We start from the raw sequence: 130,902 nt of genomic DNA, 5'->3' as shown, positions 1-130,902 counted from the left end.
CCTGTTACAGGTAGCACACACTGAAACTGCTGAGGTCCATTACAGCAGCAGCGCCGAGCAGCTGGCCAGATGTTTGTGGAAAAGTTGAGCTCAGAGCTTCTTTTGGCTGCTTGATTCTGTGGCTCCTCCTCCTCCCTCTGCAGCTGAATGTTTTTTGGGCGAGTTTGAGATCTTCTGGCTTCAGAAGCTAGAAAACAGCTTGCGGTTGTAGTATGAAGGGTGGAGGCAGCTGTAGTTTAGAGGAGGAGCTAAGGACTTATTTACCTCAGCTGACCTCCATCTGACACAGGGTGACCTTTACTTCATGTACAGTCTGCGCCGTGTTAATATATCTTGACCTCAATGATTGAAATGATTGTGAACAGCTGTCTCTGCTGCTGGGCAGATGGCGGCAGCAGCAGCAGAAACAGCTGTACTAACCCTAACTGTTGACCAACCAAAGGTTAAAGGTGAAGCAGTGTTTCAGGTCTTACTCTGGTCTGTTACTTGTGTCAGTCCTGAGGAAGCAGAACTGCTCACCTCTGGTTTCCACCTGCAGAAGAAGAAACTGTGGCCAACACGTGACCTTTTGTAATGTTTTCTTACTATAAACCCCTGAATTGTGCAGGTTTAGCTCATAACTTATCTTTGTGTTTATATGTGTAAAAACCACAACCAATATAGTCTTCACTCTCACAACGTCATACAAATGATTTTTTTTTTTTTCTTAAAATCAAAACAGAACATAGGAAAAGAGACTTTGAAATACGCTGTGCCTGTTTCTTGGAATTATCTACAGAAGGAACAAAATGGAGTTTAAGTCCATTTTAAAGAGAGAATAACTCTTCTAGTCAGTGTGACTGTTTTTAATGTCGCTCTTAATGATGTTTTTACATATAAATGTATTTGTTTTTTACTTGTTATGTCTTGTAACTTTTGCTGCCATGATGGCCACTGGAAAAGTTTTAAATCTCAATGAGACATTCACCTGGATAGATAAAGGATATTACAGTGTGTCCGGGGATGGGTGTCCAGGTACACACCGGCTCACTCCTTGGTGGCTGCTTGTCGGGGCCTGGAGCCTGGGGCTCACTCGGGCCACTTCGGGGGTGGGGTGCTGTCAGCCTCTCGGCCTGGGGCTCGGTCACAGGCACAGCTGCCTGCCGACGGAGCTCACGGGCGCGTCACTGCAACCCCCCCCCTGGCTTCTGCTCCGCGGCTGCTGAGTGACCCCTCATCTGGGGCTCTCCTCAGCTCTTTCTGGGATAGCAATTCTCTGATGATGTGCTGCAGCTGGTTTCTAAAACGATGTAAAGACATCCAAGTTAGAAGACGTCTGAGGCAACCTGAGCCAACTGTTTGACTTCAGGTGTGCTCGCTCCATCGAGTCGCTGCTGCTATGGCCTCTCCTCTGCAGGTCATTTGAGTTAATCAGAAAACAAAAATAAAATGAAAGTAGAATCAAATACAATAAAGTAACATCAGCATCTCATGCTTCATTTTTAACTTCATTCATTTGTTTTCACCAGTTGTTTGTCCACCTTCATTTACCACAGCTGTTGCTAGGGTAACATTACAGTGTTCGGCAGGTTGCCATGGTGATACTACAGAGAGTAGCCATCAAAGAAGCTTTGTGTTGCATTCACTTACAGTTGGTTGACACTGGCATCGAGTCCTCAGATGAACTCTGAGCTGTAAATGTTTTATTGAATTTCTCTGTGTGCCATAAACGCCATCGTACTGCATTCAAGGCCTGCTGGTTCATCTCAGCTTCAGTACTTTGTGAGTAGTACTTCCTGTATTGGTTGGCGCAGCAGACGATGTACAAAAATGTCTACAAGGAGCCTGGTCACCAGCTCCAAGCATCTGACAAAATAGAAGCTTTGTTTCTTTCTAAACGCATGATCGTAACCATCGTGTATAAGACAGAGCTCGCTTCTGTCACATCACCTTTTGGTTTTTCCCAATCCTCAGTCTTTTTTTTTTTTTTTTTTTTTTTTTTTTTTTAAATTTCATTTTGATGCCATTTTGTTTCCAGTGCTCACCATATTTGGATGAGATTGCACAGCATCCATGTTATTAGTGAGATCATTAAAAAGTGCCCCAACAGCACAAACATAGCCCACAGGTCCAGTTCAGGGACTCTAATTAGCTGAGGTATCTGCTAGCAGACAGCTAGCAGCTACTGGCACCTGTGTTTTGTCATTCACCGGTCAGTCAAAAAGGCCACACCCCTAATAATGCAAACTTTAAGCCTTAATACAATTTAAACAGGTTGTGATATCTGTATCTTACTTCTGATATGAACCCAAACAAACTGTTAGACTCTGTTCTTCAATGTGTAAAATTATGTAATCTGCATATAGTGACACCCTTCTGGTTATTCTTTTACTTCCTTTTTATTCTGTAGCAAAAGTTTAAAATGGGTGTTATGAAGGGGGAAATTCTCTGTAGAGAACAACCAATTTGTGTATCAGGCTGTAAACATGTTTATTTCTGCTGTGAAGTTTTAACATGGGAGTGTATTGGTTGTTGTTTCAGCCTCAGAAGTCTCAGGTTGTTTTTTCCCGGTTGAGTTTGAAATCGTTCATTTACTCAAGTACTAACCTGCAGCGTGCCATCACCATTGCTGTAGATTCAGAAAATAAGAAGTCACACTAAACGAGTAGTTTAAATAACTGACTACTGCATTAATCTTTTAACTGGAGAGGCTTCAGGTCTGTCTTTTTAACCTCTAATAATATTCAAATAATCCTCAGGAAACAGATGAGCTCTCTCGGCTCAGTTCTGTGTGCTGACTGTTAGCTTGTGTTTTTGCAGCTTTAAAAAAAAAAAAAAACTTTCAAAAAAACCACACTTCCTGTTGAAAACTGTGAGTTCAGCGCTCAAAGAGCCAACTCCGCGTGGACCTTAAACACATCAACTCCCCTGCCATCACAAACTAAACATCTGGAAGAAGTCCAGATTTCACTCCACAGTTCCTGGAAAGAAACTTGGCTCTTTGCAAAGGATCTCTGTCATCTGACCCCTATTTAAACAAACTTAGAAATTAAAAATCAGAGGACATGAAATTCTCAGACTGAGTTTCAACCTAGACTTTTAAGCCATTTTTACCTCATGAAATAATAATCTGTTTGTTCTCATGTCAGTAAAACTTTATCGACTACGTCTGCACTTTGTTTCTGCTGTGTTTAAGGTTGGTGAACGTGAACTGCACAGAAGCAGAAAGTTTGACTCTCAGAGGATAAAACTTGAGGTAGGATAGATCTATCAGTGATCGATAAACTAATAAATCAGACTGCAGGTCAGAATATACCGTCCATATTTCGTTAATTTCCCCAAAAGTAGAATTATTATTTTTTAATCAGGAAAAGATTCTTCTCAAAACTACAAACATCTTTTTTTCTGAATTATTGATACTGATTTCCAAACAAAAACCAGTTGACCTTAAACGTCTGTGTGTCAGATTTAAATGAGAAGATTTTATTTAAAAACCACTGACTTCAAAGAAATTCAAAGATTTTTTCTTTCATTCTGGTGCTCCAAAGAAATGAATAATTTCAGGGTTTATTTCAGTAAAGTGCAGATTTAAATTTTGTTCAGAAAAAAAGGAAAATGTCTGTTTGCTGTAAAGAATTTAAATCAGATTAAATTAAAACCAAGAAAAACTTAATGTTTGTGTCGCATATTTTAAAAACATTGTTTAAAAAAAGACTGAAATCAAAGAAGAAATTCAGGTTCTTCTTCAGAGTCACAGACTTTGATTCTATTCTGCTGGACGCAGAGATTAAACCAAAACTTCATCACAAACTGTCAGAGAAAGAAGCTTGAAACACTTTTTTTTTAATGTAGCAGAAACTCAAATATTCAGACCCAAAACTGAAAGTGACACAAGAACAAATACAAACACTCATATTCTGTGGAATGTTTTTACCTGTCCGTATTAAAACGTAGATAAATGAAATTTCTTCCTTAAAGCCTTAAAGGTTTGATGTATTTTTGATTTGCTCTGAAGCTCAGACTCTATCCTCAGTTTTAATCCCGACAAAAAAAAAACAAAACTTAATGCTGCTGCATAAAGACTAAAGCACGTCTGAGAGGAAAACAGGAAATACAGTTTCATTTCAAAACTTAAACTGTAAAAACAGAATCAGAGGGGTTGTTTTTGTCCATCTGATTCCCTCGTTTCTGTCTTTATTCCTATTTTAATCACAGTTGGAGCTTCAAATATGAAAACATTTAAGTTCAGTGTAAAGTTCTGAGGATTAAACCCGGTTCTTGTGAGCGTTGTTGTGATGATGCGTCTGCAGTTTGATGTCTGCTCTGCTGTTCCCTCTGTCACACACCAGGACCATCCACCAGGCGTCATTAAAGTGGCCAAACAGGAAATGAGCGACACAGGAAATGTTTGTTTACACTGGCCTGGAATCAACTGACTCAGCTAAAGCAAAAAAATAAAAACTGATGAACTGACCGTGGAGGACGAAGTGAAGAAGGCCAGGAGAAGGAAACAAAGTAAGAGAAGGAGGGAAGGAAAACAGGGGTCTCTGAGAGCCCTCGGTCCGGCCCCTGCTCTGAGCCTCTGTTTCCCCCTCTGCAGCACCACAGAAAAAGAAAACATTTGTACAGTGTATGTGTTGAGGGCGTTTGGTGCGCCGCCCGCCTTGTACAGGATGACGGATGGAGTTTGACCTACATTTGAGTGACCCCACCCACCCCCTCACCCCCTCCTTCCTCTCCCTCACACATGTTTAATAGGGCTGGGTGTGTCGCTGGTCGATGAGGTCAGCTGGTCTGACTGCACAACTGAAACCTGCAGACGTGTTTCAGACTACTGCAAAACTACAGGGAGTGCAGAATTATTAGGCAAGTTGTATTTGTGAGGAATAATTTTATTATTGAACAACAACCATGTTCTCAATGAACCCAAAAAACTCATTAATATCAAAGCTGAATGTTTCTGGAAGTAGTTTTTAGTTTTAGCTATTTTAGGGGGATATCTGTGTGTGCAGGTGACTATTACTGTGCATAATTATTAGGCAACTTAACAAAAAACAAATATATACCCATTTCAATTTTTTATTTTTACCATTGAAACCAATATAACATCTCCACATTCACAAATATACATTTCTGACATTCAAAAACCAAACAAAAACAAATCAGCGACCAATATAGCCACCTTTCTTTGCAAGGACACTCAAAAGCCTGCCATCCATGGATTCTGTCAGTGTTTTGATCTGTTCACCATCAACATTGCGTGCAGCAGCAACCACAGCCTCCCAGACACTGTTCAGAGAGGTGTACTGTTTTCCCTCCTTGTAAATCTCACATTTGATGATGGACCACAGGTTCTCAATGGGGTTCAGATCAGGTGAACAAGGTGGCCATGTCATTAGTTTTTCTTCTTTTATACCCTTTCTTGCCAGCCACGCTGTGGAGTACTTGGACGCGTGTGATGGAGCATTGTCCTGCATGAAAATCATGTTTTTCTTGAAGGATGCAGACTTCTTCCTGTACCACTGCTTGAAGAAGGTGTCTTCCAAAAACTGGCAGTAGGATTGGGAGTTGAGCTTGACTCCATCCTCAACCCGAAAAGGCCCCACAAGCTCATCTTTGATGATACCAGCCCAAACCAGTACTCCCCCTCCACCTTGCTGGCGTCTGAGTCGGACTGGAGCTCTCTGCCCTTTACCAATCCAGCCACGGGCCCATCCATCTGGCCCATCAAGACTCGCTCTCATTTCATCAGTCCATAAAACCTTAGAAAAACCAGTCTTGAGATATTTCTTGGCCCAGTCTTGACGTTTCAGCTTGTGTGTCTTGTTCAGTGGTGGTCGTCTTTCAGCCTTTCTTACCTTGGCCATGTCTCTGAGTATTGCACTCCTTGTGCTTTTGGGCACTCCAGTGATGTTGCAGCTCTGAAATATGGCCAAACTGGTGGCAAGTGGCATCTTGGCAGCTGCACGCTTGACTTTTCTCAGTTCATGGGCAGTTATTTGGCGCCTTGGTTTTTCCACACGCTTCTTGCGACCCTGTTGACTATTTTGAATGAAACGCTTGATTGTTCGATGATCACACTTCAGAAGCTTTGCAATTTTGAGACTGCTGCATCCCTCTGCAAGATATCTCACTATTTTTGACTTTTCTGAGCCTGTCAAGTCCTTCTTTTGACCCATTTTGCCAAAGGAAAGGACGTTGCCTAATAATTATGCACACCTGATATAGGGTGTTGATGTCATTAGACCACACCCCTTCTCATTACAGAGATGCACATCACCTAATATGCTTAATTGGTAGTAGGCTTTCGAGCCTATACAGCTTGGAGTAAGACAACATGCATGAAGAGGATGATGTGGACAAAATACTCATTTGCCTAATAATTCTGCACTCCCTGTATACTGAGGCGGTTCTGACCAATCAGAGCAGCCACAGCCAGTCAGAGGAGGCCAGGTGTGTTGGAAAAGTAAAGAAACAACTTTAATCAGTTCACTTTAATGTGTGACAGAGACCACGTCAGCTGACGGCACGCCAACACTGGTCACTGGTCAGGAGCTTAACTCAGGAACGGGCTCAGAACTAACCTTAGAAATAAACTTGGAGCCGTTTTCTGCTGCAGGCAGTCACCTTCAGCAGCATTCAGTTTCAGTTTTCAGTTTTATTTGTCATATGCAAGTTAGCACAGGGTCAACATTGCAATGAAATGTGTTTGACAAGCAGCAGTCACTCAGCAGCATGATACAGTAGGAGAAAATATAATAAAATAAAATAAAATAAAATAATAATAAAAAATAGAAAAATAGTAAGGAGCAAAATATTAGAGAGACATGGTAAAAGAGAAAAGATGACTAAATATATATGTATCTATAAATATAAATATATGTACACTAGTGATTAAATAAGAAAATCTTGAAAAGAAATATGACGGGAGGGCAGATGGGATATTGCACAGGAATGAGCAGCAGAAATATAAATATCAATAACAATAAAGTGAAGTGACCAGTACAGATTAAACAGAGTACTCATGAAGCTGCAGGGTAGCTTCTGAGTGCTGTGTTGTGTGTGTTTAAGTGTTGTGGTTGAGGTGTCGTATGGCTTGGTGGTAAAAACTGTTTTTAAGTCTTGTAGTCCGAGCAGACAGGCTCCTGTAACGTCTGCCAGATGGTAACAAGGAGAACAGCTGATGTGCTGGGTGGCTGTGGTCCTTGATGATGCTGTGTGCTTTACGGAGGCATCGCTGGAGATAAATGTCCTGAATGGCAGGAAGCCTCGTACCAGTGATGTGCTCTGCTGCCTTCACGGCTGCTGGCAGAGCAGCTTCCGTACCAAACTGTGATGCAGCTCGTCAGCAAGCTCTCAATTGCACACCTGTAAAAATTTGAGGTGATGTTGGCATTCATGCTAAACTTCCTCAGCCTCCTCAGGAAGTAAAACCGCTGGCAAGCTTTCCTGATAGCAGTGTCTGTGTGAAGGGTCCAGGAGAAGTCCCCAGTGATGTTGACTCCAAGGAATTTGAAGCTGCTGACCCTTTCGACCTTGACACCGTTGATGTGGCTGGGCTGGTGTTCTCTGACTGGTCGTTTCCGGTAGTCCACTATCATCTCTCTAGTTTTGCTGATGTTGAGAGTCAGGTTATTTTCCAGACACCACTTGTACAGTACCATCACCTCCTCTCTATAGGCCGTCTCATCGTTGTCTGTGATGAGGCCTATGATGGTTGTGTCATCCGCAAACTTGATGATGTTGTTGGAGTCGTGTTTAGCAACACAGTCGTGTGTGAACAGGAAATATAGGAGGGGGCTAAGCACACAACCCTGTGGCGTACCTGTGTTTAGGATGAGTGATGAGGACGTGTGCTTACCAACTCTCACCACTTGGGGCCTGTTTGTGAGGAAGTTTAGAATCTATCTGCAGATCGGTGTTCCCAGCCCAAGGTCGACGAGCTTCGTGGCAAGTTTCAAGGGGATGATGGTGTTAAATGCCGAGCTGTAGTCGATGAAGAGCATCCTTGCATATGTGTTCCCTTTCTCCAGGTGAGTGAGGGTGGTGTGCGTTGCCAGGGCGATGGCATCCTCTGTGGCTCTGTTTGTCCGATAGGCAAACTGAAGAGGGTCCAGTGTGTCAGGGAGGGAGGAGCAGATGTGACCTTTGACCAGCCGCTCCAGGCACTTCATGATGACGGATGTCAGTGCAACAGGACGGTAGTCATTCAGACAGGAGACCACTGATTTTTTGGGAACGGGAATGATGGTGGATGCTTTGAGGGACGTGGGGACCACTGACTGCCTCAGGGAGAGGTTGAAGATGTTGGTGAACACCTCTGCCAGCTCGTTTGCACACACTCTGAGTAGTCGGCCTGGGATGCCGTCTGGTCCTGGAGCTTTGTGAGGATTTACCTTTTTAAAGGTCCATCTCACAGCTTCTGTTTTCAGAGTTAAAGTTGCAGCCTCACTGTCCTCCTGAGGGTAGAGGATCTGCTCTCTGTTGTCTGCGTCAAAACGAGCATAGAAGTTGTTAAGCTCGTCTGCAACAGATGCAGTGGGCTGAACACTGACTGTGTTGACCTTCTTGTAGTCAGCATTCACCTGCTCGCAGTGGCTGAACACAAACCCTGCTGCTGTTTTGTTGGTCTCAGAGTTGTAGTTTTAGTTTTTCATCAAAGCTCTTTAAACTCATCACTGTGTGAGTCAAGTGGATCTCCAGCCTTAAACTAACTATCCTAACCTATGAGCAGCTGTCAGTGGTTAAATAAACCAGACGAAACCCGCTGAGCTTGGTTTGTTTGGGTCAGGTTTGGTTGGAGGTCAGCTCATGTGCGAACACAAACAGTCTGACACACCTGAGCCGGGCAGTGGACGCCCATTAAAGACTGTAGGAACATTGCCATGGGGGGCTGTAATTCTTGGAAGTCTGGGAGGAGGAATGACCTTTGACCTTGCAGTAATGTGCACCCCTGCTCCCGTGGAGCCGAGGATTTCTACCTGCTGTTCACAAACTGTAACCGACATGGAAACTGAGTCTAGGGCTGGGCCATATCATACTGTTCACGGTAATAGCGGTGTAATGTTGGGCAACGATAAGAAAATGAAATATCGCGATAGAATATGGGCAAAACGCGCATGCGCAGTGCCTTTGTTTTCATACGCACATGGCGGAAAAAGCATGGCGGCGACGGAGAATGAGAAGGGCGAAAGCGGATCGTTGAATGAAACTGAAGAATTGGTTTGTAAAAATGGTGCAACTTAAGTGGTGTGGAACTGGTTTAGCTTTCGTCCGTCAGATACACAACAAAGCACTATTTTTGGTAGAGCATGCTAGCGGGCCGTCGTTATTACCGTGTTCTTTGGAAAATACGGCACACTTAAAATCAATCCTTTGATTTTTCTGAAAATCGACAGCGCCCCTTATAATCCCGTGTGCCCTATGTATGAATTCTGGTTGTGTTTACTGACCTCGAAACAATTTTATGTCGTACACGGCGCTCAAAAATCTGTCAAATGCTTTAGTACGACTTTGCTACGAACCCGCACCGCTTGATGGATTGTCAGAGCATTACGGCTCTATTTGTGGATATTTTACATGGTTATGCCGAGGATATGTCGGCCAATTTCCACTGGAAATGCCTTTTGGTTAAACTGTCAGCAAGGAATTTGCATTTGCACTGTTAAATTTTTATATGACTTTAATGCACATAAAAAGCAGCTAAAATCTGCTCACGTCATCAGTGTTTTTCACTTTTTAAGATTATGTTCACATGCATTTGTCATTTCAGCCACTAAAGCTTCAACTTTTCCACAAAACCCAAATTTTATTTTTTTTCTCCAGAAATACACGTGCGTCTAATCCTTTCTGTATTGACAGCAACATGTCAGTGATGTCAAGCTGTTTCTATGTTTTTATGCCGAGGATATGTTGGCCAATTTCCACTGGAAATGCCTTTTGGTTAAACTGTCAGCAAGGAATTTGTATTTGCACTGTTACATTTTTATATAACTTTAATGCACATAAAAAAAACAGCTGCTTGTTTAAGTGAAAATACATTGATTTTCTTTTTTTTTTGCACTAATAAAGTTGTGGAGCTGTAAAGTATTTTGTCTAGTGTCAATTATATCATCAGTTATATCGTTATCGCAAATTTTCACTCCAGAAGGTTCACATGTTCAGAGTTGCTTCTAGAAAAGATTTTATATATTAAAAAAAACTTTACTCTCTTCACAGGTATGTGAAAACAAAGTACTTTACATTTCTGTTGTAAGAACATTATACTTGTATTCATGTTACTCTTTATTGTTGCAGAAAAGTCTTGTGTTTACAGGACATCACTTTAGAGATGAAATCCTAGAATTTTACTGCTCAGACGGTTTGTTAGTACAGCAACCTCACAGCAGCCAGGTCATTAAAAATGACCAATGACATGGAGCATTTTTAATGTCAGGAAAAATGCTTTAAAACACTCCAACAGCACAAACACGGTCCCGAGGTCCAGTTCAGGGTGAAGATGGCAGACAGCTAGCAGCTACGTGCCACCTGTCAGTCAAAGAAGCCACTTCCCTAATAATGCAAACTGAAGCCAATTGTGATATTTGTCTCTGACTTCTGATATGAAGATAAACTGTTGGTCTCCTTTGTCTTCAGTATATAAAACTGTGCCACCTGTATATAGTGATACCCTTTTTTTGCTTATTCCTCTCTTTTGCTTTCTCTTTATTCTGTAACTAAAGTTTAACGGCAGTTTTATGAAGAAGGAAATTACTTACAGAGACTAAACAGTTGGTGTATCAGGCTGTAAACATGTTTATTTCTGCTGTAAAATTTTAACATAGGACTGACTCACTTTAGTGAACCATGGTCACTAAAAATGCAAAGATTTATTACATGTGTGTGATGTCATGATTCAGACTCTCAGTGTTTCTATGAATTATAATCAGTAAAGTGAAAACGTGTCCTTGAATACTTGAAAATCTCTGCACCTCTACCTCTGTACCTCCTCTCTTGAGTTTGGAGAGTTTTTAAATTTGAGGAGGTTTGAGGGTGCCGTCACCCTGAAGACAGATTCTCCTTTGTGTCTCTAGACTTGTGTCTCTAGGCTTAGCGCTGAGGTTCAGGTGAGGTCCAGGTGAGTTTCCTGCTGCAGAGCTGGGACATGGCTCACTGAGCGCGCGCTGTGGTTTCTGCACTCTGACTTCATGCTGCAAACAGCTGAGCTCAGCCTCCTACTGCACAAGCCTGCGACTGTTTTCTGCCTGGAAACCGTTTTTTATGGACGGATCGCCCGCCTGTGTTTTTCTCCCCCCTCCTTCCCCCTTTTTTCTCTTTTTTTACTTCACAACCTCACTGAACTTGGAGTTGAAAATGAACTCACATCACCCCGGCCTGCTGCCTCTGTTCCACTTTCATCTCTGCAGCTTCTCTGACATCCAGGATGTGTTTGAGCCGCCACCGCCGACCTGAAGGTGCTGTGAGGCAGCAGGTGAAGCTGAAGGTGCATCTTTGTCTGACTTAGACAGGATGTCATCACTTCCACCACACGTGTCAGAACGATGACGACTGCGGTGATGATAATGATGCGGCTGCTTAAAGGGTTAACCTGCAGCGACAACAAAGGAGGGAGGAAGAGGAGGCAGTGGGTGCTGCCTTTTAGCCCCGCCCTGAAATTCTTTATTGGAGAGGCTGTTTACAACCTCGCCGCATAGGAGTCCCCGGGTTCATCAGCCCTGCGGGGAGGGGGCGAGGAGGAGGGCTCACGAGAGCGAGGAGAGAAATGTTACAGGAAGAAGACAATAAGAGACGATGGTGAGGCCTCCAGAGCCGCCGCTTTGTTTCTTTGTCTCGTTTCTGTGAATTTAACGTGCACATGTCTGAGGCTCCGCGCGCACGTGAGGAAGAGGAGGGAGAAGAAGACGAGATTGTGTAGTTTCAGCTCTGCAGTGAAGAGAAAGTGTTTACATGTCCCTGCTGCAGCATGAAACAGTGAGCACATCACAGCCACGCCACACCAGCTTCACTAAAGAAGGAAAATCTGCTCACGTCGTCAGTGTTTTTCACTTTTTAAGATTATGTTCACATGCATTTGTCATTTCAGCCACTAAAGCTTCAACTTTTCCACAAACCCAAAATTTAAATTTTTTTCTCCAGAAATACACCTGTGTCTAATCCTTTCTGTATTGACAGCAACATGTCAGTAATGTCAAGCTGTTTCTATCATGTCACCAGTAAAATTATTTTTTTGTCTTAGCAGTGTGTCTCATTTCTGACATTAAATCATAAGAAAGCATTTTTAAAATCTATTTCTGTTTTACATGATCACGATTCAAAGAATATGTATGTATATACACAAATTAATTCCTAATAGAAAACATGTGAAAGTAAATGTGCCTGTGTTTGACAGAAAAGACCTCATTAAAAACACTCAAAAATAAGATTCTGAGTTTTCAGTTAAATATAGAATAGTGTAAATGCACCATAACTGTTGTATTTTAGGTAAATGAGTGTGAATAAACAGGTATTTCTTAATGATACTCCATATTTAGAGAGGCTGAGACAGTCAACACGCTCCACACTCAGTGTATTTACTAACGTTTTACCATGATTTTAACCGTAAACGTTTAAAAACATGCCGGTGACGCGGTGTTTCTGGTGTGGCCGTGTGTCTGCAGTGTGTTTTCCTCGGTTTTACCTGCTTTCACCTGTCCTTTTTTGTTCCTTTTTCACTCCATCTGCAGTTTACATGCCTGTCGCGCGCGTCCCCGCGGTCCCGCCTCGCGCCTCCCAACCTTTCCCCCAGTTCGAGCGCGCCGCTGGGTTCACCGGGTTTACTCTGACACCGCTGACTCCGCGGCCACGCCCCCCGACAGCCACGCACCCCGCCGCGGGCCAATCGCGTGACGCTCACGTAGCGATCACGCACCGCCTCGCCCGTGATTGGCCGCGGCCCGCTACACCTTTGACTTTGATTGGCTGCGTGTTACCACCCGCCAGACCGCTCTGAATTTCGTTTCTGTGTTTTTTGTTTTTTTTCCGGTGCTCTCAGCTGAAGCCAGTCTGCTGGCAGCGGCTCAGCGCTCCGACTGAAGCTCCAGTAGCTGTACACGGAGTTGCCGCCGACCCTTTCCCCACTCCTCCGTCTGCTCTTTCTCTTCGTCAACTCAGCCTCGCTGCTGTCAGGTCAGTTTCCAGAAACTTGGAATGTTAGAACTGTGCGGTACCGCCCGGGGCTCCAGAACCTCCGGGTTCGGGGTCCGGGGACGGAGCGGTTCTGCAGCCCCGGTCGGGTTGTTTCGGCTCGGCTCGGCTGGGCTGTGTTGGCGCTGTCTGCTGGTTTATCTGAGGTCACAGTGAACCCAGTCACTCCTGTGTGTGCGCGCGCGCGTGAGCAGTACCAACAGTTGCATCCCTGCAGTGCATCGCTCACCGCTGCAGAAACTTTACAGATGATTTCTTTGTTTTGGTACAGTTGATGCTTTCGGTTCCGTGTCGTCGATTAATTAGCCGGACAGGATTGACTGATTTGATTGATTTTGATATTTTCGAGCGGCTCTCAGCGTCGTTGTGTTCAGTTTGTTTCTTTGGCTTGTGACAGTGAAGCCAGTAGTTTGAGTTTCACCTGGCATGTTCTCACTGTTCTCTAACACAGATTAATTGATTAATCCGATTTTAAATTTTTTAGTACATTTTTTTTTGTCTAAGTTTGTTTTTGCAAGTGTGTTTCAGTCTCTCGTGTGCCAGTTTGTTTTTCTTTATTAAACATGACATTAATTTGATTATTTTGATGTTGATCATGCAAATTTTTCATTTCCTTTAATATTTTGGCTAAACAGTTAAATTGATTTTCATCCTCTTAATGTGACTGTAAATTAATTATTTTGACAATGATCAGATGATATTTTCTTTGGTTTGACTAAACAATTAATCCGTTAATTGTAAACCTGTTGAGCAAAATAATCTATTATTAATTTGATGACTCTCATGAATTTAGATTCTTTGGTCTGAGCTCACTGTAGTAATTAAAGATCGGTTTCACTGTCACTGACTCAATAAAATGTTAAAATCATTTACATTCATTTTGATTTGCATTTGGCTCTAATAGGAAACGCCTGCTTCATTACTGCTGATTTAAAATAATCACGTTTTCATGAGTGCATGTTTTACCTGTTTAAACAGTGTAAAGCAAATATTTGCACCTGAAGCTGACGTGTAAAATTCTGTGTGTTTTTGTTCTAAAAACCAGTTAAAGTTATTTTCCATAAAATAAATCCTAATGTGGCGTCTCTGATTTTCCTGCGATTTGACTGTGTGAATCAGACTCAGCCTCAGTTTCATCCCAGAAATCTGCACTGAACACAAAGAAAATGCAGAGGAAGAGAAACCTGACAACACACCAGGAATCAATCCGAGTCACGCAGAAAAAAAGATCTCAGAATTAAAAACAGAAAGTGTGTCTGGAGCAATAAATGCATCCCAAGCTTCTCAATCAGGTGTGAGTGTGTCGGGGAACAGGTGTTATTAATCGTGGAGCCCAGTTGATTATTAGCACATTAAAGGCAGCGAGCGGCGTTCATTTATGAGTAAACCTTGTTGTTTCTCTGTCAATAGGTGTGGTGTGTTTTTGTGGTCGTGGGGAATCAGAGTGCGGGGTCTGTGTGTGTTTGTGTTGAAACGGATTGTTTTGTCCAACTATACTTCCTGTCAGGAGCTTCCTCTCTCTATCTCTCTCTCTCACAGGGAGAGTTGGTTCATGTCAGTGTGGGAGGAGGAGTGGGCGGGGCTTGTTCATGATGGGGGTTTTTTGTTTTGTTTTGTTTTTTTCTCCTATTTTTGTTAGCACCTCCCGCAATCTATTCTGGGTGCAGTGAGGTTCCCCGTCAGGCAGGGTGAGAGGTTGGGTGTACCCACTATATCCCCCCCCCCCCCCCCCCTCCGCCTGTTCTCTCTGTTTACATCGTTATCTCTCGCCCCTCGCTTGCCCTCCTCCCCCTCTTCCTCCCATCCTGTACGTGCTGCTAAGCAGATGCCAGCCAAGCAGCCAGGAGCCCTTTGTCCCCGAGTCACCTCCCATCTACAGTTCTCGCCCCTTTAATTAATTTATTTATTTCCTGATGTGGTAGATGCAGCTCAGCCGGAGGTGGGAAAACTGTGACATCATTGGTCATTAGATGGGAGGTGTTTGGCTTTATCCGTGGAGTAAGAGGAAGAAAGAAAGAAAAAGAAGCTGGGCTGTGAGGCAGACGCTCAACAGTTTATAGGATAGTGAGCACTAACAGTGCGTTTAAGTCATATGGGAGAAAGAAGACGGTCCACTGCCTGCTTGCCATCACCCTCAATTAGCTTCCAGAAGTTGCCTGTATAGCTAAAGCCCAACAGAAACTTCGATGAGACCAGAAGAAGCAGCTGGTTGTGGCTGAACTACCCTCTGCCCATGTCTCTACCCATGCCCCTCTTTAGGTTTCCAGAAGCAGTCCAGTCAGATGAAAGTGGGCTTTGATTGGAGCATGACTGATATACCTGTGAAGCTGATATTGGCTATTTCCCAATATATCATTATCAGAATGTATAACAGCCGAAAAATAAATCAAAGTAAGGAAGACACGGGAGAAACGATTACTTGTCCACGAGAGGACACTCTGCAACTTCCCTGTTGGCAACATATGTTTGGAAACTCCCACCAAATTCAGTCTTTAAGTCTGATGTTATTAGCCATTTCCGGGTCCAAACTTTGCTTCAGGTCCCAAAGTCAAATGAACACTGTGGCATAACTGAGAGTTAAAAACTGTCTAAATTCTTTCATGTTCAATAAAATGGTCAGTGTGGTTTCTTTACCAGGTGTAACAATTACATTTAACATCCGGGCATCCATGAAAACTGAATTTATGAAGTTTAACGGAGTTTGAAGTTAGCAGGGAGTTAGCTCGCTAGCTTCCATGTTTAAAAGTTGCTACAGTGGTAATAAAAACCCAGAGACCGACAGTGATTACTGACCATTTTTGGGTCTTGTTCATATTAAATAGAACAAGATACAAAACATTAAAATATGTTAAAAAGACAACAGCTTAATAAACACACAGCAGTTTGAACCCGGAAGCAGGGTTCATACGTCATCACTTAAGAAACGAATAGCAACCAGCTATTGATCCATGCGGAGGTGGGCGGAGTGTAATCAAATGATCCTTGACTTGTGATAATAAAATAAGGTTACTTTTACTCCATCATCATAATATTGCTGCAGAGACTCATAAATAACAACCTAACAAACGTCTGGGAACTTTGTTCATGTTTCCTGTGTTTTAAATTTTTACTTTTATATTTTGAATCAGGTTTAAACACACTCAGGCTCTAGCTTTTAGGGTAGAGTGTAGCTGAATGTGCCAAAAACTGCAGTACCTCTAACATCCAGCAGAGGCTCCAGCAGCATTCAAAATGGTAAATGGCCTGTATTTATATAGCGCTTTACTAGTCCCTAAGGACCCCAAAGCGCTTTACATATCCAGTCATCCACCCATTCACACACACATTCACACACTGGTGATGGCAAGCTACATTGTAGCCACAGCCACCCTGGGGCGCACTGACAGAGGCGAGGCTGCTGGACACTGGCGCCACCGGGCCCTCTGACCACCACCAGTAGGCAACGGGTGAAGTGTCTTGCCCAAGGACACAACGACCGAGACTGTCCGAGCCGGGGCTCGAACCTGCAACCTTCCGATTACAAGGCGAACTCCTAACTCTTGAGCCACGATCGCCCCAAAACAAAAAATGGGGCAGAGACAGACATGCGGCAAAGAGCCACGGGTCGAACTCGAACCCGGGCTCCCCACTCTCCGGGCCACCAGCGCCATTTGGTCGTAATTCTGCGCTTCTGAGCTGATTTTTGCTTTAAAATCACAGAAAATAATCCGATTAAAGTGACGAGAAATGCTAAAGTCTTTTAAAACTGACCTTTGACCTCTCGACTGTTCTCAGGTCAGCCGTGTGGACAGACAGACAGCAGCAGCCATGGAGCAAAAGTCGTACGTCGAGTACCATGACCTGGAGGCTGCCGAAGCGCTCGTCAGCATGAGCTTCTGGGGTCAAAGGTCGCACAAGCCCCGCCCACTGACGCCCACCTCTGACTCCTGTGACTCTATCCAACTCCACTCGGAGGGCACAGATACACCAAAAGACCTGATCGCCCTCTCCTCGCTGGTAAGAACCAATACAGTCAGAACGTTAGAAAATGTTAAATGCACACGCATGACTAAATGACCTCATCAGACACATCGTTACCATATTTATAAAAATGTAACACAAAAAATTCTTTCTAGGTTTTTCATTATTTAGTTAACTACTTAATTTGTTTTAAGTAATTTTCTTCTGTGAATGAATTCGTAGCATTTGGGATCCGTCTGTCTAACACCTGCTTTCTCTCTCAGTGTATAACTCCGCCTCAAAGTCCAAGCTTCGCCGAGGCCTCTGCAACCCCCATCCTCACCATCGCCTCCAAACCACACTTACCCTCCCCCGCCCTTCACAGTGACCCCCATGCCGTCACTTCAGAGACCTCAGCACTTGCACCTCACTCAGAGTCAACCTGTGTGGCTCCGCCCAGCAGAGCGATGGCCACCAGTGTCATCCGCCACACCGCTGACAGCCTCAGCCTTCCTCTGCCCAACACCGAGCTGTCAGAAACTTCCACGCAGCCTCTGCCACCACTTCTGCAGACGCTTCCAGAGGAGAAGGACGACCCTCCCCCAACTCCCGACACCCCCCCATCGCCTCCCGCCTCAGCTTCTCCACCTCACTCGCTGTCTTCCTCACCGCTGCTCTGCCAGGTTTTCCCGGTGAACGGCCGAACGGGGATGATCTCCGCCTTCGTCCAGGCCCCAGTTCAGGTGCAGGGGCCGGGCGGGCCCAAGCCAATCCTTCCCCAGTCTCCCACTTCCAGCTTCGCCCAGCCGCTGCTGCTGGGCTCCGCCGTGCCACAAGGGACTGTGATGTTTGTGGTGCCACAGCCACCCGTGCCCCAGCCACAACCAGGCCCGCAGACCGTCATGACCTTGGGCAACACCAAGCTCCTCCCACTCGCCCCAGCTCCTGTTTACATGCCGTCAGGAGCGAACAGTGGCACCTCGCAGGCAGACTTCTCTCGCAGACGGGACTACGTGTGCACCTTCCCTGGGTGCAAAAAGACCTACTTCAAGAGTTCACACCTCAAGGCTCACCTGCGCACACACACAGGTATGAGTCACCTCAGGGGAAGGAGAACCACAGACAGACACTCACCTGTCTTATAGACATGAGCTAACCACTTACGTGTCCTCTTGTTCCACAGGTGAGAAGCCATTTAGCTGTCACTGGGAGGGCTGTGACAAGCGGTTCGCCCGCTCCGATGAGCTTTCCCGCCACCGCCGCACGCACACTGGTGAGAAGAAGTTTGTCTGCAGCGTGTGTGAACGGCGGTTCATGCGCAGCGACCATCTGACCAAACACGCCCGACGGCACATGACTACCAAGAGGCCGTCATCGTGGCCCGGCGAAACCCGAGACCTCAGCAAAGGCGCCCTGCCAAAGGGTCAGAACAGAGGACCGGCACTTCCCGTTGGCGTGCTGGTTCCTGCTGCCAACTAACTAACAGACTAGTGTCACTCACAGGGCCATCTCAGGAGCCCCGGGGGGAGGGGCCAAACACCGACCAGACTCTTAAAGAGTGACTGTGACTGGTTGTTTCAATCAGCTCCGCCCACCACATCAGGACGATGTTTTGTACTCGGCTACGTTTACACGACCTCAGAACAGGGTCAGACACACCTGGACACATTTTACAGGGACCTGTCCTGCTCACTTCCTGCTCTGAACGGTAGCTTAGCATGAATGGCAGTTTAAAATAAGCCATCCATTCATGATCTCTCTAAAAAAAGACGCCATGGCTCAGTTCTTACTGGCTTCTCATTGGCCAGGGTCTGGAAGCCTGCTGAGGGGAGAACAGTAGATTTACTATATTACTATTATAGATAAGCTATATTAGTATATGGAAGTTCAGGAAACAGGCGCCATTGAACGAGGGCGTTTTGTCCTTAACCGACCAATCAGCTTCACTGTGAGAAAAATTGAAGGACCTTTATTACCAGGAAGTGATTGCTCTTCTATATAAGGAGATCTGTCACTAGCTGCTGTCAGCTTGTCACAGAAGTGACAGGAAAAAACCCAAAAAGACCCAAAAACCCTGTTGGTCCCATGTTTGAAGTTTCAGCACATGTATGACGCAGACAGGAGAGCAGAGCAGGTCCCTTCAGGAGTTTAAGGCCGTCCTTCGAGTGGAGGAGGCGCTCAGATGAATCCAGTTCTTTTCTATGTTCATGCTGCCGAGAGTTGAACGATCTGAGTGCCGCCGTTTTCCTGTTACTTTTGTTAACGTAGACATAGCCGTCATCAGCAGAGGACGGCAAGCTTTCTCCACCATTCTCAGGACATTTTATTCCCACGATCCACAAACACACCGCCGCAGGAGGAGGAGGACCTGAAGGCACCAGGCTGCTACTCACTCACAGACATCCACACAAAGCCGATGTTGCACTGGAATATTTTTGAATCTCACTTGTTTTTGTACTCTCTCTCTCTCTCTCTCTCTCCCCCGCCGTGTACCATCACGGCTGCGTCTTTTTAGCGACTCGTTAGCGACCTGTTAGCGACTCGTGTACACTCTTATTGTTTGCCAAAGCCTCAGTATCATGCTTCTTAGCCCACTTCTGTTCTGACTGTAAATACTGTAAATATCTTGATATCTATATGAGTGTTATGTGTAATCCAATCTACATTTATTCACAGTACGAGATATTAATATTTTAAGAGTCTGTGGACAGTATTCATTACTGTGATACTACCTACTATCTTTGCTTTACACATTATTATTATTATTCTTATTATCATTGTTAATATTATTATTATTATTATTATTATTATTATTATTATTATTATTTAATAAACATTCGTTGAGGAAAGTGCTGTTTTTGATAGTTTGATTTGGCCCATAGTGTAGCCAGTAAAAATACCTCATGTTATTAAATGTTATTCTTAATAATAACAGCTTATATTAAAATAATCCTTTTCTTTTTCTTTCGAACATTTACCTGTACACCACGGTGATGGTGAAGAAAATGGCTTTTATAATAAAATGTTACCACGAGGCTGGCACCAGCTGTTTTTTGCGTTTGTCTGCAGTCATTGTTTCACTGAGAATTTCAACAGCTGGAAAAACTTTACTCATCAATACTTTTGTGATTTTTGACTAAAAGTCGAATTTTGTACTTTTAAGCAAAACTAAAACGCTGCAGTGAAGCACATTGCTCCAGCCTGGCTCATGTTACTGATCCAACTCCACAGTAAACATGCAGCACATTTTAAATCCACGTGGATGCCCCGGGGGTATTTGGGGTTCAGTAACTTGCTCAGGGACTCTTCAGATGGATGCAGTAGCTGAGGAACCTCAGAGTGATTAGCATCTCGCTCTAAATCTTGAGCCAGTCTAAGCACCGTGATTTTTAAAGGCGCTATATAAATACAGGCCATTTACCATTTACCATTTTTTTTGGAGGGGAACCCTCAGGTCGGGTGTAGCTTTTCAGTAAAGTCCCATACTGGATGTTTCTTTGCATGTAGGCGAGTGAGTGAATTCAGTGAATAATCAGCATTGTTGACCTCAGTATAAACTGATGTCTGATTTGTTGGTGTGTAAACTCCACCACAAGCTGCACTGACCTGTCTGTATGTAATCACCATACTTCAATCTGTTTTTCACCATGTTTAACATAATTCAGCAGCTGCACATCCTGTACAGATCCAATATCTGATTTTAAAAAATGTATTTTATGTTCACATAAAACATTTACATTTCCAGTTTAACACGTCACTTGCTCTGCAGTGCTTACCTTTAAAAATAATCTCTCATCTTGCTCAACTGTCCTCCTTTTCCCCATCTCGGAGTGAGGTTCTCATTCGTCTTCCTGCCTGTTGCACAGCAGCTGGGCCTTTGTCACACAGCATGTCTGAGAGCTAAACTGCACACTAAGAGTCTGTGTTTGCTTACATTTGATGAACTCATTTAAAAGTTGGATTTTAAATTTCCTGCCACTTAAAAAGCTTTCCTCCCTTACAAACAAACAAATGACCTCTAAATTCAACTTCTACACATACAAACATGTGATTTTATGATCTGACATTAAGATCAATTAAAAGGTAAGTCTAATTTACTTATTTAAAATTATTTTTTCATTTGCCAGTGGACAGCCATCTTTAAAATGGCCACCATCTTGAGTTTTAAAATGGCTGGTGGGCTTTAAAAACAAAACTGTACAATAAAGGAGTTGATGTGGCCTCAGAGCAGGAAGATCCTGGCTTTGAATGCACCAGCCGGGGTTCTCCCTGTTCCTTGGTGGGTTCTCTAGCTTCCTCACACATGTGGTTTAGGTTAACTGGTAACTCTTGGCCAAAGCTGTGAATGTGAATGTGAATCTCTTCACTCTCTGACAGCTGGATGGATAGTCTCCATGTTAGCTGGCATATATGAGAGAGATAAGTGTGTGTACTTATATCCCCCCAGGAATAGTCTTCCTGTAAAGCTCAGTTATCGGCTGAACTATTAAACATTTTAAACCTCATTAATACATGAAAATTAGCACCTGTTCTAGGCTAACTCGCACTTGTGTAATGTTTCTGTTAAAATGGTAAAAAATAAACGACATCAGCATGTTTTCACAAATTAAAGGAATATTTAATGTTGTAATATTAGATTAACAGAATAGAACAGTAAAGATTGCTTATAAAATATATATATTTTAGGCTTGCTATAGCAAATTTAAATGTTATGTTATGTTTAAAATACTTTTTAAAAATAGTTTGGGCACAAAAAATTAAAGCATTAATTGGCATTAAGGACATAACCAGGTTAGCGTTGCATAAAGCTAGCTAGTACTGGCTTCATCCACAGGTCAGAAATATCCAACTGTTTAAAACTGACTGTAGGGTAATTCTGAAAACACCACACAAAGAAAACCCTCAAAGCAGGACCGAAAAAGAAGATTTGGTTGAATGTTTTTATTTTTATGTGAAAACAAGTCGGACACCACAAAGTCAATGCTTTTATATATTTCCGGTATAAAGTTTGGCGCTCAGGAGAAAAACAAAGGAAAGGGACGGGGAAAAAAATGACCATTGGAACTGCTCATCCCAAAATGCATCCCAACGAATGACCTCTGATAATTTTTTTGATTTCAGTAAAAACAAAATACAGTGTGTAATTTGTGTACTTACTGTTGTGTGTAACTGTATTTGGGGCTGCGTTTTGTTCCTGACTGCAGTGCCCACTTTTTGACTTTGCTGTTAAACGTTTCCATGGAAACAGCACCCTGTACCAATCAGAGACATTGCTTTTTGAGTTTAGGATTGTGGGTAGAGTAGTTCTTTTTCTCGACATCGTTAATAAGAGTGTTATTCTTCAAACATCGTAGCTGTCAATAAGACGCCTGTGGATGGCACATAACCAGAGTCCCTGTGGACATTTATAAAGGTTACTGCTAATAAATAATAAACTGTTTAAACTAACACAGGTTCTTCTGTGTGAAGGTTAGCTAATGCTCACAATCCAATATCACATTACAAATGAAACATTTCATTCACATGCAAACATTCACGCTCACTTTTCTGATTGTTGTTCCTATACATTCAGAGGAATGCATAAAAAATGAGCCTCACACATATCAAGTGAAACTCGTATGTTTTGTTGTTATTTTTTGTCTTTTTGGATCATTTTAAACGCCCACCGTGTTCAGTCAGCGGCATTCCTAAATAAATCACAGCCAGTCCTCTTTATTTTCCTGATTTTAAGTCCTTCACTGGGCAAAATGGCGGCTTCGTTGCGCTGTGTGGAGATAAATGAGGTTAATTCTCCGGCTTCACAGTTTCGTTTCCTCCGTGTGTGAAGTTTCTGCTCCACGACAGCAGAGTTACACAACCCGAGCTCCGCGCTCTCTGCCCACACCACCAGGTAGCAACCGCCATCCAATCACCACGTGGGGCTGAGGGGGTGTGACCAATGGGAGCACACGTCGTCATGACTTGGCCCGTGAGAGGGGGCGTGTCATCTGTGTGGAATGGTTTCCGCCCCTTTGTCTTACTGACCGACATTCGGCTGGAGCCAAAGTAAAATATAAAGTAAAAATAGAAGAAAAAACAGTGGAGTCTGGTGGAGGCCGTGGGCGGGGAAACAGTGACGCCATGTGGTAATGTGAGGTATTAAACGCACTACAGGACAATAAAACAAACGATTATGACATAATCACAAGTATTACCCCTGAGAGCAGATATGTATGAGCCTAATCTGGCTCAGTTATGGCAAATGACCAGTGGGCGCTGGAGAAAAGTAAACATAACATTAAAAACCTGAACAAAAACCATGTAAACCTTAACACATGGGGGGAATATTATTCAGCAGTAAAATACTGTGATCCACAAATGATTTCAAAAGGTGGGTTCAGAGGATTTATTTTACCCCCAAACAGATTAAAATCAACCCCAAATCTTCAATAAATGACACATTTAATATTTCAATTTGCAAAACAAAACAAGGGTATGGAGGGAGGAGACACTGGAGGGAGAGGGGTGAAGCCAAACACCCCTCTCCAGATGGAAATCTGACAACAAACCTTTGGAGCAGAATATTTCTGATGTGGCTTCTTGTTTTCATGTCTAATGACAAATATAAAAATGACTCTCAAAATGCCTCAACACTGGTGTTTTTCTGCATCAAGTACAGAAAAGATTTAAAGAATGCTGACCAGTCAGTGGTAGATGCTCCTGGATTGGGAGCTTTGGCTACTGCACACATGGCTTTCCTTCGTGATGAGGGAACTGTTGTTGATGCTCCCACTTTAGGTACTGGGAAATAATGGCTACTCATTTGGCAGGCAAGCGGGAAAATGGGATCTGGAAGGGCTGTTTTCAATCTGAAGTCCAGCATTATCTCCACTGTTTGGCAGAAGCTCCAGGTTGTTGTATTTCCCTCCTATAGCCAAACTCATCTCTAACTGAGAAGTGCCCAATGAGTGTGGTGTCATCTGCAAACTCTAAATTTTACTGACTCAGTTGGTCAGTTTTCCTAATCTTTCCATGAATGGTCTGATGGTGTACTGCTATAAATTATGGGATGTAATGGCCTCTTCTGCCTCTATAAAGGATCCTTCAGTGTCTCCTCTACTAAAGGAGGTAATAAAGGAAACACTGAAGCTCCTTTCCTCAGTATTTAGAGGATTCAATCAGCTCTGATTATGGCTGCACAGACTTCTAGATCAGTCTCTACATTTGACTTTCAAAGTTTGTTTCTTCTCTGTAATGTTTGAGCAAAAATGTTCAGCTCTCATTTCAAGACACACTTTGGATCACTGTGTTGTGTTTTTATTTGCTGGGAAAAAAAAACACAACATCTCGCCATTAAATTTCCATTCTGCTATACATATGAAGGAAATGTACTGCTATGTGCTGGCAGGGTTTAATGGATTTATTTGTTTTGATGATACTAAACTGGATATTTTCATATTGATGACTCTGAATTCAGCTGCTGGAACCTCCAACTGATATTTGATGGAAAAACATTCAGTATAGAAGAAAACTGGCAGACTAATCAATAATAAAAGTAATGTTTGGTAGCAGGTTTGACTGAGCTCAGAGGCGGGATGGAAGAAGCTTCTCATTAACAGTAAATCTGAAGCTTTTAACACTGCTGATTGTTTTTTGAATTGACTGAATATTAATGGACTGAAGCTTCCAGCCACAGTGATTCATTGTGTGTCAGTGAATGCATTGCGTGTGCTGGGCTGCAGCTTCATGGTTCCATCTAGTGGACTGATAGTAGAAGTAGAGCAGCTGATGGCAGCTTCCTCGGCCTCGCACTGGTGTCTGACTGCATTCAGCTGACATTGAGAGGAAGCAGAAAAGAACTGGCTGATATTTGGACAACACACATGATGGAAAGGAGGACTTCAGTTGATGTGCACATGAATGATTTGTGTTTCCTCTGCAGGTGAACTTAGAAAGTGAGCGTGAGCGGATGTGAATGTGAATTCAGCAGCATGGAGCAGTGTGAGCACAGAGAGGAGGGAGTTCCTACCCTTGAATCCACCCTGTGTGGGGAATATGAGAGCCAGACCAAAGCTTGGAGGTGAGAGGACAATCTCTGACTGCCAGGACTCTTCTCCAGGTCACAGCTCAGCACTCACATCACTGCTCTATCAATATTCACAGGAACCTACCTGATGATGATGATGAGATGATGAGATAGCCTTTATTTGTCAGTTGCAGGTCTTTTGCCCACAACCAAGATGACAGACCTTGCCGACCGTACATACAATACAAACATCACATTGGGGAGACAGGTCAGGCTAGGTAGCGAGGAAAAAAACATTGAAATGTGTAACACAGAAGGATAATGCAGGAATGCACAGGTATCAACAGACCATAACACAATAAACACAGACAGCAACATGGGAAAGAGTTCCAGTGTGTACATCTGATCTGGGACCGCTGCAATCTTTCGACTGCGCCTCCAGCTGACCCGATGTCCACATCATGGGGGAGGTAAGCGTTGGAGGTGGCGTTGGTTAGGGAAGGTGATGCGTCAGTGAGTGCTTATCAGTATCAGTATATGTATGTGTGTGCGTGTCCATAGTTCAGCTGAGACAGTGTCCTTCGCCCCGCCAGGCTAAGTAAACAGTCTTCCAGCCAACCCAGGTCGCCTTGTAGGGAATGGGAAGGAACAGACTCAACACAGTCGTTATCAGGGAGTTTTTGTTCGGCTCCAGCCTTGAGCCCACAGCTGGCGCCGAAGGGGTAGCCGCATTATGATGGTAATTTTTATTTTGCAAACAACTCATGAGAATTTCAAGCTGTTTTTAACACTCCGACACTGGTCTCTCAATGTCCCGTTAATAGCTGCGAGTTTCTCCGTGATGTTATTAGCCGTCGATTCTGTGGTCTTGTCACTCTTTTTTGCTCACATAGCAGATTCTGAGACCTCACGACCGCAGCCAACTGATCCGAGATGTAGCTTCCACCCAGAGATGTTGTTCTGAGTTGATTCTTTCCTGATGTAATGTAAACCTGGACCTGGACCCAGCTGTGTGTACTTAAACGGTGTAAGCCAACAACCCTGTACTGCAGAAAGAGGAGCTGTTGTTCGGAACTCACTGATAGCTGTCAGTTTTGAACATCTGATGTTGTTTCTAGTCTCTAACCAGCATCTCAAAGGAAGCCACTGAGCAAGGAATTCATTTATTCTATTAAAAAAAAGTCAAAGATCCTGAATTTTTATATTATTCTGAAGAACAATGGATTTCCTTTTTAGAGAGGAACAATACACCAGCTTTATCTGCATATACATTAATGTAAAGGTGGTCTGGAGAGGTAAAATAATTTCATACTCTTCATATAAAAAACTAAGACACTGAAACATGCACTTCAGGAGGTGAAGAAACTGGAGACCCTTCCTTAGGGATTAATAAAGTATTCTGATTCTGATTCAGCCACATGCCAACAGAAATTATTTGTAAACTTATTAAAAACACAGAATCTAAATACTTTCTTTTTTTTTTTTAAACAGCAATAAAATGGAAAACTGTTCTGTTCTCTAATTTAAAAAAATAAACAATCAGAAAAATCGTCAACAGAAGATGCATCTGGACACATCACACAAGATCACAGGGTAACAAACGTTTTAGACAATATTACTCAAAATTAAACACTCAAGAGGGAGGAAACCTGTAGGGGGTATTTTACAAGCCTGAACATTCCAACTAACAGGCAGATTTTCCAGTGCCAGTGCAGCTAGCTAAACAATGAGGAATCACTTACTACTAAAGAGACAGACAGTGAAAGTGGACAGTATATTTGACTTTATATTCTTGGTATACTCTTTGTATTCTTCTGCTATCTGTACCTGAGCAGTGGTAATGCGCACTCTTTGGTTTTAACTTAAACGTGACGAGGGGCAGCACAAAAGTGATCAACTTAAACTGATTTTTAGTTTTAGCATCCTTATTTTTCCCAGAATTATTGGTTCTGTAACTCGTTAAGATAGGATAAGATAAGATAAGATAACCTTTATTAGTCCCACACGTGGGAAATTTGTTAACAGACAGAGATACATCTATGTCCATTTTTGATGTAAATTAGCCTTTATACATTTAGTGTTTCATTTCAACAGGTGTTTAGCCTCTCTCACAACTTTAGTCAACCTGTATTTCGACTCTTTGAAACTGTCACTGATCCTACTCCAAGAGTGTTAGTAAGTCTGGAGATGTGGGACCTGATTCACCTGAGTTGCTGACCAGAGGGAAGCAGGTCAAACAGGTAGTGGGCAAGGTGTGAGGTGTCACCTGTGATGGCCCTGGTTTACCTGAGACAGGAAGATCTGGCGATGGCCTCCAGGGTTGGTTGGACCCTCAGTGCAGCCTTCCTGTTCTTACTCATAGCCCCTGAGTACCAGACATCAAGCTGGAGGAGAGCACGCTCTCCAGTGAGGAGTTGTAGAAGGCCAGCAGCAAATTCTGGTCCAGGTTATTCTTCCTCAGGACATGGAGGAAGTGCGGCCGCTCCTGGGCCCTCTTTACTAGGGCAATGGTGTTGTGGGTCCAGTTGAGATCAGCAAATATGTGGATGCCCAGAAACCTGAAGGTGGAGACAGATTCCACTCATTCTCCATTGAGAGGGGAGTGAACCTGTCTGTGCCTCCTGAAATCAATGACGAGTTCTTTTGTTTTAAGGACATTAAGCTTCAGGTTATTTTCTGAGCACAAGTTCTCTACCTCCCCATTCTCATCTCCATCAGAGGTAAGCCCAACCACATTGGTGTGATTGGCATACTTGATGATGGTGTTGGTTGGGTGGGTAGGTGCACAGAAGGGGGCTGATCCTGTGGGGATCCGGTGCTGAGTGACAGTGGTGTTGAGAGGTTGGGCCCAAGTTGGACTGATTGAGGTTGGTTTGTGAGTCTTCAGTCTGACTGAGTCATTCATAAAGTATTCTGTTCCAGCTTCTGGAGGACAACATCATCACTTTTGTAAAGAATGAGCGGAAGAAGATCCAGAAGGTTCTGAGTCCAGATTATCCAAAATGCTCAAAGAGACAGAGGAAGGATGAGGAGGTGCTGAAGATTAAGGATGAGGAGCAGAGGAGGTGCACAGAGTCATTCATGACAATCACATTGTACTTCTTGAGGAGAATGAAGCAGGAGGAGCTGGGCGATCAACTGCAGAGCAGTGAGCAGATTTCTATAAAGATTACTGTTGTTGCTCTTTAGGGGAAAGAAATTGTCATGTAAACTTTATAAAGCATTAACTGATATTCTGATTTTTTTTTTTTTTATTCAGAACATGTTGCTGCAGTTTGTCAGTGAAGCTGCTGTCTCTGGGACTTAAGAGTCCTCACTGTAAACTGGAAATTCTCAGGTTAGATCACACTGTTGGATTTGAGATCTGTTTGCCAAATAGACATTACATTTACTTTAGTAAGTAAATTGGGGGGTTTTAGTGCTTCGTAAGAACACAAAACAGACAAAGTGCTTTACAGTAGTATCAATAAAACCAAAGCAATGCCCCCAAAACAATAGGGAAACACATACATCAAATAAAATGAACACAAAGCTATTCCACGTTTTTGAAACTAAAGTTTGAAAATTTGGCCAATCGACCTTATTTTTTAGATGGGTAAATGCAGGAACTAGGGTGTAAGCTCGGAGCCATTCAGTAAGTGGGTGCCTCAACCCATATGGCCATAAAAGTAAGAATCCATATTTTAAATTGAAATCTAAACCTAACAGGTAGCCAGTGCAAAAGCTTTAAAAGCGGGGTAATGTGTGATTAATAAAACAGAGTGAATTGTAAACCTTTGATCAGCATTTAGGGCAGATTGAAAAAGGCATTTAATAGATGCTTCAATCAAACCAGAAAACACTTCATAACAATAATCCAAATGTGAAGAGATAAAAGCATCAGGAATCTTCTATTCAGTTTATAAGCCCCATTTATATGTTTCCCTTGGGACATATTTTTGAAAGGTATAATTTTTTTGTTATCACTGCTTTGCCGATGAGATTCAACACTATATTCCAGTCAAAGAAAATGACAAAGGGTCATTTTAACCACTGCTTAAGTGATCTAAAAACTTTATATGTCTAAATGAGAATAAGACTGTGGTGGTTGTTTTTGGTTGCCCCAAACAGCTCAACAACTCTGCTTGCACTCTTGGCACTTTAGCTTTTCACACTCAATATTTGTAAATGTAATTAAGTAGGGTCATCTGCTTAAATGTATCTATCAGTATTAGGCTAATGAATGTGTGTGTGTGTGTGTGTGTTTCAGTCGCTTTGTTTTTATCTTTTTAATGGTAAACTTGCTTAAATCAGTACCCTGTGACACTATCACCACTCATTTCTTTCCCATTACCTATGTTGGGTAAAAAAATCTAGTCATTTTATTTGAACTTTTTTTCTTGGAGTATTTATATTTCTTTATTTAATTAGTAAATTATTGGAAGCTAAGGGATTTATTGTGATAAGGGCAAAGAGTTAAAAAACGCACAAACTCAGAAGTTCTAACAAAATATTTTAACACATTGTTTTTTCTCTTGTCCACTATTTTACTTTTCAGGTTGAGGAGCTGCAATCTTTCAGAGATAAGCTGTGAAGTGCTTTCTTTAGCGCTCAGCTCCCAGTTCTCTAGTAAGAACACCTCGCAGGATTCAGGAGTGAAGCAACAGTCTACAGGACTCAAGAGTTCATACTGTACACTGGAAACTCTCAGGTCAGATCAACATATACATTTGTTTATTCCTTCAGAAATTTAAAAAATAAGAATTGTAGCTACCAAATACAGGTTAATTTATGTGTTATGTTTTACTTCTATCTACGTTACTTAAACTGTCAAATTTCTTAACTGCTTAACTAAACAAACTTTGGGAAGGGAATTTTTTAACCATCACCGAAACAAGATTAAATATTGCAGAATATACTTCTTCCTGTACCATGATTACGTGTTAAAACCAGTGTTGTCTTATTTTTTTTCTTATTAATTCTTCCAGACGAGGAATTGTAGTCTCTCACAGAGAAGCTGTGAAGCTCTGTCCTCAGCTCTCAGCTCCTTGTCCAAGTCTTAGAGAGTTGGACTTGAGTCACAACGAACTGTGCGGTTCAAGGGTGAAGCACCTGAGGAGTCCCAAGTGTACAATTGTCAGGTCAGATCAAGAGATATTTTTGATTCTTTGAGAAAATAACCAATGAGAAAAGATGTTGTAAACATTATACCTTTTAAACATAATTTTCACTGTTAGTATTGCTAAGTGTTCTCTAACAAGACTGAAGCATTTTCATCTGTGAAAACACAGAATTTCATAATCTAATAAAATTTTTGGCAGATTTGCTTTGATCTCATATTTTCACAATACTTTAAAAGTAACTATCAGTCTGTTCTGGCACATTGTGATGAAGCAATCAGATTATAGTATACAACATCACTGAAAATGCTCACTATCATGCATTTTTGCAAAAGCTGCAGTAAAAAACTATGGAAACTGTTTTACTGGTAAATGATACATAAATAAATAGGGCAGCACGGTGGCACAGTGGTTAGCACAGCAAGAAGGTCCTGAGTTCAATTCCACCATAAGGCCTGGGGTTCTCCCCGTGTTTGCGTGGGTTCCCTCCGGGTACTCCAGGTGTCCGTCCAAAGACATGCAGTTTGTGGGGATAGGTTAACTGAATATGCTAAATTGCCCATAGGTGTGAATGTGAGTCAAACAATTTGTGGTAACTTGCTATTTTTAATTGAACAACAACAAAAATAACATTATGTTTTATCATCGTTTAACACTGAGATTTCTACTACAACACTTAATAAACCACTGTACATAAGTATCATATCTGTAATGCAATTATTTAGCATTATTTAATAAAACTTAATTATTTAATTTCCTTCTAGAACCACCTAGGCTGTTCTAAAATATCTGTTCATTACATTATTTTTGTGACCATAGACGGTCACGTAAGGGTTTCTCAACAAACACATTCAGTTATGATCAAATATGTTCACAGTTCGATTAAAATTGATCCAACTGATTACCATTATTGCTCAGTAGCAGACAGTAACTGCAAAACTGAGTCATTGTCCATCCCGGACACCAGGGGCCGAAACTGAGCGACCCTTTCTCCTGCAGCCAATTAGATAACCCGGAAGCAGTAACAGGAAGGTCTCCAGCTGGATATGGGTTTGATGAGGTCGGATTTTTGAGGAAAGTGAAGCTCAAAGTTTGTCTTCAGAGGCTAAAAGCTGCTCAGATCAAAGATACAGAACATAAATCAGCCTTTAAATCAATTTATTTCTGCTCGAGTGACTCAAAGAAACCGACTAATTCCTGCAGATTCGTTTTTCGTTTACATATTGCATATGTTTACAGATTTTTGTTGATGCCAGTCTCTGATATGCAAACACACAGGACGCCTGTAAATGGAGAGTTATTGTAATGTCGGGCGTGTTACGTGTATTTGGCGCTAAATCTCCATGGTGACAGCTCATTTAGATGAGAGGGAAGCAGAAAAGGCGCCGTTGACTGAGCTTTAATGTGAGTTTAAACGACAGCCCTGATGACAGACACTTTAAAGCAGAAATCAGTTATTCAATGTCCATATGAGGATCCACATGATTTGGAACAATCCGCTGAACTCAACTGCACGAACACAGATGTAAATCTTGACTCTTTCGGCGTTAATGTCTCATTACAGAAGCCTTTTTCTTTTCTTTGAGAGACATTGTAACGTGTTTTTAGAATCACAGTTTAAAATGCTTAATATGAAAAAATGCGAGGAGCCCTGAAAGGTTTCGTAAGCGCTCGTTTTAATCACTTTGTAAAAGCGGTTACCTACAGTTTTGTAACCCGCTAACAGAGTTTGAATTTCCCGCAATCGTTTAGGGGTTACGTGAGCACTTCTCTCGACCTGACTGGCTGCTTCTTCTTCTTCTTCTTCTTCTTCTATATAGGGTTTACTGGCAGTTGGCAAACAGCAAAATGATGCATTACCGCCACCAACTACCCGACTTGGTCCCTCCCGACGGTTTAAAGGGACTCCTCGTATTGGCCAGCAGTTCTGGCGCCAAGATTCCAATAAAAGGGCGAGCTGAAGCAGAAGCCTTTCACTGTCTCCGTCTGTCCGCTGCTGCTATCTTTGCTTTCGGCAACTTTTAGCTTCTTAGGTTTTTTCTTTTCTTCGTCCTTTCGAACCCGCGAATTCACAATGCTGACCGCGCGCTCCCCGCTCTCCGTGAAGAACGAGCAGACCCTCAGCGGGCAGCTGGACAAAATGTCTCTGGACAAAGAGAACACGGTGAGGCTGCTTCAGGTTCCCGCTCACAGAGGCCGCCGATTCTCTAGCGTCACCGATCAATCACAGGTATTGATAAAGAGTTGCTGTGTGTGCTGACGGTCTGTGTCTCCTTTCAGCCTCCGGGCCCGAACAGCAGCCGCATCCTGGCGTCCCAAACCGCGCGGAGGATCTTCGACGCTGCTGCGGTAAGTGAGAGAAAAGCCGCAGGAAGCTTCGCACTTTTAGCGGATTCCTCATATCAGCGGACCGAGTCGATGCTGAGCTCACTGACGGCAGCTTCGTGTGTGTTACTGTGCAGATGTGGCGCCTAAACTGTGGCCGTGGCGCCAACAGTGAGCGGCAGGGCTGAGGTCGGTTCAGGGTTCTAGTTTATTAGGAAGAGCTGCTGTGGTGTTCAGGTTTTATGCCGTTTCTGTTATTTTGTCCACCACCTTCAGATCAGTGAACGATACAGGCAGCAAATCTGCACAAACTTTAACTTTTCACTGTTTTTGCTCCAGAATCGATGAATAAGCTAATCAATAATCCTGAGCAATGATCTTTGTCTTCAGCCCAAAGTGAAAAAGAGCAGCAGCTCGCAGGAGGAGGAGCCTCTGCTGAAGGACAACCCTCGCCGCTTCGTCATCTTCCCCATCGAGTACCACGATATCTGGCAGATGTACAAGAAGGCAGAGGCGTCCTTCTGGACGGCAGAGGAGGTAGGTAGAGCTGTAATGGGGCGGGGCTTGATGCTGGACGCCGTGATGCTGACGTGCCCTTTCTGTGCAGGTGGATCTGTCCAAGGACCTGCAGCACTGGGATGCCATGAAGGACGAAGAGCGCTACTTCATCTCCCACGTGTTGGCCTTCTTTGCCGCCAGCGACGGCATCGTCAATGAGAACCTGGTGAGCCGCTGCGCCTGCTCTTACAGATGGTTTTGAGGTCACGGACCGCTGTAACACTCTTGTTGTCGCTCTTTGACCAACAGGTGGAGCGCTTCATGCAGGAAGTGCAGGTAACGGAGGCCCGGTGTTTCTACGGTTTCCAGATCGCCATGGAGAACATCCACTCAGAGATGTACAGCCTGCTGATCGACACGTACATCAAGGACCCCAAAGAGAGGTACGCAGGAGGCGGGGCCAAATACTGTTCTGTAGTGGCTTAACTGGCCTGTACTGATCTAACTGGTGAGTCACGATGTGTTCCCGCCCTCAGAGAGTACCTGTTTAATGCCATCGAGACGCTGCCGTGCGTGAAGAAGAAGGCTGACTGGGCGCTCAACTGGATCGGCAACAAGAACGCCACCTACGGTAAATAAGCTGCTGCCCATTAGGCCACCTGACGCAATGGTTCCACCTCAAGCAGCTTCATTGATTATTGTCTGTTTATTGATCTGCAGGAGAGCGCGTGGTGGCCTTTGCCGCTGTGGAGGGGATCTTCTTCTCGGGTTCGTTCGCCGCCATCTTCTGGCTGAAGAAGAGAGGCCTGATGCCCGGCCTGACCTTCTCCAACGAGCTCATCAGCAGAGACGAGGTGAGGCGCCCTGTTGGTGTCAGATTGCAGGTATTGATCCAGTGATGATGTCACTCTTAACGTGTGTTTGTGTGCCTGCCGCGTTTAGGGTCTGCACTGTGACTTTGCCTGTCTGATGTTCAAACACCTGGTGAACAAACCGCCCAAGGAAACTGTCATCAGCATCATCAAGAACGCCGTGGAGATCGAGCAGGTGAGTCCCAGCTGCAGGTGAAGCTGCTCTGCTGGGCCCACTGGTTCATGGTGGATTTACTGGTTCAGGATGGCTTTAATGGGTTTATTGGTTTGTGTGCAGGAGTTCCTGACTGACGCTCTGCCCGTCAAGCTCATCGGGATGAACTGCGACATGATGAAACGGTACATCGAGTTCGTGGCCGACAGACTGTTGCTGGAGCTCGGCTTCTCCAAGGTAACGCCCCACACAGGTCATGTGATCATGTGACTGACTTAAAGGCAGAAAAACAGCATCACAACACTCATCTCAGTGACAAGCTAAACTTAAAATAAAACATGATCAGTTCTCCACACAGACACATTTCAGGAACTCTTTGACCTCAGAGAGCAACATGATGAAAGTGATGGTGTGAGTGATGATGAAGTGCGCAGGGGTACGGACCTCAGCCAGTGATGGGGGCTGAGTGCTGCTGCAGAGTCTGATCAGAGGACGAGTGGTTCTCTGATGGGCAGCGGCAGTGCGACACAGACGCCTATCTGAACTCGCCCATGGGTGGGGGCGGGTGACCTCAGGGTGGGGGCAGTGGGTGGAGCTGACTGACATGGTGTTTCTGTGTGCAGACCTACCGGGTGGAGAACCCTTTTGACTTCATGGAGAACATCTCCCTGGAGGGAAAGACCAACTTCTTTGAGAAGCGGGTGGGCGAGTACCAGAGGATGGGCGTGATGGCGACGCCCACGGACAACACCTTCCGGTTGGACGCTGACTTCTGATGGTGGAGCGTCCCTGCCGTCACACTACCTCCGTCCCGGTGCATGCTGGAACAGACTCTTGGACTTTTAGGGTCAAATGATGAACTGAATCTTTATTTACAGACTTGAGTCTGTGAGCCGCAGCATTAGACCTGATCAAATCTAACGCTGTGGCTCAGCGCTTTGTAAATATGTCAGGGTTTTAAATGTGTACAGTTTACATTTGTTTTTGTTTTTTTAGTGTATTTTTAATAAATGACTCCGTGAACAGGAACCAGCTCTGGTCTTTTTCTTCTGACATTAAGTTGAACTGAAAAGTTTAAAACATTTTTAAAATCTGGTTCCTCAGGTTTCATCTGATTTGACTGCGTAAACTTAAAGTCATGTTCATAGAGAAAACTAATCTGAACTCAACATCTGACCCAGCGTCACGGCTGGGCGATGATCTGGTCCCTGTTGTGGCGCCAGCACCACTATCATCAGCAGCTGCTTTTGGAACAAAACAGCTGGACAGATGTGAGGAATGACAGACTTTTATTTTGAAGACACTGGACAAGACATGGGTTTTTAGTAAAAGAGGAAATGAAGTTAGAATCTGTTAAATGATTGGTTACGGAGGAGGCGTCAGTGGTTTTTTTTATGGCTTCGTGTTCATGATGGTTAGCAGGCGCTCAGAGGACTCTGACGACAAGCAGTGTCACATCTCCTTTCACCTCCACCTGGTTGATGGCGCTCAGTTCCTTCATACGGTGTTTGTAATCGAGCTGGTGCTGCCCATTCATGGCAACTCTGAAGTGCTGCGCGTCGCAGCGGATGATCATCTGTGGGGAGATGACAGCAGGTTTTAAAAATTAAACAAAAAAACCCATCACAACATGTGGATGTTAAGGCAGGGGTCAAAGGTCACCTCAAAGTACTGCCCCGCAGTAAAGGGAAAGGAAGCGAGCGCCATCTCCTCATGACCCCAGCAGTCGGACAGAAAGGAGTTCCTGACAAAGACACGCTTCTTCAAGCGAGGGTTCAGGTGGAGAGCGATGTCGGACCCGGTCGCTGGACGCAAGTTCACGCAGAAACTGTAACAGGAAGTGATGTCATTAATGAGCCATGAAAGGCTAAACCGAAACTCTGAACTGCTTCATGTTTACTTTCTCTGCAGGTTCATGCAAGGTGGTCTGTGATGATCAAGTGACGGTCACATAACTCAATTTAAATTTATATTTAAATAAAACCTGTAAACTCTGAAAATGTTTCAGTGACTTTAATCCAAACATTGCACTTCAGTTTAAGCTAATCAGTTTCTACTGGCGCCAGACTTCAGGTTTACTACATAGAAGTTATTCATCACAGTCAGGTTTTCATTGTGTTAGTTGGCTCAACAATACCTAAACCCCACAAACATAATGTCTCTGAGCAGCTTGTGGAGTCAGCTTGTAAATCAGAGCCTGTATTCACAAAGCTGTGATTAATTTATTATGAATTTAAGAATATAAAACTTATGTTGTTATTAACAAGAACAAAATTTTTACTAAAGTTAATTTAAGTTCTGATCGATGCCTCACTGATTGTCGCTTTGATCAGTTTCTGTACTGGGCTCCCACAGCTGTTTATTATCCTTACCTCTCTGCGTTCTGATTGGTCTCTCCTTTGATGATGATGCTGCGTCCGACTGTCAGCCCATTAACCAGCTGACCTCTGAACGGGATACTCTGTAGGAAACAGAGAGTCAGACACACTAAAACATTTCCCTTTTTTTGGCTTTATAGTTTTAAATATAAATTTAGATCTGTGTTAAAAGTTAGAAGATCATTTGGTATCAAATAAGATCAGTGATCTCACTGATTAATGTAAGATCAATGGGTGAAATATGATAAATCATTTTCTTTACCAAAATATGATTTCAGGCCAACCATGTGGGCTGATATAATATGACTGATATAAAAAACAGATTTTAATTGATCATATTTATGTTAAGTAAAATAAGCTAAAAGTTGCTTTAAAAATAATTCATTCAAATTTCTTTGTATTAAACTGTTGTTATTGTAAGAAATAAATGCATCATCAATCAATGATTTGATCAGGAAAACTCACCAAATCACCTGATGAGGAGAACACTGGCTGAAACGCATGGAAAAAAAAATCTGATTAAAATCTGATCGACTGATGCATAACTCTAGCCAATCAGACCACATCCGACGCTGATCAAAAAACAGACGCAGTTTCTCCAGAAAGGTCCACATTTCCGCTGCCCTGTGATGACTCGTGTCCTGTGCTATGAAGATACCCACGTTATCTTTCTGTTATGATCCACTTAAGCTAACAGTGAGGGTCAGAGTTCACACCAAGCTGGTTATCAACTGGGTAAGTAACTCAGGATTTGACCTGTGCAGTCACATGAAAGGGGCGGGGCTTTCATATTTGGAAGCATTTCGCAGATCACGTGACTTTTCTTCCACAGAAAACAATCCTTATGAGTGCCAGCCATCCAGAGATGCTATCAGACAGTGATTTCAAATCTTTAGCTAACATAAAACTATACTAGTGAAATGCAACACAGATATTGAAAGGACACCTGATCAATTATTGCTGATTCGTCTGTGTCCTTATTGGGCGGACTGCCAGCGGGAGAGGTGGGGCTCTGAAACAAACAAACAAACAAACAAACAGGTTAACCCTCTGATGGTAAAGCTGCAGGTTGCCACGGGTTACAGAGACACTCACTGAGCTCGGGGAAAGGATGCCCACAGCCTGAACTTTGACTTTTCCTGAGATGCTGATGGTGTCAACACGCTCCAGCTCCACTCTGTGTTTGTACTCCAGCAGGTGGGCGCCATTCACAGCCACCTGAACACGCACGGAAAACAACACATCGCTGGACACCAGTTTGACTTGCATTGAACAGTTAAACTCTGCCGTGCTGACTCTTCTCTGACACCTGATTGGTCGGCTCGTCTCTCACCTTGAACTGGTCTTGGAGGATGAGGATGATGAGCTCGAAGTCGACCTCGAGCCTGAAGGGCATCTCGTAGTGGATCTGTTCGCGGCCCCAGCACTCTTTCGTCAGCGTGTTGCACACGATGGACGACTTTTTGATCCTCGGGTTGAAATGGAACGCTACGTCGGCCCGCGGCTTCACGCTGCTGCCACAGGTGAAGTCCACCTGGAACCTGTGAGACAGCGAACAGAGAGAGAAGATCCCGCTTTAAGAATCTGCACCCCGACTCTGACGTTTTTTTTTTTTTTTAAATATCCGATTGATGATGAAGATCGGCATCCTCACCTGTCAGCACCAGACGGCACAGAGCCCTTGATCAGAACCATCTCACCTGGCAAGAACCCACCCAGGATCGTCCCAGCAAAGGGAATCGACTGTGGACAGAACACCACAAACATGAGGAGGGTCAGATGACCACAGAGAACACCTAGAAACACCTGAGAGGAGGGACTAGATCGGTGTGAATGAACCAGAGCTCAAAGCTCCGTCAGCAGCTGATCAGATTAGAATCTGAAATTAGAATGTAACAGGAGAATCACAGAAATTCTCCTGCTTTCACTTAGAGACGCTCAGAGAAAACCTCCACCTGTTTAAATATATGAAATTTGTAGATACGTGTAGAGGTTTTTCCAAAAGTTTGATTTGGCACAGATTTTATGCCGAATGTCCTCCCTGACACAACCCTCCTGTTTACCTGGGCTCTGACCCGGGGATGGGTGTGTCTCCCCTCCTGGGCTTGAATGTGTTACCCTGTATGCAGCACAGATCCACGTCTGTGGATTTGAAATAAAGTGAAATAAACGTGTCTAAACAGATTCAAGAAACGTGAAGAAGTGAAGTGAAGAAGCTTTTCCATGAGACGAGGTGAAACGTCTTCAAGAAACTTAAAGATGTCCAGTCGCGTTTCTTTCCAAGCTCCTTAGACTACCATGACCTGGATCACTGCGAACCTTCACAGACAGCTTTGATTTGATTATAAAAAGATAACTAAAATAAAAGCAGAGCAGTAAATAATCTGCTCTCAGGTCTTTGGACTGTCTGTCTGTATCAGGCCGTCAGTTCCGCTTTCAAGTCCAAAGTATTCTCATTAAGCTTGTTCCGCACTTGTAGTCAAACGATTCTGACTCCAGGTAAAGACACCTGCTAGCTCACTTGAGTCACCACAGTAAGACTGTGTGACGAGTCATGTGCAAAGGTGGCAAAAGTGCTCGCTCATCTTGGCTAACTAGATGCTGAAGTACAGCAAGCGCAGTTTACGGACACCTGCAGTGGTTCTGGTCTTCATGTGACATCCTCAGGGGACTAATAAACGAATAGGACTGCCTGTCATGTGTTTCTGTTCAGGCTCAGATAAGTTTGATGTTTGAGGCTCACAGTGATAAAATAATAACTCCCCCAAAGACGTCAAACCTGAAGTCCGTTCTGAAAATGTGAGGAGCAGAAGGTTCAGGTGTTTGTTTCAAATGTAGGGAGTGAAAATAAAAAGAAGTCAGAAAAAAAAAAAAACAACTCAAGTACCAACAAAGTATTTGCACTTTACGTCCCACCTCTGGTCATGTGATCATTATTATTAAACTTCAAACAGTACTCCACCTGCAGGAGAATATATAAGTTTATAGGTGGATCTGAATTGGGTGACCTGTCCACCCAAAGACGACTGTAATTGTAAACTGGTGCTAAAGAAAGAAAGTTGAATTGAATTACAGTCCTCAAGTTACTTTACTTTTGCCCACAGCTCTGCTAACATCCCAACAAAGAATCTCTGTTGTTTCTCACATGTTTGAGCTGAATTCAAACCTTTTTCTTTTTGACTGTTAATAATCATATCAGCAGTTTTATGAAGGGCAGCTTTCAGCAGCTGAGTCACTGATTTAAAGCTGGTTTTGTTCTCTCAGCAGGTCGAGACTTCCTGCAGGTTTTATTTGTCTAGATCTGAAGGCCTGTTTTTACCTCCTCTTGTTCACTGTGCTTTTAGTTTGAATCATTTAAAAAAAAACTTCTCCATTCTCAATCTTCATGCACAAATATCTCCTCTACATTTCAGAAGAAGTTATAAAAAATGTAACAGAAAGACAGAGCAGATTTCTCCTATACTGACTTCCCTTCATTGGCACTCTGTTAAATACAGAATTCAAAATCCTGCTCCTCACATACAAGGTCTTAAACAATAAGGCCCCAACTTATCGTAATGACCTTATAGTACAATATGTACCATATATCACACTGCAGACTTACTTGTTGTTCCTAGAGTATTTAAAAGTTGAATGAGAGGCAGAGCCTTCAGTTTTCAGATCCCTCTTCTTCTAAACCAGTTTTCAGTTTGAATTCAGGAAACAGACACCATTTCTACTTTTAAGTTCAGGCTTCAAACTTTCCTTTTTGCTAGTTACGGCTGGATCAGGTGACCCTGAATCCTCCCCTAGTTGTGCTGCAATAGGTGGAGGCTGCTGGGGGATTCCCACGATACACTGGGCATTTGTTCTTTGCTCACTATGTGTTAATAGACCTCTCTGCATTTAATTATTAGTTATTATTAATATCTGGCTCTCTTCCACAGCATGTCTTTGTCCTGTCTTCCCCCACAGAGCAGATAGCCGCCCCTCCCTGATCCTGATTCTGCTGGAGGTTTCTTCCTGTTAAAAGGGAGTTTTTCCTTCCCACTGTTGCCAAAGTCCTTGCTCATAGGGGGTCATATGATTGTTGGGTTTTTCTCTTTATGTATTATTGTAGGGTCTGCCTTACAATACAAAGTGCGAATGCCGTTGTAATTTGGCACTGTATAGACAAAATTGAATTGAAATTAATTGAACTCACTCCTTAAACTAGACGAAAACCCACTAAAATTTTTGCATATTTTAAATTTTCTATATATCCAACCCACCAGATCAGATCAAATCAAACTGTGCCGACCTGTTCTTTAATTCGGTCTAAAATAAAACACGAACAGGGTGACATGCGACTCTAAAAATGATGCTGGGCGGAGGCACTAATCTTTAACACAGTTTGTCCAAAAAGGTTGACGAAACAAAGTTTTCAGTGGATGACACTAAAGCCGGAATCCCAGGGGTCAGTTATTATATTTACACGATGTCACACGTGATGTAGAAGAACGATTCATGATAAATAATCAGTGTCAAACGAGCCAAAACACCGTCGCCAAACTGAATACAATTTTGAAGATATTTTACAAATTGTCTCAGATGTGTTCACATCTAAACTCAAACATACTTAAAATCACACTTTAAATACATGGTCTCTAATTCAACCTGAAAAAACAAAACAAAAACACGCTTAACCCACACAGCATCTCATGTGACCGAAACTCATGTCAAGCCAGCCTCTCTGAACGTGTGTTCCGCAGTGCGGCAGTACCAAAGGTTTCCTATAAATAAAGTTTTTAGCGGATGATATTGAATCCGAACTCTTTCCGTTGTTTGTCAGTGTATTTAAAACACTTCGAATATTTTTTAAAAGAATGTTTAACATAAGATAGTCATTGTTTAAGGCTGTTAGGTGAGCTAAAATGCTAACTGGTCCCTTCACAGAAGCATCGTCGATCAACAATCGATTTATCCTTGAAAATGAGAATGAAAACTGATGATAGAGATCAATTCGAAACCATAGGATATCTTACCGGGTTGTGGAACACCTGCCTCGGGTTGGAAATCGACATTTTTGCGCAGAATAGCTTCTCCGCAGCTCTTTCTGACTACTTCGTTTGTTTACTTCCGTTTATGACGTCACGCGGATCACGTGTTCAAAGATAAGACCAAAGACTACAGACCCGAAGATAAAATCAGAGCACACAGTAATGTCAACTGAATTCTCGTAGAAATATAGTTAAACCCACTTTAAACTAAAAAGCGTGTTTTTGGTCTAAACTGTTGTTATGTAAAACACGTTGTGGTCCTTGGTGATGACGTCACTGTCCTCTCCTTAGAGACTGCGGAGGTGGAAAAATCAGTCTCGTGGTTCCAATAAATGATTGATGGGAGACTGCGAGGTTTCCGATTGACCTCTGAGGAAAAAAAACAAACAAAAAAAAAATATGAGGAAATCATCTCAGTGAACATTATTGTCAAAATGTGGTTTGCTGAGTGATTAACACTGAAAAACTTCTGGAAAATGTTTTTATTTATTTTGGAATAAAATGTATAACTGCTCAATTATCTCCAAACCTGCTGTCAGCCACCAGGACAAACAAGACATGAATATTATCATGTCTGAGTCACATGTTTATAACGTATGAACACTGAAGCGCCAGCCTTTGAATTTTATCCAGAACAGAGACAGGTTATATCCTTCCTTACATCCTCCTGTGAGTGACAAATTAAAGGAAAATCCTTAACCTTTGACCCTCCACATCACATGTTGCTGGCGGCCTTGACATCAACTTGATGCAGCCTGTTAGTTTAACAGATACAACACTGGACCTCAAAGTGTACACTGAGTACAAACTACATATCCCATGAGTACATCCAATTCTGTCTCACAAAGAGATGCCATCCCACCACTGGACTGCAGGGTTTTTGTTAAACTAGAAACACCAGTGCTGTCTTCATTATGAAAATAAAATATTCTCAAAAATGATCAATATCTGAAATATTTAAATGTGCAGATTACCGCTGTTGTTTTAGGACAAACTGCCACGGCTGTTGTTCCCTCTACAACTCATTGTGTAGAGAAGTCAGTGCATTGTCTTCATTTCAAGAGGCTGCAACCATGATGGGTAAAAACTTTGGGGACACTTGGGGAAATTTCTGTAGATTCTCGGAAAACTTGTTTAAGACTAAACAACCCCAAAAGTCTATTTATACACGGCTGTGGTTGCTCAGCCTCAGAGTCTTAATTCAGATCAGATGAGTTGTACAGAAATGAAGATCATCTCCATTTCTGTACAACACATCTGCAACTGTGACAGCAGCAGCACATCATTGGCTAGGCTGTCCAGTGCAAGTCGCTCACTTCCAGCCTTGTCCGGCCTGAAATGATGGGACTACGGTGATTTAGAAAGATGTTACAGATGTGAAACTGAAGAGTCTGCTTTTTACAAACAGTTGCTTTATTACAAAAATGTACATATTTAAAACTATAATAAGACTTAATAAAAACTCTACAAAGTCTATGTACAAAAAGAAAGAAAAAACAAACAAACAAACAAACGTTTGAACCCGACTGCAGTCCTGCCTGCAATCCAACTGGCTGAAGTCCAAAGAGCAGCCACCGCCTCAGAAGTCAGCGTCCAACCGGAAGGTGTTGTCCGTGGGCGTCGCCATCACACCCATCCTCTGGTACTCGCCCACCCGCTTCTCAAAGAAGTTGGTCTTTCCCTCCAGGGAGATGTTCTCCATGAAGTCAAAAGGGTTCTCCACCCGGTAGATCTGCACACAGAAACACCATGTCAGTCAGCTCCACCCACTGCCCCCACCCTGAGGTCACCCGCCCCCACCCATGGGCGAGTTCAGATAGGCGTCTGTGTCGCACTGCCGCTGCCCATCAGAGAACCACTCGTCCTCTGATCAGACTCTGCAGCAGCACTCAGCCCCCATCACTGGCTGAGGTCCGTACCCCTGCGCACTTCATCATCACTCACACCATCACTTTCATCATGTTGCTCTCTGAGGTCAAAGAGTTCCTGAAATGTGTCTGTGTGGAGAACTGATCATGTTTTATTTTAAGTTTAGCTTGTCACTGAGATGAGTGTTGTGATGCTGTTTTTCTGCCTTTAAGTCAGTCACATGATTACATGACCTGTGTGGGGCGTTACCTTGGAGAAGCCGAGCTCCAGCAACAGTCTGTCGGCCACGAACTCGATGTACCGTTTCATCATGTCGCAGTTCATCCCGATGAGCTTGACGGGCAGAGCGTCAGTCAGGAACTCCTGCACACAAACCAATAAACCCATTAAAGCCATCCTGAACCAGTAAATCCACCATGAACCAGTGGGCCCAGCAGAGCAGCTTCACCTGCAGCTGGGACTCACCTGCTCGATCTCCACGGCGTTCTTGATGATGCTGATGACAGTTTCCTTGGGCGGTTTGTTCACCAGGTGTTTGAACATCAGACAGGCAAAGTCACAGTGCAGACCCTAAACGCGGCAGGCACACAAACACACGTTAAGAGTGACATCATCACTGGATCAATACCTGCAATCTGACACCAACAGGGCGCCTCACCTCGTCTCTGCTGATGAGCTCGTTGGAGAAGGTCAGGCCGGGCATCAGGCCTCTCTTCTTCAGCCAGAAGATGGCGGCGAACGAACCCGAGAAGAAGATCCCCTCCACAGCGGCAAAGGCCACCACGCGCTCTCCTGCAGATCAATAAACAGACAATAATCAATGAAGCTGCTTGAGGTGGAACCATTGCGTCAGGTGGCCTAATGGGCAGCAGCTTATTTACCGTAGGTGGCGTTCTTGTTGCCGATCCAGTTGAGCGCCCAGTCAGCCTTCTTCTTCACGCACGGCAGCGTCTCGATGGCATTAAACAGGTACTCTCTGAGGGCGGGAACACATCGTGACTCACCAGTTAGATCAGTACAGGCCAGTTAAGCCACTACAGAACAGTATTTGGCCCCGCCTCCTGCGTACCTCTCTTTGGGGTCCTTGATGTACGTGTCGATCAGCAGGCTGTACATCTCTGAGTGGATGTTCTCCATGGCGATCTGGAAACCGTAGAAACACCGGGCCTCCGTTACCTGCACTTCCTGCATGAAGCGCTCCACCTGTTGGTCAAAGAGCGACAACAAGAGTGTTACAGCGGTCCGTGACCTCAAAACCATCTGTAAGAGCAGGCGCAGCGGCTCACCAGGTTCTCATTGACGATGCCGTCGCTGGCGGCAAAGAAGGCCAACACGTGGGAGATGAAGTAGCGCTCTTCGTCCTTCATGGCATCCCAGTGCTGCAGGTCCTTGGACAGATCCACCTGCACAGAAAGAGCACGTCAGCATCACGGCGTCCAGCATCAAGCCCCGCCCCATTACAGCTCTACCTACCTCCTCTGCCGTCCAGAAGGACGCCTCTGCCTTCTTGTACATCTGCCAGATATCGTGGTACTCGATGGGGAAGATGACGAAGCGGCGAGGGTTGTCCTTCAGCAGAGGCTCCTCCTCCTGCGAGCTGCTGCTCTTTTTCACTTTGGGCTGAAGACAAAGATCATTGCTCAGGATTATTGATTAGCTTATTCATCGATTCTGGAGCAAAAACAGTGAAAAGTTAAAGTTTGTGCAGATTTGCTGCCTGTATCGTTCACTGATCTGAAGGTGGTGGACAAAATAACAGAAACGGCATAAAACCTGAACACCACAGCAGCTCTTCCTAATAAACTAGAACCCTGAACCGACCTCAGCCCTGCCGCTCACTGTTGGCGCCACGGCCACAGTTTAGGCGCCACATCTGCTGCCGTCAGTGAGCTCAGCATCAACTCGGTCCGCTGATATGAGGAATCCGCTAAATGTGCGAAGCTTCCTGCGGCTTTTCTCTCACTTACCGCAGCAGCGTCGAAGATCCTCCGCGCGGTTTTGGACGCCAGGATGCGGCTGCTGTTCGGGCCCGGAGGCTGAAAGGAGACACAGACCGTCAGCACACACAGCGACTCTTTATCGATACCTGTAATTGTTCGGTGACGTTAAAGAATCGGCGGCCTCTGTGAGCGGGAACCTGAAGCAGCCTCACCGTGTTCTCTTTGTCCAGAGACATTTTGTCCAGCTGCCCGCTGAGGGTCTGCTCGTTCTTCACGGAGAGCGGGGAGCGCGCGGTCAGCATTGTGACTTTTCGGGTTCAAACGGACACAAAGAAAAAACACTAAGAAGCTAAAAGGAGCAGAAAGCTAAAGCTTAGTAGCTGCAGATAGACGGAGACAGTATAGGGCTTCCGCTGCTCGCCCTTTTATTGGAATCTTGGCGCTAGAACTGCTGGCCAATGGGCACGCAGCTAAATGAGCCCCTTTAAACAGTCGGGAGGGACCGAGCCAATCAGGTCGCGAGAAGTGCTCTCGTGACCCCTAAACGATTGCGGGAAATTCAAACTCTTTGTTTGTGCGGGTTACAAAACCTTTCGTAACTGCTGTTTACAAAATGATTAAAACGAGTGCTTACGAAACCTTTCAGACTTTGATAAAAAATATTGCATTGGTTCATATTAAACATTTTATACTGTGATTCAAAAACACTTTAGAATGTTTCTCAAAGAAAAAACGCTTCTGTAATAATGAGACTTTAGCGCCTAAAGAATCAAGAATTACATCTATTTTCGTGCAGGTTAAGTTCAGCGGGTTGTTCTAAATCATGTGGCTGGATCCACACATATTAACGGACACTAACCGATTTCTGCTTTAAAGGGTCTACCATCAACTCGCCGTTATTTAACCTGAATCAGTCTTTATTTCTGCTGCCGCCATTTCTGATTTCCTCTCATCTAAATGAGCTGTCATATCAGAGAACAAACACTTGCATCAACAAAAAATGTAAAAGCGCAAAGAGGATTCTGGAGGAATGTCGGTCACTTGAGCAGAAAAAATGGATTCAAAAGGAGATTTATTGAGTCTTTCTGGCTCCCATCACCTGAATGTGTTGTAACTGCGGTCTGAGTAGCTGTCAGCCTCTGGAGACAAACTTTGAATTTCATTTTCCTCATGAATCCGATCTTATTAAACCTACATCTCCTTCCAGCTTGAGAGCTTCGTGTTACTGCTTCCGGGTTACATCTGACGAGATCGGGTCGCTCAGTTTCGCCCCCTGTTGTGCGGGATGGACTTAGTGACTCAGTTTTCCAGTTGTTGTCGGCAACAGTCATGATCCTTTTGATGCATTTTGTAATCAAACTGTAAACATATTTGACTATAACTAAATCTGTCTGGATGAGAAACCCTTATCTGACCCTTTATCTCCAAATAACAAAAATATCTTCAGTAATAATAAACAACTATGAATCAATGAATCAATGAAAGCTTTAATAAAAGACTTAAGTCCATGATTACACAAAGCACAACTTATAAAACCAAAATGAAAATATAAAAATATATTTAAACATTAAACCATATTACAAATATAATGAACACAGGCCCAATGCTACAAACAGTACAATTAAAAGAAATCAGTTTACACATAAAGTCTTAAACCAGCTTCCTCAGACTGGATAAATGATGGGAATAACTCACAGTAGGATTTGTGAGTGCTGAAATCATAGCGTTAGCCGGAGCATCCAAATACTCTACAAAAGTGAACATTAACTTCTTCAAAAGTACTTTAAAAGTACAAACACCCTAACCTAACATAAACATCTGACTGGCACTCCCTCCTCTAGGTAGATGGTAGGTAGGATTCTCATTGCATCATTGTAAGTGAAATGCAACTTCTGCATGCTATGAATGCTGAATGACCAACAAAACATTTTTTCTCTTTCATTTATGTCACACAATGCTGTATGAAACATTTCTCGCGGGCACTTCTCGTACTTATAGTACGTAGTACGCGTAGTGCACGTACTTCAAGCATGCAGATCCTGAATTGGGACACAGCCATAGTCTAGTAAAGTACCAGGAAGGGGTGGGGCTTCCTGAAAACTCCAGATACTTTATATTTAAAAAAGTTTTCTTTACTCTGCTAATGCATTTCTAAGTAATGTATAGTGGTTGTTTTTCATGTGGATGACTGTCTTCTGGCTGGATTTATAAATGGGTAGGCTATTAATAGAAATATTATGATTGTGCTGTTTTGTTTTTAAGACTCTAATGACTCATTTCATCACACTGATATTCGGACATTCCTTCTTGTTAAGCATGAAGGTGCTCCGTTTACACTTCACTCTGTCCGAGCATAAATGTATTTTTTATTGTTAATTGATTTGTGTTCATTTTATATTCAGTGTTTCACATGATGGTAAATGGCCTGCATTTGTATAGCGCTTTTCTAGTCCCTAAGGACCCCAAAGCGCTTCACACTACATTCAGTCATCCACCCATTCACACACTGGTGAAGGCAAGCTACATTGTAGCCACAGCTGCCCTGGGGCGCACTGACAGAGGCGAGTAATTGAATAATGATAATTGATAAATGTAATTGAATAATACTTTTAAGCTGGTCAGATTTCATAACTCATTCATTTGAGCAATAGTCATATGCAAATTAGTTATATTATATCTCCAACAACGATGAGGCGGGCTACATGGATGAAGTGAAGAATCTGGCATTGTGGTGCCAGGACAACCACCTCCAGCTGAACGTCGGCAAGACCAAGGAGCTGATGGTGGACTTCAGAAGGGGTCAGCAGGGACTACAAGCCCATTATCATTAATGGAGCTCCAGTGGAGAGAGTGCAGTCCTTCAAGTATCTCAGTGTCCACATCTCCTCAGACCTGACATGGTCTGCCCACATTCAGGTCCAGACCAAGAAGGCTAGGCAGCACCTGTACCACCTACAACAACTGAGGAAGTTCAGGGTCTCTCCAGTGATCCTCAGGACTTTCTATACAGGCGCTGTGGAGAGCATCCTCACACAGAACATCACATCCTGGCATAGCTGGACTGGCCATCGGGCATACCGGGCATTTGCCCGGTGGGCCACTGGCGATTTTTTGTTTTTATGGGCCGATGGATTTTTTTTTTTTTTTTTAGGAAGGGTATATATAATGAAAGGTGTTGGATTGGCCAATTGGTCATGATCGACTCTGGGCTGGACCAATTACAGCCGAGGAGGCCGGATGCACCCTCCCCCTTGTTTAGCAATCACGTGATTTTCGCGCATTGCATGCCGGGAACTCGTGGCAAAACAATCCAAACACCGCATCAAATGCAAGCATTTGCAGCACCGCAAAACGTTCATTCTCCGGTTCCAATACCTTCTTGTTTTTTTCTTTGCCGCACAAAAAAGGAATGTACAAAACAAAAGGAGAACAATGCCGGTCCGTACAAAGACAGACTCGACAAAAAGACAAAGAAAAGATACGAGGAAAAAATAAAAGGAGTGAAAGGGTCAGACCCTTAGGAGCACACAGAGTGGACAAAAGACGTTAGCGTGCTGCCCAACTTTCACCACGCTCAGATTTATAATTATACGGTTCTTGGAGTGAGTGCATACACTCATGAAGTTTAGTAACTTCAGGTCACTGCAACAAGCCCAGGTACAGTTTACCGACGGATGGGACAGGACCTTGAAATGCACCGTGTAGAACAAAAGACCATCGTACGAACAAAGGTAAGTTTACCAGTCTCACAAATCATCGTCATAAATACACATTCGTTAATCAAAGGAGCTTGTAAAGAAAGGCGTCTGGACTTCTTTAAGTTGCTTGAAGACGTTTCACCTCTCATCCGAGAAGCTTCTTCAGTTCTAAGGTCAAATGGCGGAGAGTCCCAGATATAAACCTAGTGGGAGTAACCCCCCACAGAGGGACAAAAGGACCCCCTGATGATCCTCTAATCGCCTGAGCCACGGTGTGAAACTGGGTGTGGGTCCCAATCAGCCAGAGTTTCGGGTGTGTTCATTGTGAAACCTGGCCCCACCTTATCATGCGAATTCCTGAGATCAGATGGCCCAGGATGTGAGTGGGCGTTAAGGCGTCTGGGAAGGGATCTCAAAACTGGATTATAGATGGCAGAGAGTTGGTGTCGTAAACCACCGCCTCTGTTCAAAGATGGTCGCTCACAGTGGACATAGATGGCTTCTTTCACTCCTCTTTCAAACCATCTGTCCTCTCTGTCCAAAATGTGAACATTGGCATCCTCGAAAGAGTGTCCTTTATCCTTAAGAAAGATGCAGATGGACAGCTGAGTCTTGTCCTGTGGAGGTGGCTCTTCTGTGTTGTGCCATGCGCTTGTGAAGTGGCTGTTTGGTCTCTCCAATGTAGAGGTCTGAGCATTCCTCGCTGCACTGTACAGCATACACCACATTGTTAAGTCTGTGTTTTGGCGTTTTGTCTTTCAGGTGAACCAGTTTTTGTCTGAGCGTGTTGCTGGGTCATGCTTAGAGAAAACTCTCCTGAGTTTTTCTGATACACCGGCTACATAGGGGATGACAATGTTGTTGCGTCTGTCTTTCTTATCCTCCCTCGCTGGTGTCTGGACTTCTTTTCTGTGCCTCTTTGCTGACTTTAAGAACGCCCATTTAGGATAGCCGCACGTTTTGAGTGCTTCTTTACATGTGTGTGTTCCTTCTTTTTTCCTTCAGGCTTAGAGGGAACATGTTCTGCCCGGTGGTGTAGGGTCCTAATTACTCCAAGCTTGTGTTCCAGAGGGTGATGGGAGTCAAAGAGGAGGTACTGGTCCGTGTGTGTGGGCTTCCGGTAAACTTCGATGTTGAGGTTGCTGTTCTCTTCAATGTGCACAGCGCAGTCCAGGAAAGGCAAACAGTTGTCCTTTGTGTCTTCCCTGGTGAACTTGACTAGTAAAGCGCTATATAAATACAGGCCATTTACCATTTAATTAATTAGTAGTGGAAATAATTTCTGGTTCGCATTACAGAAATGTAGCAGTGACAATAATACTGTATGCTGTAATCGTACTGGGCAATTAGTGATACAAAACAACTGTTTTATCCTGTGAATAAAAGTATATGTTTTTGTCAATGTACCATAATAACAGAAGCGAAACGCAATATTGTGTCAGGACAATTCACTATTTATGCACAATAAATAAAGGAGCATAGCGCGACAATTTCTGTTCAGCGCCAGACTTGCTTGTAACCTATATCACCAATTATGTTAAGAAAAATTACGTATTAACTACTACAAAACTCTGACCTTTGTGGGAATGCTTGGAGCAGACTAACATGTGAGCTGGAGTGTTCTGAGACGTTATATTTGGTATATCCAGACCATCCGTCGCCTCTTTGTTACTTCGGAAACATGGCTCGAACAATTTCTCTTCAACGACGTAATCCGATAACAACCGATCTCTTTACCCGTCGGCTTCCCGTGGCTGTCATGCGACCGGCTATTGCAGTTAATAATACAACAGCTTCTTGCCATCTTTTGGGTTTCTTTTAAGCGCTGTGTAACTGAGTTCAATTGAAAGCCTGCGTGCGCTAGTACCTCTTGCCACAAGTTCCCAGAATCCTTTGCGGTTTTACCCCTGAATGACATCACATTTTCAATCTTTATCCTGGTGGGCCGGTCTCTAGTCAAAATGCCCGGGCTGATTTTTTGTCCCAGTCCAGCCTTGCATCCTGGTATGGAAACAGCTGTGTCAAGGATAAAAAAGCTCTTCAGAGAGTGATCCGTATGGCAGAATGCTGCTGCAGGACTGCTCTCCCTTCCCTACAGGTCATTTACTTCAGGAGATGCTGGACTAGAGCAGCTCAGATTTTGAAGGACCCATCACATCCCAGTAACGAACTGTTCCAGCTTCTGAAATCAGGCAGAAGGTTCCGCATCATCCGAACAAAAACAGAGAGGCTCAAGAGGAGTTTTTATCCTAAGGCCATTCGTGGGCTGAATCCCCAGGATATGGTGTCAGTGTGTATCGAGGGTAATTTAAGGAGAAGGCATTGCATTCCAGAACTGCAACATTAATATCAGTTAGGCAAGCATAAATTTAGATTTGTTTATAGATTGGTTTACTTAAATTTTTCTTTTGTTTGCAGATTTTTTTTTTTGGTACATAATGACATAAAGATGTGGCTTAACATTTTAACTTCAGGAGGAGACAACACAGTGAATAGGTGGGGGTCTAGGAAGGACAAACAAACAGGTTTGTGCGTCTGTGTCATCAGGGTTATATAGTAGACCTTATTTTATGAGATGGTCATGCAAAGTTTGGAGCTTCAGAAAATCAACAGTTTGTTGTATGTATGTAAAATCCCTCGTATGTAATATGTGAGGTTTTCAAACAGAGAGGCAATACTTTGAAAACCTTGAAAGTCATAAAACTGTATGAAACTGTTCATTGTGTTCTTCTGGCTACAGTATTAGTACATATATATACTTTTGGTTGACATGAAAGTCTGGAGTGCCCATTCTGGGCACTCCAGGATGATTGTGAAAATAAAGAAAACCCATTTCGAAGACATTTTTTCCTGTGTCCTCTATGCCTTCGCTGCCTGGTCCCTCATACCCTGGGTTGAGGATCGGGTCCTGACTGTCGTTTGAGTCCCCAGCCTTCCAGTCATTCAGTACCATCAGGCCAACCCTTCTGGATGATACGCTGAAAGCGTTGCAGGTGGATGTGTCTCTCATGTCCCAGATTGTTGATTACCTGTCAGGAAGACCACAATATGTGCATCTTCAACATTGTGTGTCTTACAAGGTGATCAGCAACACAGGGGAACCACAAGGGACCGTCCTCTCCCCCTTCCTCTTCACCCTCAGCACCACAGACTTTAGCTACTGCACAGAGAGCTGCCATCTTCAGAAATTTTCTGATGACTCTGCAGTGGGTGGATACATTAGTGAGGGTGTTGAGATGGAGTATTGGGCTGTGGTCAACTCCTTTGTCACATGGTGTGAGCAGTATCAGTGTGACAAATAACAAAGACTTGATTGTGGACTGTAGGAGGACCAGGAAACGTGTGACCCCTGTTTCAATTCAAGGGGTTGATGCGGACATTTTGGAGGACTATAAATACCTCGGGGTACACACAGATAATGAACTGAACTGGGTTAAAAACACCACCACAAAAAATATCAGTCTGTTACTGTTATTATTGTCTTGGAGCAACTGTAACCATATAATTTCCTTAGAAATTCATTGTGACACATGACCCACAGACGGACACTTCTGCGTTTGTCAGTTCAGTAGTGCTTTATTTACAACTGTGATTTTTTTTGGAAGGTCACTTCTCTGGTGGGGAAGGAGCCTGAGTTAGTGCATGAGGCTGAGAGGTACTAGATATAGTCAGGCTCACCTCAATGCATAGCTTGGGCTCTGGAACCATTCTCCTGGAGAGGGGTTGGACTCTATCTTAGTCTGGAGTTGCTCTTGGTGATAGGCGGTGGGCTGGGTTGGGTATCCTAGTATCCCCTTGGCTTGCTGCCTGTACTTTAGGGTTTCTCCCAGTGGACAAGAGGGTTTGTTCCCTGTGCCTTCGGGTTGGGGAACGGGTCCTGACTGTGCTCCACCAGGGGACTCTGTTGTCCTACTGGGAGACTTTAACACTAATGTGGGCAACAAGAGTGAGACCTGGAAGAATGGCCTTCCGGATCTGAACCCGAGCAGTGTTTTGTTCTGTCCAAACCACAATTTGTCCACACCATGTTCGAACATAAGAGTGTCCATAAGTGCATGTGGCACCAGGACACCCTAGGCTGCAGGTCGATGATTGATTTTGTAATTGTATCACCAGACCTGCGGCCATATGTTCTGGACACTCAGGTAAAGAGAGGGGCTGAGGGGTCAACTGTTCACCACCTGGTGGTGAGATACATTGGGTGGTGGTGAGTTGGGTCGGGTGGTGGGGGTGGATGCTGGACAGACCTGGTGCACCTAAACGTATAGTATATACCTGGGAATGCCTGGCAGAGGCCCCAGTCCACGAGATCTTCAACTCACACTTCCAGCAGAGCTTCAACAGCATTCTGAGGGAGAGTGGGGACATTGAGTGCACCATGTTCCACACCTTGTTTGCTGAAGCTGCTGACTTCGAATGAAAACACTGTTGGGCAGTGGGAGGAAAACTTCAAGGACCTCCTTAATCCCACTGGAACGTCTTCCGTGGAGTTAGCATAGTCTGGGGACGAGGGGGACGGCTCATCTATCTCTAGGGGTGAGGTGGCTGAGGCAGTTAAACAACTCCTTCGTGGCAGAGCACCAGGGGTGGATTAGGTCTGCCCTGGGTTCCTGAAGGCTCTGGATGTTGTAGGGCTGTCTTGGTTGACACGCCTCTACAATACTGTGTGGAGATCAGGGGTGGTACCTCTGGATTGGCAGACCGGGGTGGTGGTTCCTATCTTTAAGCAGGGGGACCGAGGGTGTGTTCCAGCTATAGGGGGATTACACTCCTCAGCCTCCCTGTGAAAGTCTATGCCAGTGTACTGGAAAGGAGAATCCATCCGTTAGTCCAACCTTGGATAGAGGAGAAACAATGCGGTTTTTGTTCTGGTCGTGGAACACTGGACCAGCTCTTTATCCTCTCGAGGATACTTGAGGGTGCATGGGAGTTTGCCCAACCAGTCTACATGTGTTTTGTGGACTTGGAGAAGACATTCGACTGTGTCCCTCGGAGTGTCCTATGGGTGGTGCTTCAAGAGTATGGGGTGTCTTGCTCATTGCTAGAGGCTATTCGATCCTTAAACAACCATTGTAAGAGCTTGGTCCACATAGCCGGCAATAAGTCGGACTCATTCCCGGTGGGTGATGGACTCTACCAGGGCTGCAATTTGTCACCAATTATGTTCATAATTGTATGGACAGAATATCTAGGCATAGCCAAGTTGCGGAAGGCTTTCATTTGGGTCTCAGAATGGGAATGAGAATCAGCACTTCCAAATCTGAGGCCATTGTCCTCAGCCAGAAAAGGGTGGAGTGCCAACTCCGGCTCAGGGACAAGTTCCTGCCCCAAGTGGAGGAGTTCAAGTATCTCCGGGTCTTGTTCACGAGTGATGCGATAAGGGAGCGGGAGATTGACAGATCAGAATCAGAATCGTGTTTATTGGCCAAGTATATGCACAGACACATACAGGGAATTTGGTTCCGGCAGATGGTGGCTCTCAAGCACAGCAATGTAAATCACACACACACACACACACACACACACACACACACACACACACACACACACACACACACACACACACGTGTCTATATACACACATTACACATACGTACACATACATATGAAATGAGGTGGAATGAATACTACAGAATGTACATAAGGTGCAGTTGCAGTCTGGCAGTGGGAGCAGTGTGACAGGTCAACTGTTAAGAAGGGAGATGGCCAGGGGAAAGAAACTGTTCCTATGTCGGGTAGGCTTCTGTACCGTCTGCCAGAGGGCAGCAGATCAAAAAGTCTGTGTCCAGGGTGTGAGGGGTCTGTGATGATTTTCCCTGCCTGTTTCCTGGTTCTTGAGAGGTACAGATCCTGGATGGAGGGCAGGGGGGCGCCGATGATCCTTTCTGCTGCCCGTACAGTCCGCTGCAGTCTGCTCCTGTCCTGTTTAGTGGCTGCTCCATACCAGACTGTGATGGAGGAGCACAGGACAGACTCAATGACCGCAGTGTAGAACTGGATCAGCAGCTCCTGTGGAAGACTGTACTTCCCCAGTTGTCTCAGGAAGTACATCCTCTGCTGGGTCTTTTTGAGGATGGAGTTGATGTTGGTCTCCCACTTCAAGTCCTGGGAGATGGTGGTACCCAGAAACTTGAAGATCTTCACAGTCGACACAGGGCTGTCTGATATGGTGAGGGGGAGCAGAGTTGAGGGATGTCTCCTGAAGTCCACTGTCATCTCTACAGTCTTCAGAGTGTTCAGCTCCAGATTGTGGTGACTGCACCAGAGTACCAGCCGCTCAACTTCCTGCCGATATGCAGACTCATCACCATCCTGAATGAGGCCAATGACAGTGGTGTCATCTGCAAACTTAAGGAGTTTAACAGCCGAGTTCTTGGAGGTGCAGTCGTTAGTGTAGAGGGAGAACAGTAGTGGTGAGAGAACACATCCTTGAGGGGCACCAATACTGAGGGACCGAGTTTCAGAGGTGATCTCCCCCAGCCTCACTTGTTGCTTTCTGTCTGTCAGGAAGCTGGTGATCCACTGACAGGTAGCTGGTGACACGCTGAGCTGGGAGAGTTTCGAGGAGAGAAGTTCAGGCACAATGGTGTTAAAAGCCGAACTAAAGTCCACAAACAGGACCCTGGCACAAGTTCCTGGGTGGTCAAGGTGTTGCAGGATGTAATGCAGCCCCATGTTCACTGCATCATCCACTGACCTGTTTGCCCGGTAGGCAAACTGCAGAGGGTCCAGCTGGTGGCCTGTAATGTCTTTCAGATGGGCTAACACCAGTCGATCGAAGGATTTCATGACCACAGACGTCAAGGCAACAGGTCTGTAGTCATTCAGTCCTGTGATGGTGGGTTTCTTGGGAACAGGGATGATGGTGGAGCGTTTGAAGCAGGAGGGAACTTCACACAGCTCCAGGGATCTGTTGAAGATGCGAGTAAAGGTGGGAGCCAGATGGATTGGTGCTGCAGCTGTAGTGATGCGGACGCTGTATTGGTCCGTTGTGGTGAAGAGAGAGTTGAGTGTAAAAGTGAAGCGTGCAATTTACCGGTCGATCTATGTCCCTACCCTCACCTATGGTCACGAGCTTTGGGTAGTGACTGGAACGAGATTGTGGATACATACTGTAGAAATGAGCTTTCTCTGAAGGATGGCTGGCCTCTCCCTCAGAGTAGAGCCGTTACTCCTCCTAGTGTAGGAGATGTATAAGCTGGAGGAGGTGGCCAGGGATAGGGAGGTGAATAAACTACACCAGCTTAATGTCAGTGATGCAGAGGAACAGAAACAAGCACCAGTACTCTGGATGTTGAATCTGTATCTTATAATTCACTGGACTTCAAACTTCAAAAAGTGTGTTTTGGGCAAACTTTCAGGACTCATCTTGGCTTGCTGCTCAGAATAGGTTAGAACATATGAAGGAAATACTTTTTACCTACATTTTATACCAGGATCATCTTGTAGCTGTGATTCCGTCTGGGTAAAAACAATTTTTGTATATATTGAAATTTTAAACATGGATGAATTTGGAGTCTTTAGTGCTTGTTTCCAGTCTTCTCTGACAGTGTTTTGTTCTTTTCCTGTCATCCTGGCTTCTATCATTATCTTATTTATTTCAGCTGCTCTACTTCTACTATCAGTCCATTAGATGGAGCCATGAAACTGCAGCATACATGATGCATTCATGGACACACACTGAGTCACTGTCACTGGAAACGTCAGTCCATTAATATTCAGTCAATTCAAAAGGATCAGCAGTGTTAAACCTTCACACCAAGTATTCTGGCTTCTGGTTTTCTTCTATACTGAATGTTTTCCCATCAAATATCAGTTAGAGGTTCCAGCAGCTGAATTCAGAGTCATCATTATGAAAATATTCAGTTTAGTATCATCAACAACAAATAAATCCATTAAACCCTGCCAGCACACAGCCTGTGTGAAGCACAAAATACAACCTGCAATCTGAATAATTAGGATTAATTTCCTGTCAATCAATTATCGAGTGACTCATCTGAAGGCTGCTGCTATACAGTCAGTCATCTATATTTCCTTCATATGTTCAGTAGGATGGAAAGCAGCCAGACAGTCACAGAAACACTGACAGAATCTTGGAACCATGTTAGCGAAACACTGTATATTAGGAAGAATGTAATAAACTGACAAGACACATTACAACTAACAACACAACTAACAAACATTGATGTCATCTTATTGCGTATAAATTTAATAGTGAGATGATGTTTTTCAAACAGTTTTCTTTCTAAAGAAATCAATAAAACATTAGCTATTCTTCAAACTGTTTGATTCCAGCCAATAAATAATCTACAGTTATCTGGATTTGTCTTCTAACACAGCAGTCCCCAACCTTTTTTGCGCCACGGACTGATTTATGCCCGACATTATTTTCACGGACCGGCCTTTAAGGTGTTGCGGATAAATACAACAAAATAAAACTAGTACCGGTACTGAATAAACGATTTATTCATAACACACGTGGAAAGACCCAGGAAAACCGAGTAAACGATAAAAACGATAACAAAATAACGCTGAAAACCGACAAAAACCCTGAAAACCACACATTTCACACCTGAGCCTCAACTCTCGCGGCACGGTACCAAACGACTCACGGACCGGTACCGGTCCGAGGCCCGGGGGTTGGGGACCGCTGTTCTAACACAACAGTGATATACATTTTGTCCTGAAATAAGATCTGAACATGAAACAAAAAAACTTTCTCAAAGGAGAGGAGTGAGAACATCACAAAGTCTGTGAGGGCCACCCAACATGGCGATCATCAGTGAGTCCATTTCTCCCCCTGCTGATGAAGACTCTGAAGGTGTCCTCACCAACCAACTGTTCAATTACTTTTATGGAAAGTTCTGAAAATGGGGACCATGAATAAAAATGGCTAAAATTCCAAAATAGCTAATGTAATACTTTTGTTAAACCCCTTAATTTAAAGCTGTCTTCATTTTCATTGCATCATTTTAGTTTTATTTAAAATCGACTATGGAGGTGAACAGAGGCAAAGTTTAAAAACTGTTTCTCATTGTCCAAAAACGTATCTTTAATCATCTGTTTTGTAGAATAAAGAGCACCCTCACCTGGTAGACTGAGATCAGTCAGAGAAGTTGTCACGCTTTTGTGATTGATATTTTTGCACAAGTCCTTTATCAGATCTGTTCTCTTGTTGCTTTTTAATTAGTGATGGATGATGACGACTTAAGTGCAAGATTGTGCATAACTGATAAACAGTATCTGAAAGTCCTGACCTTAAAAACTACTGAAACAGGAAAAAAAAAAAAAGACCTGAAACAGGACCCGAGAAATGATCTGAACCTTCAGCTGATCATCCACTGCTCACCGAAGCCTCTTCAGAAATGATCTCAGTGGAAGGACGCCTGTCAGGAAGCCGTTCTTAACGTAGGGGAACAGGAGGAAAGGCTGAGGTATGAAGATCAGAGGGACAGGTATGATGGAGAGATGGCTCCACATCATGGTCAGCGTGTATGAGGAGGTCAGGAGGAGGTCCAACACTGAGAGTCTGGCTTTTTTTTTTATGTGTATGTGATTTTAAATTCATTTGATGATTTTATTATAGGACCATTTGGTGATTATTTTGGTTCTACAGCTTTGGAAAAGTGTGAAAATGAACTGAGTGTAAACTTGTTTTATTGGGTGGTTTATGTTGTATGAATAAAAGACAGGTTTGGTTCGTTGTCACTCCACACCACAAGCAAAGTTTTCCCAATGATTTAAAGGTGCTTTTTGTCATTATCCCCAAAAGCTTTCACCACCAGGGGGCAGCGTTTTACCAGCAGGTGTGTTTTTAGCTGTATCCCCATTTTCTCACAGACTTGACCTTTTACTTTGGTCGTCATTTTAAATAAAATTGTTCTTAACGACTTACTAGGTTAATTAAAGGTTTCCCTCAGGGACTGCACCATCATGTGGTAAGAGCTGGTATTACGTTAACACCCGGCCCAGCTAGCGTTCAGCTTGAGTTTACATCTCTTCAACACAACATATAAAGTCATACTGGCCATTTATTCGCCTAAAAACGAAGCAACTTTAAACGCAGGGATATCCAAAAAGCACCTGCAATCCTCGGCTGAACGTCTGGCAGTGTTGTTGCTTCCCTCCACTCAGATCTGCACAAGTTTTCCAGAAATTTCTTATCCTCAGAAATAAACATCTATATGGTAGGACAACATCTGCCTCAGCCAGTCAGTGTTCATGACAACACCCCTGTTATAAAAAGCTGCTGAGGATCGTCTTTGTGGCTTCTTAGCTCGTTCATTTGTACCATTTACTTGTCATGTGATAAACATCTGAGTAGGGATGGTACCGGTATCCGGTGCCATGATGGCACCAGTTCTGTCATAAACGGTAGTAACCAGACCGAAAAGCAGCGCACATTTCGGTGCTTTATTTCGGTGCTTTTTTTTCCTGAGCTGTGATACACTTTGAATTCTAGCCAATCATTTTACGTTTCCGAGGATAGTAGGCGGGTCCAGGTACGTACGTTCTTTTAGAGCAGAGCTACAGATTAAAAATGCCCAAAGCGAAGCGGTCAAAAGTCTGGCTGTACTTCACAGCAAAAGATGCAAACTCAGCAGCCTGCAACAAGTGCTTTAAGGTGATACTGTGATACTGTCAAAGGAGGTAACACCTCAAATCCGATGAAACACCTGGCGACGCATAGCGTTTTTTTTTTAAAAGCCGAAAAATGCGCCGTATTTGATAGCTTGCTGCGAGACCTCACACCGAGCGCATCTACTGCGGGTGTGGTGCCTGTTATCGGACCCTGAGTTAGCAACATCCCCCAAAAACACGAAGAGGAGAGTCCTGGCCCCTAGCCCTGCCAGTGTAGCAGAAATGATGACGGATGATGATGGCAGCAGCAGCCGTTCTTCTCTGCATGAGTAGCTTAATGTTGTCCGTGTGTAATTTACGTTGAGTAGGCTAACCACATTATTACATTAATGCATGTAAGGTGAACTAGCAAACACCGTCGTAGTTACGTGGCTGTCTTCTTGTTTGATGGCAGATTCTCCCTTCACCCTGGCTAAAAAGGCTAAAATGACCAAAGAAAAAGTGGGAAACAGTTAAACATGAGAGGTTTTTGGACAAAGTTTGTGTTTTTTCCATTATTTAAGCACTGCTTCCAGCCAAGAGTGAAACCATATATGCCCTATAGCTGCAGAAAAGGCTAACATTGTTATCTTTTTACAAAATAAACAGCTGAACATGAGAGGTTTTTGGACCAATTTTGTGTTCTCCATTCTTTAAGTACCGGTTTGAGCACCGTTTGAGCACCGGCACCGTTTCAAAAGTACCGGTTTGGCACCGGTATCGGATAAAACCTAAACGATACCCATCCCTACATCTGAGTATAGCTTTTAATTGGAGGTTAATGGAATTTGTTAACTCATCCATGCAGCACACAGACGCCTACATGAAGACTCCATGTTGCTGTGGTGCATCTGGGCATCCTAACGCATGAATGTGTACTCAGGAAAAACACGCATGATGGATTCGTCCATCATTTAAACCAAACACTAAACCTTCAGTTTTCCTCTGACTCAGAAACATGATGACATGAAGACATTTGAATATCATCATGCAGCTCAAACTGATCTTTGAATTGGCTTTTTGTTTTTTATTTGTTGACATTGTATCACAAACATTGATTGGCTGAGGCAAATGCTGGTCTCAGAACACCAACCAGTTACCATCAGAACCAAAAAACAATCAAATATTATTTATTATATGTAATAAAATAAAAAGTCAGAGTTTGTAGTTTTGGTCCTGCTGCTGCTGCAGCTGAACGTTTGGCATTGAAGTAGCTTATTCTGGATTCAACGTTTTTAGCAGGAATTCAAAGAATGAAGGTTGGTCGAAGGATGAAACACGAACGGAAAGTGGACGAGGACCAAGTCCAGCTTTGGTCCTCAGACAGAAGTCCAAACAGAAAAGGTGCTTTTGTGCGAAAGTGTCTTGAGTTTACTAAAGTAATATTTAATACAGGACAAACGGGGCAGAACAGGTGGACTTTCTAAAAGCTGCCAAACAAAGTCACAAAAAATGTGAAATCGAGAAGCGTCAAAGACAAAAAGTCTAAAAGGGAGAAAGTGTCAGCGTTTCTCTGGCGTCTGGAGACAAGTCTTTGCTCTGAGGACAATCTTCACCCGAGACACCAGCCCATCAGCTGAGTTTGTGATCAGATGTTTTACTGAGGTGTGTTCGTTTTTATCATCACGATTTGGAAACAGTTTGTTTTATTTGTTTAGTTTTTTTAACATAGACAGTAAAAATCTGTCCAACGGACGTCACATTCAGACGGAGCTGAGCTTCACTAGCCCCCTGACTGAGTCCTCGTGTAGAGCGTCCTGACTGGCAGGGTCGTACAGGGCAATGGGGGAGGGGATGGCAGGGTGGGGTTGGTGGTGGAGGTGCAGGTGGGCGGGGCAGGGCAGGGCACCCTGTGGCGTGGCACATGGCGTCTCCTCCGGACTCACAAAGTGGTGGTGGTGATGGTGGTGATGGAGGTGCAGGTGGTGGTGACAGCGGGAGTCGACAGCGGCGTCCCTCAGCGTCAGGACATCGCCTCCGCAGGATGGCAGGGACGGCTGGGCAGGGGCCAGGTAGGCGCAGGGGCCCCCCAGAGTGGTGGTCTTACCTGGCAGCGGGGCCAGCACGACGGGGTCGCTGTGCAGCAGAGGCGTGGTGGCAGCCTGCAGCACAAACTTAGTGCTCTGGATGCACTGATCCTGATCACACTGAGAGACATTCAACACCATAAAACTTTATTTACAACACATTCACCTGAATGGCCACAAAAGCTGCTCAAGTTTCCAGGATGAGTGAAAAGACCGAAACCAGCGCATCATCAGGGCTGAGCCCCCTGCTGGACCCAAGAAAGAATGCAGCTTTAAGCCAGGCCATCTTTAAATGAACAATCAGAGGTTTTTACTCTTTCGATGTTTACGTCATTCTGATCAGTTCATTCTGATCAATTTTGGAAGTTTAACATGTGCTGTATAATAATTAAAATAATTAAAATAAAGTCACATTTTACTGTTTTTTACTTATTTTTATCCCCTTTAACCTTTTATTATCAGTTTGTTTTATGTTACACCAGCCAAACAGCTTTAGCTTCTTTTCTACACCCAAGAAACGTAAAGAAAAACAAAAATCTACATTCAAACAGTTTTGAATACGTGCGTTTCAGATCCTTATGATGATTTTTCTCTGTGACGCATCAGTAACGGGCAGTATGACGGCGTCCTTCACCTACCATGTTGCTGTGGAGCTGAGTGGAGGCATAGCTGCTGTTGCTGGTGCCATTGGACTGGGAGACGGTCTGCGGCGTGCCGGACTGGATCAGACCTCTCCTGTCAATCAGACTGATAAAGAAGAATCACAAACAATCACATTCTGAGGAAATCAAAACCAGTAAAGAGACCAGGGGATCAGTTCAGCCTGGCCAGAAACGCACATCCCCGCCCTCCTGGGGGCCAAAACTGGCTTCAGGATCAAGTAATATCCTGTCTCTGGGGGGGTGGGGGAGCCTAGGCTAGAACATGAAGTTGAGAGACGTTGGGTCAAACACCCGGTCCAACATCATCCAGGCGACCTCGATCTGGGAGATTCAGCTAAATAAATCAGTCTGTGGCTGCAGGAAAAGTGAGTTTGACCTGAAACGTGTGTTTTTGTGTTTGTGAGCATGCAGATGGACGCCGCCACCTGTCGCCCTGTAAGCAGGTGGAGTCGACATGTTCAAACGCTGCGAGCAGCCAGCCATGAGTAAACAAGCAGACTGTATAATGAGGCTCCATATGCTCATCATCCTTTTACTTTGAAAATCCTCCTTGCATATCCTCCCAGAGGCAGCTCGCTGTTACACATCATCATCATTATTAATATTAATATTAAAGCTGGTGCCTCGTCAGAGAGCTCCTGCTGACCCGTCTGGACGCATCATCAGAGCCTCGTCTCCTCCGTCTGTGACCTCAGAGGACGAAACAACACGGACACAGAGGAAAACCCTTCGTCACTGTTTTCTTTTCACAGTTTTCTCTTTAACTGAATCTCCACAGAGGCACCGGGCTGCAAACACCAACACTTCTCTACACAACATTCTTCACTGACTGTTTAAAACACTCGAGACTCTTTTCAGTTGGATTCATTCAATAAATGATGTTTATTAAATAAGAGGCGTCCTTCAGTGAGCCGGATCAACGATCAAACCTGAAAAACCTGAAAAAATGTGAAAATATTACAAAACATTTTTCCTGGAGATAATTTCAAAAACATTCACAAAGATTAACGACAACAAAAAGAGAAATTTCATTTGCAAAAACAAACAGTCATTTTTTTAAAAGCAGCCGGATCACAGAGCGACTGAGAGACAAGAAAAGCTTCTGGCCGGCCGATCAACGTTTCCTTTGAGAGCTCCTGAAGAATGAAATTTACAGTCCGTGCACATTGCAGGGATCTGATCACTCAAGCTGCACACAGATACTTTCTGCTGCTCGGCTTAATTTTTTTCTTTTATCTAATTCTGTGTTGGACTAACTGTTTGCTGCTCTCTGTATGGATTAGTCCTGAAATAGGATATTAATGCAATCCTGTTCAAAGGATGAGTGATTTTAGTGCTAACCGTCGTGTCTTTTGGGGCTTACTGCAAAAATTCTCTGAAGAGTGCTCTGCAGGCCTGACTTAGTCCTGATTTCACCGGTTCATTTATTTCATTTAGACCACAAATCAGATCTTAGTCCTGCTAAGTGCTGAAGTCAGGTACTAGCATTCCTGACTGTAACCCTGATTAGTTTATTCTGTTTGGCTTTAGCTTCAGTGATGAATGCAGTCCTGAGCTAATGTTAAATGATTTCTACTTTTAGTTCCAACTTTAGTCCGGAATCAGTTTGATTCTGTTCAGATTATTTAATCTCTTAATCCTGTTTTTTGATTGTTTAGCTTTAAATTCACAGCAGACAGACCTGATGTTAGCCCTGAAGTCAATAGAAGCTCATTGACCAGAGGTGAAATGATCAACAGCACAGAGAATAAAAGAAGGCGAGTATGCAGTATATATATCAGATAATTAAAAGCACTGGGATGCGGTCTGTGTCTGTTCCTGCGCTTAGTTAGAAACCAAAGCTTAACTTTGTGCTGAGCAAGACGTCATCGATCAGCTGCTTTGACAAACCGATAAAAAGTATCAGCAGCGTGTCGCAGAGTCCCAGCCCAGGTCTCCCGCTGTAATGATGATATACGGCAGGTGGGATGGAAACATAGGAGCTCATGGAAGCGGCGAGGAGGCGGTAACGATGAAGGAGAGCCATCGCTCGGCCGCTCTGATCGTTCTTTTGATTAATTCTGTGCAGAAGACGAGCCGACAGTCAGCTGAGAGACGGGAAGCCGTGAGGGCTGTAATTACTCTGTGCAAGGTCTCAGCTGAAGACTGTCCTCGTTAAACACAGAAACTTGGCGTCTGCGGAGAGGAGGGGGAAGAAGAGAGACCGCCTGAAGCACCTTTATGTTCAGAGACCGGCAGAGCGAAACATCAGCAGCTTCAGCAGGAGCAGCAAGGCAAAGTTTTCAGGTGTAAACCAAGAAAGAAAAGCTTGTTTGTTTCTTGGAGCTCCGACTTCCAGGAACAAACAACTGAGGCTGCAAAGCTCCAGCCATCGAATCCAACAACACGGCTGTTTGTTTATTACTGAAGTCATTTCAATCCTGACCTCAGTTCAGCTTTAAGCACAGATTACAGTGATTACAGGTCATTTCTAAATACAATGCAAAGTACTCCAGATTTTTTATTCCCAATTTTAGCTCAAAGTAAAGTCCTGAAGAACTCTCTTTAGTCCTGACTTTAGTTCTAAGCTTGGTGCTTAATTTAGTCATGGTTTCAGTGCTGATTTTAGTTCAAATGTTAATCCTGTTTTTAGTCCTAACTGTAGTCTAAATTTGAGCCCTGTTTTAGGACTAATGTCAGTGCACTTAAGTCTTTTATAATCCTGATCTATTTAATCCTTCTTAGACCGGGATTCATTTCATGTATTCCTGAAAACTATCAGTCGGTCCTGATTTTAGTAACACCTTCAGTGATCAGTGCAGAGCTCATGCTGGATTTCAGACTTTGATCAGTTTCACCTCAGAGCAGCCCAGAGTTACTCCTACTCTCAATTCTTCATTTAATCTCCTTTAGCCCTGCACATAACTCTCTGTATTCCTGGTTTTAGTCCTGATTATAAGCACAGAGTCTAGTCCTGTTTTTAGAGCTGGTTACTGACCTGGGAGGTAGAGGTCCACAGAGGGCAGCACAGCAGTTGGTCAGGATGTTCCCGTAGCTGTACGGGTTGTAGTTATCCTTCCCTCGTTTGGTGGACCAGGACCCTTTAATCTGGACCAGACAAGAGTATCAGAAACATTGCAGGCCCTTTTCACGTTTAGGTCCTCGAACCTCAGGTATACTCACGTCCTCGTTGGTGGTCTGGTTGGAGCTGATCAGGTAGGTGTGGAAGCCTGACAGGCCGACAATGGACCAAATGGAGAAGAAACACACCACCACCTCCAGGACGGTGCAGAGCAGGGTCAAGGACTGACTCGGGTCTTTGGATGGGGGATAAAGTGGAGCTACGGGAGGATTTCTGTGCGTCTGCATTAACGAACTGAAGTGATTTTATTTGCAGTAAAAACTGAAAATGGCAGAAACAGAAGATTTACTGTTTCTGGTGTGACAGGGTCAGCGAATTTGACCTTGGCAGTACATTGTGGGACATATTGACCAGTGGTCACAGCTGATGGTGACAGCAACAGACGGATTGATTTTGGAAGGAAGCCGTATGAGGGGTAATTAACGCCCGGGTTTGATTTTCTGTGGCGGCTGCAGGCAGACTCTACTCTTTATTTCTCCAACAAAACTGGAAAAATCACAACTGAGAAGCCGGAAGAACAATTACTGTAAGAAACACAAACTAACCTGATGTTAAATGTAATGCACGTCAGTGATGGAGGACCGGCTGGTGTCTTTATGGCTGCGCACCAAATGAATCAGACTGTAGATGCTTGAGGAGGTGAACGTGGCCATGACTGTGCTGATATTACAGAACCAAAACTAAATGCTTGCAATCATTTATGGAAAATGTAAAATGACTAAAGAGTACGAGTGCGTCCAAACCTTCCTGTAATACGAGGCATGTTTAAGTTCACAGTCTTCAAATGGAACCTGTTTTTATTTTTCTATGAAAATATCTGAATGTGTCCTCCATCAGCTCCTTACACACTTACAATGGAAAAGCACCGAGTGCTGCCCCTCAACAGGCTTCCAGAGGCTAGTAGAGAGTGGGCTGTCAGGGGGAGGAGCTACAACAGCTTGTTTCAGACAGATGATGGTCTGAAGGGCTGCACCAAGATGGAGTAAAAGAAGAAGGAGGAATATTTTGCATGTGAACAATTGAAAGTTGTTTTCAGAATAAAAAGGAGCTGAAACTGTCCATGGGGAAGGATATCTGGCTGGGCTGTCTTTGAGCGCGCCCAGGAAACCCGTCTGGTTCGATCCTGCAGAACACAGAGAGAGAAAACCATCATCTGGGCTGAAGTGTTCAGTCCTCACTGCCTACAGTCTTGCTCTCATTATAAAGAACATTACAGCATCCAATCATTAAAGAGCCCTGAAACAGAGCCCGACTGAATGCTCTGTTTCAATGTGACCAGGTAGAAACATCTACGTGTCTTTATTTTCTACGTCCACATGAATACATTTCTGGGCTCAGTTGCTGCTGCGGATCTTCCTCTGCCTTGGTGTCAACCAACCCTCTGTTTTCCTGTGTATAGTGCATTTATGTTTGGGTGCGTCAGTGAGGATAGGCAACAACTGCTTATTCGGTCGTCATCTTAAAGATGTAAACTGCTGAAAACAGATGGCTGATGTCACAGCTCCCTGCATTTATATCAAAGTCACAACAGCCAAAAACAGAAAACCAGCAGCGCAGCCCTCAGAGGAAGCTGCGTCTTCATCTCAGCCAGTCTGCCAGTCATTAGTTTCAGACGGCGGCAGCTCGAGGCTTCGGGTTCCTGACGGTTTGGACCTGCAGGGCAGGAAAAAAACATCCGCAGCCTAAGTGCAAAATTAGGTCAGAGACAGAGAGAAATCAGCAGGCGCTTTTAGATCCAGAAACACAAAGTCAATGATCTGTGCTACAGTTCCTCCCAGGCAGCAACCAGTTTATGTGGATTTCCACAAAAACAGGAAAGAAGAGAATTCCACAAACATGGTTTCACAATCAAACATCTTTGTCGTCAAACAGGGATGAAGCTTAGCCTGAGAAACACCCACAGCAAAAAGACCACCAGGCAAGATTCAAACAAGGAAAATCACAATTAAGATCTGGACTAATCTTAATTTAAAGACTCACAAAACCAACACGAGACCCACAACACTGAAACAAGTCCGAGAACTCCTGCAAGGCCAGAATCAAAGTCACGACCAAACAAAGACTGGCACTAACCTGAGGACCCGGATTGAGACAAGAGGGACCAACGAGAATGAACCTATGATGAGACGACTGAACCTATTCAGACTGTTTGAGTCTATACGAGCCAGAAACAGAGACGGCAAAGAGAAGAACGACCTTTGGGTCAAAGTGAGGAAACGTTTAAATCAGCTGGTGAGTTTCTTCCAACAGGACTTTGATCTGCAGCTTTCTGAGCATAAAAAACTGGCCCAGTCTGTCTGACTCGCATTGATCAGCCTGTCAATCACAGGACAGTGGGTGGGGCTGAAGGTCACTGATGGGTGAGTTACATTACACAGATTAGAAACCGTTGCAGAGACACAGCACTCGCTGGTCAACTGACCTCTTCCTGAACACTTCCTGATAGCTCTGCATATCCTGTCATCGTCAGCACAACAACAAAACCGTGTGCCCAGATATTTTATTTTATTTACTGTGGAGAATGATGATTACTTTCCTGTCTGATGGTTTTCTTCGGTTTCACTTGGTCACCAGGATCGTCTCTAAAAAGAACTTTGCTTTGGTTTGATCAGAGTCTTTATTTCGTCAACGTTTCTGCTTCTTCTCCTTTTTTCTTTGAAATATTTTCTCAGTTTTTACTTCCTGCCAAAAAGTATCAGAGGAGCTTCTATAAATAAAGTTTTTATGTCGTCTGAGCGCAAACATGCACGAATCTCTGCAGAACATTAACCTAACTAACAGAACTACGGTCGATGTAGAGACCACAGAGGAAAATGTGTGTGGGGGCGGTGCCGTTACTCACTGAGGATGACGTGTGTGATGACGAAGGCGAAGATGAAGACAGTGAGGAGGGACAGGGAGAGGATAAACAGGTAGAAAAAGCGATAATTCCTCCGCCCGACGCAGTTCCCCACCCACGGACAGTGATGGTCGAAGCGCTCTGTGGGAGGAAAATCATCAGAAAGTCTGATCTCATGTTTAATTTAAAGCTGGAATCAAGCAGCACAGCCAGCAGCTTTAGCACTGAGCTAAGGCTGTGACACACAGGGAGACACGCACTGACCCACACAGTTGTCGCACAGGCTGCAGTGCGATGCTCGGGGCGGCCTGAAGATCTTGCAGGTGAAGCAGTATTTCAGCTTGACCGCCTGCCCGTTGATGAGAACCTCTCGGGTCCGAGGAGGCGGCCTGGAGCATCCTGCAGAGTCTGAAAGCGCGCAGCAGATGGGTAATGTGACGACCCCGTACAGAGAGGCAGCCCGTGACATTTCGCCCTGACCTTTCAGATTCAGAACAGAATTATTTTTATTTTCTTTTTCAGTAAATCTGGAGTTTTGTTCTTCTTTCTAAGATAAAATCAGCTGATTTCACTCACACAGGAATGTATTTGGGCCTTTGTGGGGATTCTCATTAGTTTAATACCTTCCCGAGACCTTAATGGAAGTTTTTCCTTCCCACTGTCACCAAGTGCTCGCTCAAAGGGAGTCGTCTGATCGTGGGGCTTTCCTCTGTATATTGTAGGGCCTTTACCTTCAATATAAAACACTTTGAGACGACTGCTGCTGTGATTTGGTGCTTTGTTAACAGGACCTGAACAGTGTGCGACAGAAACGAGTGTGGGAGCCTTCAAACAGACTGTTAAAAGTCTGTCCCAAAGTGAGGATCTCACTTAATGCCCTCGTTTTCCAAACCAGTGTCCTAACTGGGCAGCAGTGGTCGCTCTTACTGATGACGCACATGTTTGATTTGGCAAAGATTTTATGCTGAATGGCTTTCCTGAAGCAACCCTCACTGGGACCAGCCTGTGGCCCTGCCTGGGAATTTCGAAGAAAATGGCCCCATTTTATGCAAAAAAACAAAAACAAACATGTTCCTCTCAGAAATGGGCCCACTTTTGACTATGCAACTGTCTTTCTCCATAAAGCAAAAGTTAAAAAATAATTCTGAATTTCCAAAAAATATCCCTGCCTTCCAGAAATGTCCTCATAGAGACTGAACACAAGTCTCCACAAAGACAGCTGTGCAGCAACACACACATAAAATTATACAAAATTATGAAATGCCTTTAAGTGTTTTTTAAATGATTTTCTGTGATGTTCCTGTAAATGTGCCAGAAAACCAAAAACCAGGAGCTAAAAGTGTCTAAAAGGGTTTAAAGATCAACGCCGTCTCTGTAAACAGTTGTTAAATTCACCTTTTTATTTTTCATATTGTAAAATTTTAAAGACTTCACCTTTGGTTTTTTTCCTGAAAAATGATGTTAGGATGTTGTTTTAAGTTGTGCGTCACAGAAAACACTCCTGACCTCTCTTTCTATTTCCATCCTTCTCTCATATTTCTCACACACTGAGCTGAGCGAGTTTTGCAGGCGATGCCTAAGTTTGGTCGTTCTGCGAGCACAGCGGCGGCATGCTGACCGGCAGCAGATTCTGGATCCAGCATGAAGGAAAAAAGTAAATAAATCAACCCAGAAAATTTAATAAAAGGCTTCTAAAAATATACAAGAGCTTCAGTTTCTGTGGAAACGCCTGAGACAGAGACGAGAGTGGAGACATGTGACTGAGCGCACACACACACACACACACACACACACACACACACACACACACACACACACACACAGACCTGCAGTGACTCAGATAATTAGTGAGTCTGACAGACGCTGAACCTGTGAAGTTCTCATTATAATCATGAGAACTGTGATGAAGTGACTCGGCACATTCACCTTTATCTAATCCAAGCATTTTACTTTGAAAGGGTGCCGACTTTTATTTTGTTTTCAGCTCACCAGCTTTTTTATGGATGAACCAAACTAAAAATGTCCTCAAACACCAGCTCGTTCCATCATCCAGGAGCCGTCTGGTGATAGTCTGAGAATCGGCCAAAGACATCACTGAGAGGAGATCGTCAAATCAGCAGTTTGGATTCACAGCCAGTAAAATGCCCAGATTTTAATCCTATCGAGAGTCTGTGATCAGTCCTTTTAATGATGAGGCGGGATCTCCATCAATCAGGATTTGGCCCAGAGGCTGCACACCACAGAGGACTGCACAAGTAACAAAGATGAGGACTGAAAATACAGACTGTTCACGTATGCCTCATTAAGTTACCATAAACTGTAAAACTTATCGAATGTTTCTGATTGATCTTCACAGAAACATGTGAGAAAGCGAGCGAGCAGCAACTAAACCTCTGCATCAAGGTCACTTTCTAAAAATATTTTAATACAAATTTTTTTTGTGTCTTTTACAGAAAATTTCTTTCAGATTTTCATCCATTAATTTGTCTTCTTATAATCTTTAACATGTTTTCTTTCCTGTAACTTTATGCTGGGAAAGGTTCAGGAAAAACCTGTTAGCAAACTTTAAACAAATCTACAGTTTTTGTATGAATTCTGTTTTTTCTGTCAGAAACTGTTAAATGTTTATTAAATCAGACTTGTGAGTGTTGCAGAGGAACATGAACATATAACGACCATGTTTCTAACGTCTCGTAACGCCCGTCGCTCTTTGCTCACCAATCTGTCGCTCAAGGTCGGCGGCCTCGTCTGGTGTCGCTCGGGGTAAAATGCCGGGGTCGCTGAAACTTGCCCTGAACAGCATCCCCATCACGAAGATGAAGAGAACGCCGCCGACCGCCGGGATGGCCGGGGTCAGGTTGGACGCCAGGAAAGGACAGCTGAGGAAACACGGAGAGAAACATGAGAACAAATGTGAGTTCTTCAGGACACTTCAGGAGGCTTTTCTGTCTCTTCTTCGTTTTTTAGCTTCGAGGACAGAAACGGTTTTAAATCACATTTCTGGTGTTTTTTAAATTGAGTGAAAATGGTCGTGCCATTAGTATTTCACAGACTCTGTGGAATTGGGGCTTCTGGGTCATTCAGGAAGGTAAATGTGGGTATCAGCTGGATTTTGTTTTGGCCACAGTCTGGTGACATGGATCATGACATGAATCAGTACACTGTGATACTGGAAGGGAGGAAAGATACTCTTATTTTGTCCAATAAAGTGTTTAATAAATGTTTCAAATATATTGATAAAAACAACATATGCTGCTCTGCTGAAGCTTCTCAGTTACTACAGAGACTCGGTGCTTTTGTTATAGTCTGTTAGCAGTTTAAGCTAACTAACTGAGGCTAGCTGGTGAGGAGATAGAAGAAATGGGCTGTAGCCCAAAAATGGATCCCATGAGACAGTTTTCCTCTAAACTGATGTAAGAGTTTCTACAGCTGGGGACGAAGCTTCTTCCTGGTGGAGAAGAATAAAGTTCTGAAGGATGAACTGGAGGAAAAACTAATTTTCCTTTTTTATACAAACAGTCCCTGTACTCTGCAACACCACAGGACAACAGGAAACTTTGCAACTATTAGAATCAGTCATGGATGTAATCTACATTATTCTGATGATTGATTTATTCTTAAATAGGTGAAAAATGTAAATATTAAAAAGCAGAGGATCAATTTTCTGTTTGAAATGACTACAGGTAAGTTGTGTTCCCGGTACTTCAGCATCTAGCTAGTGCTGCAGAAGAGGAGTGAGCATAAAGGGAGTAACGTTTTTTTAGGTGTCAGGTAATCTGACACAGTGTGTTGCTAGGTAAAGATCCAGCTGCTGTATTTTACAGGGAGAGAAAAGAAAGAGAGCTTCACTCAGAGATGGAGAAAGATAAGAAAGACAGGACAGGAGAGGAAGAAGAGCGCTTAGATTTAAAGGGAAGGACTGCTCATTTACAGCTCACATGTAAGTCCTCGTGTTTTTAAATCTGTACATGTGACATGTGACAAACTGAGGCAGACTGTGTTATTTAAAGGCTGCATGAAAATCAGGTTAGTTTGCTGCACTGTGGTGGATTTACAGTAAAGAACAGTGTGTGACTGGTGCACAGTGGCTGTGGTTTCATGGTCACAGTTAGCTTATATCAAGTGTAGCAGAGATTCATATGAATTTCAGTTGATGATGGTTGTATAGTGTCTAATATAAAGACAGTACAAACAGTGTACTGTCAGAGTAGGACAACTCAGGAAACATCTGCTCACATCTGTTTGAATTCTGGTGTGTACATCCACAAAGAGAAGCAGGTCAGGTGATCACAGCCTGTACACTACAAAAACACACGCACACACACACACACACACACACACACACACACACACACACACACACACACACACACCCCACCTGCTGAATCCACTTTAACCCATGAATGTACACATTTTCCTGTTTAGAGGTAAAGTCCCCCTCTACAGTGGAGGCACTAGAAAACATAAATATCTCTATTTTACTTTTCTTTTCTGCAGATTTAAGCTGAGTGTAATTAGCATCACAAGTTAAAGTAAAGTTTGTATTCCCATCTACTGATACTATTTTATTAGTACATTATTATAACACAAAGCTGTTAGCTTTTTCCAAAAACAGAAACGCCTTCCAAAGAGCTGCTTTTTTTCTTACTCTAAGTACATTTCAGAGCCAGTACTTTTTACTTTTACTCGAGTAAAGAAGTTGAATCAGTACTTCAACTTTTACTGCAGTATTTTTAACACTAGTATATGTACTTTAGTACTGAACCAAACACAGTGAACAAAAGTGACATGAATGATTTATTACATATATTTTACTCATTGGGTTACAGACTGGGGGCTGAGGGTTCATGTTTAAAATAAAGGATTATAAAGAGAATCTAGTCTACAGGCAGTGGAGAATTATTAGGCAAGTTGTATTTTTGAGGAATAATTTTATTATTGAACAACAACCATGTTCTCAATGAACCCAAAAAACTCATTAATATCAAAGCTGAATGTTTTTGGAAGTAGTTTTTAGTTTTAGCTATTTTAGGGGGATATCTGTGTGTGCAGGTGACTATTACTGTGCATAATTATTAGGCAACTTAACAAAAAACAAATATATACCCATTTCAATTATTTATTTTTACCAGTGACACCAATATAACATCTCCACATTCACAAATATACATTTCTGACATTCAAAAACAAAACAAAAACAAATCAGCGACCAATATAGCCACCTTTCTTTGCAAGGACACTCAAAAGCCTGCCATCCATGGATTCTGTCAGTGTTTTGATCTGTTCACCATCAACATTGCGTGCAGCAGCAACCACAGCCTCCCAGACACTGTTCAGAGAGGTGTACTGTTTTCCCTCCTTGTAAATCTCACATTTGATGATGGACCACAGGTTCTCAATGGGGTTCAGATCAGGTGAACAAGGTGGCCATGTCATTAGTTTTTCTTCTTTTATACCCTTTCTTGCCAGCCACGCTGTGGAGTACTTGGACGCGTGTGATGGAGCATTGTCCTGCATGAAAATCATGTTTTTCTTGAAGGATGCAGACTTCTTCCTGTACAACTGCTTGAAGAAGGTGTCTTCCAGAAACTGGCAGTAGGACTGGGAGTTGAGCTTGACTCCATCCTCAACCCGAAAAGGCCCCACAAGCTCATCTTTGATGATACCAGCCCAAACCAGTACTCCACCTCCACCTTGCTGGCGTCTGAGTCGGACTGGAGCTCTCTGCCCTTTACCAATCCAGCCACGGGCCCATCCATCTGGCCCATCAAGACTCACTCTCATTTCATCAGTCCATAAAACCTTAGAAAAACCAGTCTTGAGATATTTCTTGGCCCAGTCTTGACGTTTCAGCTTGTGTGTCTTGTTCAGTGGTGGTCGTCTTTCAGCCTTTCTTACCTTGGCCATGTCTCTGAGTATTGCACACCTTGTGCTTTTGGGCACTCCAGTGATGTTGCAGCTCTGAAATATGGCCAAACTGGTGGCAAGTGGCATCTTGGCAGCTGCACGCTTGACTTTTCTCAGTTCATGGGCAGTTATTTTGCGCCTTGGTTTTTCCACACGCTTCTTGCGACCCTGTTGACTATTTTGAATGAAACGCTTGATTGTTCGATGATCACGCTTCAGAAGCTTTGCAATTTTGAGACTGCTGCATCCCTCTGCAAGATATCTCACTATTTTTGACTTTTCTGAGCCTGTCAAGTCCTTCTTTTTGCCAAAGGAAAGGATGTTGCCTAATAATTATGCACACCTGATATAGGGTGTTGATGTCATTAGACCACACCCCTTCTCATTACAGAGATGCACATCACCTAATATGCTTAATTGGTAGTAGGCTTTCGAGCCTATACAGCTTGGAGTAAGACAACATGCATGAAGAGGATGATGTGGACAAAATACTCATTTGCCTAATAATTCTGCATCTATACTGCCTATCAGCCTTGAATCTGGTTTGCAGACTTCTTTAGGTTTATATGTTTTTAAATTCATGTTACTCTCACCAAGCTTTTTCTTTCTTCGCTGGTACTTTGAGTCTTTGGCGGAGGCGTCAGAGACGTCTCAGGTTTACAACCCCCCCACCTCCCACCCCCATTCCATCTCCTGCTGTTACCGTAGTGACATGAGCTGCAGGAGACAGTTACCGTGGAAACGGGAAGCACGGGGATGCTGTTGAAGGGAAGTCACCAAGAGGAATGTGGGAGGAAGAAAAATAAAATAAAACTAACCCTCCAGACGTCCCTGAGGACTACTTTCTTTTCTTTTTTATTCACACTGTTATTAAATCAGGTCGGAGGTAAAACCCGGGATAATTAGCTCTGCATGAACCAAGGAACTAACCTGAAGGAGGATTTATTACAGCACCGCTTCATTTAGTTTGACTCTCATTTTCTACTAAAAAATAATTTATTATGAGCTGAAGCTGAACCTGAAACTGTTCACTGTTTTTACACAAAACCCAACAAAATCAGACACACAGGGCAAAGACCCAAAGCATCAAAGAGTCAAAGAGTGAAAGACTCAAAGCCCTTTTCAGTGTTTTCAGATTAACAGTCAGTAGGATTCGGTGTCTCCTTTTAGCTTTCATGAGTTCTAACATCAGGAAGAAACTGAAGATGACTTCAGCCTGATCTAGGTAAACACACCTGAGCTCAGAGACAAAACTGCTGCTCTTCTTCACCAAGCTGGACAAAAACTCCAAAATAAAAGCACCAGAATGATGGCTTCAAAATAAAAGAACATTCCTCCCACAACGATACATTAGACTTTAATCTTTCCGAACTACTTTGGTGAAATTATTGAAAACAGAACATTAAATTATTAAAATTATTAGGAAGTGCTGAAATTAACTTAGAAAATGTGAATTTAATCCCAGATTGATGACTCTGATCTGTTTATTTTAGTTCTTTTTAGTCATTCAGGAACAAAATATAATCCTCCCTGAAACTCTTAACCGGATATGAAGTTTTATTTTAGGGCCTTTTTATTTCAGTGACCTCACAGGGGCCTTCAGCTGGGGTCAAAGGTCCCCTTCAAACCTTTACACGTTAGACTATAAGCTGCTGTTACTCACTCAAAGGTAAAGAAGAGGCCGCAGGTGAGCAGGATGAGGACCAGGGTCAGGTAGAAGACCCCGGTCTGCCGGGCCATCATGATCCTGCCGTCGCAGTAGAACCTGTTCCTGCCTGGGAACACCTGCCACTTCTTGCGGGGACTCCGGCTCCTGTGGCCGGGGCAGTGGGCCGGCTCGGAACCGTCTGCGGGGGGCGGGCAGCTGCCGCCACGGGTGCAGATCTGGTTGTACCGGCCCTGCTGGTCCAGAGCCGCGTGCTGGATCTGAGACATGCGTCCACACAGGTGAGCGCGCAGGTACAAAAGACTGAAACATAAACCGGAGGTGTACGCGCGCTGCCGGTGCCACGTTCAGGGTCTCCGCGTGAATCTTTTAATAAGGAGTCGGAAAAAAGACAACGGATCCGTCATCTTAAAAGGAGAAACACGTTTTTTGTTTCGCGTTATTTTATAAACAAACACGAACTCGTGGTCAGACGCACGCGCGCTGGATCCACGTCCAAGAAGCTCCCCCAGCTCCCCCGCCTCGCACCCTGATCTGCCCCTCACAGGCTGCAGTCCAGGTTTAAATCCCGGGTTAAGGACGCGGGTCCGGGTCTGAGGACGGGAGAGGATCCAGGGTGTTGAATGGTCTGAGTCTGCGAGGAGGAGGAGGAAGAGGAGCAGCAGCAGGAGGAGGAGGAGGACATGGAGAGCATCCCGATCCTCCGCAGAGCTGCACAGATCCTCCACTGAGGTGGTGATCCACTCTGACAGGAGAATAAACACGGAGGAGGTTCACCTCACAGACAAAGCAGAGGATTTAGCGAGCCCTCGATAATTAATAATAATTAATCATTGTTCTACTGTACTCTCTGGGCTTTGTCTTTCATGTTACTTAAACGCTGACTGGTGAGTTTCTATGAGTATCATTCGTATTTCCGGGTTCGCGATTTCTGAAAGTAACTGAAAGTGGTCGCTTAATAGACCCTGTGCACGAGAAAATGATAACTTCCTGGTTTGAGACCGGATGTGGGGTTGTACATTTCCGGTAGCTTTACTTTGCGGTCAATCGCTACTACGAAGATATACTCCAAAATCATGTTCAAAAAAATTTGAAAACGGAAAGATCGTGTTAAGTTACAAAGAGCAGAAGGTGGGAACACTCACCAGTGTTGTGTCATAAAATATCTAATGATCAATTTTAACGTTTAAAGCATTTAGATCGATCAGTTGTTTACATCACTCAACACAAGCAGAACTGCATCACTACATGCAGAAGACACATCGTCCACATTCAGAAGCACATCTCTGTATAGTGACTGGTCTTATGATTTAAACAGGCAAATGTTCAGCATTCAAACTACAGGTGAAGAATAGTCAAACCAGATGTTTCCCGTTATGTCGAGATCAGCTAGTCAAGTACACACCTACACAGCATGTTAACAAACCGTGAAAAAAGCCACACAAAAAATGAATGATTGCTGGTAACGGTTTCTATACATTAGTATTTACAAAGGGTATTTTGTGACTTACCTTCAAAATTACAGCGGTCCCCCGCTATAACGCGGTTCACCTTTCACCTCACTGTTTCGCAGAATTTTCAGTGCAAGTTTGCATGCTTTTTTTTTTTTACGTCACATTGTGTCCTGCGTCCCGATTGCTGCAGACAATCTCCTCCGTGACGTCTCTCCTGTACAGTACAGAATCGCTGCATCGATCGCTAGCAATGTGACTCTGAAGTGCAGTACTGTATGCTCACGATAAGGACGAAACGTTTTGCACCACAAAAAATAAAATTGGCTACTTGATTTCACCTATCGCTGGTTATTTTTAGAACATAACACCCGTGATAAACGAGGGACAGCTGAGAAATATAACATTTGAATCCCTTTTCTCTTTTGCTCTGAGGCGCGGGGGGAAAATATCGACAAGTCGATGAACATCATTTACAGATATATTGGGTAAATGCCCGAGACATCTATAGAAATGTAAATTGCCGCTTGATTCATTCATTTGCTTAACTTGTTTTGGACCGTAAACAGGGCACGAATAGGACACCGGAAACAAAGCTCCCCACAGGAGTTTCCGCACCGGAAGTAGCATATGCTAACGTGCACATTTTCTTTTAAATATTAAACTTTATTAAGAAATAGTATACAGAACATGTGTACAACCAGAACAAAATTAACATATACCAGGGGGTGTAATACAAAGAATTACAAACATTCAAATAATTGGTAATTACTACAAATAGTAATAGTTTTCATAGCCTTTTTGTTAAGTGATCCACTAATCAATTTTATGTAACATAAAACATCATTATAGTAATGTTTAAAATTAGGCTTTTTGTTACTGTATTTGCATTTGTGAAAATAAAATTTAGCTAAGATAACTAACAAGTTTATTATAAAGTAAACATCTTCCTTTTTTGCCTTCAAAAGAAACAAAATACAACATTTTCTCATTTCACAGTAAAGTCTTTATAGAGATGTCCAGCAATGAATCTACTGAAGTCTTTCCAAAATGTTCTAGCGTATGAACAGATCCAGAAGAGGTGTTGCACAGTCTCAGGATTGTGGTCGCTGTATCAGAATCATATCCGGACTACAGATTCCTTTTTGTGTCCTTTAAAATGTTTGGGAGTGAGACTTCCTGTATGAGCCCGACATCGAATCTTTTTTAAAAATAGACGATCTTTGGTTCGGGATTCCGTCTCTGTGGTTCTTTGCTCTGTGAAAAAAACAAACAAACTAAAAAATCATAAAATAAAGCTGTTGTACTATTTGTACATTTAAGTTTATTCTGTGTTCTCCTTTAACATAAACACATTTGTGTTCCTAGCTGCTTTGTTTCTGCTCGGACGTTTTACGGAAACGGACCGAAGCAACATGACAGCTGAGGAAGACCTAGATGTGACCGCGGGAGCAGAACGAGATGAAGAGGCCAAACTGCAGGTGTTAAAAGGTACCTGAGGGGGTCACCTGACCGGACTGCTGTCCACGCTGGCAGGAGGTGTTCGTAGGTTTCTGCTGTATGTTTTTCTGTTCGAGGCCACGACAATGTCGAGCTGCTGCGCCAGACTCCGCTGAAAAATCGGACATTTTCAGATTTGATTCGCTGTTAAAGGATTCCGCCGCATAGAAACACAAGATAAAGCATTTTTTCCTGAAGCTTAAATGTTTTCTGCTCAGTTCCGCTAAACAAAAAAGTCGAGTTGATTGGTTATTTCTGATGTAGTTACTAAATTATTTTCGTCTTCAGTCCCTTTCAGCAGATCAGACACTTGTTCTCAAATTCAAGTCAAATTATTTTAATGTCTAATCGAAAAGTAACTTCGGGTATCACGAGTTTTGGTGTTTTAGTACTTGTAATTAAAAATTGTAGAAATAAAGAACTTGCTTTGAGAGTTCTGCACAGAACAAATGTGATAGGGATTGTTGTCGTTGTTTTGAATTCACAGCAAGCCACCAGACCTCATTCAAAAAACATCAGTTTTCAGGAACGCCAGCATCGAGGACAGAGACTCGTGTGTTCCTGCAAATAATATCTTTTTCTAGACGACGCCAGACTCAGTTCAGAACTATTGCATTTTAAGGGTTGTCTTTATAAAGGAGCATTTGAGAAATGTTATAAAGTTATTTTACTCAGGCTGTTTAATGAATTTTCTTTGGAACAAACAGTTATTTTAAGTCTGTGAAGGTTCTCAGTCATCCAGGTCATCGTAGTCAAAGGAGCTTGTAAAGAAAGGCGTCTGGACTGAAGAAGCTTCTCGGATGAGAGGTGAAACGTCTTCAAGTAACTTAAAGAAGTTACTTGAAGACGTTTCACCTCTCAGCCGAGAAGCTTCTTCAGTTCTAAGGTCAAATGGTGGAGAGTCCCAGATATAAACCTAGTGGGAGTGACCCCCCACAGAGGGACAAAAGGACCCCCTGATGATCCTCTAATCGCCTGAGCCAAGGTGTGAAACTGGGTGTGGGTCCCAATCAGCCAGAGTTTCGGGTGTGTTCATTGTGAAACCTGGCCCCACCTTATCATGCGAATTCCTGAGATCAGATGGCCCAGGATGTGAGTGGGCGTTAAGGTGTCTGGGAAGGGATCTCAAAACTGGATTATAGATGGCAGAGAGTTGGTGTCGTAAACCACCGCCTCTGTTCAAAGATGGTCGCTCACAGTGGACATAGATGGCTTCTTTCACTCCTCTTTCAAACCATCTGTCCTCTCTGTCCAAAATGTGAACATTGGCATCCTCGAAAGAGTGTCCTTTATCCTTAAGAAAGATGCAGATGGACTGCTGAGTCTTGTCCTGTGGAGGTGGCTCTTCTGTGTTGTGCCATGCGCTTGTGAAGTGGCTGTTGGGTCTCTCCAATGTAGAGGTCTGAGCATTCCTCGCTGCACTGTACAGCATACACCACATTGTTAAGTCTGTGTTTTGGCGTTTTGTCTTTCGGGTGAACCAGTTTTTGTCTGAGCGTGTTGCTGGGTCTGAAATGCACCGGGATGTCATGCTTGGAGAAAACTCTCCTGAGTTTCTCTGATACACCGGCTACATAGGGGATGACAATGTTGTTGCGTCTGTCCTTCTTATCCTCCCTCGCTGGTGTCTGGTCTTCTTTTCTGTGCCTCTTTGCTGACTTTAAGAACGCCCATTTAGGATAGCCGCACGTTTTGAGTGCTTCCTTTACATGTGTGTGTTCCTTCTTTTGTCCTTCAGGCTTAGAGGGAACATGTTCTGCCCGGTGGTGTAGGGTCCTAATTACTCCAAGTTTGTGTTCCAAAGGGTGATGGGAGTCAAAGAGGAGGTACTGGTCCGTGTGTGTGGGCTTCTGGTAAACGTCGATGTTGAGGTTGCCGTTCTCTTCAATGTGCACGGCGCAGTCCAGGAAAGGCAAACAGTTGTCCTTTGTGTCTTCCCTGGTGAACTTGATGTTTTTATCCACAGCGTTAATGTGCGCAGTGAAGGATTCCATTTCTTGTGTCTTGATTTTGACCCAGGTGTCGTCCACATATCTGTACCAGTGGCTGGGTACTCTTCCTTTGAAAGAGCCAAGAGCCTTCCTTTCCACTTCCTCCATGTAATGGTTGGCTACAATAGGTGACATGATAAGGTGGGGCCAGGTTTCACAATGATCTCACCCGAAACTCTGGCTGATTGGGACCCACACCCAGTTTCACACCTTGGCTCAGGCGATTAGAGGATCATCAGGGGGTCCTTTTGTCCCTCTGTGGGGGGATACTCCCACTAGGTTTATATCTGGGACTCTCCACCATTTGACCTTAGAACTGAAGAAGCTTCTCGGATGAGAGGTGAAACGTCTTCAAGCAACTTAAAGAAGTCCAGACGCTTTTCTTTGCAAGCTCCCTTGACAGTTATTTTAAATTTTTCATTTATTTAAGTAAACCTGCCAAAGCTCCTTTTTACAGTTCAGAACACTGACACTGAAATGGAACCTCGGTCATCTCACATCTCAGGTCTACACATTAAGCCTCTGTGTTTCCACCAGACTCGATTTATTAAGTCTAATTGTTGAATGTTGCCATTGTGTTTCTTAAATTTTTACAGTCTTAGTTCAAGCAGTAGGATCAAAGCCATTCCTTTGATCCTGACCACCTCTCCAACCACTCTGTGCTGGGGAAAGTTTAATTGTAGATACATCCTATCTGAAAGATCTGTTTCTTTTGATGTAGGCTTCCTGGGTTTACGACCCTTTGGTCAGCAGGAGGTCTGACACACACACATTCTCACATAACACACACACACACACACACACACACACACACACACACACACACACACACATTCTTACAGAAGTTCACACACATATGCATACAAATGCCTTGTCTTAGGACCATGTGGGCGTGGCTTTGTTCTGACGTGTTTTGTGTGAACGGTCTCTCAATAAAAGGTAGCAGGAGGAGGTCAGATCTGGGGGTCATTTTCGTGGTGGACACAGACGAGGCCTCCCTTGCGCAAATAATCGATCGATCGACTGTCTTGTTTTCTTCATGATGAATAAGTCTAGAATTAGCGGGGTTTGTGGAAACACAGACCCAACACGATTCAAACTCTGTTCTATTTAAGGTTCTTGTGATTTCGGAAATACAAGGTGGGCCATTTATATGGATACACCGTAATAACATGGGAATGGTTGGTGATATTAAAGTCCTGTTTGTGGCACATTAGTATATGTGAGGGGGCAAACTCCTCAAGATGGGTGGTGACCATGGTGGCCATTTAGAAGTCGGCCATCTTGGATACAACTTTTGTTTTTTCAATAGGAAGAGGACCATGTGACACATCAAACTTATTGGTAATGTCACAAGAAAAACAATGGTGTGCTTGGTTTCAACGTAACTTTATTCTTTCATGAGTTATTTACAAGTTTCTCTTTGTTCACAGCCATTGACATGTCGAAGAGGTTAACACGTGAGGAGCAGATCGAAATTGTGTTGATATCTGGTGAATGCAGTAACCGGGTCATTGCAGCAGATTTCAATGCAAGACACCCTACGAGACCACCCATCTCCCATGCTACAGTTAGCTTCACTCAGCAAGAGCCCACAGCGTAGCACTCGCCGCATGTCACTGGAGAGTAGCATTAGTCGAAAATCCCTTTGGCAGATATTAGCTACTCACAAATGGCACCCTTACAAACTCCATCTACTGCAGCATCTCAGCGAGGATGACCCAGATCGGCGCACAGAATTTGCAGAATGGGCAAAACAAAAATTGGAACAGGACCCTCAGTTCACGCAGAAGATTTTGTTCAGTGATGAGGCAAACTTTTATGTGAATGGTGAAGTTAACAAACAAAACCACCACTATTGGTCTGACACTAACCCACATTGGATGGATCCCTCCAAGACTGTTGGAACAGCAAAAGTGATGGTTTGGTGTGGTATATGGGGTACAACAATAGTGGGTCCATTCTTCATCAATAGAAACCTCAAGGCCACTGGATATTTGAAATTGCTACATGATGATGTTTTTCCCTCTTTATGCACTGAAGCTGGCACGTTCCCTGAGTTTTTCCAGCAAGATGGTGCACCACCACATTATGGGTGCCAGGTCCGAGCATTCCTAGATGAATAGTTTCCTGGAAAGTGGATTGGTCGTCGTGAGCCAGTTGAATGGCCCCCAAGGTCTCCCGATCTGACCCCCTTAGACTTTTATCTTTGGGGTCATCTGAAGGCAATTGTCTATGGTGTGAAGATACGAGATGTGCAGCACCTGAAACTACGGATACTGGATGGCTGTGCTGGCATTTCTCCTGCGGTGTTGCTATCAGTGTGTGAAGAGTGGGAGAAGAGGGTTGCACTGACAATCCAACACAATGGGCAGCACATTGAACACATTTTATAAGTGGTCAGAAACTTGTAAATAACTCATGAAAGAATAAAGTTACGTTGAAACCAAACACACCATTGTTTTTCTTGTGACATTACCAATAAGTTTGATGTGTCACATGGCCCTCTTCCTATTGAAAAAAACAAAAGTTGTATCCAAGGTGGCCAACTTCCAAATGGCCACCATGGTCACCACCCATCTTGAGGAGTTTGCCCCCTCACATATACTAATGTGCCACAAACAGGACTTTAATATCACCAACCATTCCCATTTTATTACGATGTATCCATATAAATGACCCACCCTGTACATCAGCAGCTGTGCAAAAAGATTCAGACTGTAAGGTGAAACTTCAGAGTGGCACCTGTTAGCCACTCTAACTCTTCCTCCTAAAGGTTTTTTGCTGTTTACATTTGAGAAGCTACATGTAGAAGCATGTCCTGTGTCTGCTTTAATGGAGTGGTTGTGAACTTGTGGCGATTTCTCACCTGAGTGAGATCACTTCCTGTGTGCAGGTGCAGCATTTCTGACTACGGTGGCGTCCGCAGGGATGATCGCAGGATTCGGCTCCACATTGGCGCTCGCCAAGAAGAAAAGCCCGGAGTGGTTCAACAAGGTAAACTTAACCTGAGCTCACAGTGCAGGTGTTTGTTTCTCTCTCAGAATCATAACTCAGTCAGAAACTCATTCATGAAGCACACATTTGTAGATTGTCATCACTAATAAACATCTATAAATCCTCTGAGAAACAGCAGGAAAACGTTCTAACTGCAGAACCTCACACAGAATCTCCATATTTTTCACTTGTTAAAAGGTTGAAGGAGTAACATTGTCACCCGGCGGGCGGGCGGCGTGGACACCAAAGTTTGTGAAAAACGAGGCGACGTAGATTCTTCAAATTGTTACCTACTAAATTTCAAATCTCAGTGACCTCGACATCGACCTCAAGGTCAGACGTCAAGTTTCCCTAAAATGTTGTGAATGCGATACGATGATGCAGGATTTTGAAATTAATGCCGTAGGTGTGTCTACTTGGAGGCAGCGCCGGCAGTATTTATAATTTTATTGAGCTGAGGCTAATCATCAGTCTTTGGAAACTTAAAAATTGTGGATATTTTAACTTGAAAATGTAGCTGGACTGAGGATCTGATGGATGGCACACACTACTTCCGGTCCTTTTCCCATCCATTCGGAGGTTTCAGCGGTGCTTGCGTGAGAAGCTACCGATGCTAACAGCAGCTTGTTTACGGCCTCAGCCTCCTGAAGACAATCGATGGCTGTCCGCACATCTGCGATGACGTCCGCCTTCCCTCCTGACTCATCTCGACCTGAAAATAGACTTTCCGTGAAGTCCTGGCGCGTGGCGGCCACAGCTGTTTGAGTTATTGGCGACTGGCGGGATCCGATTAATGCTGACGCACATGTGAGATAAATTTGGCGTGGAAGCACAGACGGATCTATTTCAGTCACAGACTCGTCTTTGTGGTCGTCTCTGAATCGAAGCCTCAGGCTGAGCTTCAGTTAGGAAATGTAAAATCTGATTAGAGGGTTGAGGTCATTAAAGTGCAGCTTTTACTCCGTTTCAGCTGAAAAGGAAAGACGTCAGCTGTGCTTCCTGTCCTCAAACATGGAGGTTGTAAATCCTTCAGGGAGGTGATGGAGGTGTGTAGAGAACATCTTGCACAGATGAGCTTTTATTTTTTCCTCAGATTTCCTTCTGAGGAAATAATGGCCACCAGCACCAAACTGTTGAAGAATTGGAGAACCCGAGCACTGGAGCATCCATTAAAACGAGATAAAGGTGTAACACTATTGCAGTTCATGGCGATTGTATGGGTCATTTTCACACTGAAGAAGTTAACCTGATGTCACTCAGAGCTTCAAGCACCTGTTAGCCATGAGTCACCAAAACACCTGAGTGAAGAGCTGAAGTTAGTTTTCGAGAACCCTTCAGGTTTGTCTGATTGGCGACCTTCAGCAGCAGCTCTTGGATTTTTTTTGCTCACTCTGAGGGTGAAAGTTACTTATTTTTCTATAAAGACAGGTTTTACAGATCTACTATAGTTTTTTTTTTGCTTTACATTGCACTCTTGGCCCCAGAGAAGCTTAACGAGGAGATCGTGCTGCCACTCCTACTGCTAGGCCAGTTAGCCTCGAGGAGCTACAGAGATGTTTTTCTTTTAGAGCTGGAGCCGTCCAAGCGATCATCATGAGGTGTGAAGCGGATGAGCTCGGCGAGAGGGAGCACCGGGAGCTGATGCGTTAAAACGAGAGAGATTGCCACGCTCGGACCACATGTGATCGAACCGGGCTTCAGGATGCAGCAGGAAGTGATGTGGAGGGACGGCACAGACGCAGAGCTGACGCAGTCCAGGACATGCTGCAAAAACATTTCTGTGATTCTGTGATATTTATCTGTGAGCTGCTGGAAGGGGTTCATGTTTGTTGGAATTGTTCCAGTTTGGTTCAGCACAGTTCAGATTCCTCCATCATGTGGCAGAGAGGATGACCTCACTCTGCTCCACCAACCGGACATGCAGCTGACACTTTAACGTCCGTTTCAGCTATTTGTTGAATTCCCTCATGTTTTTGGCTGTAAAAGTAATTTCACAGCTTCTGGGAGAAATAATTCCCGTAAGAAACGGGGAAACGTTTCTCCCACTGAAAACGCTACGTCCAGATGAACAGAATCAACTTTTGGAGAATTCCCGTAAGACCAAATGCAGCTGTAAAACCTGATGTCAGATTTTTTCCCTGCTTGTTTCCTGTTCAGGGCGTCACAGCGACGGCGGCAGTCCCGGAGAGCGGCGCATCTCTGGCCCTCAGAGCTCTGGGGTGGGGCTCGCTGTTCGCCTGGTGTGGAGTAGGCCTGCTCGGCTTCAGCGTGTGGAAAGTCCTCGGCGTTCACAGCGTATGTACCTGCAAATGGCTCAGTGCTGACTTTTATGTTTATTTCATAAATAATGAGCTTTATTCAGTCAGGATTTTATCACCTCTTTACCTGAACTTTTCTTTAAGGATTATAGTCTCTGAGAGGAAGAAAAATAAATTTTGTGAAATAAAGGCAATTTATTTATGAATAATTTCTACAATCCTACCAATAAAATTACAATTTGGACATAATGTTTGAAACATTTTCAGAAGAAAGTGTTGAACTAAAATTCTGAGAACGAATTTTAGTTGTTAAAGTAAAAAAAAAGGTCTAAAGAGAGAGTAGTTGATGTAGATGAGAAAGTTAGACTTCGTAAAACTAAACTAATTAAAACTTTCTTAATAAAGAAAAATCAAGTTGTAAAATTAAATTATTTAGAAAAATAAAATAATTGCACATTTTAATGTTATCAAATATTCAATTTACTGAAAGAATATGAAAAGTTCTCATTCTTGTCTTTATCTGTTTTTTCTTTTTTGTTGGTATAATGTTTCAGCTCCCAGAGTTCAGACAGAAGATGCAGTCCTTCTTCCCGTCCATCCCAAAGAGCGACATAGCTGGATCTGAACCTCTGGACTGGGATGCAGTCTTCAAGTCGAAGTGACTCAAATCATCAGTGGGGTGAAATCGAACGTGTACGCCGGCGTTTCTCAGACACTTGGCAGCTTTTTGTTTTTTTCTGGAAGCAGTGGAGGAGCCGAATGAACCTACGAACCACTTTTATCCCAGTTTGGTTCTAATTTGGTTCCAGCTTGTCGATAATGGATCAGCTGTAAGACGAACAGACTGAGTTCTGATTAGTTTTCCCCACCGATGGAAGCAGTTCTAGTAAAGACCATGGAAATGATATTTTTCTCTGAATGTGATTCTATAATTTCATTCTGAGTTGCTGCTTTCTTTGTGTTTTTTTTGCTGCTGGCAGTGTTCAAAGCTGTGAGATGAATGTAAAGAAGGTAGAACATTTCTGAAAATACTGTGTGAAAGGATCAAAATCAGGAATAAGAGGTTGAGAAAACGTTCAGTGGAGTTGAAATATTTAAGGAAAAGATAAATGCAGTTAATATTGAGCAGCTGCAGGCAGTTATTCTTTTACAACAGAAATCACTAATGAAATGTGCTCTTTGCACCTTTTTCTTTATGTATCGCTCTGATGCCTCAACTAATTTCTATTCAACGTACTCAGGATGTTGACAGCGTCAATCAGCACGCTAAGGTTAGCTTAGCATACACAGCATGTATCTGACAGCAGCAGCTTCATCACATCCAAGTTATCTGTTTCTTCGTCATGCTGGTACTCCAGTATACAGTTTGTACATGCTGCATTCTCAGCTGCTGTATGAATTTATAACGTCTGCGTAGCCATGGATATCTGTTTTTCTAATAAAAGTAGAGGTCCCAGCACAGAGCCAAGGGGAACTCCACAGCTAACTTTTGTGGCTCCTTGTTCAACAAACTAAAATCTATCAGATGTACTGGTGTAATGTGGTTCTTTTAGGTCCTACATGAAAGTCAGCACCAAATTAAGGCCAAAGTAAACAAGCTCAGAGCTGCGCTCACAGTGCTCAACCAGAGTTCATGTACATTTATTCTTTAACATGTCGTGGAACATATAAAGATCTCATACTGAAGAAACAGCATCTGTCAAATCAAACAGGAGACGTTCTGGATGTAGAGATTTTCTTTTTTTCCTCTCTCTTTACATTTCTTATAACTGTTTTGATGTCAGCAACATGATATAAGTACAGTTCTGCCTGCCCTGCCCCAACTGACCCCCGTACCTCCTGTACATACAGTCTCTCAAATCAAACACACCCTGTCAGATCAGACCCCATGAAACATCCTGAAGATGAGTTTTTTTGTCCTTAAATACAGAAACTCGAATGTTCAGAGTTGTGATTATAAATTCATAGAGAGTCGGGACGCCATCTTCTGGAGCTCAATGCACATCAACTATTTACAGGAGGAGGATGACGGTGGAGGGATCTGATTGGTGGACAAAACAAAGTTCTTAAAAACCCATTGGCTGATACTGCTGTGGTTCGGCAAAAATACTGATGGTCAAACGGCAGATGGTCAAATAATTCACATTAAAAAAAAACGCCCAAGCAAACATATTGCACCAGAACAAAGTACGTGACTGAACATCAGTATTTCCTCTGTCATACCACGTGAGAAAAAACAAAAAAGACCTATCTACAACACTATTTAAATAACCCCGCCCCCCCAAACAGCCTTGCAAACAGAAAGGAACAACCACAAATGTTTAAAAAAAAACATTGAAGAGAGCCGGAACCCGAGCCACCGTCACACTTTGGTTCAAACAAAACAAGAAACCAACGAAACAATTAGAAAATTAAAAATACAAGTATTAAATATTTTGTATTAAAATTACTTAAAAATTCCAAACAAACATTTGCAGATGGAGTCGGAGCTTTATAGATTCTATATATATTCATTTGTATGTAAAAACATTTCTTTTCTGTTCTTAAATAAAAATATAATAGGAGCCAGTTTGTCACACGGGCGGAGCTGCTTACAGTGCTACTGAGCACGCTCCGTGGTGGTGTTTGTGTCATGAGTGGCCGATTTTAAACAGTACTTCACACATGATGGCCGCCACAGAGGAGTTGAGTGCGGATGACAGTGAGATGTCGAGCAGCCGGCTCTCATATAGAACAAACTCCGTCCGGTTCTCCTCTACCCGTGCCATGGCCAGCAATGCTTTGGCGGCGCGGCACATCATGTTGATGCTGGGCGGCTCTGGCGGCACAGCAGTGTGCAGCAGGCTGTGCGGGTTCTGCTGGTACTGGGCCATGGCCACACAGTCCTCCAGGAAGCCAATGAGTGTGCCCACACTGCCTTTTTGTTGGGCAACCGCCCTTGCCGCCGTGGGGTCGCCCTGCGCAAGGTTGGACAGCACAGCCACTGCCATCTCCCGGCACACCTGACTCTTCCTTTCGCCCACCAAACGCACCAGTGTGGAGAAGAGCTTCTGCTGGCGAATAAAGGGCGGCGTGGCGAGCAGCAGGTCCACGTTGCAGTCCTTAATGCTCAGCTTGCACAAACACTCCAACACGAGTCTCTGTGGTGTGAGTGACGAGAAGCCGCCCATCGTGGAGAACGGGTCCTGCGCCTCGGCAGATGGGCACACGATCCAGTGCAGTAGCCCGTCCAGGATAGGCAGGCAGATGCTCTCTGGGTACAGCGACAGATCCAGCTGGCCCGAGATGTTGGCCAGCGTCACCAGTGTGTTCTCCCTAAGCGCCGCCAGGCAGTCCCACCACCACTCGTCCCGGCTGCATGCCAGACCTTGCTCCTCCTCCCGCTGGTAGGTGGGCGGAGTCCGTTTCCTGCGGGGGTGGCGGTGGTGCAGCAGCACAAGCCGGCCCAGGATCAGCACCAGCCCAGGATGCCGTGATAGCATGGCGTCGTTCCCGGGCACAAAGGAGAGGCCGCGCACGATGTTGGAGATGCAGACGCAGCGTTTGGCCAGCGCGTCCTGCCACGGCTCAGCGGTGGACAGCGGGGCCTCATCCCAGCAGCGAGGCTCATCCTCCAGCTGGCTGATGGGACTCTGAGCTTGTGAATCCTGACCTCTGACCTCTGAGCGGACAAAGAGAGCAGAGTGAGATTAAAGGGGCAACAGAGACACCTAGTGGTGGAACAAATTGTAGATTTTTAAAAATTAATTGCATTTTTTTTTTAAATTGCAAAAAATGTAAATTTATAAATGTCAAAACATAATGTTCCATCAAATTAAAATTGAGAAACAAGTCATAACTTCATGATGTTAAGTACTAAAATTTTGCAATTAAAGAAAAATTAAAAAAATTTAAATACTGTGACATAAAATTTTTTAGAAATGTAAAATTTGTATTTAATGTAACTTTATTCCTCCGTCACTAAATTATATAATTTTATGTATTTTTTATTTATTGTAGATGTAAAATTGCAAAATGTAAGAAAGTTAGAGGATGCACAGTTTCAGGATTAAGGTGATAAAAAGTTTCCTTTAAAGTCTGACAATCAATAATCACTTGAATCATTTTATTGGTGATAATATTGATAAATGTCCATATCTCCTCTCTTCAGGTCTTACCTTCTCCTCCGTCTGGCTGGTTTTGCTCTTCTCCTCCGCCCAGCTCTTCCTTGCCTGTTTCACCCTCTTGTCCCTCTGCATTCTCTTCCCGCTCGGGTGGGTGCAGAGGGACAAAGTCTCCTGTGCGGGACTCGAAGTGTGTCAGGATGTGAGTGGTGGAGTCTCCTCCTCCGGCCTTCCAGTGGAGGAGGCCGCTGATGAAGCCATTGGGTCGGTTCAACTTGGCCCAGCGCTCCTCCACCTCCTCCCACCCATCACCGGTCTCAACCCTGATTGGCAGCTTGTCGTACTTGCTGGCCTGCTGGAGGCGGGCCTCTGCTTCCTCCATGTGCTCCTCCTCCTTCACCTGTGCTTCTTCTTTGACCACAGGTTCTTTCACCTCCTCCTCAGAAGGCATGAGCAGCGGTGGCGGCATGTCCTCCGCCTGCTCAGCTGACCACCTCTGAATCTTCTGCTCCAACGCTGTCTGGCCGTTGGATTCTGACGCAGCGGCTAGCAGCTCCTCTGTCACCTCCTCCTCAGGGAGGGGCCCCAGCAGGGAACCCTGCCTCACAGTTCCCACTTCATATTCCTTGAGGATGCCGAAGATCTGGATCAGGCAGCGGCGGTAAAACTCCACAATGAGCTCCAGGAAGCCCGGCAGCTGCAGGAGGAAGAGGAGAAAGGTCAGACTGACAGACATCAGACACACGGACGATGAGCAGTGAGGAAGATGAGGCTCTGACCTGCGGGAGGCTAAAGGAGCCGACGGTGCTGTCATCGTACAGCAGGATGTTGATGGTGTCCAATGCCCATGTGCTCTCTGCTAACAAGCCAGACTTCAGTGACATCATCACCCGCCACGCCTCTGGGGTTCCTGACCAATAACAGCACAGAGTGAGTGTCAGCTGACCCCGGCTGCCTGCCGGCTGAATGAAAACCTGAAGAAGAAACAACTCCCTCTGATGTGTGTGTCTCTGTGTGTGTGCCGCACCTGTGTCCTTAGCGGTCAGCCGTCGCCGTGGTTTCAGTTTGGGGGGCGTGGCCTCCACAGAGCCATGGGGGAAACTGACCTCCCTGTTGATGAGTGAGACGGTTTGAGAGGTCAGCGGTCCCTGCGGCGCTCCCAGCACTGGTGGTTTCTTCATGGAGGGAAGGTAGGGTGCGCTGTTGGGTGACAGCGAGCTCCCCATGGGCCGGGGAAATGTGGAGGGGCTATGAGAGCGAGTCACGTGGTTGGGGATGGTGGGTGTGGCCTGGAAAGAAGCGGGAGGCTGTCTGGAGGGCAGAGGAGGAATGGAGGTGGCGCTGGCGGCTGAAGAGTGGGGGGGGTATGGAGTCTGGCGCTGGCTCGGGTGACCGGGGGCCCACTGGTCGTCCTGTGGAGCCCTGCTCTCCTGGTCATCCCCTCGATAGGCGGGTCCCTGACCCTGCCGGCTGTACGTATAGCCCATATCTGTCCTGGGGTGCCACATGTTGGCCTGCGGCACTTCCCCGGACCCCCCAGACACCGCCGCCGGCCCTGAGCTCATCATGCTGTGCTGCGGGGGGCCCTGGCGGTCGCGACTGTAAGGATACGGGTACTGGCCCTGGATGGGCCGGCGCTCAGGGCCCATGTAGCCCCCACCTCCTCCCCCATAGACGGGGAACATGTCGGGCTGCTGAGAGCCATACTGCTGCACGCCGAACGCCTCGCCCTCGTGACGCTTCGCTGGCGGGTACATCCCCTCCATTGGACGCTTGTATCCCTGCAGACAAACACCAGAAATGAATCCAGACCTGAAGTACCCCCAGACCCCTCAGTGACGTGATTTATCACACCAATCGGGACTCGTTTAGGAGGCGCTTACCTGCTGCTGAGGGTACAGGGACTGATGGGAACTGTAGGCCATGCCGTGAGGATACTGCTGCCCATAACCGTCATGGCCGTGCCTGAAGAGCCAACACAGGAAACTTAAATGATCACATAATCATGTTAAACTGTTTAAACTTGGCCGGGTTTAGACTATGATCTGATATTTGGAGCAAATCTCCCGTGAACAGACAGTGTCACACAAATGACAAAGATGACATCACATGAAAGCTCTATAATTGAGGGCTGGTTACATCCACGCTCTCACCTCTGGTGGGGGAATCTGTTGGTGGGAAACATGCTGGCTTCGTTTGCAGACGGACCCATGCTGTTCTGGCCTCCGGGGGGCGCCATGCCTCCCTCAGGGCCCATCGCATGTTCCGGCCTGTGGGAAACAAACAGGTGAACTCCTGTAGTAGAGACACTTCAGCTGGTTTCCCGTGTTTAAAGTTGTCACCTAAGACTTTTTTAAAGCCTTGTTTGCACTTTGAGATTATTTCTTCTTCTAAAACATTTTTAATAATTGGTTCATAGAGTTGACAGTGCCATGATGATAAACAGTTACACGGCTAAACTTTTTAATACAAACAAAAAGAAACCAAACTGTGTGTGTACAACCAGCAGACGTGCTGCAGGGCAAAACTGAATCACTCACAGTTATGTGCACTTTTTCATTCATAGATTTTAAATACATTCAGAAAAACTGGACTCCTGTGAAACACGAAAGACATTTTTTTAGTCTAACTGGTGGGAATACAGTGGCTGAGTTCAGACAGACTCACATCTGTGTGGGGCTAACGCTTCTTTAAATCTTGAGCAGAATCTCACCTGCGCTCATAGCCGGGGCTGTAGGAGTACTGGGGTCTGGGGCCCATCCCTGCCAGCGGTCCAGAGGGTGGCCCACGGTGGTACATGTCCTGCATGGCTCCACCGCTGGGCATCTGACCGGGACTGAAGGCCTCGCCGGGACCCGGACCTGACGGCAGAATCAAAAACCTGCTGTGAACCCCAGAAAGACACACTGATCCTGAGCTATGTGTTAAACTATGAACCCTGATGTGAAACTGGCTCGGTGGTGATGTACGATAATGTGATGTAATCTGCAGCAGCTCCTGCAGTCAGACTGCAGTCAGACTGAAAGTTCAAGCTTCAACCACCAGGGGGAAGCAGTGGACTAAATACAGTAGAACTGCATGGATTACTGCTTCTTGAAAACACAAAGTGTTATCAGTGTTCCTGGTTCTCAAACAAACACGTCCTCCTCAGTTCTTCCCTCCTCACCCTTCCTCACTCCTCCATAAGGGTCTTTGTTGGCATCATACTGCATCCTCATAGGGTCTCCTGGACCACCTCCCTGCTGGTAGGGAGCACCGCCGGGTCCCAGGCCTCGTTTGCTGTGGAAGGCTGGATCGCTACCCTCAGAGAATGGGTCCTGCACACTGACTCCTCCCACGCTCCTAAACATAAAACACAGACATGAGAGTCACATGAAAGTGTTCGGGTTCACATCATTACCTCCACACGCAGCATAAAACCTGCAGATGGATGGTAACAGAGGCAGCTGTAACTGCTAGCTGTCTGCTAGCTTCACCTGAGCTGGTCCTTCTGGAGCCTTTTTAGTGACATCATGTGACCAATAACATGGCGCCTGTGAGGTTACTGCACCAACAGACTGAGCCTGATGTGTAATTCGGAGGCATCACAGTTGCAGCTGTGCAATCGTGATGCGAACGAAAACCTTTAAGTTCCACTCTGTTGTGGCTTCTTCATGTTCTTCATGTGCAGTTTGCTCAGGTGTGTTTAACACTGAAGCTCTGCCCCTACCTGTTTCCAGGCTGGGGGGCCATGTGGCTCTGCGGGGTGGAGGCGGGGGTCGGGGGCTTCAGGTCTCCGGGGGCATCGGTCAGGGAGCTGCTGCTGGACTGAGGGGTGTTTGGACCCTGCAGAGAGCCCGAGTTCGCTGCAGAGACACAGACCAGAGTTACATAATCATGTGACATCACACCGCACACCAGAGCTCAGACACGCCTTCTTCATCAGCTGCTGTCTAATCAATTGGCTGACCTACAAATTAGGGCTGAACGATATATCGCATTTGCGATAATATCGCGACATGATCAAGTGCAATTTTCTAACCGCAAAGGCTGCGATTATACTCTGGACATGTCCAAATTCATGGGCTGCATCCTCCTGAGGCCGCATTTGTAGACCGATTACGTCACAGCGACGCGCCGAAGGCTGTCCAAATTACTACCATATCCCAGAATTCATAGCGCGGCCCAGCCAAACTCCAGTTTCCAGCAATGGCGGCCGCTACTAAGTTTTAAAATTACTCATACTAATCTTTCTGGGTCACAAAATAAACTTTTAACATATTTTCAGGCGAGAAAGTAGTTGTGTAAACATCAAATATCTGCCCGGTTTATCAAGATATCCCATATTTGCAAAAGTGCTTCGACGTTTTCAGAGGCGTCTGCTACCCACCAGCTCGACAGCTAGCCGGGAGCTCGAGGGTTACTGATGCGGCCGAGAACGGCACAACTCCCGGCACATCATTTTCAGATCACCGCGGAGTTTCGCTGCTCGGGTTAAACGTAATATATAAGTCACTTAGACAACCTAAAAATGTTATTGTTGGGCTTTTTTCAGTGTTTTGTTTGTTCGTGAGTAAATCGGTTTGGCTGAGATTAAAGTTATTAGATTAGATAAAATAAAACTTTATTAATCCCCCGGGTGGGTTCCTCCTTGGTTTTCACACAGCTGACTAAACGTCAAACAGAAAACTTATTAAACAGAAGTATGAGACAGTCGAGAATTTACACCAGTGTCTGGTTATATTTTAGATAGCAAGAAGCAGACGGCCGAGTTTATTAAACTCCACCGAGACAGCGGTGACGCTAATCAGAACTAGACCGTCCAATTTCACGCCTTTAAATTTTAAAGGCGTGTTTGTGTGTGTGTTTATACAATTGCTATTATGTTTGCACTTTATGTGTAATGTTACTGACTGCAGAGATCAGTAAGATGTGTGTATTTTTTATTTATTAGTTTTATTTATTTAATATTATTTTTTAATTGAATGACTGTCTAGTAGTTCACAGATGTCGAAAAACTGAGTGTGGTAAAGCCACTGATTTTGTTTATGTATATTTCTGCAATCTGCACATTGTACTGACTTTCATTTTAATGTTTACACCAGGGTTCCTTGTCAGCACTTTATGCTCAGATGTTTGTAAGCTAAAAATAAACTATTGTGTATGTTCAAATATACTGTTGTGATTGAAGAAGTTAAATAAAAATGTCAGTCATCAATTCATGCATCACCTCATGTCATCATAACAGAGGTCTGTCTTCCAGGAAAGAACAGTTTAAAATTAATGTAATATAGTATTGGCCATACTATATGATGTATTGCTTGTCTTTGTTTAATAATACAGAAGACAAAGACCTTAAAAAATAATCGCATCGCAATCGCAATATTGGGGCAAAAAAATCGCAATTAGATTATTTTCCATAATCGTTCAGCCCTACTACAAATCACTGAATTTTATATTTTCAAACAGTTTATAGGAACATTTTAGGTTTGTTTGCGTCTTGTAAGACAAAATAAATAAAGTCGACTCAAACCTCATTTTACAAACCAAACATTTGATTGATTTGATAAGTGATGCGGCCGATAGCTGTGACCTTCACCACTCTGTGATAAATCAGTGCACAGGTTTCACTGTGCAGAGCTCTAAAAGTTACAACTAAAATTTTAAAATGAACCCTAAAATTTACAGGCAACCAATGAAGAGAAGCCAAAACTGGAGTAATGTGTGACCTCTTGTTTGTACCAGTTAAAAGTCTTGCCGCTGCATTCTGTACAGACTGAAGGCGATCCAGAGCTGATTTGTTGAGACACGTAAAAAGACCGTTACAATAATCCAAACGAGAAGAGATAAAAGCATGAAGAATCATCTCAAGTTCTGCCTTTGACACCAGTAGCCTGAGTTTAGAAATGTTTCTTAGATGATAAAAACAGTTCCGGGCAAGTTGTTTAGAGTGTTTCTCAAGAGACATTGAACTGTCAAATATAACACCTAAGTTTCTGAGACTCGACTGAAATGAAGGGTCTAAAAAACTGATATGCTGCCTAATTTCTGAGAGCATGTGATCAGGTGCAATAATCAAGGTTTCTGTTTTATCTGCATTTAACTGAAGGAAATTGTCATTTAACCATTGTTTGATTTCTGACAGACAATTATTTAAACAAGACAATTTATACAACTCAGAAGCTTTGAAAGAACAGTACAACTGAATGTCATCAGCATAGAGATGATAAGAAATGTTATTGTAACATCTGATAATGTGGCCTAGAGGGAGTATATACAGCAAAAAGAGAATAGGACCTAAAACAGATCCTTGAGGTACCCCAGAAGACAGAACTGATGTTTCCGACAGCACATGATTTATACAGACAGTAAAGGATCTCTCAGATAGATACGACATAAACCATTTTAAAACAACACCAGTAATCCCAAACAAGTCCTTCAGCCTATTTATCATGATGCTGTGATCAACAGTATCAAAAGCAGAGCTGAGATCCAACATAACCAGAACAGTGTACTCTCCAGAGTCTGCTGCCATCAGAATGTCACTAGACACCAGACTGGAAAATGTCCAGAACATTGTTCTTTTCCAAAAAGTTGTTAAGTTGTTCTGCAACTGTTTTTTCCAAGATCTTTGACACCAATGATAATTTTGATATCGGCCTGTAACTGCTTGGAAGAGATGGGTCCAAATTTGGTTTCTTTAATATTGGTTCAACAATAGCTTGTTTAAAATAGCTGGGAACTGAGCCAGTATAAAGAGAAGTATTAATTATTTCTCCGTCTCTGGGCTGGGGCCCTGGCCGGGCCTCGGGGGCTTGGGTCCTGGTTGGCCTGGGCCCCCTTTCCCTGGCGGGTCGCGGAGTATGGGGGTGCCTACTGGGGTCAGCAGGGGAGCTGGCCCCAGGGAGGGGTCACTTGCCCCTCCCTTCCTTCCCTCCCCATCTCCAGCAGCCTCCCTCTTCCCGCTCCACCACAACCACCCACACATGCAGGGCCTTGGAGTAGGGGTATGTCACCAGGGTGCAGAGGAGGCTACCCCCCCCCCCCCCCCCCCCCCGTCCCCCCCGTCCCCTTCTGGCTGCCTCTGCCTCAATTTTATCCCACAACTTAGACATTCACATTACTCACACTCTCATTACACATACATATAGGATCTTGGGGGTGGGAACGCTACACGGACTCCAAAAGACCATCAGGGTGTACACCTCACCCCTGGCGTCGTTGCCCACCTCTCAATTTTAAATACATGTAGACATTGAGGGCTAGCAGGAGGGACTATGCGCTTACCTGCTGCTCTCTGGCAGGTAGCTCCATGCCCTCCTGGGTTTTAAATGCACCTTAGAACACACATGCATCAACACTACAATGAGCGGGTGGAGGGAGGTTTGGAGTCTTCTCTCACCCCCATTCTCTGCGACCTGCTGGAGCGGGGGGGCTAGGAGGAGTTGGCCGTCCGACTGCGGTCTGGAGTGTGGGGCCTCCCTGCTGCTGCGGAGTCGGGGCGGTCTGCCTCTCCCCACCGCAGGGAAAAGGGTAACACGGTCTGGGTGCAGTTCCCCCCTCCAGGGGCAAGGGTACCTAGACCCGGTTCGTAGAGTACGCTTGGGGAGTGTGATCGTGTGTACAGCGTCTCTTTATGTCTGTCTCCACATTGGTTGAGTGTGGAGTAAGTGCATATGAGAGCATGAGGGTGGGAATGGATGTTTGTGTCTGTGTGTGCCTGTATGTCTGTGTCTATATGTCAGGTTGGGTGTCAGACGCCACCTCTCTGGGGACATCTCAGGCCCTCCAAGGTTTGGAGGTCTATCTCCCCCCCCACCACTTCCCCTGCCAGTGGCGGACTCCCTCAGACATCGGTGCGTTGGTGGTTCTTTGTGTCTGGGGATGGGCGTCCAGGTACACACCGGCTCACTCCTTGCGGCCGCTTATCGGGGCCTGGAGCCTGGGGCTCGCTCGGGCCACTTCGGAGGTGGGGTGCCCCCGGCCTCTCGGCCTGGGGCTCGGTCACTCAGGCACGGCTGGCTGCCGGCGGAGCTCACGGGCGCATCACTGCAACCCCCCCTGGCTTCTGCTCCGCGGCTGCTGAGTGAGCCCTCATCTGGGACTCTCCTCAGCTCTTTCTGGGACAGTGGCGCGGCTGCCCCTCTGTTGGTCTTCCTTGGTCTCTTGTGTTCTGGGGGCCTCTGGATGTCTGGAGTTTTGATCTCCTCCATACCTGCTTCATGCCCTGGAGGACGGGGCTGTGGCCCCCCCACACCCTCTAGCAGATCATTACATGAAGGAACCTTTAAAAAAACAAGCGCGTCCATGCTCACAGGTGTACACACGGGTGATCACACCCACAAACTACACCCTTTTTGGCTCCTACCTCAAAGCACACTGTGTTCTGTTGATCTTATGTGCTGCACAATAATGTTTAATATTTAGTATTTACTGTCATATTCCCATATATCATTGTGATGTTGTTTATTCTATTACTCTTGTTCTCTTCTGCTTGTTTTCTTTTTTCTTTCTCAACAGGTGATCCAGGTGATCGATATATGCATTTTCTTTTCTTTTCTTTTTTTCTTTCTGCCCATTCTGTTGTTTTTTGCCCTTCTCCCCCGTCCCTCTTCTCAGCTGTTTTTCTTTCCCTCCTTCTTTCTCCCCTTCTTTCCTCCAGTCAAGTCTGTCCCGTATTCAGCAAGTGAAAATAAAATAAACAATAAAAGGTGAATCAAATGGACCATTATGGCAAGGCTGGGATGGTCAATTTGGTAAAGTAAATCTGTTGGGCATCTTTCTTTGCCTTTAGACAACAATTCTGATGGCAAAAGAGCCAAACGGGTCAGGCAAAAAAAAAAAAAAAAAAAAAAAAAATTATTTCCAGAATACAGGGGCCAATAGAGTCAAACACACTAATGAAAAATGATGGAGGAAGTACATCAAGGTGGCTTGAAGTCAGTTTCATTCAACCAAGCAGAGCACTGATGTCCTGTAAGGTAACAGGAGTAAAAGAGGACCAGGTATCAGAGGTAAGCAACGTGTCAGTGTGATACTGAGAGGATGATGGAGAAATATTAGACCTGACAGCAGCGACCTTATTAACAAAATAGTTTAAAAAGTCATTACAATCAGATTTAGTATAGACTGGTACATGAGGAATATCAGGAGAGACAATGTTTTTAATTGTATCAAACAATACTCTGGGATTTTTCTTTTTTGAAGCTTTTAGATTAGCAAAATATTCCGTTCTGGCATTTTTTATCATGTCGTTAAGTGAGAAAATTGATTCCTTGAGATGTACCCTATGGACCTCAAGCTTGGAAGCCTTCCATAAACGTTCTAATTTGCAACAATATCTCCTAAAATTTCGAATATTTTCATTTATCCAAGGACAGAAATTTGAAGAATGGACAACATTTAGTTTCAGAGGTGCCACCGTATCTAAAATAGATTTACATTGATTATTAAAAGACAAAATAAGTGAATCCATATCATTTTGAGCCATGCGAGGGACAAACATGGCAGAAAACCTTCTAGCAGCATCCTGGTTTATAATCCGCCTTTGGATCATCAATTTAGGAGGTGAAGGATCCACGTAAAATGACAAATTAAAGAATATACAACTATGGTCACTCACATGGACATCTTCCACACATACATCATGTATATTTAAACCCAGGGAGAAAACAAGATCAAGAGTGTGGCCCTTTGTATGTGTGGGGCCAGAAACATGCTGCTTAAAGTTAACAGACTCAGTGATAGTGATGAGCTCAGCAACAGTGTTACAGGAAGCGTCATCAATATGAAGGTTTAAGTCTCCCAATATTACAACCTTCTCCAGTTTAATGATCGATGTCAGAAGGTCGTTAAATTCAGTTAGAAAGACCCCAGCAGGTCCAGGAGGTCGATAGATTAAAATACAGTAAAAGGTTTTCAGAGAACCGACCTTCATCATCTGTGACTCAAATGAAGAAAAGAAGTCCGAGGTCATCAGTTTGCATATGAGTCTGTCCTGGTAAACAGCAGCAAGTCCTCCACCACGTCCTAAACGACGCGGAGTTCCAATGACAGAACAGCCAGACGGGCAGATTTCATTCAAGTGGACATAATCCTTATTTTGCTGCCACGTCTCAGTCAGACACATAAAATCTAGAGACTCTTTAATAAAAAGATCATTTAGAATAAATGATTTGTTTGCTATAGAGTAGAGATGGACCGATCCGATATTACGTATCGGTATCGGTCCGATACTGACCTAAATTACTGGATCGGATATCGGAGAAAAATAAAAAATGTAATCCGATCCATTAAATATCACGAAAGCACCTCACAAAACTTGCAACACGCCGTAACTCACCTCAGAACGTTAGCACGTCGGAGCAGTATGCATCACGTGATAGAGCGGCTGTGGCATGCTGGACCTGTCGGTGGTCTGGATAGCATTTGGAGCTTCGCTAGCAACCCGGCATTTCATCTCCGACAAAGTTATCCCCGAGAGAAGTAAAGCAAGTGTGTAAGTCCATCTCTGAATGTTTGTAAAGCATTCCTGCATTAAGCTTAACAAGCGACTGCCTCTCCTGCTGCTACTTCAATCATGAAACTGCTTAACGATCAGCTGATCGGCTTTTCTGTCGCGAGTCCGTGTCTCTAGTTTGCTTTTGGCCCATTTTGCACCAGAAAGAGGAAACCAGCGGCTGAACAACAGCAGCACGTTTAAGCTTGATCAGCTATTGTTAGAATTTATTTAATATTACTTTCTACTCCAGGATCTTTTTCTACGTCGCTGACGCTGGTAACTGTGCAGGGGCGGATCTAGCAAAGTTTAGCCAGGGGGGCTGATAGGGCATTAACAGGGAAAAGGGGGCACAAAGACATACTTTTCTTTCTTATTCTCATTTAAAATGTCTAGCTTTTAATAAATAATTATCTGACACCCAAAGTTTTAATTTGATGTAGAGATGGACCGATCCGATATTACGTATCGGTATCGGTCCGATACTGACCTAAATTACTGGATCGGATATCGGAGAAAAATAAAAAATGTAATCCGATCCATTAAATATCACGAAAGCACCTCGCAAAACTTGCAACACGCCGTAACTCACCTCAGAACGTTAGCAGTCGGAGCAGTATGCATCACGTGATAGAGCAGCTGTGGCATGCCGGACCTGTTGGTGGTCTGGATAGCATGTGGAGCTTCGCTAGCAACCTGGCATTTCATCTCCGACAAAGTTATCCCCGAGAGAAGTAAAGCAAGTGTGTAAGTCCATCTCTGAATGTTTGTAAAGCATTCCCACGTTAAGCTTAACAAGCGACTGCCTCTCGCTCTCCGGCTGCTACTTCAATCGTGAAACTGCTTAAATGATCAGCTGATCGGCTTTTCTGTCGCGAGTCCGTCTCTCTTGTTTGTTTTTGGCCCACTTTGCACCAGAAAGAGGAAACCAGCGGCTGAACAACAGCAGAACGTTTAAGCTTGATAAGCTGTTGTTAGAATTTATTTAATATTACTTTCTACTCCAGGATCTTTTTCTACGTAGCTGACGCTGGTAACTGTGCAGGGGCGGATCTAGCAAAGTTTAGCCAGGGGGGCCGATAGGGCATGAACAGGGAAAAGGGGGCACAAAGACATACTTTTCTTTCTTATTCTCATTTAAAATGTCGAGCTTTTAATAAATAATTATCTGACACCCAAAGTTTTAATTTGATGTAAAATGAATAGAAGTCAATTACTGTATATAGTAACTATTAAGTCTAATATATATACCCTAGTAAGCTATAGTACTTTTTCCTTTGGGAAGGTACCATCTGTGCAGTCTGCAATTTTGTTGAAGAAAGATGTTGAATCTATTTAATATTTCTTGAAAAATAATTGATTTCTGTGCATTTTTTTTCACACTGCATCAAATTAAGGTTGATTACGTCGATTAAGCATCATGAGGTGGAGCGTGAGGGGTGGTTCCCTATTTTTTATTTATTTATTTTTGTTGTTGCTGGGAGTTGGAACCCTATTAGTTAGGTTGCTTAATATTTATGCTAAGTACTCTTTAAAATACCAGAATAGGGAGGATGGTGTAGGTTTAAGTTTATTAGATTGATCAGTATTGCTGAACTATGAAATATTTTTTTTTTGCATACAGGTATAACAGAATAGCTTTAGTGTAGTTGTTGTTTTAAACTTGAGTATGAACTTATACAAAATGCAGCAAGATATTTATAAAACAGTTTTGTTGATTAAAAAACACTATATCGGATTCATATCGGTATCGGCAGATATCCAAATTTATGATATCGGTATCGGACATAAAAAAGTGGTACGTGCCATCTCTACTATAGAGTGAACGTTTAGCAGGGCGAACCGAATTGATGACGGTTTATCTGCAGAATCTACAGCTGACTGCAGCGGTACTTGAATTAAACCTGTGGACCTGCTGGGCAGGGCGGCGACTCCAGAGTTGGGAATACCCTTGATCGATGAGCAGACGTAGCTGTCACCAGCAAAACGGAAAATGGATGACAGACACAGAGTGAGCAAACTGCTTTCGAGCCATGGGGCTCGGGTCCCAGGCAAACTTCCCCAGCAAACGACAGGAGAGGAATGAATCACATTTTAACTGCAAAATATTCACTTACTCTAATATCATTTATTTATCATTCTGTGATTTGACAGTTAAATTTAAGATGTTCGAAATGTTTTCAGAGCGCTCTCATCAGTCTACAGTGTTTCTTTGGTGTTGGTGTGTCTGTGAAACCAAGGATAAAGAAGGAAACTGAGAGGACAAAGACAAAGAGACAACTCTGCAGTGAAGAGAGAGCAAGACCGGCATCGTGGGAAATTAGGTCAGTATGAGGTCACTGATGTTTACATTCACACTCTCCTCCAGCCTGCCTGACAGCTCGCAGTGTGTGTTACATAATTGGCTGTGTGTGTGTGTGTGTGTGTGTGATCCCTACAGCAGCATCAGTAACACCTCCTTTCTCACAGTCTCACTCTCGTTTCTGATTTTTACACTTTCAGCTGGAAACAGACACAAAGCTGAGTGTGAACCTCTCCGGTGTCAGAAGATCTGTCTTACCCGGGGAGGGCGGCTGGATCTTGGCCTGGAGTGACGGAGGTTTCTTGGCGTCTCCGGCGGGCCCTGCGGCCTCGGGTGGTGGCTCCTCGCCACGCTCCATCTTGCACTCATAGGCGAACAGGTACTGGATGTACTGCTTCTTCAGCGAGCTGGCTGAGCTGCTGGACGTCCCCACGTTTAGCAGGGATGACAGCTCCCTCCACTTCTTATTCTTATTCACCTGAGAGCCACAACGGGAACACGGATTCAGAGACAAGCAGATGGCAGGAACGCACAACCAAATTTATTTACCGATCGATCTCCACGACCTAATGAATGAGGCATTAGCTGAACCCTGAAGGAGGAAGAAGAGGAAACAGAGACAGAGAGAGGATCAGTGCTGCCTCACCATGGCCAGTCCTCCAATGTCACGGACAGCCAGGTACAGCCTGCAGAGGTCTAGTGGCTTCTTCCCGACGGCGGGCAGGTTTGGGACAGGCGTGCCCCTCTCGTCCATGAAAGACAGGTATCGGTCCACCCACAGCTTCCTCTCTGGCTCAGAGCCCATCTCGTACAGCCGGGTGATCTTCTCGTTGGTCATGGTGGCCACGCTGGGCTTCTGCAGAGACACAGACAGCACCTTCAGCTTTCCATATCACAGAGGCGGAGCCAACATGTCAGAGCTGCAAAGGAACCTCTAAATAAGACCGACACACCCACACCTGTCTACAGGTGACAGTTTGCAGCACGTCAGTCATGAGCGGCACTTTAAAACCACTCAGACAGATCTGTCCACGTTACTAATAAACATCCACCAGAAACTCCGAATCAGAGTTCAAGAGGTCAACATGGCAGCAGTCGCTGGCGTGGAGGGAGAAGCACCTCAACCCTCAGCTTTTTGCTGCTTCATCCTACGAAAATCTCAGATCTCCAGAAACAGGTAAAAAAACAGGAAGTTCAGATGAGGTGGACGCCTGCATGACTGTGACATCACCTGCAGCCCGTTCAGAAGTGAACGTTAACCACAGAACGATCTTCTGTGACTTTTAATATAACTACCAACTGCCCCACCCCTCAGGTCTGTTTCTTTTGCTGCTCACATGCTACATTTCATGAAATTAAGCAAATGAACTCAATGAATGATAAAGAAATGGACACAAAATAACATCTGAACCACGCGGATTCATCTCATGCGGTTTGTGTCTGAAAAAAACCGTCTGCAAGTGACGGGATCCGGAGTCAGAGGTTTTTCATCCACGAGCAGCAGGAAGTGTCGATGTAATTAGTGCAAACTGTTGTTGTGTTTGTGCGTTGCGCTGCTTACCGGGCTGCTCGGCGTCCTGAGCCAGGCGTGGCTGCTGATGCCATCGCTGTCCTCGCCGTGACAGGACGACAGGCTGGCCGAGCTGGGGGACATGGGGCAGGGGGTGGGGGGCTGGGACACACACTGTGAGCTGTAGTCCTTTGATACAACACAAACACACACACACACACATATCAGAAGGAGTTGTTTCTTCCTCAGGTTTTCATTCTCACAGCCGGCAGCAGTCTAGGTTGGAGCACCTGCAGTTAGCCGACAGCAGAAACAACATGTCTGCCAACAGCTGGTTAAATGCAGAGAACCAGCCGCTGCTCTCTGGTTAATTACAGCGAACACGGAAGAGTGTGTGTGTGTGTGTGTGTGTGTGTGTGTGTGTGTGTGTGTGTGTGTGTGTGTGTGTGTGTCTGTCTTTGTTAGAGACGACAGGAAAGGAGTGAAGACACACACTTGTGTGGTTGGTTCTCCTTGGTTTTTGGTGTGTGCTGCTCTGGATGTGAAGCCTTTGTTAAACTAACCACATAGCCTGGTACGGTGGCCCTCAAGGACAAATCAGGGAAACGCACAAAAAAAGCAGCACGTTTGTAAGCAGAGTTGTTCCGGCGTCTCTTGTCATCATCCTGTATGTTCTCATTTCAGTGAAATGTGACTTTTAGCAGCTCTCTCCACCTGTCAGTGCTCATCAAGCATAAAACCCGTCCTGTATAAAATGTCACTCAACACAGATTCAATAAATGCTCACGCTGATGAAGCCGTCTCCTGTAGGTGGTGACGGTTTACGCCGATCGGGTTTCCTCTCGTTATCGAGGGAACAAGAACAGACGACTCGCTTCACTTTCCTCGTTTTCTCACATCTATTTTGAAGTTTCTCTGACAGTTGACATAAAAAACATCACCTAACTTGTGGAGTGTCAAACCGCTTCCGCATGAAACGCAAACTGGGAAAAATTAGCAGCGGCGGCGTCTAATGAGGAAGCCAAGCTGAGACTCTCCTGCAAACAAAGCAGCCTCCGCTCATCACCTGAACCGCCTCGCGTAACCCCGACTGCCACAAACAGCTCGGCAGCGGATGTGATCAAGGCCGACACTTCGCTGTTAGATAACGAGGTGAAGAGAGTCAGAGAGAGCAGTGAGGAGGAGGAGAAACTCTGCAGCTGCTAAGCCGAGTGAGGAAAACAAGAAGAAACAGACAAGAGAAAAGAGAGCGCCGCTCTCCGCCTCGTGTTGGTTATTTTGGGTTTCTGTTACTCTTCCAAACCAGCTGATGAAGCAAAGACGGGTTCAGGTGTAATGAGTGGCATGCTGCTAGGAGTAAACTGATCAGTGCTGTCAGCCATGATGAAGAGAACTGCCCGAGAGGAAGGGTGAAACTTGGGGGAATCGCTCTCCTACCCCCAGCTTCATTCTCACAAACACAAATAGATCCCGTTTGCACGTTAGCGTCAGCTCAGCATCTGCTGCCACACAGCCTTCACCTTCACGGCAGTAAGCCTTAAAGGCCGTCCACACATACAGACCGACAGAGAGCCTCAGAGATGCAGTGAAATAACCATTCTCAAGGTAAACTCTTTAAAGGATACCGCTGACTGTCAGGTGACAGGTTGGTAAGTATGTTAGAGTCCACAAGGAGCCAACCATCAGCACTGGGTGGGGCTTAAGGCACTGATGGTTCAGCAGTTCATTGGATCACTTCCTACAGGAACCGCCCACAGACCTGCCGTCCCCGACACGCTCAGACGGGTTTATCACTTTTTACAAATTCTCTGCGGATTATTTCCGTTTTAATCACATCAGTGTAAAAAACAGCAGTTAACTTGCTAGCATCGGACCTGCGGCAGGTGCAATTTAATGACATCATCAAATAAACTTCCGACTTAAACTGTGGTAAAATCAGAAGAACTTCAGTTACGAAGAGGCTAAGCTGCTCTCACGTTAGACTGGGCGCTCGTGCATCTGTCTGAGCGTGCTCAGAGAAGAAAGCTCTCTTTTATCCCTACTGCGTCTTGTCTCCTTAATGGCAAATAATTGTCCTTGAACTTTCTGTCATTATTATTGTTATTATTATTTTATAGTATTGTTCTGTTTATTTTTATCCTCCAGCTGCTAAACTAAACTAATTTCCCCTTGTGGGACAATAAAGACATTGAATTGAATTGAAAGCCAGAACCATGACCAAGCAGCTGCTGTAATTGGTTAGTAAAAAGCCAAAGAGGGGTTTGTTACAAGCAAAAAGATTAATCGCACTAAAATGGGAAAAGAACAAGGAAACCGAGTATCACACAGTGGAAAAAACAAATGATGGTGGCTTTGCCATTGGAGCGGATAACATGTATACTGAAAAGGAAATTGGATGGTTTTGAGAAGGTGTGGAGACCATTTGTGAATTTTGTAGAAGGATTTGTATTATCTGAGGAGGACGAGGACTGAGGGCAATGACATTTGATTTGGGATAATGATAAATTTAGGCCTTTAACGGAGTGACAAATCTGATTACTTTTTTGTTTTCTTTTTGCTGTCTGACTGTTTGTAAGTCATTAAAATGTAAAAAATAATAAAGATATTGTTGGGGAAAAAAAATCCAAAGAGAGAAACCTTGGGTTTGGGCTCTCCTACAGGACCAACACCCTCTTTGCTCAGCTCCACCCTTTGCTTGGCATCTGCGTGAGGACCCATCCCTTCAGCTGGCATCATCACGGGGCCTGAAAGACCAAGAGATCAGAATTCATAACCTCCGCAACGTCCAACCAGTCTCTGACAGGTGGTCAGGTCTGCGTTCCTACCTGATGGTGGGGCACTGTAGGGGGGTCCCTGTGGCGTCATCCTCCCAGAGTTACTCCCTGGCTGTTGACTGTAAGGACCTCCAGGACCTGCGTGGCCTCCTGGACCTCCAGGGCCCATTGCACCCAGCGGTGTCATGCCCGGGTAGCTGCCCTGCCTGGAGAGGAAAAAGGATAAATGACCATTACAAAGGCGTGGAACAGGCTGGAACTGTGTTGTTAGAGGAGCCAAAGAAGCAGAGCTGAGGGCTTAGCAGGTCAGAGCACTGACCCAAGCAGGTTTCCATCCAGAACAAATATTAATCCAGTGTCCAGTTTAAAACTGCTGTTGTTATATTAGAAATTTGCTTGGTGGGATAAATAGCAGGTGGCGCTGGTACCATTTAAGCATTGTAGAAGAAGAACATGATGTTTTTAAGAGAGCTTGAATCAAAGTTGAAACATGTTGTGACTGTTAGCTTCAGCTGTGGGTATAAAACAGCAGCAGCAGCAGCCAGCAGAACCACAGAAGAAGTAGTTAGTAAAACGTGTCATTAACCCTCTGTGAGCTATAGCAGACCCTCACAGCTGTCTGCTAACAAACCTACCCATAATGCTCAGAGGGGGCCTGCACAGCAGGCTGCTGGGGCTGAGCACTGGCACTGAGCTGCTGGGAGTGGTGCTGATGAGGGTGGGTAAGAGGGTGGGAGGGGTGGAGGGTGGGAGAGAGGGCAGGTCGACCGGTGTGCCAGGATGGGCTGTGGTAGATGGGTGAGCGAGCGAAGGGAGGTCTGGAAAAATGAAAGGAGGATGGAGGGAGAGAAGGAACAAACGTTCATCAGTCTGAGCCCAAAAATCAAAAACAAGCTTCATCACAATTCAGTCGGCTCCACAGGAGCGCCGGCTTCGTCCTCTGGGAGTTTTCCATGGACACACTGGGAGGTTTGAGCAGATTTAAACTGACTCTAGTTTTTAACCCCTCAATAAGAAAAGTTAGGATGAATTAAGAACTAACAGCATCATTTCACAGATTTATATTTAAAAGCTGCTGATGATTGTGAGGACCAGGCCACCTCACCGAACTGTAGCTAAAGCTCGGTGGGTCAACTCACCTGCTCTGATTGGCTGCTGTAGACGGTGCTGATGATGAGTTGGCACCGGGTCCGGTGGTTGGGACAACCTCAGGTGGCTTACAGCTGGTGTTGGGTCCCGGGGGCCCCATGCCCTGCCCGGTGGCCTGCGGCATGCTAGGTGAGGTCGGGGCCAATGTGCCTCCTCCTGCAGGGTAAGGCCGCCCACCCACACCGGGCCCGGGGCCAGGACCACGGCCCGCTGGGGTGGACGGGCCCTGGCCGTGCATGGGACTGCTGGCGTTCAAGCCCAGGCTGTTGGCCAGGCTGGAGCCCGCGCCCAGGCCCGGCCCGCCATAATGTGGGGGCCGCGGGTAGTTACCTGAGTAGGACCAGACAAGTTATCAGAGATGCAGTGAGAAGTTAGAAAACAAAGTGTTTTTGTGATTTAACCAACCTGGAGGGCCGTACTGCCCATAGGAGTGGCCGGCCTGCTGGTAGGAGCTGTGGTGCATCGGTCCCCCCGGCCCTGGGTGAGGGGTCATTGACGAAGAGGACTGCTGGGGCCCAAACTGAGACCCAGAGGTGCTGCGCTGCATGGTGGGTGGGAAACCTGGAGATGAAGATAAAGGTGGTGGGGGAAAGGGACAGGGTTAGCCTAGCAGTAGCTTAGCTAACATGACAGACTGTAAAAACTCAGAAACCATGAACCTTAAACCTCATTTAACCTCAGACGCTCACATACAAAGATTTAAAATGATTGGTTAATCTACAATAACTCAGTTGTACTGGTGACTTGTACCTCTGTCCTGAGTCATGGCAGACTGGGAGGAATGGGGACCAACATCTGGACCAGGACCTGAGACCTGAGGGGGCATCTGAGAGCCTGAAACAAACAGAGTTGTTACTCCACAGGAACATCAAACGCATCACAGGACCTTGTGATAACACTCATAACTGTGCTCCCACCTGGTCCGCTGGTGGCGGGGGAAAGAGGTCCGGATCGCGATTGGCTGCCAGAGGCAGCGGGGGACGGGGAGGGGGAGGGTCCGGTGCGAGGTGGCGGAGGGAGGCGAGGGGAGACGTGCGGGGAGAATGGAGAACGGGCTGGAGTCCCCTGGTCGCCCTGAGCACTGCCGGAGCCCGATCCCCCCGAACTCACCACCGCCTCTGTGCCAGTGGGCAAATCATCGATGGAGCCGGAGAGGTCCTGAAAGACAGCACAGAGCAGCAGATGATAAAACACCTGTTGGACATTTTTCACACTTGTTACCTGTTTGCATCAACTCAAGTGACTTCTAAGGACAGAAAACGGCCGAGTGCTTTAAACTGAAGACACAACCTCAGCTGACTTCTGTGATTTATGATCATAGTTTAGTCTTTTCCGACAAAACCTGCCACACAGTAAACTGACAGAAACTCATATGTACCTGAACTGAGTGAACCAACCACAACTAGCAGCTGTTCTGATGCACGTTGGACTTTAGCTTTCTGTTTTATTTCTTACTCGTCTTCTGGTGAATTGTTACAGCCGCTGCTGCTTGGTAAATGACATCAGTAACACCCTCACAGGAGGATCATTGACTGCTCTTTGGTGCCGGCTCGTAAACGCCTCCTTCAGCAGACGCCATAATAAGGCAAGGAGGTGGAAACGTCCCAGCTGTAGCACATTAACCTCAAAGCAGCAGAGCTGAGTGGAAACTGCTCTGAGTCTGCAGCTTCTGAAGGAGCGAACGTCACGGCAAACCTCGAACAGAGAGGTCACCATGGACCTTGGTGCAGAGAAAATGGATTTCTAGCTGCGCTTCATCTGTTTTTGATTAACAAGAGCTGACTGTAAGTCATGTACAGAGGTGGAAAAAACCTGAATATTCACTCGTTAGTGTACAAAATTGCAAAAACTACAAGGAGGAACTACTCGCCAAGAATTAAAGTTTTTTTTGGCTGACTAAAAAGAGGAAAAATCAAAAAGGCTGAACATGAACCTACAGCCAAACACAGCACTGAGGAAAGATTCAAATGGCTGCATCTGTGAGTCTGATTGTCATCTGTAAAAACGAGGGTTCATGTGCACACCAATGAAGGAACGTTACACCCCAGTTGAAACCTGCCGAGTCTCCTCATTTCAGTCCACCGAAAGAGTCATTTGGGGCTCAGCGGACAGGTGTCATTAACACTGGACACCCTCACCTGAGAAAGCACCTTTGGATGTGTCCCAAAGCCTGCTATGCTCTCTGGATAGTCGTAGAACACCTATTTTAAGGTTTTTCTTCTTATAAGGATTTATTATTAGTCCCAGTCTCTTATTACAAACCTTTGCTGCCATCAGCACGAATCATGCCAGCTAAAAGCAGGTGAACTGTGTTGTCTTAAATGCAATCTGGCCTCACAGCTCTGCTGTTTTCAGACTTTCATTAAGTTTTTCTTAAAACATGAAGGCTACGCCAACTCCTCCACTGTCTGTGCTCCACATCTCCACAGTTTCAAATTCAGCCTGGCTGTTTTTGTTTGTTCTTGGAGGAAAAATGTGAGTTCTTTGTGGAAAATGTAATTTATCAGGAGAGGCTGAGTCCGTAGAGTAAACAGAGGACTGGACTTTAAAGCAGAAACACATCAGTAACAGAAATAAAAGCAGAGCACCGAGCGGCTGAGAGAAAGAACAGGGAGGAGCAAGCGGAGGTGAAGGAGCCGCCACGGAGCGACGTGCTGCAGGTCGGTGATTTATGGCCGTAATTACCCTGTTTCATTAAAGCCTCGCAGGCTCTGATTGGATGAAGAGAATTTTCCGACCTCATCGCTCATTCGGAGTTTTCCTGCAGAGAGAACAACACGCTTCTCTTTGTTTCTCCAACAGGAGCGAGCCCTCTTCCTCCTCCTCCTCTAACAGACAGCACCTCCCTGAAACAGGTTCTCCATTAAACAGCGATGAACACCGCCGGCGTCATGTGATCACACACCAGAACAGAAAGAGTCAAACATGGAAAAGTGCAGAGGTGCGCTCCAATCATCTGATTGATCTATGGGGATCAATTTTAGAGCAGCTCACGTTTCATTTTTAAATCTAAGTACTTATTGATGATTGCAAGTTATGTTTTTATTGTTGATAATAAATCGGATTAATCACCCAGTCCTACTCAAAAGTTTAAACATTTTAAAACAGAAAGGGACCAGTTCGTGAGTTTGAACGACAAAAAAGATTAAAAACTGTGAAGCTATCTGGCAGAAACAAATCTGTAGACGTGGACCCGTCTCTTCTTCTCTGTCAGTGTTTCTGTCACGTATGTCTTTCCGAGAATTAGGGAAGCGTGTCCTTGTTCGCTGCTAGGTCAAACCCATTTACAGGCATCAAGCGTTCTTTTCTTCATTTCAGACTGAGCAGACACGGAAAAATGAGCAACCGTCAGCAAAAAACAAACACATTTTGGATTTTTGTCACTGAAACATTGGGACTGAACATCGCCAACTCTGAACTGAAGTCAACTTATTAAAGAATCTGCGAGGCCTTCGGGTGCAGCTGATTTCTGCTGATTTTCTCCTCCTGCAACAGAGCCTTCATCTTTCCACCAGTAGTCGCCATGGCAACTGCATCAGCAGCACGACTTCAAAAGGAGGCTCCAGAAGATAAAGAGGAAAACAGCGAGAGAGGGGTGATGAGGCACAGCAACAGAGACAGAGAGGAGAAGGAGAGAAAAGGAAGGGAAGGAGGACAAGCGAGCGTGAAGGAAAGAGGCGAAGGCAGTGATGGAGATGGGTGGAGAGGTTGAAGCAGAGCTGCAGCTGAAGGTGGGGAAATTAACAGACTGAAATCATCGAGTGGGATGAAGGTGTGACGTGAACTGAAAGTCACACATTGGTGTTCCTCAAGGCTCCATTCTGGCCTCACTGATGTTTCATAATGAGTTTAATTAAAGATGATGAGCTGTGCCATTGTTCTAGATTCTCTCATGGTGACGTCTGTGTGAGAGAAATTTGAGTGCCAACTTTTTATTATTATAATATGATTAGATGGATTTATAATCTGGGTTTTAAGTTCCCATGACCACTGAGATCTCTCTGTTTATACTGCAGACAGAGGTGGTGATGATGGTTAAATTGAAAACCTTTAATACACCTGGGCACTGTGAGAAGGTAACAACCCTAAACCCTCACAAACAGGTGAAATCGTTTCTTTCATTTGGGTAAAGTTTGTCCAACAGCGAGATCACACGTCTCTGTACAAACAGGAGAAACACGCAGAGCCAACAACTACAGCGACCAAAAAGTTTAGAAATATAAATGAAAATTAGCCCTGGCTGTTAGGGCTGGGCCATATCATACTGTTCACGGTAATACCGGTATAATTTTGGGCAACAATAGAAGAATGAAATATCGCGATAGAATATGGGTAAAACGCGCATGCGCAGCGCCTTTGTTTTCATACGCACATGGTGGAAAAAGCATGGCGGCGAAAGCAAATCGTTGATTGAAACGGATGAACCAGAATTGGTTTGTAAAAATGCTGCAACTTCAATGGTGTGGAACTGGTTTAGCTTTCGTCCGTCAGATACACAACAAAGCACTATTTTTGGTAGAGCATGCTAGCGGGCCGTCATTATTACCGTGTTTTTGGGAAAATACAGCACACTTAAAATCAATCCTTTGATTTTTCTGAAAATCAACAGTGCCCCTTATAATCCAATGGGCCTTATGTATGAATTCTGGTTGTGTTTACTGACCTCGAAACGATTTTATGTGGTACACGGCGCTCGAAAATCTGTCAAATGTTTTAGTACAACTTTGCTAAGCTACGAAGCTGCACCACTTGATGGATTGTCGGAGAATTACGGCTATCGTAGGCAGGCGCCTCGAGGAGTGATACGTACTGCGCTTCAACATAATATTACCGTATTGTGTGTGTATAACCTCTTTTTAAGTTTTGTGGATATTATGCATGGTTATGCTGAGGATATGTCGGCCAGTTTTCACTGGAAATGCCTTTTGGTTAAACTGTCAGCAAGGAATTTGCATTTGCACTGTTAAATTTTTATATAACTTTAATTCACATAAAACAGCTGCTTGTTTAAGTGAAAATACATTGATTTTTTTTTTTCGCACTAATAAAGCTGTGGAGTTGTAAAGTATTTTGTCTAGTGTCAATTATATCGTCAGTTATATCGTTATTGCAAATTTTCAAATGTATATCGTGATAAATATTTTTGGTCATATCGCCCTGCTCTACTGGCTGTCACGTCATCCTCCTCAAACACTCAGATATGTGTTTCTGCTTCATACACTTTTATTCTTTTATGGTCTCTGCTGTTTTTTTAATCATCATCTTCCTGATTTTCTATGGTGTGTATTCTTGATTACAATCTTCTTGCTTCTGCATCCACTGGTTTTGCAGCTAACCTCTGTAGTAGCTCAGGATTCAGCCTGAAGTGAAATGTGGTGAATAAAATCAGTCTGAACTGACTCGTGCTCATCCAGCAGCAGACGTGCTGGCTTGCTAATGGGCTGAGTCTTTTCGGGGTTAAACCTATTTTAAATGTAAATGGCGATTCCCTGCGAGAGCCGTCGCAGGTCGCCATCATTATTTCAGTCGTGTGTTTCTGAGTGGTGCAGCGACACAGGCTGAGGCGGCGGGGGGCCTCAGGCGCTCAGAGCGTGAAACCTGCGAGCTTCAACTCAGAGAAAAGAGGACGGCGTCATTATCGACAACAAGGCCGGCCTGCGGACAGTGGGGGGGCATGAAACGCGTTCAATATGTCACGCAGGCTGAATCACGAGCTATGAGCCTGACAACAAACAGCTCTTATTCTGCTAAAACAGAGCCTGCGGAATCAGAACAGGACAAGAAGTCGGGACTGAAGAAAGCCGACCCACCAGGAGGAAAACTGTCTGACCTCGGCCTCCAAACCTCATGAACAGAACTTTCCACAGATCAACAGAACACAGCCTTAGAACTGCATTCAAACTAAACATTTATTATTATCATTAATATTTATTTTATTACAATAATAATATTTTATATATAAAAACCAAGTCTGATGCAGGTCTGTCACCATATCCGATCATCACTACTCGATTATTATAGCCAAAAGCATTAATATTAGTTAATTATTAGTTAACTGAACACAGAGTCTGTCTGTGTGTAGTGAGGCACAGATGGTTCATCAGTTTTTTTAAGAAGTGGTGCAGGCAGATTAAGAAACTGCCCGTCCATACAGGAACGTGCCTGTTTGATAGAAAACTCCTCAGGTTGGGTTTGGTTTATTCTGCAGCAGGAGTTCGAGGAAGCTTTAACATAAAAACTAAACGGCTTTTTAGGCTGAATCCTGCTGTCCTTCAGATCCGCCATCAGTCAAAGACCAGGACAAGAACTCTGTGGTGTAGATGTGGTACTGACTGAGGATCAGTGTGTCAGCCCCACAGGATAAATTTCAGGTGAGTCTGATTTATGACCCAGGGTGACCACGACCATCACTCTACTCTTTGAACTCTGGCATGGTTTGACCAAACAGGGATGGGAACCATTCAGAGCATCCGTAATAATACTGGTATTAATTTTTATTGCTATTATTAAAGTATCATATTATGATATTAATGACATAGTGACATCATATTGTTATGTTGCCTATTGCAACAAGGAGTAGGAGATGCTAGCAGCTAGTAATGAGTGACCCACCGAGCACCGCTGCAGCGCTGGACTATTACAGTTACTGATCCACTCTTTGACCCAGAGACAGCTGCTCACTGGGACAGAAGGATGGAAAATGTCCTTGTTTCATTCGCAATAGTAAATCCTCCTGCCTGTGAGCTGCTTTTTTCCAATATCATCTGAAATATTATCACAACCTTCTGTGGAATATTGTGATAATATTCTGAGGTTATATCGTCCATTGCTAATGGAAACTCTGGCTTGTTGTTGGTGATGAACTTTGTGCGTGCGTGCGTGTGTAGGGTTGGGGGTCTTTGTGCCTGACCAGCAGAGAGCAGCTGTGTGTTCGAACTCACTGGCAGACTGGACGGCCTCTCCTGTTGACTCAGACTCATCTCCTCGTGGTTTGGTTTCCCAGGAGTCATAGCGGCAGACTGGCCCCGGCCCCCGTAAGCTTCCTGCGGCACCTCCTGCAGGGTGACAGACAGACAAAGCATTTAAATCTTACAGGAACGAACGGCAAAAAAAAACAAAAACAAAAAACAAAGTCGCTGAAAGTTAGCTGTGTTTCGGGCAGCTGAATTTTAGTTTTGTCTTCTTTGTACAGCTCAGGTCTTTCTGTGTGGAGCCTGCAGGTTTCCTCTGTGTGCTCTGTTGGGTTGATGGTGACTTTAGATATGGCCTCAGGCGTGAGGCAGATGAAGTACATGGGATAATGTTTTCTATCTAAATCCTGTCTGAAGCCCCATCGGTGGCATTTTTGTGTTGATCGTGCGGTTGAAGCATCATATTGGCCGGGACATTACGTCTTCCTCGGTGCATAAAAGTGGTTGTTCTTCACATTTGCTGATTTTGTTTAGTTGGATTTTTCATTATAGATGTGTTGCATAGGCCTAGTTAAGTGGTAAACATGGACACTGGCCACAGTAATATGTTGGTTTCCTAAAAGACCCAATCGCACCAATTTGTGTCAATTTACAATTGCTCATTTGGTTTGATTGAGCTGTAGTCGTCTCTACATGAAGTCTGGATAAAGGTTAGCACCAAGTTTTCTTCTGTTCTCCTTTTTTAACTTATAATTAATAAATGGACTTGGTGAAAACCCGAGCTGAGCGGGTCTCCCTTCTCTGACGTGTCCTGAATGAGCCAGACGCAACAACCCATTCAGAAAAAATGAAAGACATCCCACAATGCACTTGTAGCAGATCTCAGAGAAGTCCTGGACATCTCTCGGCTGCAGGTGGAGCTGTGGTAGCTGCTGGGAGTCTCAAAGCGCGGCTCCTGCTGCCTGCTGCAGGTCAGAGTCTCAGCTGCCTTCTTGAGGAAGATGAAGATGATAAAACAGCAGCTGGAGGTCGGGGTTTCCCCATTGCCTGCAGCCAACTCCTTTTAAACACCATGAACGTCTGACATGGTTGAAGTGATCAGATAAAAAACAGACTCGAGGAGATGCTCTCTCTCTCTCTCTCTCTCTCTCTGTTTCATGTCTTCACAAAACCTTGTGTAACACGATCCTCTGAAGACAAAGACAGCCATGTTTGTGGAGAAAGACCAAATGAAGTAACACTTTAGGACAGAAACAGGACAGAAAGGATTGTCATTATCAGCAAATACAAACTAAATACTAAAGTTAATCTGGTCTTTTCAGAGAACTGAAGCTCAGCTCGATGCTTCCTTCATGGGAAAATTTCACAATAGAAGCTGATGAGGATTTACCTCGTCGCTGTTTAATCCCACCCAGCTATGAGCAGACCCCAGTGGACAGATCAGGTCTCTGGAATGGCGTGCTAAAGTCTCACTAACGTGCTATCCCGTGGCCTGGAGGAAATGGATGGATGGAATTTCTTTCTATTAAATTTATCTATTACTTCTAATGTCTGTGCTCTTTTAGTTTTTTCCTGCTTAATTCCAGTTTGGATACTGTTTTTTGACTTCTGTAGAACACTTCATGTCTTTTTTAAGTGCTACAGAGACAAAAGTAAGTGGAGCTTGCTAGCTGAAGGCATTTCAGGAGCCATTCTGAGATGTTTTGAACTTGTGAGGCTTGGAGAGTCTGGCAGCTTAAAGCTCTCTGGAGGCCTCGAGCCATTTCCCCTCCGAAACATCCACACAGAAGACAGCCACACATCCACAGCAGCATCACAACTTCTTTTATATTTGACAGCATTATCATACAACTTTTCGTTTTCTTATCTTCTGATTTCTGGTTATATGTTGAAGCCTCTTTCTTATTTTTCACAATAAGAATTGTCAAGAGGTTCATTCCCTTCCCTTTACTCCTATAAAAGGCTCTTATTGTGAAAAGATGTGCAGGAATTTGAGTGAATTAACAGTGAAATCAGAAAGACAAAATAAAGTTTAGGTTTGTAATCCCAGTCCTACCTGCTGTGGCAGTGGGCGGGGCTGCATGTACGGTGGCTGACTGGGGGCGGCGGGTTGCTGCTGTGGCGGGCTGAAGTACGGCGGCTGGCCCGGCTGGCAGTAACCGCTCATGTTCTGCTGTTGCTGCTGCTGGCTGTACTGAGAGCCCATCTGAGAAGAGACCACAGACATCAGAGACACAAGGCCAATCGATACTACCTTGTTAACACCACAAACACGAGGTTACGGCTTTGAATGGCCGATAGATTTCCACAGGCTAAACAGACAGAAAGACTCCAGGTCAGAAACATGAAGAGTGCAAAGAAATAAAACAAACTCAAATTTACAATTTGTATTCTTTAGCAACAAATCACGTCTTTCCTTTGTACTGTTACAGTAAGCATCAGCACTGCTTTAAAGTTGAATGACTCTTTATTTTGTGAAAAATCATCACCTGCATTAAATCCATGCATCCATGCAGTATGCAGCATGGATGTCGACATTTTACTTCTATTTTATTGAACAAAAGGACCAGAGCGGACAGTAAAGTGGGAACTGCATCCAGGACAGAAACATCAGCATTATGCTACGCAGTGTATGCAGAACCCAGTCCAGCAGCCAGAGCCCAAACTCATCGGGTAACACGCCGATGAGCAGTCAGGCTGCGTTTCTACCTGGTCATGTTTCTAAAGTAGAATCACTTGGTGACTGCTTCGATCACACAGTGATTTTACTAACTCTGGAAAAATAAAAATTCTGCAACCGGTTGGTGACTGATTGCTAAATATTGGAGAACTGTTGCTAGGTGACATTAGCTGCCAACAGGTATACAGCACTGCACTTGTGAGTACAGACTGCTGCAGTTTCCTACAGTTTATATGGAAAAGGCCGATTTGTTGTGTTTCTAGTTTGTGTTTCAGTGTTTCGTCATGTTTAGTGAGTGTTTGCAGACAAGTCAGTGTCTTCTTACAAGCTCTGAGCGACCAGAGCAATCATCAGGACGTTTTTAGCACAGCACCGTCTGTGTGAGCAGCTTAACCCGGCAACAGCCAGCAACCACCTGGGGAGGACAGATTTTTCCCTAGCAACCGAAGGTTACCAAGAGGTTGCTGAACAGTAGTTACTTCATATAAAGTTAAAATATAAAATTTAAAACACACGATCCTGTGTTACTATAGATGCAGCTGCTCAGCTGTACAGAAGTTATGAAACGCATATACATATTAATTAATCATAATTATAATAATAATAATATCAAATATGTTTCTGCATAATCAGTACTTATGCATAAACTTATATTATAGAAGCAGTACTGAGACTCAGACTTAAGCACAGAGTCTGAACACTTCCTTCAGTGGCTCTTCCTCACAGACGCTCTCAGTTTAACTCTTGTGCAGCCTCCTCAAGACGCCCCCAGCCTTCACTGCTTTAGCTAAAGAGTCAATTAAAAGCCAAACAAAAGCATCTCTGTTCCTCTAATGATAATAATAATCTGTTCTGCTCTACAGTGAAGCCGCTCAGGAATCACACACCGCCCTTTTCCTGGAAAGCGACCTCTAAATTTAATTTCCTGAATATCTCAGACTTCCTCTGTAGATCAGATCTGTTCTCATACTGGAGGAAGCTTCCTCCGGTCATAGACTTCTGACCCCTGACCTCGTGTTTTGCAGCATCACAGGAGAACCACATGATGACCGTCAGTATGAGCCACATTTCCGATCTTTAACACATTCCTCCTCTTAGACCCGATCTGTCTGCTTCCAGATACGCAGAGTGAAGAAGAGGAGGAGGCAGATGAAAAGACATAAATTCACTGATTCAAACTGATCATCTTAATTAGGGCTGGGCTACATCATACCGTTCACGGTAATACCGGTGTAATGTTGGGCAACGATAAGAAAATGAAATATCGCGATAGAATATGGGTAAAACGCGCATGCGGCACTGCCTTTGTTTACATACGCACATGGCGGCGACGCAGAATGAGAAGAGCGAAAGTAGATCGTTAAATGAAACGGATGAACCAGAATTGCTTTGTAAAAATTCTGCAATTTCAGTGGTGTGGAACTGGTTTGGCTTTCATCCGTCAGATACACAACAAAGCACTATTTTTGGTAGAGCGTGCTAGCGGGTTGGCGGCCGTCGTTATTACCGTGTTTTTTGGAAAATACAGCACACTTAAAATCAATCCTTTGATTTTTCTGAAAATCAACAGTGCCCCTTATAATCCAATGGGCCTTATGTATGAATTCTGGTTGTGTTTACTGACCTCGAAACGATTTTATGTCATACACGGCGCTCAAAAATCTGTCAAATGTTTTAGTACGACTTTGCTACGCTACGAACCCGGACTGCTTGATGGATTGTCGGAGAATTACGGCTATCGTAGGCAGGAGCCTTGTGGAGTGATACGTACTGTGCTTCAACATAATATTACCGTATTGTGTGTGTATAACCTCTTTTTAAGTTTTGTGGATATTATACATGGTTATGCTGAGGATATGTCGGCCAGTTTCCAATGAAAATGCCTTTTGGTTAAACTATCAGCAAGGAATTTGCATTTGCACTGTTAAATTTTTATATAACTTTAATGCACATAAAAACAGCTGCTTGTTTAAGTGAAAATACATTGATGGTTTTTTTTTTGCACTAATAAAGTTGAGGAGTTGTAAAGTGTTTTGTCTAGTGTCAATTATATCGTCAGTTATATCGTTATCGCAGATTTTCAAATGTATATCGTGATAAATATTTTTGGTCATATCGCCCTGCTCTAATCTTAATACCAAACCAACCATCGTACTCCTCCTCATTAAAATTCATACCACCTTAAAAACCTGCTTTAAAATCAGATGTGTTGAAACTCATCCACACAGCTTCTCTCTCAGATTGTTATCTGGCTCGACGCAGATGCCGCAAAATAGGGCTGCTCGATTATGGCAAAAATGATAATCACGATTATTTTCACTGAAATTGAGATCACGATTATTTGACGATATTTATTTAACCCTTTAAGACCTACTATAGAACCAAGTCCACCAGAGCTTATATTATTATTATTTTTTTTTTTTTACATGCTGTAGAGCCATTTGTGGGAGCATTTCAAGTTGCTATACATCAATACAACTGTTATAGCCCATATTTTAATAATATGTATGCATTAAGTGCATAGTAACTACATAAATTGCAAAAAAGTGCAATAAACTACCAAAAAAATTGAAAATCGCTTTTGTTTTGTTTACATATATTTCTACTTGGAGAAGTTTAAGAGGTTTATCCCTCAAAACTTTAAATACAATAAAGTTGCAAAAAATAGTTTCCCACCACAGGAAATTTATTTTGAGTGTCTTCATAGTTTTATTTTGGAGATACAGCAATTTTTATATACTGCAGGAAAAACAAAAAACAATCCTATGATGCAAATTTGCAAAGAAAACAGCAGGTGCATCATTTCACTGTGGGAAGTGTTACGAACAGCTGATAGGAACGGCAAAGCGTGTTTCTGGAATATTATGTTTTTGTTCCTGCAAGCGCTTTTTATGCAATTTTTGCAAAGCTATATGTGGAATGAAACCGTGACCGAGGACAAGCTGATGGCATAAGATGTAAGTACAACTCCTCTGGTTTCATATGCAAAACAAATTATTGCGCTAGCTTACACGGTTCAGGTTCTACAGGGATTTAAAAATAGTTACACAAAACGAGCGTGCTGCTTTGACCGGCTTTAAAGGGTTAACAATGACTTTAAAAAAATAATATAAAATAGTGTGCAACACCACTGAAGTTTTTTTTTTTTTTTTAAACTCTTTTCAACCAACGGCAGTCACTCTCCAAATAACTTCTGCTTAGCTTTCCGAGCTTCCCTCGGGTCCTCTTAATCAGCGGTCTCCACCCTTTTTTGCGCCACGGACCGGTTTATGCCCGACAATATTTTCATGGACCGGCCTTTAAGGTGTCGCGGATAAATGAGGGAGGGGCTAATAATCGGCTCAGTCATTTTTAATGATCGTTGAAAGCCCAGATCGTAATCGTGATTAAAATTCGATTAATTGAGCAGCCCTACCGCAAAATGCAATATAATGCAACCTCGGTGCAACCCGAGAGAGCTGCAGCTGCGGGATTAACCGCCCTGCTCGAGAGCACTAAAGTGGGACAGAAAGCCGGCAATGTCTGCATAAATATCAGGAAGACTCAGACAGACTTCAGGCTGCACGTGGACTCTGAAAGCCTGGACGGGCCTTTAAGCGACCTCACCTCCAGCACATTGTTTGATCGAGAGCATTTCCTCACCAGCATGTCCGTCAATACTGCAGCTTCACTGAAACAGAGATTACAGTCGGAGTTCATGCTCTAACAGTAACTCGGTAACCTCCTGAAACCAGGTTGAGTCTGCGGCGCTCAGACAGGGAAGCCAAGGGTCAAATTTTGTGTGGAATCAGAGAATTAATAAAGAATAGTCCCGGGGCCACTTGGGCCTTGCGCTCCCATGAAACTCATTACTCTCTCTCTCTGCGTAATCAGACACAACAGCGGTGACACAAAATCCCTCAGGCTTAAACCATCTGCAACAATAATGACACCGTCCAGCCCGAGAGTCGGAGGGAGAAACACCTGCAGGTGCCTTCCTCACAGCTCTGAAACCAATCAGGTTCTTAGAGCTTGTAACAGAAAGGTGAGACGAAGCCTGAACTGAAAATTCACTGACTGAAGCTGAACATATATCTTATAAGGAAGAGAAACCCAACTCGAGAACACACAGGTTCAGATCGGAGCTCAACGGCCTGACAACAGCGCAGAGGCCGAACCACAAGATGTTTCCACCTTCTCCGCCTGCTAGAGATTCAAACCAGCACAAACAGGTGCAGACTTCCAACAGCTGAACCACGGAGGACAATTTCAGACGCTTACTGTCCTCAGAATTAGATTCAGGCCCAACAGTGATGAAACCTGAAGAAAGGTTCTGTGGCTCACAGCAGCAGGTTCAGCCAGGCTACACTCCTCCTTGTCCTGCTCACAGCCACAGTTTCAAATTTTCAACTTTAATGTCAGAAAAAATAAAGTTCACACATGACTACACAGCAGCTCCAATCTTCATCAAAGACTGAAACAACTTCCCGTTGTAACTTTTCAAATTAAAAGTTCCTCATCTTCTGGGTGAAGACTGAATCACTGTCAGTCTAACAAAGCTACTTTTCTAAAAACTCTTCTGTTGACTGGGACTTTTTATCTCCTTATCAAATACCAGAAAACTACAGAGCTCACATGGACTCACTGCAAGTGTTAGGACCTGACATGTACAGATAAACACTTGCTGAGTGTTTTAGTTCTTTATTCTTCTCTGAAAGCTTTAAAATCCACAGTATGTGTGGATGAATTCAGCGATGGCTGATTATTATTAACCCATCATCACTGGGACAGACAGATTTATTCTACCTCCTGATTCGTTCGCTGAGAAGAAGCTTCGCCGTCTGTTGCTCTCTGTGGCATTCGGCGGTGTTTACCCACCAAAGGATCCAGTCTGCTCTGAGCTGCAGCATCAGACCCAAACTGGAGTCTAAAAATAGCCTGAGCCCAGGGTGTACCAGAAATAGCCTGACCCGGACCGGCCCGGCAGAAGCCGTGCGGTCTGACTGCATCAACAGAGGCCTTGTCCACAGTGACAAAACGGTGACGCTGCAGATGAATCAGCACCAAGGGAACGAAGGCCTTAGTTTCCATAAACCAGCTCAGAGGCTGCTGAAGACCAGCAGAGCAGGAGCAGGGACGGCAAACTCACAGGAGATGTTCTCATTAGTCATCCTGGGAGGACATTAACGAGCCAACAGTCTGCATGTTAATGAGTATCTGGTTAATGCTTCACACGTGTATCCTAATGTGGAGAGTTACAGGAAGCTCTCGGGTCCTCTGGCCTGTAGTAAAGCAACCTGATCTCTACAGAAATCAGAGTTTTACATATCAGCCTGATGCTGCTCTGCAAACATGTCTCACCGCTCTGCAGCCACAATGAAAGCACTGATTTGGGCACTGATCAGGTCTATTTTATCACCTACTGTAACCAACCCCAGACGAACACCACCACCCACCACATTGGGCTGCCTCGCACTCAGATTTAACAGTTTTCCAACATCACATAAAGTCATGAGAGTTATAATGACTGAAAGAGTGAGGTCACAAACACGAGCTCCTCCACAGAGGCAGGCTTAGGAGCTCAGAGGAGAGCTCCTGCTCCTCCATGTCGAGATGCTGCAGAGACAGACGTCTGCATTACCCGCTTAACTTCAGGCAGGTGGGAGATCAGGAAGGAGGGTGGAGTCAGATAACTGGCAGGTTTCACCCCAACATGAAGGTTTTTAATTGGGAACTTTTGTCTATACAAATTCTCCCACAGTGTGCAGCTCAGGATCCTTTCAGCGCCGTAGGTCAACCAAGCATCCTGGGTGGATTTAAGGAACCAGTTAAACTCTGCATAAACTCATCAAATCATTTAAATTTTAAATCCCATCTTAAATGTATTTTTATCACCTTTCCAGTAATTTCAGGGAAATTGTAGATTTCTATTTTTCATTATCTGAAGATGGTCTTGATGCTGTTATACAACTAAACTGCTTCTAACTGGCCAGTGCAGCCACAGAAAGAAATGAAAGCCTGTAAATTACTGATAAGCATCACTTATTTACTGTGACAATAAAAAAAGTAAAGCTGAAGACTTTCAGGTGTCTGATTTATGATCAGATTTATGGATGTTCAGTTTTATTGACGTCAGATCCTGTAACTGCAGAGTTTGAAATCCCACCCAGAACTAATTAAACTAAAGAATTATTTTACATTAATTTGTCCAAATGGAACCTTAAAGACACATCTGAGCGCCTCCTACCTGCTGCTGAGGATACTGCATCCCTCCCATTCCCACCTGCCCCCTGCTGGACATCCCCATTGGGTATCTGTGGGGGGTAGGGGAGCCGTAGGGCTGTCCAGGGTACGGCGCCCCCTGTTGCTGGGAGTACGGGTTGTTGCTCATCCCATATAGTTGAGAACGCTTCATCGCCATCGGGTCCATGGGCGACACCTGAGGAGGAGAACACGGTGGATAATTAGTGACGCCATGAACTTAACACCATGTTTAAAGACACAACACGTGACTCTGATTCATCAGTGTGACAAACCCTCTGATGACTACAGAGCAATGACATCATCAACATTCATATTAGTAAGACTGAGGAGGTACTGCATCTTTCTGTTTGTTTCCACTATGAGAAATCCAAACTGTCCGTTCATCAGTTTTCTTCCACCATTAGCTCAGTCTTCTATATCCATCAATATCCATCTATATATCCATCCGTCTGACTGAGCACGCTCACACTGATGGACCGATGGAAAGTTAAATATCTTTATATATAAGCTCCACTCTGTGTGTCTGCTTCGGGGCTTGGCCTACTGCCACCTGCTGCAGATAACACACCACACATTATCCTAGTAACTTACCCACTGATATGGTTTGTCTGTTTTCACTGAGGTTCATGGCATGTGCTCAGGTGTGAGGGGGTCAGGTGTGTCTCTGAGAGTGAACCCTCATCTGCGGCATGCTGAAGGCCTGCGAGGCCACTTTAAGCCGGAGTCAACAGTCACGCCTGGGTACACTTTAATATTCACACTCACTCTGTATTTGACACACTGACATAATAATAGTAGGTGAGAGGAGTGACTCAGAGAGAACAGATGTTTCACCGCCGCTCCGGCAGCTAAAAATAGAAACCGCTGACGGAGTTTACGCTTAAAACAAACTGATGCAGACTTTTAATCCTGTCCTTTAATCTCCTCTCACTACACAGCAGTCAGCTGAGCAGAGTAAATAAAGAGAAACCTCAGGCTGGAGCGCTGCCAAGCCCACACAGCTGCTTCAAGTCAGGCAGAGGATCCACAGACCGGATGAAAACAGGAGGACAGGAAGCTGCTGTGATCCATTTTCCTGAGTACTGCTATCATCACGATTCACGACCCTGGCCCAAACTGCAGAACGTGTGTTTTATTTGGACAAACCTGTGGTCAACGCAACATTTGTAATATTTAGTGTTTTACTGGCTGATTTCTTGTAATGGAGGCTGATGGGAATTGTTGGAAAAAGCAGGAAAAAGATTAAAACTCAATGGGGTGCTTCATCCTCCTCTGTTGCATTTGATCCAATATGGTGGCGGTTAGCCATTATAAATTTTAATCATCAAAAACCAGCAAATAAAATCACTGAACACAAGTTTCATTTCATATATCGTAGATTGGGACTGGCTAACAAACGGGTGGGTGTGGCCAAATCAAGTCAAAAAGAGACTACGAAAATAAAACGGCTGATAGTCAGCGTGTTTTACCACAAGGTGGCGCTCAAGTAAGATAACATTGCTCAGTACAAATCACATTAACTCAAATACCCTGCAGACCACAGGCATGTTTAATATAATGAATAATATGACCCAGAGATAGGCCACAGTAGTGCCACCATGTGGTGTGGTACAGAACTGCTTTAATCTCAGGAGGTTTGTCAGGAATCGCAATTTTCTACTGTTTTTTTTCTATTAAACATACAAAACTGCATCACATCGAGCCTGCACCTTTTTCCAGTCAAACAGCCCAATTTTACTCCCAGAACATCAAATTCTGCCGTTTCATCTGAGCCATCAGCATCTCACAGAAACACGCAGTCATTATGATTTATCGGGTTTATGTCGATAAATGTCGAGTCCCTCACTTCCACTTCATCATGTACCCACTGACGTCACATTTAAACACTATAGATCAGCATCATTAACACGCAGGGTTAATACTGCAGAGGCGCGTTTTAACCCAAACCACCTTTTCTAAAGCTAACCAAACAGTTTTTGGAGTCTACGATGCCGAGAACAAAGCAAACATAATAAGGGACAAACTGCAGCCTTCTCACTCACAAGCTTATAACCTACAACACCATCAACGTTCCATCCTTCTTACTGGGCCCGGGCCATATCATACTGTTCATGGTAATACCGGTATAATGTTAGGTAATGATAAGAAAATGAAAAATCGCGATAGGATATGGGTAAAACGCGCATGCGCAGCACTTTTGTTTTCATACGCACATGGCGGAAAAAGCATGGCAGCAACGGAGAATGAGAAGGGCGAAAGCGGATCGTTGAATGAAACAGATGAACCAGAAATGGTTTGTAAAAATGGTGCAACTTCAGTGATGTGGAACTGGTTTGGCTTTTGTCCATCAGATTCACACCAAAGCACATTTTTTGGTACAGCATACAAGCGGGCTGTTGTTATTACCGGTATTACCGAACCAATTTTATTGGTTTTATTTGGTGTTCTCCGTTACTAACAGAAGACCCAACAATTAAACTATTTTAAACTTTAATATCTGAAAACACAGCCAACGTGTGTGTGACTCCTGCATGTCAGTCATCCGATCACCAGCTCCATAAACCAACACATTAGCTCGACTACAGGAATAAACTCGTGTATGAAACGTGCAGGCTCTGAGGCGCTGCCCTAAAAGTCTTTATTTCAACTAGAAAACAAAATCATAAAATCATGCTCCACAAGGAGCGTCCACACAGGCCGAGGCCGGCAGTGAGGAGGCGGATAGAAACGACAAAGCAGAGCTGGCCGATCCACAGCAGAGATATTACAGTTTCTATTTTCCTTAGTATTTATTCTGATTTCAGTTTTTATATAAGTTTCGGGAGGTTTACAGAGTGAAAATGTTTAGAGTTTGTCCTCAGCTGACTCAGAGTCCCGTAGACGAGGACAAACACACAACATCTGCATTCATTTCATATTTCACCTCCTTTTAGTTGGGTTTATTGAGCTGCTGTAACAGTAATTTCACAACTTTTAAAATTTTTATTCTGCTAATTAAAATGCTGACTGCCACCTAGTACTAGTTTTAAGTTTAGTTATAATACGATATATGAACCTCGGCCCTTTTGAGACAACAAATGAGAGGAGAGGATTGTGCTGACTGCCATATGAAAGTCCAGTACACCAACTGAGAAGCAAAAAACCCAGATAGATTTTATTCCGGTTCACTAAATAACCTGGCCCTCTTTGTTCAGTCTTTGTGGGTGCAACGAATTCATTCTTTCTTTTTTGTGTAACACAGTGTGATTACACAAATCCTCATTTCTGTTCAGGGCATCAACACGTGGAATTAAAACTGAAACAAATTTAAAGAGGAATCAGTCTTGTTGCCTCGTGTCATCCTGTACACTGAGCTGTGCTCTCCCATCTGCCTGCAAGTTAGAGTTTCTTCATGTAAGCACGTATTGCATCATATTTTCCAATAAGCCAACACACAAGTTTAGCTAATTGAACCTGATCTCAGACACAGGAGCAGACAGTTTGCTGACAAAGATTTCTACCTGTGAAAAAAAAAAATTGTGCATGGTTCATCGTTTCTAACAAATAACTGTGTTCTTGTCCCCATTCGGAGGAGGTAACGGATGGTTAGTGAATGATAATTATTCACTAAAAACACATTTTATTAAAACAGAAGCTGATTTATTGAGTAGCTGAAAAATTCCTTGTTTGCATCCAGTCAAATGATCCTGAAAATAAATTAAGGGATCATAATTCCATTATTCAATGGTGACTTAATCACCTGCAGACCGGCATTTCCATTGTTTTCTGCTATTTTAAAGACCTGCTAATAATTCGAAATAATAACCTGTCGATTATTCCATAAAGAAATCATTTAAAAAAAAAGATCTTGTGAGTCTATTAACTGCAGTTAAACCGTGACTCTGACGAGCTTCTACAGTGCACCGCCGGTCCAGGTAAAGTGACACTGACATGGAGTAGGGATGACCGGGGTTGAGGCCTCCTGCAGGCCGGGCTGCAGCGGCGGGTCAGCCAGTGTGTTAGCCCCAGTGTTGTGCCGGTGGTGATGGGCACATGGCTAATCTGCATGAGTGAAGGTCAGGGCTCCCGAGCGGAGATGGGGCTATTAATAGGCTGCCTGCCAAGAAAGTTGTGGCCGGAATCAGAAGCTGAAGTGGCCGCTGTTGCAGGAGGAAGCGTCACCTGATTAGACCCGAGTCCCCGCCACACTGTCTTCTCCCGGCGGGGTAGAGAAACAGATAAAATCCGAGGAAAGAGCTTTATTTACCGGTGACCCCTCAAAACACATCATTAGCATACGCGAACTGTCAGATTTGAGCGGAGCTGTCAACCGTCAACCCTGTCACCATTTAAACCGCGATCTTTTCAAGTGTAACAATAAAACTGATTACAACCACCCAGTTTACATTTTTATATATATTTATAACAAATTCGACCTCTTATAAAATCAGCAAGCTGCCTACTTTCACACACGAAGGCCTTTGCCGTTAACGACAGCTATATGCTAATGATAGCTTAGCCTAGCGGGCTAAAAGCGAAGTCACCTTGGACACAATCGAAAACTTCCCCAGCTTCTGTCATCACGAACAGTCGCCAATGCTTGTCATTCATAAAAGCAAGTAATCACACAATACAATTTGTTTGCTTTAGAGTCCTAAACGACTCACGTGGGTGCGGTGCTTAATTAATGAATCTGTCTGCAGTGAAAATTAAAAAAAAGAAAAACACACACCTAGCTTAGCAGCTAGCTGCCGTTAGCTATTTGGGTTAGCATCGCGGCTGTTAGCAGCTAGCAGGTTACCGGTGGTGCGATGTCCACCTGTCATTAGTCAGGTTATAAACGGTGTTAATAAGCTGTTATTCACCTGAGCCCTGCCGCCACCCTGCCCGGGATTCCCTGGGCTCATGGTCGGGTGATTTCTCTGCTGTCCTCCCCAGCCGTGAGCCCCGGAGCCGTACTGGGAGCCCATGTCTTTAGCCAGCCCCATGCTCGGCTGTTGCTGTGCGGGATTATTATAATCTGGATATCCACCTCCATAACCCCGCATCATCGGACTCGGAGAAGTTAATAACTGGTTCAAAGTTGGTGTAGCCCCTGACGGGTGCTGCTGTTGTGGCTGCTGCTGCTGCTGACCCTGTCCGGGAAACCGCTGAAACCCGCCGCCGCCTCCAGCCGGGGAGCTGCTAGCAGTCATCACCGCCTTGCTGTGATTAGCAGCGGTCGAGCCTGCGCCGCCACTGCCGGGGCCCAGCAGGTTGTTCCCCTGGCGTGACGGGCTCATCATGCCACCGTATCCACTGTTCCCGTACCCGGGCCGGTAGTTCGGGTAGTGGTTGTAGGGGCTGTTGTTGCTGTAGCCTTCGTGGGAGTTGTGGACCTGATCCATGGTGCTGAGTACGGAGCGCGCCGCTCTTACCCCAGTCCCTGGGCTTTGTTGTCCGCCATGTTGATCGAAGCTAGGCCCTCCTCTTCCATTCCCATAATAATGATTAAACTCGGAGCTGGTCCCAGTCGGAGGAGGGTTGTTGTCGGTGCTGCTGGTGGCTGATCCCAGCCTGGCATCCATCCGCTCCTCCTCCTCCTCCCTTTGATTCAGCTCCTGTGCTCGGCTGCTCCCCTCCTGCAGGATGTTTGCTGTGCATCCATGCTGCTGGACGCTGCTGCTGATGGTGTTGTTGTTGTTTGTGTTGTGGTGTGTTTGCAGTTGGAAGTGGAGCTGCTGGACAAGCTGGCTGAACGACGGAGGTGTTTGGTGGAATGAGGAGAATGATGATGACGATGATGAAGATGAAGGAGGAGGAGGCTGGGGTCCAGCACCACCGGTGGCACCACAGATACCTAACGTTTTCACTGGATGCCCACTGAACATCCCCGTCTCCCTGCTCACCGCAGCAGAGGCACGGCCGGCCTGGCCTTTTGTCCCCCCTCTCCGATCTCGTATCCCCCTCCAGGTTCTCCACTGACATCACTCATCCCAGTCCTTCACTTCTCCTCATCTCAGGGGGCTGATGCCACCTGCAAGGCCACAGGTGGAAAGAGGGCGGTCAGTGGCAGAAATTTCTCATAATAAAAAGCCCAAAAACCCACTCTTCAGGTCTCACACCTCCCATGACCTCTCTAATAACCCCGGTCAGATAAGCCTGCAACACTGATTGGTGTTTTTACCTTTTCACCCCCGAAATACCTGAGCCATCCATCAGCAGCTGCAGCGGTTCTTCTTCTCTGTGAGGAGGTGGAGGGCTGATGCCAGGACATTTTTTTTCCTTTAAAAAAGTCTGATAACCAGATGAGTTGGAGTCACTTTTTCATGTTTTGTGACTAATCTTATGACCGTGCTCCTCATCCTTCCTGTTTGCAGCCACAGAAAGAGCTGAGATGTTCCCGAGTGCTTAAAATTATTTAGAAACATATCTCTGTGCAAAGCTTGAAACATGAGCACAAATGATCTTTTTTACAGTCTGAGGGTTGGTCAGTAGAAATAAGCAGTTTATTTCCCCAAATAGAAAAACAAAACAAAAACATAATCATCCTGAATCTTCACCAGACAGAAACAACGAGAGGAAATCATCTTGGTGTTAAATCAGCAACAAGAAACACGAAAGCTGAGAATAATTATCTGAAAGCCGTGTGCCGGCAGGTGTGGCAAGGCATCCAGCACCTAACCAACTATAAGATCAATCTCGGAGCTGCGGACGGTGACCTGGAGCTGGCAGAGGAGCTGAATATCTTCTTTGCCCGCTTTGAGACCAGGGTACCGGAGGTATTGGAGCCACAGCAG

The 130,902-nt window shown here is 44.4% G+C and overlaps 7 protein-coding genes and 2 non-coding genes across 13 annotated transcripts; 4 read left to right on the top strand and 5 right to left on the bottom strand.

The window, feature by feature from the left end:
* Positions 1-12,904: 12,904 nt before the first annotated feature.
* Positions 12,905-20,137, top strand: klf11a (Kruppel like factor 11a). The gene is made up of 4 exons (XM_086265276.1): positions 12,905-13,143; positions 16,936-17,157; positions 17,385-18,189; positions 18,284-20,137. Exons 2-4 carry the CDS (start codon positions 16,969-16,971, stop codon positions 18,577-18,579), a joined length of 1,290 nt encoding a protein of 429 aa, XP_086121402.1. The 5' UTR covers positions 12,905-13,143; positions 16,936-16,968; the 3' UTR covers positions 18,580-20,137.
* Positions 20,138-31,262: 11,125 nt separating this feature from the next.
* Positions 31,263-35,089, top strand: LOC147313238 (ribonucleoside-diphosphate reductase subunit M2-like). 2 transcript variants are annotated; one of them, XM_086265281.1, is made up of 11 exons: positions 31,263-31,608; positions 32,025-32,368; positions 32,485-32,553; positions 32,920-33,066; positions 33,137-33,253; positions 33,337-33,470; positions 33,564-33,658; positions 33,748-33,881; positions 33,970-34,074; positions 34,177-34,290; positions 34,677-35,089. In XM_086265281.1, exons 2-11 carry the CDS (start codon positions 32,279-32,281, stop codon positions 34,827-34,829), a joined length of 1,158 nt encoding a protein of 385 aa, XP_086121407.1. In that variant the 5' UTR covers positions 31,263-31,608; positions 32,025-32,278; the 3' UTR covers positions 34,830-35,089. The 2 variants fall into 2 exon arrangements, with proteins under 2 accessions (XP_086121407.1, XP_086121406.1); XM_086265280.1 differs by having other exon boundaries at positions 31,263-32,368.
* On the top strand, positions 34,466-34,601 carry LOC147313239 (small nucleolar RNA SNORD94). Its single transcript, XR_015125240.1, has one exon. It is a non-coding gene; the product is annotated as a small nucleolar RNA SNORD94 (small nucleolar RNA).
* A 236-nt stretch (positions 35,090-35,325) lies between the features above and the next one.
* On the bottom strand, positions 35,326-41,661 carry LOC147313237 (galectin-8-like). The gene is made up of 9 exons (XM_086265284.1): positions 41,435-41,661; positions 38,086-38,174; positions 37,765-37,972; positions 37,527-37,649; positions 37,378-37,443; positions 36,897-36,923; positions 36,426-36,514; positions 35,716-35,881; positions 35,326-35,629 (listed from the first exon to the last, which is right to left on the bottom strand). The coding sequence occupies exons 1-9, from the start codon at positions 41,471-41,473 to the stop codon at positions 35,480-35,482; spliced, it is 957 nt and encodes a 318-aa protein (XP_086121410.1). The 5' UTR covers positions 41,474-41,661; the 3' UTR covers positions 35,326-35,479.
* A 1,183-nt stretch (positions 41,662-42,844) lies between these two features.
* On the bottom strand, positions 42,845-46,313 carry LOC147313235 (ribonucleoside-diphosphate reductase subunit M2). Its single transcript, XM_086265279.1, has 10 exons — positions 45,471-46,313; positions 45,286-45,354; positions 44,792-44,938; positions 44,605-44,721; positions 44,388-44,521; positions 44,200-44,294; positions 43,977-44,110; positions 43,784-43,888; positions 43,568-43,681; positions 42,845-43,181 (listed from the first exon to the last, which is right to left on the bottom strand). The coding sequence occupies exons 1-10, from the start codon at positions 45,558-45,560 to the stop codon at positions 43,029-43,031; spliced, it is 1,158 nt and encodes a 385-aa protein (XP_086121405.1). The 5' UTR covers positions 45,561-46,313; the 3' UTR covers positions 42,845-43,028.
* Positions 43,257-43,392, bottom strand: LOC147313236 (small nucleolar RNA SNORD94). The gene has a single exon (XR_015125239.1). It is a non-coding gene; the product is annotated as a small nucleolar RNA SNORD94 (small nucleolar RNA).
* Positions 46,314-57,030: 10,717 nt separating the features above from the next.
* Positions 57,031-76,671, bottom strand: zdhhc14 (zDHHC palmitoyltransferase 14). The gene is made up of 9 exons (XM_086265275.1): positions 75,796-76,671; positions 70,944-71,104; positions 68,490-68,633; positions 68,229-68,366; positions 66,461-66,509; positions 65,428-65,530; positions 65,243-65,352; positions 62,242-62,350; positions 57,031-61,723 (listed from the first exon to the last, which is right to left on the bottom strand). Exons 1-9 carry the CDS (start codon positions 76,065-76,067, stop codon positions 61,280-61,282), a joined length of 1,530 nt encoding a protein of 509 aa, XP_086121401.1. The 5' UTR covers positions 76,068-76,671; the 3' UTR covers positions 57,031-61,279.
* A 1,972-nt stretch (positions 76,672-78,643) lies between these two features.
* Positions 78,644-87,525, top strand: tmem242 (transmembrane protein 242). The gene is made up of 4 exons (XM_086265286.1): positions 78,644-78,740; positions 83,637-83,737; positions 85,895-86,032; positions 86,550-87,525. The coding sequence occupies exons 1-4, from the start codon at positions 78,665-78,667 to the stop codon at positions 86,655-86,657; spliced, it is 423 nt and encodes a 140-aa protein (XP_086121412.1). The 5' UTR covers positions 78,644-78,664; the 3' UTR covers positions 86,658-87,525.
* Positions 87,526-87,620: 95 nt separating this feature from the next.
* arid1b (AT-rich interactive domain 1B) lies at positions 87,621-130,014 on the bottom strand. Of its 4 annotated transcripts, XM_086265261.1 has the most exons (24): positions 128,989-130,008; positions 124,128-124,319; positions 123,522-123,686; positions 117,278-117,427; positions 115,252-115,365; positions 109,228-109,468; positions 109,061-109,144; positions 108,716-108,871; positions 108,301-108,640; positions 107,797-107,979; positions 107,213-107,367; positions 107,025-107,131; positions 104,439-104,576; positions 103,524-103,733; positions 103,136-103,355; positions 93,808-93,943; positions 93,265-93,440; positions 92,812-92,959; positions 92,252-92,368; positions 91,982-92,063; positions 91,126-91,879; positions 90,878-91,008; positions 90,153-90,795; positions 87,621-89,656 (listed from the first exon to the last, which is right to left on the bottom strand). In XM_086265261.1, the coding sequence occupies exons 1-24, from the start codon at positions 129,991-129,993 to the stop codon at positions 88,626-88,628; spliced, it is 6,678 nt and encodes a 2,225-aa protein (XP_086121387.1). In that variant the 5' UTR covers positions 129,994-130,008; the 3' UTR covers positions 87,621-88,625. The 4 variants fall into 4 exon arrangements, with proteins under 4 accessions (XP_086121387.1, XP_086121384.1, XP_086121385.1 ...); XM_086265258.1 differs by lacking the exon at positions 123,522-123,686 and having other exon boundaries at positions 128,989-130,014; XM_086265259.1 differs by lacking the exon at positions 123,522-123,686 and having other exon boundaries at positions 104,439-104,549.
* Between the last annotated feature and the right edge of the window lie 888 nt (positions 130,015-130,902).

Source organism: Aulonocara sp. 'chitande type north' Nkhata Bay, linkage group LG15, assembly GCF_057382095.1.
Source record: "Aulonocara sp. 'chitande type north' Nkhata Bay isolate Kocher_YH1m ecotype deep benthic linkage group LG15, A_spYH_male_GT1.1, whole genome shotgun sequence".
NCBI lineage: Eukaryota > Metazoa > Chordata > Actinopteri > Cichliformes > Cichlidae > Aulonocara > Aulonocara sp. 'chitande type north' Nkhata Bay.
This window is presented reverse-complemented; position numbering and strand designations above follow the sequence as displayed.

Bases quoted from the DNA above. Each gene is read 5' to 3' on its own strand.
- arid1b (XM_086265261.1), bottom strand. From the start codon at position 129,993: ATGTTCAGTGGGCATCCAGTGAAAACGTTAGGTATCTGTGGTGCCACC. The intron at 107,368-107,796 runs GTAGGTTTGTTA...TTTCCTCTCCAG, and splicing joins GCCCCCTCTGAGCATTATGG to GCAGGGCAGCTACCCGGGCA. The intron at 92,064-92,251 runs GTGAGAGCGTGG...TTGGCTCTTCAG, and splicing joins AACAGATTCCCCCACCAGAG to GCACGGCCATGACGGTTATG.
- tmem242 (XM_086265286.1), top strand. From the start codon at position 78,665: ATGACAGCTGAGGAAGACCTAGATGTGACCGCGGGAGCAGAACGAGAT. The intron at 83,738-85,894 runs GTAAACTTAACC...TTTCCTGTTCAG, and splicing joins GCCCGGAGTGGTTCAACAAG to GGCGTCACAGCGACGGCGGC. The intron at 86,033-86,549 runs GTATGTACCTGC...ATAATGTTTCAG, and splicing joins AAGTCCTCGGCGTTCACAGC to CTCCCAGAGTTCAGACAGAA.
- zdhhc14 (XM_086265275.1), bottom strand. From the start codon at position 76,067: ATGTCTCAGATCCAGCACGCGGCTCTGGACCAGCAGGGCCGGTACAAC. The intron at 71,105-75,795 runs GTGAGTAACAGC...GTGTTTCCTCAG, and splicing joins GGCCTCTTCTTTACCTTTGA to CTGTCCTTTCCTGGCGTCCA. The intron at 66,510-68,228 runs GTGAGTAACGGC...TGTGTTCTGCAG, and splicing joins CATCACACACGTCATCCTCA to GATCGAACCAGACGGGTTTC.
- LOC147313237 (XM_086265284.1), bottom strand. From the start codon at position 41,473: ATGTCGATTTCCAACCCGAGGCAGGTGTTCCACAACCCG. The intron at 38,175-41,434 runs GTAAGATATCCT...TTCTGTCCACAG, and splicing joins GGCAGGTGTTCCACAACCCG to TCGATTCCCTTTGCTGGGAC. The intron at 36,924-37,377 runs GTGTCCTTTCAA...CATGCGTTTCAG, and splicing joins AATCAGCAATAATTGATCAG to CCAGTGTTCTCCTCATCAGG.
- klf11a (XM_086265276.1), top strand. From the start codon at position 16,969: ATGGAGCAAAAGTCGTACGTCGAGTACCATGACCTGGAGGCTGCCGAA. The intron at 17,158-17,384 runs GTAAGAACCAAT...TTTCTCTCTCAG, and splicing joins TGATCGCCCTCTCCTCGCTG to TGTATAACTCCGCCTCAAAG. The intron at 18,190-18,283 runs GTATGAGTCACC...CTTGTTCCACAG, and splicing joins TCACCTGCGCACACACACAG to GTGAGAAGCCATTTAGCTGT.
- LOC147313238 (XM_086265281.1), top strand. From the start codon at position 32,279: ATGCTGACCGCGCGCTCCCCGCTCTCCGTGAAGAACGAGCAGACCCTC. The intron at 32,369-32,484 runs GTGAGGCTGCTT...GTCTCCTTTCAG, and splicing joins CTCTGGACAAAGAGAACACG to CCTCCGGGCCCGAACAGCAG. The intron at 34,075-34,176 runs GTGAGTCCCAGC...GTTTGTGTGCAG, and splicing joins ACGCCGTGGAGATCGAGCAG to GAGTTCCTGACTGACGCTCT.
- LOC147313235 (XM_086265279.1), bottom strand. From the start codon at position 45,560: ATGCTGACCGCGCGCTCCCCGCTCTCCGTGAAGAACGAGCAGACCCTC. The intron at 44,722-44,791 runs GTAGGTAGAGCT...CTTTCTGTGCAG, and splicing joins CCTTCTGGACGGCAGAGGAG to GTGGATCTGTCCAAGGACCT. The intron at 44,522-44,604 runs GTGAGCCGCTGC...TTTGACCAACAG, and splicing joins GCATCGTCAATGAGAACCTG to GTGGAGCGCTTCATGCAGGA.